Genomic DNA, 144,179 nt, shown 5'->3' on the forward strand with positions numbered 1-144,179 from the left:
AGGGATATTTCAGTTCACATGTTTTGTTTTTTTTTCTTGATTTTTATCAACATTGGACTGAAAATTGAGACTGGGGGTGGGGTTGACCGGACCATGTCCTATATTTTCCTCTGTGTAGCAGTTTGTAACCTGTGAGTCTGAAACTGTTTAGAGACTGTCGGTATGAGTTTGGAGCATGCTAAGCGTACGTAATATACGTGTACAAGAGTGACGTAACTGGATATGCAACATCATTAAAGTTTATGTTTAAAGATCATTATAAAGAGAATTATGCCAAATATAATTAAAGCCTTTTATCTGTTCTCAGTTTTCAGCTATGGTAATTAAAAGCAACTCTCTCTAATTGAAGCAATATTTTTTTTAAATTTTGAATAATGAGAAAAATATTCGCAATTAACGGAGTAGCGATTATAAAGGATGGTATCTGGATGATTTGCAGTGATTACAGTCTTGATGACGTCGTCGCACAATCAAGATGAATAGATGAACCTCAAAATATCGTCCAAGATCATCCGATCGACAAATCTCTATAACTACAAATTTTAAGTTATCGTAACAGATGAATTTCATAATGAATCGTGCGATGAAAAGATAAATCTACCAGCCAAGGAAATAGGTCGATTAGTTTAATTTAAAGATGGACAACAAAAAGATAAAATTTCCAAGTTCATTTTTTTTTATTACATGTAGCATGCCTTAAGATCACTAGGTTGTTCATTGATTACATCAAAACACAAGTATTGCAGAACACGCATCAGACCAAAAAAAATCAATGTAATTTAAACACCTTATATTCCAAAAAGAAACGAAAATAATATCCAACTGATGTAAGAAAATTGCAAAAGTTGTTGTAATACAGTTCAATTGTTCAAAAAACTAAATAATCGTTGTGTCTACTTTGAGTGGTAGTATACATTTGACATAATATTAATTTTTGCTGATATTAAAAATTATATATTAAGTTTGTTTTTGTTGATTCCTATTATTTTTGAAACCACAAATTATATGTACATGCATGTACATGTATATCATTAAACTGTTAAAAAAGAACATGAAAAACTATAGGCTCGAACTATACATGTACATGTATATAAATGCAAATAATGCCCAATCAAATAATTTTGAAATTCCTGAATCCACGCCCTCGAAAGTAGGCAGGTTATCACTACGAGCGAGTATAAGTTTGTTTACGTTTATATTGGTCGGGATCGGGGATTTGTCAACTGTAAACGTTTCATAGATACATGTATGTATGTGGACCGTCACATGTCATACCTCACATTTAACGTAAGTATACTACTATCTTTAAAATCATTCAACACCTCGGTATACAAGGCTACAAGTTTAACTGCTTGTTCGTACAAACCATTGTCAAGCTGTGATGATTATCGTTTGTGTTGATGTGAATGTATACGAACGTGTATACGCACACATAAGAAGTGTTAACAATAGATAAAAAAAAAATAGATATATATGTACATGTGCACATTAATATTTTCTTTTGTAATCGTTTTTTGGCCGGAGGTCGATTAACATTTAATAACGAGAGGGAAAAAAAATTACACGCCCAGAAAACGAAAGTAGCACGATGTCTGGCATTTCGAACCCAACGTTATTTTGTCAGATTATTACAACTGGTCACAAGTTCATGAATTGTAAACAGACTAACATTAATTTGATACATTTTTAACTTTATTAAAAAATTATTTCATATGCAGCTTTTATATATATATATATATATATATATATATATATATATATATATATATATATATATATATATATATATATATATATATATATATATATCGCATAGCACCCTAACTCCGTCACTACCCTAACTCCGTCACTTTCGGGAAACTCCTCGCCGTTTGAAATCAAGTGCGATTATGACGTCATTTTTGGCATGACGAAATTCTGCAATCGAATCATTAATCGTTTGACAGGTCAAATTTCAAGATGCGTCAAAAACAGGTAACAAATATAGCTTATTTTATGTATCTTTCATTTTTTATGTGATTTTGCTAAGTACTTTTTCTTACTGTACTTATAATGCCGATATTTTCAACATGCGTGTCTCGATGTTCAGTATCATACGTCTGTCTCATAAAGAAAGACCAATGTTAAATTTATCACATAGAAAAAACATGTTATACAGGACAAACAATAGTTTTTTTTACTCAACAGTTTATTAAATACACTAAATGTTGGCGATCACGTTGACGTGCGCATGGTGACGTTATTGCGTAAAACAGACATCTTAAAGGTTATAGAGATCATAGAAATGATGCTAGCCTTTGAAAAATTAAAGCAATATGAGCTGCATTTTTCATGTTGAATCTTTTTTTTACTAAAATGTTCTTATGTACTGAAATGACAAAAATATCATGGTTTTTAAATATCTGTTAGCCATATTTTTGTGGAAAAGGCTCTTAAGAAGCTTTATTTGGAGCAAAACTGAATTATTGTCGTCCTGTACAAAAATTGATTAGTTATATATTCATTAGAAGAGAAATATTTCCTTTGACAAAAATTAATGATTTTTTCAATTCTTATTTATCATAAAAGTTTAAGTTATACGCAGTCTTGTCGTACTAGCAGGTTTTTGCAGCAAAATAAAATTCTAAGAAATACAGCTCATATTGCTTTAAATAAATGCTGGGGGGAAAACACCAAACATCACATTAGCGATATTTTAAAAGCACTTTTTTATTCGTTAAAACAATTTTTTAATTGAATTTCAGCAAGCTGTAAAAAGAATTCACAAAGCAAAAAACAGAAATTACAATCCACAATCTTTACAAAATGCATATATTGAAGTAATGGAAAAGGGTATGCCAGTACTAAAGGCGAGCCGTATATTTGGTGTTCCACGACAAACACTAAGAGACAGGGTGAAAAATGTTGTTTCTATTGACTGTGTTACCACTGGACGGACACCTGTATTTACACTGGAAGAGGAAGGTTATATTGTCAATCACATTAAGTCCATGGCGAACCTTGGCTATGGATATACGAGGCAGGAAGCTGTAGATATTGGAACCAGATTTGCGGAAAACTTGGGAAAGCGGAAACACACAGACCCTTTAACATTGCGATGGTTTTCTGGTTTCGTGAGTAGATGGCCTGAACTTCGGGTACTCAAACCAAGAAGTTTAGAACACCTAAGAGCCAAAGCTGCCAGTCCAGGAAATATTCAAAGATATTTCACGGAATTAGATGGCATTATCAAGAAGTATGATCTGACGGATAAACCCCATCTTATCTTTAACGTAGACGAGAAGGGAATATCTCAATGCCACAGTCCGCCTCACGTTGTTGCAGGCAGAGAGGTTCATCCTCCTGCTGTTACGTCTGGTAAGTCCTCTACCACAACTATCATTGGATGTGGAAGTGCTGCAGGGTTTGCATTGCCACCATATTTTGTATTTCAAGGAGCCCGCATGCACCAAGACCTTCTCAATGGGACTTCACCAGGATCAAATGGCTGCGTATCTGAAACTGGCTGGTCAAACAGTAGCGTGTTCAGGCAGTACTTAGAGGAACATTTTCTAAGATTCATACCCAGGGAAGATCGTTATGTCCTTTTGCTTTTAGATGGACATTCCACACACATCTCCGTTGGATTAATTGAGTGGGCAAAAGCGCACAAGATTATTTTGTTCATTCTACCCGCCCACACAAGCCATATATTACAACCACTTGATGTTGGGTGCTTTGGGCCACTGCAAAAAATTTACAATTTTGAATGCCACAAAGAGATGCGACTTACGGCAAGTACAATTAGCAGATATAATATTGGATCTCTTGCAAGTAAAGCTTATACAAAGGCACTCAGCCCAGAGAATCTCCAAAATGCCTTCAGAAAAACGGGAATCTATCCATTTGACTCTTCGGCAATCGATGGAACTATATTGGAGCCCTCCCGAGTCTTTTCAAATGATTTAGATGTCAAAAACAGTGGTGACAATGCATGTGGTCCTGCAGAAGACGAACACACTGTAGTCCATCGAATGACCGACTTTCTCGCCAAAAAAGAGGCAACCCTAATTTCTACAAAATCGGAAAAACAATTAAAAAAAACGGAGAGGAAATGCCTCAGCAAACTAACATCTGGTCGCTGCATTACAGAGGATGAAGTTGAACAGGCTATTCTAAACTACAAGAAGGATACTAGCTCAAGGAACACAAAGAATGCAGCAAACAAGAAACAGGACAAGGGACCAATATTAAAAGAGAAAGAGGAAGCGACGCGAGTTTCAACATTGAATGATTCACAAACAGCCGGACCAAGTGGAGCTGCAGTTACACATAAGCCCTGGCTCGATGATTGGAATTCCGAGGAACTAGACATAGAAATTAGAGAGGAAGAAAAGTGCTGTGTTTGCAAAAATTTTACCCCTGATGCAGTGAGACAAAGCTCTGTACTCCAGTTTGTTAAGTGGGGAAAATGCAATGCTTGTGGTCACTGGGTACATCTGCGATATTGCTCTAAAACCATAGCAGTGAGACGAGGCGCAGAATTCAAGTGTATCCACTGTTCTTAAATGATCACTCATTTCCGTCATGATGCTGTTAAATAGCCATATCATAATAATATAATAAAAATTAATGTTAATAATTTTAATGCTGTGATTTTTACTTATTTCGGGGGGAAAAGACTAAAACTTGACATTAATGTTGATAGCTTTACATAAATCGCCAAGGTGACGGAGTTAGGGGTCACTTGACGTGACGCACAAATATTATTAGCGTTCAGTTCAATGAGTTGATTAAATTTAAAACGCAACTTTTTTGTTTATGATTGTTGAAAATATGATGATTATGGTCATATCTAAAGATTAAAACCAAAAAATAAAACAAATGTTGATTAAAGGAAAAACGCGGAACGATTTTCGCTTATGGTGACGGAGTTTGGGTACTCGGGGATATATATATATATATATATATATATATATATATATATATATATATTTGATAATTCAGGGAGAAAAAATCTCTTTGTTTCATGATAAGATAGTAGGATTTCAGCAAGACTAGGCCTAACATTAATATATTTGTGTGTGGATTTCATTTTCATTATTTTTCTCATTGATTGCAAAAAAGCATATACCATTATGCCTGGTGTTCGAATATCTGTGGACCCCCAGGAGGCCTTAATAGATGAAGAAGTGGACATCCGATTAGAAGGACTGCCCCCGAATGGAAGGGTCACTATCAAAGCCTCCGTTAAAGAGGGGGGAATCCCGATGTCGTCCTATGGGTGCTACACGGCCACAGAGCGGGGCATAGTCAGTGTGAGGGACCAGGCCTCATTGGAGGGGACATACACAGGTCAGTGATACACCTTACCTATGACCCCCTCCCCCTCCCACCCCCCCCCCCCCTCCCCCCCCCCCCCCCCACACACGCATGACCAGCCCCATATATACGTACTATATATCTTCAATTTCACTCCTCATTTCCTTATTTTTATATCAATTTTTTACATACTCCCAAAAAAGTGGGGGGGGGGGGGGGCAACTCCATGATAATTCAATTTTTTATATGTAAATTTAAAAAAAATTGTTGCTGCAAGAAAAAGTGGGGGGAGCCAGGCCCCCCTGGCCCCCCTGATGCTACGTGCCTGCAGAAACCCTAGACTTGGGAAGATGAATCAGACATGTTCTTTTTGAAAGTACCTGTTTGTATGTGGGGGATGCTAGACTTACTCCAACATTTTGACAAGCTTAAAAAACCCTTTGCATTGCTTAGTAGGGTGCATGGGATAATATCCTTGCATCTCAAAATATAATGTGATCCTTAGATATACTTTCAATATCATTCTTTCTTTTGTTTTACAATGAAAAAATTGAAGGATCAGTTTGCTTGCAGATTTTTATTTTCATATGAAAATATGAAAAAAATTTCGACTGACAAAAAGGATGCCCTGTGCCTGATGCAGTACCCCCCACTTTACAAAATACATACAGGTTATTCACTGAATCACTGTTGAATATATGAATTAAAAATTGTAAAAATCTGTATAAAAAACATCACATATCATCCGGAATATCAACTAACACCATTCAAAGAGGTCAGCCAATTTGAGAGGAGAAATTTATTTTCCTGATCTAGACGTGCTTTTGTACAGGCACATGAGGAGTACCCACCAATCCTACATGTATTATCTTTAATACTGCGTACATACAAGTCACACTAATGAAATATTTATTTAAATACTATATGTACATTGTATGTGTGAACAAACTTTCACATTCTGTCACCGCTTGTACATGTACATGTATTGTGCTATGCATGAGGTGAAAAAAGTGATACAATAAGTTAATAACATAAAAAATGCATTTCTCTCAACCAAATTTCTTCACTTACATGTAAGTAAATTTACCAATACACACAGTTCTGTAATTTGCAGTGTTCAAAGTAATATTACCCAATATTTGTATATAATATATATATTCAATTGTTTGTCTTAAATACAAAAGGTATGTCACTTCATGTATCCATTTGTTCACACAGTTAAGAAAATTTAACGTCGTTTTAATGTTGATGAAACACAAAGGACCCCAACTCTATGTAGCATTAGCTTTCATTTCTTTCATGTTGAACACACCTGGGAAATTAAATAGGCTTTCACTGTATGCCTCCAAAATCTTTTGTCCATAATACTATTTTCTCATACTTTAGTTTCTTTTGATTTCCATGATGTTTTTTTTACTTCAGGCGTGGAACCTATGGGACTTTTCTGGAGTCTAAAATGGGAACCGAGCTACACAAGGTGTGGGCGTATGATTAAATATGACGTGGACACGCCCCTCATTGTGACGTTACTTGTGATTGACGGCCACTATTCTTGGGAGAATTTGTTTGATCCGTCCATCAAACCACTCGCAGTGATAGAGGTGCGCAGACGGTACAAGCATAAGAGTATTCGACGAATAGAAGTAAAGCATGGATCGACGAGGGGATCACTGTTCATTCCCCCGGGTGAGTGAAACAAATCTTGCATAGCTCCGTTTAGACAGTTTAATAGAAACAAGTTTTGAAGTGGCATTTTACTTTTTTACATTACAGTCAGTAAGTGATATATATTAAAATAATAAAACTTGATTGTGTACTATTTTAATTATGCAACAATAGTTTGTTACGTTTATAAATGGGAGAATTCTTTTTTTCATTTCAATAATACTTGTATTTTTCACATTTATGTCCTCATGTATATCTTAAAATGAATATGAAACTTAATTCATGTTGACTACAAACATTTTATATTTTTATAATTTTTATTCGTTAACAGAATAACTTGTTGAGAATGACTCAGTAGCAGTTTTGTAGAATCCCCTCATATTGAGATTTTTGGTTATCATGTCATCAGATACAATCTTGTTAATTAATCAGCTCAGTTTCCAAGGTTAAAGAATTTGGTCTGTCGCGACCGGGAATCGAACATACAACCTTTAACACACGTAGCAAGCGCCTTCTACATGTTACCAACATTGGTTTGTTTCCTTGCAGGACATGGGCCGTTCCCCGGGGTGATTGACATCATGGGGGCCACAGGAGGGTTACTTCATTACCGAGGGGCCTTATTAGCTTCCAAGGGATTCGTTGTTTTATGCCTGTCTTATTATAAATATGAAGACCTGCCAAAAAAACCAGAAGACATCACGTTCGATTATTTCATAGTAAGAACTACTTTTTCTTGAATATATTTGTTTAAGAAATAAAGAATAATCTTGAAAAGATTACCTGGATGTTAACTGGGTTTGTACATTATCAAATCTTCTGAGAAGCCCTTGGCTTCATAGGATTTGATTACATATATGTGCACAACAAACTTAATATCCCCATGAACTTTTTAACTTTGCTGAATATTACTTAAATGTGCATGTACATTGGAATTTTATAATGACATTCATAGTTTTAAACTAAGCTTAACAAACTCCGATCCTCAGCAAAGTTAGATAAATTTAACTCTAAATTATAAGAAAGGTGAATAGTTTCATCCTGCTGTGACTCTATCAATTAGCAGACGTATACATTGTCACAGAAACTAGTAGTTAGAGCCCCTGAAACGTTTTGCCACAACACTTGCACGGTTTAATTTGTTACAATTCATGAATGAAACGGTACATTTTTGAACAATACAGTGCCAATCGATTCTTGCGCTGTGCGGTAAGGTTTGGTCACTTTACGGTACGGTACACTTCTTGCACGTTACAGTTTGCTTAAATTGAATAGACGCACGCTTTGTGAACTGTTTGCACAAATTATGAATGAAAGGATAATTGTTGCAGCTGAAGTTAGTCACTGCTATAAGACTGAAAAAAATTAAGGAATAAGGAATCATTCTTTGAGTATTATGGGTGTGGTCAATCCAATAAAGCCTGAAGGGCTTTATGATAGATTTTACCATGCACCAAGCAAAATTATTACCTCATAATATTCAAAGAATGATTTCGTATTACTTATATTTATATTATTTCAAATTTGTATACTTTAAAACAACATTATTTTAAAACCACTATTTTTTTATGTAGCACATGCTATGTATTACCGCACGGCGCAGCCATTACCGTTTTTCGGTTATGCCATGAGACACGCCCATTTTATGTCACTCATGTTTTATGAAGTTATTGGGTTTTAGGGTTCAAAATTGATTCGTAATGTTATTACAGTCAAAGACAGTTGAAAATGTAAATACCGGTATATTGAAATGAAATTGATGTAATTCACTACCCCCGTAAGTTACCTTTCTTGTATACAATACGACTTTGTCTGAATATGTAGCGTCATGGTTCAGGGTCTGTATGTTTTTCATATAGATGTATATACTGAAAACACGGAGGCCTATGCGCCGTTACCCTAGGAATTTGTGCCACATAAGGCGCTTGGTTAAAATTGTTACCCTAAATTAATAATAGCATACATATAAAGGAGCTCTTTTTCCTTGTATGAATTTACATTATATTCAATTTTTTCGCCAACCTTGGACTAAATATCGCGAGATACGAAAACAAAAGGGGCACGACTTTAGGACAGTAATGAATTAAGGGCCTCCGAAAATACTACAATCATGTACTTCACTTTTGGTAACCCTTTTTATTGACAGGAGAGTACTGAGTGGTTTTTAGGCTTACCGGAAGTAAAGAATGATGGAATTGGTATAATAGCAATGTCCAAAGGAGGCATGTTTAGCTTATTGCTATGCATGCATTTCCACCAGGTAATGAGTACACAGTAAAGAGATACTGAAATCTAAAAAAAAAAATTTCAAGATTAATTTCTTCATTGACATGCATGTCTTCGTTTCTTTCAAGGCCAACGAGATAGTGATAAAAGAAATTCTTAGGTTTTTTTTTTAAATTAAAAAATCTGGCATTTTGAACAACATGGCTGACACTATTTCAACATCATTAATCCGGGTGCTTTCATGTCTTTCCATTTTTTTTTTCACTGAAGATAAAAGCAGTGGTGTTATCCAGCAGCGTGACTTTTGTCTCTGATTATCCTTTGAAATTCTCCAAGGGAGACATTCCAAATGCCTTGTGAGTAAATCTCTTAAATTACTTCCTATGATATTTTTTGTGTTCAGTCCAGTGAAAACTAATATTAACACGAGTTTCGTAAAACACAAATCGAACCAGAGATGTCAAAAACACGGTGACTGATGTGCATGAAGAGTTGTTACAGGGTCAATGTGATTTATCTCAACTCGATGACAAAGTGACTACTTATGTTGCATGTGGAAGGAATATTTGCAGCTTCAGGAAAAAGGAATAAAACTTTTTAGCTCACGGAGACAAGTCGGGGGGGGGGGGGGGGGGGGGGGGAGCTTATGCAACACACCTATTTTTATTACATGTCCTGTTTCTAAGTTATTACTTGTCCTATCTTCACCAAACATGCCTGTATGATGCATCTGGACCTACTAATGGACTTGAAAGACTTAATTGGATATTGAATCTGGCCCATGCATTATGAATTTCAGATGCTGGAGGAGGTTCAAGTTGTTGGAGCAGGTTAAAGTTTTGATAGCAATTTCTATGTTACTACTGGTCCTAACTTCACCAAAAATTGCATGGATGGTGCATCTTATGATACTGATGCACCAGACAGGCTTAAATGCTGAACATAAGCCATAGGTTTCGGATGCTGGAGGAGGTTTAGTTTTTTTAGAACATGTCACATGTTTATTGGATAATAGTACTATTTCAAACTTACATACATGTAGTTGATTTAACTACTAGTATAATATACTAGCTAAATGAATTACAGAGATAGCTTCAGATGCAGAGCCTGATCTCCATTAGGCCAAAAAAAATATGTGTGTTTCCGGTTTCCCGACCGACCTTATTTTTTATGCGCCGACCCTAACACTTTTTATTCCAAATCCAGATTACCAACCGTAATTGATTTAAACAATAGAGTCTTTTAATTCCAAATCCAGATTACCAACCGTAATTGGTTTAAACAATAGAGTCTTTACAAATCAGAGTTTAAAAAACACTTGTAATAATTAATAGGAAACACCACTTATCAAAGCGTTTTAAAGATTTCTAAGTGCAGATTGACAGCATATAGTTATCCTTGGTTATTTTAGCTTAATTATCAATGCAATAAATAGTTTTTAGGTCAGTGATGTGTTAAAAATTAATATAGAGATGTACATGAAAAAAGCAGAGGCAAAGTTTTTTTTTATATTTCTGGGTGTGGAGATTGCAGATATCGTAATTAAGTCTTTGAATAGGCCTAACAATCATTCACATTATAAATATGATTTTAAAATGCTACATTTCAGATGCAAATGAAATTTTAAAAATTAGTCTTAAACCATTAATGATGTATTCATTTTTTTTTTTATTATTGAAAAGATTTAATTCTATTATAAGGCTCTCGTCTGATCAACCAGAATTTCCTCTGTTTCTGAATTCAACACCTACAGTTACGATATTAATGTCTACTGTTATGTCAGTTGACCTGGAAAATAGAACTAATAATTACTATATTATATATTTGTGGTAATGAGTATTATACTCATGCAGTTAATCTATAGTGGCTGCCCATACCAAAACATTCTCACAATTTGCTCATGAGCAGCTCACGTGAGGACTAACAAGATTTCCTCACGTGAGTTGCTCATGTGAGTCTTATGTGCAATTTAACATGCAAATTAGGTAAAATGCTCACGTGAGAAAAATTCTGCACATGAGCATTTTTTGCTCACGTGAGGAATAGACCTGCTCACCAAGAGTTTTGCTCACATGAGGCTCATGAGGCTTATGAGACTCATGAGGCTCATGTGCAACAGTTGTTCACTTCAAAGACAATGGACAAAAATTGAAATTAAAATCATCAATATATATTTACATCAGTCATTTTGAAAATACAATTTCATACATTGTTTAACATTTACATAAATCTTTAGAAAGTTAACCAATAATAAACAGGCACGTAGCATCAGGGGGGGGCCAGGGGGGGCCTGGCCCCCCCCACTTTTTCTCGTAGGAACAAATTTTTTAAAATTTACATATAAAAAAAATGAATTATAATGGAGTTGGCCCCCCCACTTTTTTGGAAGTTAGTAAAAAATTGATATGAAAATAAAGAAATGAGTAGTCAAATTGAAATACCCCCCCCCCCCCCCCCCCCCCCACGGATTAGGAATTTGATGATTTGGAGGGGAAAAAATTTTTGGTAGGGAAGGATTTTTTTTTGAAGTATAGTTGAGTCAACCCCCCCCCCCCCCCCCCCCACGGATTAGGATTTTGAAGATTTTTGGAAACTTTAAATTTCCCCCCTTTTTTTTTTTTTTCTTTTTTTTTTTTTTGCTTGTCAAGATTTTTTGGATTGGTCTGGCCCCCCCACTTTCAAAAACGATGCTACGTGCCTGATAAATGCTGGCATGTTTAAACTTGTATTGCAGTTTGATCACTCAAAGCAGTGTAGCACACAGACGGACTTGGAAAAAAAATCACAGTTCACAGTAGGCAAAGTTCAATTTAACCATACAATGTAGTTCATAAGTGCTGCACGAACACTGGCTGCATTACAATCGATCGAGGCATTCGTCTCCAACATTCCAAATGTCCTTTTTTTTACAGTCTCGTGTCTCACATGCTCTCTGATTTCACACATAAACTGTAAACCACACAAACGGCTGACTACCAGAACATCACAATAATATCCAAATTGACACAACCAGACTTCAACATGTATAACTTCTCCATTACTTAAATTACGTCTTCACTTTTTTTGTTGCATCATTCATAAAATCAGTGAGCTTTTCATGGTTTTCTTCAGGTCTGTGCAACTCAGGGCAGGCCTATTGGAAAGATAAATAAATTTGATATCAGTGAAATTGTTAAAAGTTTTCATATTTCAAGCAGTTTTTAAGAAAATCATTATATAATACTGCAACTATCAATATTATCAGATTCTACACAAGAAAACATGAACTCTTTTCTTCGTGTCATAAAATCGTTAATCAGTGTTAATAATAAAAAATATGTTGTTAGAAATTATTGTCAAGTAAAATGTCAAAGAAAAAAATAACGTGTGTTTTATTACATTTGATACACCGGTATTTGCCCGATGGTCAGTTGTAAATTGTTTAACCCCGTTTTAAAGGTAGATGCTAAGATCACAGTATTTCGTTTCATATTAATTCTAATTACAAACACGTTTAACTGCCATTCAAATGATTCAAAGAATATATTTTAACAAGTTAACGCTCAACTTACTTGAAGTGCTCATACAGAAGATGCAGGGGGTGTCGACACTCGATTCATTCATTCAGATTCTTCCTCTGTTCAGCCGTGGATTTTTCACACTAAAACACTCCATAGACGAATACCCAATTGACAACGTAGTTTTTAACCTTATCAACCGGTAGAACCGTACAGAATCAGATAATTCCCTTTTTAATTCATTTCACCGGCATCAACATGGCGGAATCGAATATGAAAATTGGCGGCTGGCATTTAATCGACCAATGAGCGCGCGCGTAGCTTAGACTGGTTCCCCCGCCACTGCGTTATTTACTTCGTTTTGGGCGGGAGCGAGAACCAGACTAGCGGGTAACTTTACATTAAAACAAAAGTAAAAGTAGAAACAAACAGCTTACGAAAAATCACAATATCAAGCGGTTTTGTCAGATTCTCATATCTAAATAGTAAGTTGAGTGATAATTGAATTTAGGAATAAAAATTAAAGAATATAAAGTTACCAAAAAAAACAAAAAAAAACGGACAGTTTTGTGTTCACGAAAAAAAAAATGGGGTGGGGGAGGGGGTGTCAAAATGTTCTTGTTAACAAAATTTTGCAATTGCTTACGTGAGGAAAACGGACGTATTTTTTTTTTTCAATTTGATTTAACTTTGATACTGCATATACTGACTAAGTCCAATTTCCTAACCTCTTGCTCACGTGAGAAAGTTGAACTTAGAAAAAAAATCTACCGTCAATGTATCTGTATAGCTTACGTGAGCAATTCGAATAGAATTTTGCTCATGAGCAATCAGGTGAGCAAATTTTTGCACATGTGCATTTTGGTTAGTATTTTCCTCCCTAACAGAGACTAACAATCTGCACATGAGCAAAATGAATTCCTACCTAATTTGCATAGATTTCTTACTAGATTCTCATGTGCTTCTCATGAGCTGCTCATGAGCATTTGTTAGAATGTTTGGTACGGGTGTCATATTTATATTTTCTTTTTAGGCCTACACGAAAATAAAATCTTCGTATACATTCCAAATTAATCTAAGATTTAAGAAAGCTTTAATTCTGTAACAGTTGTCACTATTCACAATTGCTCCACCTGTGAAATACATTTTATTAATGTATAGAAAAATCAGATGCTAGAAAAAGGGAAAACCGAAAGACCTATATACCTACCCTATTTTAAAATCTGATGAAATAGGAAACACACATATTTTTTTTTTTTTGGCCTTAATATCAAGGATGCTAAAGAATATTATATCTTAGAAACTACTGGTCCTCACTTCACTAAACTGGCATGGATGATGTGTCTTATGATACTGATGCACCTGACAGGCATGAATGCTGAATCTAAGCCATAGGTTACAGATGCTGGAGGACGGTAAGGTTTTTGGAACAGGTCACATTATAGATAATAGTACTATTTCAAACTTGCGTAGTTGATTTAACTATAATATAAATATAGCCTCAGACACAGAGCCTGATCTTTAATATTAGGATGCTAAAAAAAATCTCCTACCTCACTCAATCCTGCTCAGTTGATAGATGTGTTTGTTGTTTAATGATATAACATGATTCCTATGATATAGTCTATATCATATAGTACTGTATGATACAATATTGTTTTATATGATACAATTACTGAATCATATATTATATTGTAAAAAATAATATGATACAATATGATAATGTATCAATTGTTTTGTACATTATGACATGATATTATATCATGATATTGTTATGTATACATGTAGTATTGTATATTTTGATACAATCATAAACGATATGATATTGTATCAATATCATTTTATCATATAATATTGTTTCATATGATATTGCAATCTATAATAATGTATCATATGATACAATATTGTATAGTTATTGAAATTGTATCATATTGATATTGTATCATAAGATACGATATTGTGTAATATGATATTGGTTTATGTAATATGTTATCAAATCATGTGAAAGTGTATAATATGATATTATATTGTATAATTTATTACTATATCACATGAATTGTATCATATGATATAAAACAATGTTGTATTAAATTATATTGTATCATAAGAAACAATATCATATTATGTATCAAATATGATACAATATCATACAATACAATATCATACTAGTCTATATTATCATACAATATTATATCATATGTTACATTATTGGGATGTATTATTTGATATGATTTTTTCTCGCATTATCACCGGTGTGAGATCGGTTTGTCCGGTGTGAGACAGCAGTGTGAGATTTTTCTGTCTTACACTGTGTATTACTACGCCTTTTTAAACATAAACAAACGTTGTTTACTGTAGGGAAATGCAAAATGGTGCATTGAGATTATCTATTTAGTAATTGTGTTGCTTAATTAATTACAATTTATTATATTTTTAATTGAAAAACTGTCGTATGCTCTCATTTTGACTTGCACTATTTGAAGCACGCGGAAGGATAAACCGAAAGTAATCTTTTGAACGTCATAACAGAAAGTTGTCAAACATCATTTTTAAGGTAATATAATGCGAGAAAAATAATCATTCATTATATACTCGTGTGGTGTAGTGAAATTCCACCTCGGGGCCAAGATTCACGGTCTAGGACTAGGCAAAGCCTCGTCCTAGACCGTGAATCTTGTCCCCTCGGTGGAATTTCACTATCCCACACTCGTAATAATGAATGATTCTATTAGTATCAAATAATATAGTGCTGTATCATATAATATATTATGATATCGTATTATGTAAATAAATACAATAATGTATAACGTGATAAAATGTCATATCATAAGTTACAATATATATGCATCATTATTTATTACAGTAATACATTTTTAATTATTATCTGATATATATTGTATTGAATCCATATCATACTTTATATTATTGTATTGATATTTATTGTATCTTATAATCCATATCATATTTAATATTATTGTATTGATATTTATTGTATCTTATAATACTGTATGAAATGAAATGAACTATGATTTTCATTCAATATGATAAAGTTAGTCTTATACAGGTAATGCCTCATAAAGGTGATGCCTCGTCTCGGTGACCTTTGTAATCTGTGATTACCTATGTTTAGAGTTAATGCCAGCAATGGCATTTGTCATGTTTCAAAAAAAAATATTATTGAGACCTGCTGTAGGCAAGCTTTAAAATAATTAACATTGCAATAAAAAATTGGTAATATTTTGAATGGATTTTAGATTTTGAGGAAGCTGGGTGGTCGATAGATAAGCTATCAGGTCTTGATAATCCTTTTAAAATATGATTTTCATAAACAATAAAATGCTTTCTTTGGTGATTTATGCAGGATATGAAGGTAGTGGCATTGTACAAAATATACAAAACCCCCGTAAGCGTATTGATACTAGCTAGCTAGATAGATAGATAGATAGATAGATAGATAGATGAAGTCCTTTATATTTTGTTTTATTTTCTAACAGGCATGTGGTTCAAAACATTCGAACTACGTCTGAAGGTGAAGAAATCCTCGACGTCTATCAACCAACTGATGATGATTTCATCAAAGTAAATTTTGAATCATTAGATGTCTTAAGCCAGCCTTACCCTTTCTCTGAGCCCCGTCTCTTTAGTTTACGGAGAGATTTTCCCTCCTTAACCCCCCCCTTCTATGAGTCACTATTAGGGAGGCTAGGTGGCCAACAAATTACCTATTATATCTACCCTATTATATTTTTAGCTCACTGAGACGAAGTCAGGGTGAGCTTATGCTATACCCTCGGCGTCGGTGTTGGCCTCGGCGTCCGGACCTGGTTAAAGTTTTTGTTGCAGGTCCTGTATCTAAGCTATTACTTGTCCTATCTTCACCAAACTTGCATGGATGATGCATCTGGACCTACTTATGGACTTAAAAGACTTGGATGCTGAATCTGAGTCCTAAATTTCAGATGCTGGAGTAGGTTAAGATTGTTGGACCAGGTTAAAGTTTTTGTTGCAGGCGCCCTTTGATAGCAATATCTAAGTTACTGCTGGTCCATACTTCCCCAAACTTGCATTGATGGTGTGTCTTATGATACTGATGCACCAGGCAGGCTTGGGTGCTGAATCTGAGCTATAGGCTACAGATGCTGAAGGAGGTTTAGGTTTTTAGAGCTGGTTAAAGTTTTTGTTGCAGGTGCCCTCTGATGATTATATCTTAGTTACTACTTGTTCTAACTTCACAAGACTTCCATGGATGGTGCGTCTTATGATACTGATGCACCAGACAGGCTTGAATGCTGAATCTGAGCCATAGGTTTCGGATGCTGGAGGAGGTTAAGGTTTTTAGAGCTGGTTAAAGTTTTTGAAACAGGTGCCCTCTGATGATTATATCTTAGTAATTACTTGTCCTAACTTCACCAGACTTCCATGGATGGTGCGTCTTATGATACTGATGCACCAGACAGGCTTGAATGCTGAATCTGAGCCATAGGTTTCGGATACTGGAGGAGGTTAAGGTTTTAAGAGCTGGTTAAAGTTTTTGAAACAGGTGCCCTCTGATGATTATATCTTTAGTTAGTTATTACTTGTCCTAACTTCACCAGACTTCCATGGATGGTGCGTCTTATGATACTGATGCACCTGACAGGCTTGAATGCTGAATCTGAGCCATAGGTTTCAGATGCTGGATATTGTTTAGTTTTTTGGAACAGGTCACATGTTTAATAGATAATAGTACTATTTCAAACTTGGATAGTTGATTAAACTATAATCTGAGTCCTAATTTCAGATGCTGGAGTAGGTTAAGGTTGTTGGATCAGGTTAAAGTTTTTGTTGCAGGTGCCCTTTGATAGCAATATCTAAGTTACTGCTGGTCCATACTTCACCAAACTTGCATTGATGGTGTGTCTTATGATACTGATGCACCAGGCAGGCTTGGGTGCTGAATCTGAGCTATAGGCTACAGATGCTGAAGGAGGTTTAGGTTTTTAGAGCTGGTTAAAGTTTTTGTTGCAGGTGCCCTCTGATGATTATATCTTAGTTACTACTTGTTCTAACTTCACAAGACTTCCATGGATGGTGCGTCTTATGATACTGATGCACCAGACAGGCTTGAATGCTGAATCTGAGCCATAGGTTTCGGATGCTAGAGGAGGTTAAGGTTTTTAGAGCTGGTTAAAGTTTTGAAACAGGTGCCCTCTGATGATTATATCTTAGTTATTGCTTGTCCTATCTTCACCAAACTTGCATGGATGATGCATCTGGACCTACCTATGGACTTAAAAGACTTGGATGCTGAATCTGAGTCCTAAATTTCAGATGCTGGAGTAGGTTAAGATTGTTGGACCAGGTTAAAGTTTTTGTTGCAGGCGCCATTTGATAGCAATATCTAAGTTACTGCTGGTCCATACTTCACCAAACTTGCATTGATGGTGTGTCTTATGATACTGATGCACCAGGCAGGCTTGGGTGCTGAATCTGAGCTATAGGCTACAGATGCTGAAGGAGGTTTAGGTTTTTAGAGCTGGTTAAAGTTTTTGTTGCAGGTGCCCTCTGATGATTATATCTTAGTTACTACTTGTTCTAACTTCACAAGACTTCCATGGATGGTGCGTCTTATGATACTGATGCACCAGACAGGCTTGAATGCTGAATCTGAGCCATAGGTTTCGGATGCTGGAGGAGGTTAAGGTTTTCAGAGCTGGTTAAAGTTTTTGAAACAGGTGCCCTCTGATGATTATATCTTAGTAATTACTTGTCCTAACTTCACCAGACTTCCATGGATGGTGCGTCTTATGATACTGATGCACCAGACAGGCTTGAATGCTGAATCTGAGCCATAGGTTTCGGATACTGGAGGAGGTTAAGGTTTTTAGAGCTGGTTAAAGTTTTTGAAACAGGTGCCCTCTGATGATTATACACTCGCACCTGCTGTTACGGCCACCTTTAATCAGCGGCCACTCGCCATGAGCGGCCAGTTTTAATCCCGCCCGTTTAGTTTTACACTATATTTTAACTGATTTAAGCGGCCACCTGTCTAACGCGGCCAGCGGCCACTGTTTTTAGGTCCCGTGGCTTCAACATGCCTGTTTTCAACGGCCATTTTGTCTGTTTTGTCACATGACTTTTGAATCTGACATGTGACACCGTATCGAAAGAAGCCAAACTTCGAAAGCTGATAATGAGTTAATGACAAATAATTGAGTGTGTTATTTGAAGTCTGCTGAGATTTAATGTCAAAATTGATTATCATAACACCTGTTTTGTGTTGTTTATATATCGACACGTACTTATATACTTCATTACAAAGTCATTGTATATGGCCAGTCTTGCGCGGAACAGCTTAACATGTGCAGCAATTAGCCGGTAATATGCACATTTGTTCCTAGAAAATTTCTTTGAGATAATAAAACGGGTTCTTAATATACTAGTATATAAGAATGGAATTTTGATACTTTTTAAAAGGTAAAACATCGGCTATCGTAGTTCAGTAAGTAGCCTTTGTACGGAAACGCTACTTCTGTTTGTTTACTGCATTTAATCCCTTGAAAATTATCATTTGGGCGTATTTAGCAGAAAATATTTTGTTCTTAATCCCTTGATAAATAAATGGAATTAAAATGGCCATTTAAAATTAATATAAACTGTTTATTTAGCAATCCGAGCTGTGCATTCACCATCTCTGTGTACGCCGCCATTACAGATGCTATTAATAAATCTGTGCAATAGAGCCAAAATAAAAATACTCGATGTTTTTCCCCCATTAATTTGAAACCTGGAATAAGAGGCCACCTGTCTTTAGCGGCCAGTTTGGCATTGTCCCACAGGTGGCCGCTTAAAACAGGTGCGACTGTATCTTTAGTTAGTTATTACTTGTCCTAACTTCACCAGACTTCCATGGATGGTGCGTCTTATGATACTGATGCACCTGACAGGCTTGAATGCTGAGTCTGAGCCATAGGTTTCAGATGCTGGATATTGTTTAGTTTTTTGGAACAGGTCACATGTTTAATAGATAATAGTACTATTTCAAACTTGGATAGTTGATTAAACTGTAATCTGAGTCCTAATTTCAGATGCTGGAGTAGGTTAAGGTTGTTGGATCAGGTTAAAGTTTTTGTTGCAGGTGCCCTTTGATAGCAATATCTAAGTTACTGCTGGTCCATACTTCCCCAAACTTGCATTGATGGTGTGTCTTATGATACTGATGCACCAGGCAGGCTTGGGTGCTGAATCTGAGCTATAGGCTACAGATGCTGAAGGAGGTTTAGGTTTTTAGAGCTGGTTAAAGTTTTTGTTGCAAGTGCCCTCTGATGATTATATCTTAGTTACTACTTGTTCTAACTTCACAAGACTTCCATGGATGGTGCGTCTTATGATACTGATGCACCAGACAGGCTTGAATGCTGAATCTGAGCCATAGGTTTCGGATGCTGGAGGAGGTTAAGGTTTTTAGAGCTGGTTAAAGTTTTTGAAACAGGTGCCCTCTGATGATTATATCTTAGTTATTGCTTGTCCTAACTTCACCAGACTTCCATGGATGGTGCGTCTTACGATACTGATGCACCAGACAGGCTTGAATGCTGAATCTGAGCCATAGGTTTCGGATGCTGGAGGAGGTTAAGGTTTTTAGAGCTGGTTAAAGTTTTTGAAACAGGTGCCCTCTGATGATTATATCTTAGTTATTACTTGTCCTAACTTCACCAGACTTCCATGGATGGTGCGTCTTATGATACTGATGCACCAGACAGGCTTGAATGCTGAATCTGAGCCATAGGTTTCGGATGCTAGAGGAGGTTAAGGTTTTTAGAGCTGGTTAAAGTTTTGAAACAGGTGCCCTCTGATGATTATATCTTAGTTATTGCTTGTCCTATCTTCACCAAACTTGCATGGATGATGCATCTGGACCTACCTATGGACTTAAAAGACTTGGATGCTGAATCTGAGTCCTAAATTTCAGATGCTGGAGTAGGTTAAGATTGTTGGACCAGGTTAAAGTTTTTGTTGCAGGCGCCATTTGATAGCAATATCTAAGTTACTGCTGGTCCATACTTCACCAAACTTGCATTGATGGTGTGTCTTATGATACTGATGCACCAGGCAGGCTTGGGTGCTGAATCTGAGCTATAGGCTACAGATGCTGAAGGAGGTTTAGGTTTTTAGAGCTGGTTAAAGTTTTTGTTGCAGGTGCCCTCTGATGATTATATCTTAGTTACTACTTGTTCTAACTTCACAAGACTTCCATGGATGGTGCGTCTTATGATACTGATGCACCAGACAGGCTTGAATGCTGAATCTGAGCCATAGGTTTCGGATGCTGGAGGAGGTTAAGGTTTTCAGAGCTGGTTAAAGTTTTTGAAACAGGTGCCCTCTGATGATTATATCTTAGTAATTACTTGTCCTAACTTCACCAGACTTCCATGGATGGTGCGTCTTATGATACTGATGCACCAGACAGGCTTGAATGCTGAATCTGAGCCATAGGTTTTGGATACTGGAGGAGGTTAAGGTTTTTAGAGCTGGTTAAAGTTTTTGAAACAGGTGCCCTCTGATGATTATATCTTTAGTTAGTTATTACTTGTCCTAACTTCACCAGACTTCCATGGATGGTGCGTCTTATGATACTGATGCACCTGACAGGCTTGAATGCTGAATCTGAGCCATAGGTTTCAGATGCTGGATATTGTTTAGTTTTTTGGAACAGGTCACATGTTTAATAGATAATAGTACTATTTCAAACTTGGATAGTTGATTAAACTGTAATCTGAGTCCTAATTTCAGATGCTGGAGTAGGTTAAGGTTGTTGGATCAGGTTAAAGTTTTTGTTGCAGGTGCCCTTTGATAGCAATATCTAAGTTACTGCTGGTCCATACTTCCCCAAACTTGCATTGATGGTGTGTCTTATGATACTGATGCACCAGGCAGGCTTGGGTGCTGAATCTGAGCTATAGGCTACAGATGCTGAAGGAGGTTTAGGTTTTTAGAGCTGGTTAAAGTTTTTGTTGCAAGTGCCCTCTGATGATTATATCTTAGTTACTACTTGTTCTAACTTCACAAGACTTCCATGGATGGTGCGTCTTATGATACTGATGCACCAGACAGGCTTGAATGCTGAATCTGAGCCATAGGTTTCGGATGCTGGAGGAGGTTAAGGTTTTTAGAGCTGGTTAAAGTTTTTGAAACAGGTGCCCTCTGATGATTATATCTTAGTTATTACTTGTCCTAACTTCACCAGACTTCCATGGATGGTGCGTCTTATGATACTGATGCACCTGACAGGCTTGAATGCTGAGTCTGAGCCATAGGTTTCAGATGCTGGATATTGTTAAGTGTTTTGGAACAGGTCACATGTTTAATAGATAATACTATTTCAAACTTGCATAGTTGATTAAACTGTAATATGAATGAATCACAGATGCAGAGCTTGATCTCCATTATCAAGGATGCTAAAAATATATCTTAGTTATTACAGGTCCTAACTTCACCAAACTTGAATGGATGGTGTGTCTTACGATACAGATGCACCTGACAGGCATGGATGTTGAATCTGAGCCAAAGGTTGCGGATGCTGTAGCAGGTTAAGGTTTTGATTGCTAGTGCCCTCTGATGATTATATCTTCGTTATTACTGGTCTGAACTTCACCAAACTTGCATGGAGATGCATCTTATGTATACTGATGCACCTGACAGGCTTGAATGCTGAATCTGAGCCATAGGTTTCGGAAGCTGGATGAGGTTTAGTTTTTTTGGAACAGGTCACATGTTTTATAGATGATAGCTTGCATAATTGATTTAACTATATTATAAATGAAACGCAGAGGTTGCTTCAGATGCAGAGCCTGATCTCAATTATCAAGGATGCTAAAGAAATCTCCTACCTCACTCAAACTTGCTCGATAGATAGATGTGTTTTTTGATAAATGATATAACATGATTCCTATGATATAGTATTGTATGGGATGAAACAATATTGTTTTATATGATACAATATAATATCATATGTAATATTATAAAAAGTTATATGATACGATATGATATTGTATCATTTTTTTTTATATTTTATGTAATGATATTGTATCATGATATCGTAATGTATAGTATTGTATATTATGATACAATATTGTATAATATTATTAATATATTGTATTATTAATTTATTATTTTATCACATGATACTATTACATAAGATATTGCAAAATATAATATTGTATCCTATGATACAATTTTGTATATTCTATAATATTGTATCAAACGATATTGTATAATAGGATATTAGTTTCTGTAATATAGAATTATATCACATGAAATTGTATAATATGATACTGTAATATTATATAATATCGTATCATACGATATTCTATAATATGATATTGGTTTATAATATGATATATTATCACATGAAATTGTATTGTATGATATTGTAAAATATATTATTGTATCATATGATACAATATGTATAATATAATATTGTATTATATAATATTTTACTTTTTCAAACAATTTTGTATCATTTGATATTGATACAATGTTGTATCAAATTATATTGTATCATATGATACAATATCATATTATGTTTTAAAAATGATACAGTATCATACAATATCATACTATATTATACAATATAATGTCATATGTTTTAATGTTATGATGTATTATGTAATATGATATTGTTATATAATACTATTATATTGTTTTATATATTATGATATTGTATTATGTGATCCACTACAATAATGTATAACACAATACAATGTCATATCATACGTTACAATATCATATCTCATCATTGTTTATTATGGTGTGTTATTTTATTATTATAATATGATATTTGTTGTAAATATGATAGGATGCAATATTTAATTTTATATTATTGTATTGATTAACATATGAACATATAATGATTATCATACAATTTTTTAACAGATGATATACGATAATGTGTCAAAACAGAATCCATGAATATCCAAGATCATAAAGTATGATTTTCATTTAATATGATAAAGGTGGTCTCATAAAGGTGAAGTCTCATAAGGGTGATGTCTCGTCTCGGTGAGCTTTGTAATCTGTGATCATTACCTATGTTCTATTGATTAGTTAAGCTATAAACTATCTTTTAGTAAAGTAGAATTCCAATTATTTAAGCTTTGAATTTAAATATTATTTCTATTTCTTAACACATGTAGCGCTCTTCTTTTCAATGAAATAAATATTTATTCATCAGAAAAATGGCCACGATCGTCAAGCCCTGTTTACCTCAGCAGGAACTTGATAACACAACTTTTTCACCCCTACCCCACCCCTTTTTACCTCAATCATGAGTCTCTTCTAACTCACAGAAGTGACTGTACAATATGACAATATGACTTTATTTGCTGACAGGTATGACAATATGACTTTATTTGCTGACAGGTATGGGAGAGTTCGGCTTCGGTCCTGTGTTTTGTTGGGGACGACGACAGGTGTCTGAACCCCGCCATCACAGAACGCTTCATACAGCTGGTCCCCAAGGAACACACACATCGGTTCCAGCTCCTCAGGTATCCGGACACCGGCCACTTTATCGACCCGCCATACTCGCCCTGTTTCCGGACATCGTTTCATGGATTGTCAGGTTCGTACATGTAAATTCATACCAGTCAAGTACGTAATAATTAATAAATTTTGTTAAATAATTAAAATGAAAGGAATGCTCGAAACTCAATGTAAATACATATATGTTATATCGCCTTGACACACGCCTCCTGTTTGATGTTTATAATTTAAAAAAAATAATATTAACGTTTCAGGGGTTAAAGGAGCATGGTCACGATTTTGGTCAAATTTTATTTTTTTGTTTTTATTAATTGCAGTGCTTTAGGAATGCATTTCTAATGATCAAATGAAATTTGGGTGCCAGTCGTTGAGTTTTAAGCAAGATACAGGGCTCACAATTCTTCGTCATGTAAACAAGGCTCGTGCCCTGTTTTTGTTTACATAGGTTCAATATACCAGTAAAAATTCTTTTTAAAAGCTGGTTTGTCTATCTTATTATTCATTTAAAGCATAAATAAACAGTTCCTAATGATTAACACATTTATTTTAGGTCTAAAACTGGAATTTTTACTTCGACATTCGAAATGTAAACAAATGCTTTGTTTACATAGAGAAGAATTGTAAGCTCTGTAACTCGCTTATAACTCATTAAATGACACTCAAATTTTGGTTGCCTATTAAAAATGCCTTACTTAAGCATTGTAAACATTAAAATTGAAGAAATAATTTTTGACCAAAATCGTGACCATGTCCCTTTAAACATGATCATAAGATATTCCATCCTTATCGAATAGAACAACATGTACATGTGATATTAATCACCTTTGTAAGATGCACGTTATGTAATTATAATTAAATGTACATTGATTTTTTTTATTTTCGTTAGGATCCGTGATTGCCTGGGGCGGAAGTCCAAAGGGAAGCAATTTGGCACAGGAAGATTTTTGGCGGCGAACTGTGGACTTCTTCTCCCGTCGTCTGGGGCGCGGGAACGCACGTGGGGTGGTCCCTTACAAGTCTAGTAACCTCTAGATTAAGAATAATTGTTGGACAGTTCAAAATCGTCTACCTGTGAACCAGTTTTTAGGTGAAATAACACATCACTAAATTGCTGACCTCTGATCAAAACGAAATTGCTGACCTCTGATCAAAACGAAATTTAAAAGGATTTTAACAACAGCAATTTGTAACTTACTCCATAGCCGTGTGGATAAAGTGTCGGGTTTGTGATTTGTACATCTGGAGTTTGAATCCCGTTGGGGCTTTTGTTGTTACTTTCTAATAAATATTTATTAATCAGAAAAATGGCCACGATCGTCAAGCCCTGTTTACCTCAGCAGGAACTTGATAACACAACTTTTTCACCCCTACCCCACCCCTTTATACCTCAATCATGAGTCTCTTCTAACTCACAGAAGTGACTGTTCGAATCCCGTTGGGGCTTTTGTTGTTACTTTTGTTGTTACTTACTGAATTCAATTAATTTTTGAGATTTTTTTTCCCCAAACTGCAAATTCTTTGATTATTTGACATATGTATAATTTATTTTTCATTATATCTTTCATAATCAAATAATTTACTGTTGATTTGAGTATCATTTTAAATTCAAACCTTCTGAAACTATGTGTATGGATAATGTTGAACATCAGTATGATTAATGTTTAAAGCTGACATGAATTCATAAAAGGATTCGGCCGCCATATTATTTGACTATCGCTTCTCAGCTGCTACAGGGGTATATAAACCAGTCGACAATGTTACGGTTGGTTGCTTTCAGGTCAAATCTGCCGGTGTATCAATATCGCGGAACGAACCAATACGTATACCGTGCTACACAAGAGTGCAGCATATACAAGTTATACGCAATAAAAAAACACAAATTTTCTCACGATTTATCAAACACGAAAGAGTATTATAATAGCAATCTTACACCTGTGTTCGTTCACGAATCAGCTGCACGTGCCGAGTGTCTAATCGAATACGCGAACCGTCCCTCAAAGTGGAAAACGTTTATCGACAACATATCTCTTCGGACCTGAGACTCTATCCAGTAAAAGGCAAACAAATCCAAGTAAGTAACAACATGCGTCGTTTTTATCTAAAACATTACAAAAGACGAAATAATTTCCAAAGTCCATGCGTTCTCTTCAATGTCAACTTCAACACGCCTTGCGCATGTGCAATATTTACGTTGAAAGTGAAAGTTCTTGTTGATGAGGGAGAGTGTATTATTTTTATGCAAATAAAACACAGACAACCTAACCAAAGCAAGGGACATATAAACAGTTTCTGACGTTTACAATTTGTCAAGGCAAGCGTTATAATGTATGCACGACAATTGATGAGAGAGAGAGAGAGAGAGAGAGAGAGAGAGAGAGAGAGAGAGAGATTGATTCAACCAAAAAAGACATGTAAGCTTTGATGAACAGGAGAAAAAGAATGAATCCACAAAATACATGTAGTACATATTGGACAAATGCCTAAAATATAACATTATATATGTAAAAGCATTGATGTTTCAGAGAGAGAGAGAGAGAGAGAGAGAGAGAATAATTTAGTACCGTATTATAATCAACAAAAGAGTAGACATGTAAGCTTTGATGTCGATGAGAGAGAGAAAAAGAAAGAAAGAGATAAAGGGGTATATACAGAGAGACTTTCTCATTATTTCTTGTATCTAGATCTTACTTTTGTTATTAAAACAGACATTGCAATGGAAATGAATGAAGAGAGGAATGGAGAATTGCCAATGGATTTTGATCATGACCATATAGAACACTGTAATACAGAGGTAAGTAATATTGTAACAACTGCTTGGATTTGAAAACATGACACAACATCAAAACTTTGTGAAAATAACATATCATTCATGCATATTTGAAAGTTCCACATGTATTTATGTGCTATTACATATTTTACTGTTTTATATATATATATATATATCAGGCTTGGGGTAATGCTAAATGTAATGGTAATGCATTGCAATGCATTACATGTTTTCAAAGTAATGCTAGTAATGTGTAATGCCACAAAATTAGCATTACAAGTAATGGTAATGTAATGAATTACTTTCAAAAATCTAGTGTAATGCTGGCATTACTTTGCATTACTATGCTTATTTATGCATGTTCACTTTAAAAAATGTGATGAATAAATGAATAGCTGAAATTGAATTTGATTAACTTTATTATAAAGAAGAAAGAAATAATTCTTGAAATAAAAAAGTTTTAGTTAAAATAAAAATTTAAAATAAAATTTCATTTTTTAATTGTTTATATTACTAGATATAACAACACAGTACTTTCATAACATTTTTATGAGTGTTGTTTTTAAGAGTTTTAAATCATTTAATAAACAATTTACTCCAATTAGTTTGCACTTCAATAAAGATGTGTCAACAACACACTATGCCCCCAGGATAACCTAAGTATCAAAACAATCTATTGTTATAAGAAGTGCTAAACACCCCAATCCCCTTCCCCATGCCATGTCCCAATAGAATAGGGGACAGACATGCACTTTTAAGGCAAAATGAATGCACTGTCCACTGCAAATCAAAATCACTTCCAATATTATAACACATTTGAAAATAATTTCTCTCTCTCTCTCTCTCTCTCTCTCTCTCTCTCTCTGTTGTACATGTATATTAAGTACATTAGTTTTGACTGACAGAAAATACAAGATTCATGCATTTTTTCTATCTTTTCACTTAATTTATCCTAAGATAAAGATTGTCAAACAAATTTTCAGTCCCAGCTTCCACTGCACCTGTATAACGTTTATTTAGTATAGCTGGGAAGATTTTCAAACTAATAGGATGCATGCAGTTAAAAGATGAAACCTTTGAAACTTTGATCATAAAGTGCAACAGCAATCTTTTGTCTTAAAGTGTCCTCAGCATAAAGGAATTCGATTAAAATATATTAAGAAATATAACTGTGAAAAACCCTCTGTCTATAAATAAATACAATTACGGTAAGTGTCCAAAATTATAAAGATTTCTGTTATCTGGGGAAATATTTAGCTTTTTAATAACTGCGACATTATTCCATAAATTGTTTCTATTATGCACGAATTCAGTGTCTCTATATCATATCTGACATTGTATCATGCCAAATGTCTTTTTACTTATGTAATATGTTGTTCATAATGCCACAAGATTATTATATATTGAGCAAATAAAGAATGACTCTTGTATGTACAGTCATTGAATTTGAACCTGATACTGAACATGAACCTGTAGATATGTTAAAGAGTGTTTTATATTTGAAACATTTGCAAAAACTCTTTATTAGCTTTCCTTTTTTAAAACAAAGTAATGGTAATGGTAATGCATTACTTTACTCATGTAATGGTAATGTAATGCATTACTTCAAGAAAATCAAGTAATGGTAATGGTAATTTAATGCCCAAATTCATAAAGTAATGGTAATGCAATGCATTACTTTACAATGTAATTCGCCCCAAGCCTGATATATATATATATATATATATATATATATATATATATATATATATATATATATATATATATATATATATATATATATATATAATCAAAACATTTAAAAAAGGCAACCACTGATTATTTTATTTGATTAAATATTTCCCAACAGACTGAGGAAGAGGTGGACAATTTAATCAGAGGCATATTTGGAGAAGATGATGAACATGCAGATATTGTAGAGGATGATGTGGAAATAGACGAATTACCAAATGCTGAGAGTGACATTGATCCCAATATTTGGAGTAATATTCAGTAAGAGCATGTAGAAAGGCAATAGCTATTATATTAATTAATCAATCATATATATATGTGTTGTTTATTGCTATAAAGTAACACCCCAGGTATCCATAATTGTTTACACATGTAAGATAGTAATAATGTAATTATATTTTTAATATTAATAATATGCTCCAGATTTGAATTTAATATTAAAGTCACAATTTACATTTGTATAAGCAATGCATGTATCTTGTATGCAGGAATGATTCAGAGGAATACCAACATCTCAAAGAAAGGAAGTTTGTTGTGGGAGAAAAGGCCATTCTAGATCTTTTGAAAAGAAGTAGCTGTAAGGAATGTAAGGAACCTGTTGATCCATCAAGTATTACTGAAGGTGAAAAAATTGCATCTGGAATCAAATTCAAGTTTGTCTGCAAAGTAAGTTTTTATTGTATTGATTGATATTATATATTGTGATACATGTATATGAAATGGAATTACCCATTTAGATCCAATCATATTGTCAAATTTACACCATAATATGTTGATAAATGAGTTGATCAAAGCATAATTTGGTTTCTGGTCAAAAGTGTAGGATAGTGTTGTGTCATCTGACTTTTTATGAAAAATGTATTATAAATAGCTTTAGAAAAAAATAGTTATTTTTTCTATTCTAGAAAGGTATCAATATAAATAGCAAGTAATACTTGAATGTTCCTGACCAAATACTTAAAATGTTTAACAATCTTAATTAGAATGGTCATGAAGGCAAATGGATTTCTACACCATTCTATGGTGCTCGGAGTGTGGTGAATATGATGCTTCAACTCATGGTCCTTTTGTCTGGTGAGTATAAGAAATGTTGCAAGGCAATTTTTTAATCTATAAATTAAAATCAAGTACCCTGGGTCTGATTGAAACCTGCTTTTAAAAAATTTGCATCTGTGCTGAGTCTGCTCGGGTTACTCGGGCTCAGCTCTTAGGTCCACTTTATGCACTGCCATGAAGTGTGAGGCAGACCCATCTTTTATCTTATCATCAGGTGTAAGTCTGCTCCTTGTATATTCCAAATACATTCATAGAGACATTTGCTTATTTTCATTTGAGGGTCTGCTTTGAGGGTCTGCTTTTAAAATTGGGGTCTGCTCTGGGTCTGCTTTGGGTCACTGCTGTGTCCTTCACAGACCCAAAGTATACTCTGAACAGATACAGAAAGCAGACTCTTGCTTTGGTATGTGTCTGCTTTCTGTTACATTGAGTCTGCATGGTTGCATTGTAGTGTATGCAATATATAGTTAACTGCTCATGTAACCCTTAATTTAAACCAAATGAATATAAAACTTCTTATTAAACATTCATAACAATTCACAAAGTTGTCTTTACATGCAGGTATGTCATGGGAAAACTTTGCAATGGGAGCAAGTTTCATTAATTTGATAATTGGAAGTGGCAGACATTTCTATGTCATGCAACATCAATACTCAGTAAGTTTTTATTTTAGTCATAATGACTTAAATTTTAACAACATATTTAAATATAGATTAGGATTATTATGGTTAGAAAATAGTCCACATAATTATAACAATATACATAGACTGTCTAGTAAAGTTTTGTATTTATTTATTTAGACTGCCATCAAGAGTTATTTTTTGAGTCACATTGATAAAGCCAGACAATCTCTTGGAGGAATACCCCTTAGTATAGCAGTTGATGTGAGATATGATAGTCCAGGTATCAGTAACATATGCATTATCAATTAAAATTACAATTCTTCATTGAAAATTACAATTTAAGTATGATTTCATACATTAATACATTTTTCATATGTTCATCACATGTGGTCTCAGTAACATATCAGCCTTTTGCTAATATTATCCAACTTATGCAGATTGTACTGTATTTTCTTCCCTTTGTATTTTTTAATTTTTTATCCCCCTGCCAAATATATATATATATATATATATATATATATATATATATATATATATATATATGGGATTAAGTAGGCTTGGAGGTCAACAAATAAACCATCAAATCTACTTAAACTTAGTCTTAATATTTTTGGACATAAACTATTATTTAGTAATTGAAAAAAACGTCATGCAAATATTTCAGCTCTAAAATTTCAAAATTTTATTTTATATTTACCATGAATTTATATAGAAATCTTCATCTTAGGAAAATAATACAGCCTAAAATTGCCACTAACACCCAGCCCTCTTAACTACTTTGATATAAATTAATTTCTCTCTCTCTCTCTATCTCTCTCTCTCTCTCTCTCTCTCTCTCTCACATAAATGCAGGATACTTAAAAGTTTATTTACATATGAGTATATGGTTTAATGTTAATACATTTTTACTATGCTATATGTTACTTTATGCACATTAAATTAAATATTATTTTTTTGATATTTTCAATGTATGTGTATTTGTTAGTTGATTGAACTGAATGGCTAGGATAGCTAGGCCACTGAATTAAAGGAATATGCAGCTATACATCACATTTTAGTAAGCTTTTATTAGAACAATTAATTAGCATATTAAATTGATTTCCATAACAAATGTTGGGAGTATATGCCTTGGTTGGAAAAAAAGGAAGTTGTCATCTCAGGGTAGCATGAAAAATATATGTTACTAAATTTTGTGTAATTTTTTTTAACTTAGGTTTCTCGGCAAATAAAAGTACTGCTGTTTTTATGGACAGTAAGACCCACACCATTCTTCATCTTGAAATTGGAGATTCACGAGAAGTGGACAGACACAGTCCAAGGATGGAAAAAATTTTGGTGGAAAAGGGCTTGAAATACCTGGTACACCATTCACCATTAGTCATATGGGAAGTAATTTCTGATGCCAGCAGAACCATCACTGCCCTGATGAGTAATTATATAATTTATTTACATGTATATCACAAATAACATATACTTATAATACAGATTCAACACTATCCATACTTGTATTTTTGTCATTTTAGAGACAGACCCATTCAAACACCTAAAGCACAGCCTTGATGTATGGCATAAATCTAAAAAGTTAGCCTCTTCATTGGCTGAGCTTGCAAGGAAGTCAGCTTTTAAGGTGTTACTCTACTGGATAAAGCCAATTGTCAACCATTTCTGGTGGTGTTGCAATACATGTAATGGAAAAGTAGATAGATTACTAAAGAGATGGGTTGGAATTCTTCACCACGTAAACAACAACCATGTTTGGCCTGGTGGCAGGTATGAAACCTATACTTTATGGCTCTATACAGACCTATGTATGGAATGAAACTTTTAATCTCAACTATTCTACACCTATAAGTGAAATTATATTATTTATTTATAGATGTAGCATAATGACATAAAGTTGTACTAAATTAAACATTCAAACATATAAATTGCATCAAATAGGGGTATATAAAATTCTAACAGCTATGAAAGTTTTCATATGGTATGACCTTTCAAATTTTAGAAGTATCATATATTGCATTATATAAATAGTGCCTGTTTGGGAGGGTAACAGTTGAAATTGACACAGTGTCAATTTCAACTGTTATTCTCCCAAACAGGCACTATTTATTTTATTAAACTGAATGTCTTAATATAACAGAATTTTTTACTGCTTTTATATAGAAATGATGTGAATTCTTCGCCGAACTGTACATTATGTACGCGCATGTAACAATTCGTTGTGTACCCGTTGCTAAGTGTGTTGCTAATTTTTACGCTAAGGGTAATGGAACGGATTGTCAACTGTGTCTTAACCAATCAGATTTCAGTATTTAACATGAAAGTATAATAAATTTATATACCTGGTATAACCCTTTAATATTTCCAGAATTCCTAGCTGTAATAAAATTGTGAAGGGAAGGCTGGTACATTAGTTATGTTAACCTGCATTTGTTTTGGTTTTGTTATGCTTTGTTATATTATTCGTTACTAGATGTTTTCATCCAGAAACTGCAAATATGGTTGAAAACCATTGGTTGGAAAGAGACTCAGCAGCATTCAAGGAGTTGACGTAAGGGAATTTCATAATTGAAACAACTACTTTTTTTTGGAGATGGTCTACAAATATATATATCCATGTTTATATTTTTTTTAAAGTGGAGGTTTCTCTTCTATGATTTAAACAATCTTAAAAATTACACACCTATTGTTTATTTGTTTTTTTTTAAATCATTTCTTACAAATATGATGTTTATTCTTGATTTTCTAATCATTATTTATAGGAAGATAGTAACAAATAAAGAATGGTGTGGGTCTATGGAATACTATGTCAACTGCCAGCAGACCTGGGCTATTGAAAATTTTTTTAGCCACACACTACTCCACTACTGTCCGAAACGTAATTCATATAGTTATGACTCATACTGTATAAGAAACATGCTGGCAGTATTGGATCATAACCATCATAAGGACAGAGAAGCAGCGACAACAATGGATGGCATTGTAAGTGCCCAATGCCAGGTTTCCAGAAGAACTAAACAATGGGTAGCCTATGAAAGGAAGAAACAAAAGAATTTTCCATATATTGCAGGTTAGATATTTTAAAATGACTGCTAATTTACAAGTCTTCTACCAGTGACACCAAAGATACATTGTAACCTCAAAAACTTGTCAGTAGGTACTGTGGCATGTTTCTTTGAGACAGAATGCTTTTCATTGGAAAAAAAGTGTGCATGAAATAATCCTGACCCATAAATTAAATTTGTCATTAAAGCAATTGCCAAATTCCATAATTTCATCATATTTGTAGAACTCATGGTAGCATGTATGCTTGAAACATATGGAAAATCCCTGTCAACATACAAACAAAGCAATACAGCTGATGCTTTGGATGCAGTTGCCCGGAATTTGGCTGGCAAATCGAATCCGGGTTCAAGAAAGATATTGGGGGACATGAAAAGTAGAAAGAAACAGGTAATTACAATTGATGAATTTTTTATTCTGAATCAGAGTTTGCGGAATGGTATCCTCTGTATAGTCCATTTGATTCCGGGAATCGGTCCCTCACTGTCTTACACACACAGGAAGGGACTGGCACTCGTCTCCTGGCTCCCAAGCGACCATGCTGCCAAAGAATAAAATTCCTATAGGCTTGGTTTCTGAAGGTTGAGTTCCTAAAGCTGGGTTCCTGATTGAACTGATAGCTCCAATTCAAAATGTTAGCAACTTCCAGCACATCATGCCTCAAACACAGATTTTTAAATTCTGTTTTTGAGGTAATGCATGGACGTTGTCCACAGCAGATGTTCATTCGTGGATCAGTAAATACTATACATTTTCCACATGAACATCCTGGAACATTTGAATTGGAGCTACCAGGATCACCAATCACAGGTTCTACTCTATGCTGTCCTATGATAAAGTTTCGCATGACCTCAGGCTCTGCTATTGCAGCTGCTCTAAGGCACCTGCGTAACTCTCCCTCGGACATCCTGTCGACTACAGCCTGCATTGTGGAAAAAAAAGCATAAATGATTAATATTTCATAAAATATCTTCACAGTTTTAAAGTTTTCATAATTTACTTTTCATTTTCTATCTGGATCAAAATAACAATAAATGGAATCAGAAATTTTCATTTCCTCATTTTATTTACCTACCGTCAATGAAACCCTTTCTTCTTCATCTGCTCTATTTGCAGGCATAGCAGCCACTTGGAGATCTTGATTCCGGCTTGTCCCTTGGTCACCTTGAGGCTGATTTCTTGAACTGTTTGCTGCATAGGGATGAATGCGGGACTGTGAAATAAAGAACAGAGGATCAATTGATTATTTATCATTCTGTATTATGAACATATTTGTTTTGAAAACTCATAAGAACTGGTTATTTACCCGGCTTGTTGATGCTGTAATCTTGAATTGACAAGAAGGATTTGCACAATTGTTGCATCCTCTTCGACGGCATTCACAACTCTTGCACTTGCCCCGGTTTTCACATGCACAACATATCTATAAATAAGTAAAAATGATTCTGTTTATATGATTGTAAATTTCATTTTGTGGAAAAAATGAGCATGTGAGGTAATAATTTCAAACTAAATATATAGTTCCAAATACTTTTCTCTTAATTTTAATTCACTCCTTTAGAATATTTAAATTTGTTAACTAAATAATTTGTATTAAAAATTTTACAATGGCATTAACCTCATATTAGAAAAGAGAATACAAAGATATATAATATTATTTTTTAGTGCATATTATGATATCATCTCTGTGAGTGAATGGGTGTATGAGCATACATGCTTGCAAATAAATGAATGTGGGTTTTGGGTTGTTTTTTAATTGATTATAAGTTTTTTCATTAAAGAGAATTAAATGATTATATATGATTTATTTTAATTTCACAACCATTACTGTATACTATGATTGACATATTAATTAATTAATTCATTTTATAAAAGTAAAGTTTATAGAAAGTGATTCAAACTTTTTTATTTTTGTGATTGTTTTCTATTCAAATATATTTATGATTAAACATCAATAAATAATATGAGAACTCCAGGTGCTACATGTTTACTTGAGCAACAATAGCCACAACTGGGATCAAATCTGTTATATACCCGATATGCTAAAATTACCTGGGCAGAGTTGATTTAAGAAAATTATTTTTTTCTTCTTTGAGAAGTTTTTTTATTCCTTTGTAAAAATTTACACCCCCCCCCCCCTTTCACTATGGCCCAACTGTGTCCAAGGAGAATATAATTCGAAAAATCTTGAATCTACACTACCTGAGAATTAAAATTCTCCAAAGATTAACAATGTTTATAAATAAATTTCTCATAAATTACATGCATTATGATTTTTTAAAATTATTACAAAATATTATATGTTGATTTTTTTCTTTATTATAACTAAAAAAATAATATTTATATATAAAAGTTATACTATACTTATCATTTATCACTTTTAGTTAAAAAGTAAAAGACCAAGGCAACATACAGTAAATTTCCTCTACAAAAGAAAAGTTACTGTAGACAAAAGCAACGGAACCTATGTTTTATAAATAATGACTGCTCCCTAGTGAAGCTCTTTCGTGAATAGGATTTTTCTACTTTTCTTTCTATATTTAGAGTATTGCGTGTATCACATGACTTGCACAGGTGTATCGTGTCATCGTGTTTTGTTTCTGGAAATTTATATGTTTGGACTTCATTTGTGTTTTTCAATCTCTTTTATTTGGTGTTTCATTGGATATTACTTACTTGACGTTCTGCACTGGCAGCCATTATTCTTCAGAAAGCGTATCTGCAGTCTATGTGCGAAGCGTCGCGTTTGAATAAAATACTGTATGCAATGGAGCATGAAAGTGCTCTCAGCCTTTTATACCAGGTGTGAGGCGAGAAGCCGAACAATAGAAATCTTCAACTAATATGGCGGCTGTCAGAGAAGAAAGGGGAATAATGCGTATTTATGAATTCATGTCAGCTTTAAAATCAGTATGATTTTTACTTGATTTGGCATGTTTGTTTGTCCTGCTTTTCCTACAAGCGAAATAATAACCAGATTAATAAGAAGATTACGTTTACTATCGTTTTGGTAATATTACGGACCAATGACGTAAGCTATATGATGTCATCAAATGAAACAAAGTCGGAACAAACACCTAATGAAGAGTTTTCATTTATATATAGACAGTAGCATGATTCTTATCCAAATTATTAGGAATTTTAGTATGCAATAGTCGAGGATTGATAAATAGAAAATTAACTTGAATCAAATTGTCATAATGAGATCATCAAATGATCATTTCGTAGTTAACGATAATAATTCATATTACAATGTAACACAAGTGAATTGCAATTTTATTATATGCACACAGTGGTTAATTTACATGTACATGTATTATCCACGATATTTATTATACAAAAGTTGATATTATTTTCTGTAACAAATAATGAATTTAATTTGTAGTATTTTTGTTGTTTATTAATATATTTTAAATCCATATTATTTTAACAAATTTTAATAATGAAAGACATGTACAACATGGGCAGAGGAGGAATTTGTGAATAATAATAATAATAACAATTTTTCGTTTGATTTTAAGTCTGCATTCATTTGTATTCATTAATTCTGTTGTTACTGCACTATTTGGCAATATTTATTTTTTTTGTCTTAAAAACTAAATTGTCCTTAGATATGAATGAAGATAATGGAAACGATTTCCGGCCCGGGTCATCTCCCCTGTCAAGTTACAATAATTTGTTTCCTCAGATAAGCAATGAAGAAACAATTGTATTACCTGTACCTACACCTGTAACTATACACTTTCACAGGGCAAAAGTTTGCCTGGTACATGTAACTGCAGGAAAACATTCATTCATAATGGCCTTCAACTCAACATTCTGGTGTATCGACGGCGTATTATCAATTAACAATTGTTATTTCCATACTTACGTCGACTCGATATATCCCAGTGAACTTGAAATAAAAGATACCACAGTCTGCGTCATCTGTTAAAAATATAATATTATATTTTACTGGAAATGGACATTGATGGTAACCTAGCAACAAAACTTGATGATAAACACGATGACTTGTATTATTATATAAAATAGTCAACTTTTCTTAAAGTTAATTCTTAAAATACTTATGTAACAATATACGTTCATCACTGCATATGGTGTTTTTGTCTCTCAGTTAATTCAATAACCAAGGACATGCTCTTCGTATGAACAGAGCAATGAAAAATTTTACAAATGATTTTATTTGCCATAAACTTTATAGAATCGTTAGATGAAGAAAATTCCAAAAAACATTAATTTTAAATTTTACAAGCTCTTCTTCTCAAGAAAATTAAGGAGGATCGGTGGTAAACAAATTAATTATCAGACCGATCTACCTAGAATATTAAGATATCATTTCTTTAGTACCTAAAAAACTTTTATCAACTAGAGAAAACAAATTCATAAATACTAAGTTTTCAATATGGGTATTTCCCTGTATTTTTATATAGAGATCTTGTTTTAAAGGAGATTATTGTTGTAAAAAAATGGCCGCGACCACCCAGTCTTCTTAAATCTTTTTTAATATGAGAATTTGTATTCGATCAGTCGAACGAGAGATTCATCGCGCTCGTTTATTGATCAGTGTGTCATTGGTGGGGTTTTTTTTTATCTTTATTTTGAGTGAAAACGCGATAACTGTTTATCTACAATGGCGGTCGAGATACCTTGCTTCATTAGGTTCCCCGCTGTATTGTTTTTGCCCGAAGACTGCGCTCTGACATCATCAGGACACGTGAAAAAAAATCATGCAAATCTCACGGTCTCTTATATGCTAAAGATACATCGCGGGTTTTGGTTCAACAAATGTTTCTACTGGATGGTATTTTTATTATTATCTTTTCCTCACGTTTCTTTTAGGTAATATTTGTTCAGACAACACAAAAGTTGCTGCACTAGTCTTTTCGCCAATCAAAGAGAGCAAATTAATTTAACTGTGAAGATAGCCAAAAAAAAAATAATTTTGGAAGAAAAAAATATGGATCAGTTCTCGATTTTTCAGCTTTTGAACTTGTTATGTGTTTTCCCATTGATTTCCATGATGATCAAAGAAATCGTGGAGCGCGAGCAAAAGTACGTTTTGACGCAACCCCACGAAACGGCAACCTCCGAGGTCTGTGTTTTAAAAGAAGTCTTCGTTAGAAACGGAAGTTCTGCCAAAATTCAATGCGGAGCAGAGTGCAATAAAGTATTTGTTGGCCGATGTAAATTTGTCGATGTTATAAAAGGGGATCGACCTATGTGTCGGTTGATAAGTGGTTTTAAAACTCCCGAAAACGTTTCTCCTGGACATCCAAGTGGCCAATTTGTTCGTTTTAAAAAGGTAATTATTTTGTGTTTGAAAAGCTTCAAATTCTATTAGTATCAATATTCTTATTTCGGTTACAGCTATCATAAACTATTTAGAATTTTGCAATGTGCATATTTGAATTAAAAAAATGTTTGAAAATTTTAATTCGCGATTGTTCGCTCTTTAGGTCGACGCATACTACAATTCGTTCGCGATCGGTAAGTGTTTTTTTTTTTAATGTTTTGTAAAATGTTTAGAAGAGCTTGATAAAATATTTCATACACATGCATTAGCTTTACAGATTTGTAAAAAATTTGTATTACGCTATAAGGTAAAATGTTATGCAACATCCGTGAATGTTGCAATTGCAATCTCTAATCCTATGAATTATTGCATTTGTTGTTACAGTTGCAACGCCAACAGCATTAACAGTTGATATCCTCATTCGCTAATGATACATGTACATCGCCGCCTAATGATATATTGTATATCATTTGCATAGGGATCGGATTTGGTGGTGGGGGGGGGGGGGCTACCCCTTCCTTTTTATTTTATAAAATTAGACATAATATTAACCATATCCTCATTTGTATGCTTTTCAAAATTGCTGATAAGTCCAGCCCTCACACCCATTTAAATAGCTTCCAACGCCACTGTTAAGGCGTCACAAATGTACGTCAACATCCTAACTCTTAACGAAACAAGCAAATATATGGTCTAGTACACTCTTAATGATAATGATACAAATGTTTTATCATTAAACGTTGCAGTAGAGTCCTTAAATGATAAAAACTTCTTAAAAAAACCTTAATGAAAGTCTTTTTTGAAATAACAATTGTCGAAATTCTGCATTACATGTAAAGAGGAAACTTAATAGAAAGACAAACAGAGATAGATAGATAGATAGATAGATAGATAGATAGATAGATAGATAGATAGATAGATAGATAGATACATGTAGATAGATAGATAGCAGGCTTGGGGCGAATTACATTGTAAAGTAATGCATTACATTACCATTACTTCATGAATTTGGGCATTAAATTACCATTACCATTACTTGATTTTCTTGAAGTAATGCATTATATTACCATTACATGAGTAAAGTAATGCATTACCATTACCATTACTTTTTTTTTTAAAGTAAAGCTAATAAAGAGTTTTTGCAAATGTTTCAAATATGCAACACTCTTTAACATATCTACAGCTTCATGCTCAGTATCAGGTTCAAATTCAATGAATAAACAAGAGTCACTCTTTATTTGCTCAATATATAATCATATTGTGGCAATATGAACAAACATATTACATAAATAAAATAATGTTTATAGACATTTGGCATGATACAATATCAGATATGAAATAGAGACACAGGATAACATGCGTAACAAAAAACAATTTATATGAAATAATGTTGCGGTTTTTAAAAGCTAAATATAGATATATCCCCAGATTACAAAAATCTTTATAATTGTGGACACTTAATTTTATTAATTTATAAACAGATGATTTTTCCCCAGTTATATTTCTTAATATATTTTAATCGTTTTTTCTTTTTACGGAGGACACTTTAAGACAAAAATTGCTGTTGCACTTTATGATCGAAGTTTCAAAGGGTTCATCTTTTAAATGCATCCATCTTCCGGGCTATACTAAATGAAATTCAATGTTTTGCAGGAGCAGTCAAAGCTTGGACTGGAAAATACTGTTTGACGATCTTTATCTTAGGATATATTAAGTGCAATAATAGATTAAATACATAAATCTTGTATTTTCTATCAGTCCAAACTAATGTGCAGTGTAATTAATATACAAGAGAGAGAGAGAGAGAGAGAGAGAGACAGACAGACAGACAGACAGACAGAGAAAATAAGTAAGATTTTTTTCAAATGGGTTATAATATTGGAAGTGATATTGATTTTCATCATGGATGGACAGTGCATTCATTTTGCTTTTAAAGGTGCATGTCTGTCTCCTATTCTATTGTGACATAGCGAAGGGAAGGGGATTGGGGTGTTTAGCACTTCTTATAACAATAGATTGTTTTGATTATCCTGGGGGCATAGTGTGTTGTTGACACATTTCTTATTGAAGTGCAAACTAATTGGAGTAAATTGTTTAAATGATTAAAAACTCTTAATAACAACACTCTTTAAAATGTTATGAAATTGTGCTGTTATCTTTAGTAATATAAACAATTCAAAAATGAATTTTAAAAAACCTTTTTTAATAAAACATGTACAATTAAAACATTTTTTTCTTTATAATTAGAATTATTTCTTTCTTCTTTAAAAATAAATTTAATCAAGTTCAATTTCAACTATTCATTTATTCATCACATTTTTAAAAGTGAACATGCATGAATATGCATAGTAATGCAAAGTAATGCCATGTAATGCCAGCATTACACTAGATTTTGGAAAGTAATGCATTACATTAGCATTACTTGTAATGCTAATTTTGAGGCATTACACATTACTAGCATTACTTTGAAAACATGTAATGCATTGCAATGCATTACCATTACATTTAGCATTACCCCAAGCCTGATAGATAGATAGATAGATAGATAGATAGATAGATAGATAGATAGATAGATAGATAGATAGATAGATGGAAATAGATAGATAGATAGATAGATAGATAGATAGATAGATAGATAGAAAGAGATAGATAGATTGATAGATAGATAGATAGATTTCAGTTGGGATGTATAACGTAAAGATACCTCAATATCATCTTTTAACGAGCAAATCATAGAAGCATGTACCAATTAAAAAAATGACAAATGCATATCCATTGTGAAGAAGTATTATCAGTTACTTAAAATAAATACATAAAAGTGCTTTCAAGCAGTTGCTGCACGAAAATGCTTAAAAATATTCATTTCTGATTTGCAAAACATATACACTGTATGTTTAATGTAAGGTTTAAAGTTCATTAAATGTATTTCATATATATATATGAAAGCAGTTTAATTAATGTCTCTTCAAAGACCTTGATGTGTACCCTGCAACCCTTTTATTTCGGCGATGAAGGCGATACCTGTACTTGTATATATCAAACGCTACTTAAACTCTTTCATATAAAAATTCTTTCAAATCTTCTATATGTTGTCGGTACAAAAACCTTAAAAGAAAAAAAATGTCGATGAAAAGTAAAATAGTACAACATTTGGTATTAAACGATTGATTTTTTTGTAGTTGACAAACGAAATTGAACAGTGTTTGAAATGTCCTTTTATTATTTGGGCTTGGTTTAGGTTTAATTTTTTCTTTTCTTTTTTATCTTTTTTTTTGTTGTTGTTAAGTATGGCTGTGTACGGTGCGATTAAGAATGATTTTTTTTTTAATTAATAGTGTAGGTAAATTAAACAACAAAGTTTTAAAGTAACTGCGATAGCTCTTGTCGTAAATCTTAAATGGAGAGAACTAATATAAGCTATTTTTGTATATACTGGTCAATTCACACTGTATGAATACGTATTACACATGTATGTATGTTTTGAATAAAATACTTTTATGTAAACGGATGGCGTAAACTTTGTACTTATATTCCAAATTTTATTGTGTATTACTCTATTTACATGTACTATAGTGAATTTTGAATTAATTGGGTTTGATACAACATTTACCATACTACCTTACTGTAAATTCAAAATGTACCATATGACCACAGAAAAATATATCGATATTTTAAACTATATATTACACGTGTACATTGTATAATTATTCTGCATATTGGTCTTAACTGATTTACTATAATAATTCATTTTTTTATGTTTTGGACCAAAAAGTCTGGAATTTATTATTTTGTTTTTCTAGTTTTCTCTTTTTCTTTTTCTCCAAGGACGAGACAGCTTGTGTACTGTTTCCTTGGCAACAGGGCGGACGATCCCATCACTCTGCCATTACGGCGAGCATAATTGGACGGTATGCTGTTTTCGTAATTCTTTTTTTAATATGAATTTGATATTCAATCCAATTTGTTTTCAATAAATAGTGCTTAAATTTAAAACACGATATTAACACAAATAAAAACAAAGAAACAAGAAGACAAACAATTAAATAGACAAACAAACAAAGTAGTTTCCTATTTCTTTATAAAACTTATATCCAAATAATTAGCCGATTTTTAAAAAAACTTTTTGATTGGATTGTAAATATATGAGCTGTTTTAAAAAGTAAAAAAAAAAAACAAACAAAAATTACAGCGACTAGTCGAGTTGGTTACTGCATTGTAAATAACATTCATGTACATATATTTATATATAAACAACAATATGCTTTCCTTGATGATTAATTCATCCTGGCTAGAAAGATTGCGGCAAAATTAATAAGTTTCTGTAAAAAATAGAGGGAATCATACTCGGTAGATGTAAAGTAAATATAAAATAATTGATATTTCACTAAAACTACGTATGTGCATACATTCTGTTTAGTATCATTTTGATTGCAATATATAGCTAGTTTGCGTTTGATATTTACTTTGTTTCAGTTATTGGATATTGTCGGCTGAAAAATAGCGATCTTGTTTTTCATGTAGATTATACAAAGACGATTAGATGGCTCTGTCAATTTTCGAAGGAACTGGAGAGAATATGAGGACGGGTTCGGAACTTTTGACTCGGAATATTGGATAGGTAAATATATATAAAAAGATTTTAATTGTTTGTCTCGAAAACTAGAAAATTAAAAAAAAACATGTTTTAAAAAAGGCTTGATAAGTGTTTATGTAAGGCAGATATGATGCTGTGAAAATTAGATATCAACATCATTCGAAAATCTGCTCTTGAAGATGTATGCTGAAGGAGTGGATCCAAATTTTTCTTTCCGGACCCCCCCCCCCCCCCCCCCCATGTTATCGATTTCTTAGCGTCCAGTATGCAATACAAGAGTCGTCACTTAAAAAAACTTTGATATATTACACTGAACTCCACTGAACTCCAAAAGAAAAAAAAAGATTGAAAATAGTTATGTAAAATCTAAAAACCAATCCCATTCGACTCGGTTTAAGCGACACAGAGTCGGCTTGTGCATGAGATATTATCGTCAAATATTTGACATTTTGTTCTCTGAAACAAACAATTATTTAATTCGACTATTATCTCTATAAGATATGATAAATTCACTTCTGACCAATTCACGGTTATCACTGTTTTTGCATAATGAACAGTTTCTGACTATGCTTAATGTTGTTGTTCTAAAGTTTTGTAATTTTATGATTATTCAAGGCAACAAAAACCTACACTACCTAACCAGTGATGGACTGACCTATCTAAGAGTAGAAATGATGATGCAGACATGTGAGTGGAGATACGCAGACTATGGCCAGTTCATCGTTAAAAGTGCGACGGATAAATACAGGTTGTTTGTTGCGAATTACTCCGGAAACGCAGGTAATAATTACCAGAACGGATTTAGTGCCCCCCCCCCCCCCCCCCCCCCCCGATTGAGTTACATTTAATTCTGTCAGCTATGTTAAGCGTAAACCTATCCTTAAATATTAACATTTTCAACTGTTTTTGTCTGTGATAACATAACGATTCAATTTTAATTGAAGCCTATAGCCCAATAATTTCATAAAAGATGAGCGACACAAAATGGGCGTGTCTTATAGCATAACCGAAAAACGGTATTGGCTGCGCCGCATAGTAATACGTAGCAAGTGCTATATGAAAAAATAGTGGCTTTAGAATGTTGTTTTGAAGTGTGGAAATTGGAAATATTATAAATATATATAAGCCCTCCGGGCTTTATTGGTTTTGACCACGCTCCGACCAAAATTATCACCCAATAATACTCAAAGACTGATTCCTTATTCCTAAAATACAAACTTTCTTATTGGTTGATCCATCCGTCAGTTTGAGTCCTCTAGTCCAGCTTTTATTTTATTAAGAGAAACTCCTCTTCAACCGCTGCACGAAATTTCGTAAGCCTTTGTATAGGTAACCTGAATAATGTGTAGATGGGCGTGATAAAAGAAAATTCCGATTTCATCGTTTTACTGTGAATTTAGCCCCTTTTAAACTTTAAGCTAGAATTTTGCCAAATATTGAATATGACCATTGACAATTTGCAAGCGAAACTCCTCTAAATCCACTGCTTGTTTTATGAAACTATGTCTACTAGCTATAGGTATTTTTGCCACAATATGTGGATGTTCATAATACCTTTTACCCTTTTTGAACTTATAACTTTGGCCATAAATGCATATCAAATATATATAGCAATGAACAGTTTGTAAACACAGTTCCTCTTACACTATACTGACTATAGCACGGAATTTCGTAAATCTTTGTAGGTATTTAGTTTACAATGTGTAGATGTGCCAATTACTAGGAAATCACGATTCCCGTATTAATATGGGAACTTCACCCCTTTTGAATTTACATGTAGAAGTAAAAAGGTGGAAAGACCTACTTGAGACACAAGACTTGTTGTTCCGTTGAGCGATGTGGCCCATGGGCCTCTTGTTCCCGAGTGGCGTTGTAACTGCCATGATTGTTATCGTATTGTTGTTTTATTACTCACACAGGAGACAGTTTCTACTATCATAACAACGCACAGTTCAGTACCTACGATTATGACCACGATACCTCGTACTCCAACTGTGCCGATAGATGCAAGGGGGGATGGTGGTATACTAAGTGTCACTTGGTAAACCTCAACGGAGAGTACGCAAACACCAACTTTCTCGAGGGCATAAACTGGCATGCCATGACGGGATTCACATACTCATTGAAGGAAGTAAGGATGATGTTGAGGCGGCCCTGATGAGTACCCCCGTTACAACTGATATAATCCCATTACAAGTGATGTGATCCCATTACACGTACATGTAGTGTTCCCAATTTTAAGTGGTATGATCCCATTTCAAGTGGTTTGGTCCCATTACATGTGGTGTAAACACGTTACACGTGGTGTGATTCCATTATACACGTGGTGTGATCCTATTACACTTGATGTGATCTCATTAAACGTTTAAAGTGTATTTCAACTGGTATCGTCCTATTACACGTGGTTTGATCCCATTACACGTGGTGTGATCCCATTACACTTGATGTGATCTCATTACAAGTGATGTGATCCCACTACACGTGGTGTGATCCCATTACATAAGGTTTGATTCTATTACACGTGGTGTGATCCCATTGCAAGTGGTGTGATCCCATAATTTAAAAACGTGGTTAGATATCACCGATTTCAATATTATATTTTTATGAATATAACGATTGAACGAACAAATTTAGATTATGGCGTCATTTACTTTTTTCAAAGGGATTTTAGCTCATATTGGGAGTTGATTTTTAATCAACTCTCCTATGCAGTCACTCGGACAAACCGAAAGTGAAACAGTGTTTGAACCTCAGCACAAATCATTGCTCCTGACAAGACTTAGTTCTTGAAAATAATTGATGAATTCGATGTGATGTATGCTAAAGCATTGTTTTTCAAGGAAACTTATTTACAAATACCTTAAAAATAGTCAGATTTTAAATGGTACGAACAATTTAAATATTTTTTGTAGTCGTATGTATTTCTACGCCAGAGTTCAATATAGTCTCGTTCAACTCGACGCTCGGCTGTCTCCGTAAACCCTTGTCGGAGATTTACGGTGTCAGCCGAGCGTTTGGTTGAACGAGACTATAGTTCAATATTGCTTGGATCCATACAATTTTCGAGAAATTTTTCTACCACTAATACAAACTTTGATTGAATTAATCTTATATTTAAATATTATTTAACATGATTCATATGGAGATTTCTCGACATTCTAGTCGAAAAAGTTCAAAAATTCATATTATAAAAATATGCGTAATTCAAATTAAAAACTACGTATTAATACGTGTGCTTGTCATGCAAAAAAACATATCATTAATTTTAAAATAAATTAACATCGACAAAATCAACTCCCGTCAGTTCTTCAGTACTTTGATATTGGTATTGAAATCACCATGATTTTTTTTTTTTTTTTTTTTTTTTACAAAATTGTCCTAGCTGTAGACAAGTTATTTGAAAATTTAGTTAAATGATCCACGTTAAGTTATTCTAATTTTGTGTACTTTTCAGATAGGATTGAATTTTCTTCTATTTCAAAAGCAATATTATGTACATGTACATGTACATGTATTATGAGCTTTCAGAGATATGTTAACGTTGCATCTCAGTTAATTCTTGAAATAGTTTTAGTTGCATATACATAGACATAAAATTTCAGTTTATGAATTGAATAAATATTGTATTGTCACTTCAGACGAAAAAAAGGCTTTAGTAAATGGTATAACAAATATTGTGATTAAAAGAAGAAAAACTGTAGCCATTTTTATTGTGATCTGTAAATTGTACAGTCCAAGTGTTTGTAAATGAATTATACATATAAAATATATTTAAATAAAAGGATGCTACGTTTTTCTTTAGTTATAATTTTAAACGGCGTGATATATACTGTTGATTACTAATTAAACACGAGGAATCAATTTCCGCGTAAAATTTTTATTTTTTGGACAGATGTTAAACTAAACAAAACTGATAAAAATTTGGCCTTCGTCGTTTTTGTGCTTTGGCGATTTGATGCAGATCAGTTGAATCGCGGAATTAAATACTACTAGCGAAAATTAAGGAATCTGCGGTATACTATATAAAAAAGACAAACTTCAGAAAGAATTGACGCCTCTGTATGTTGGATCACAGAATATACAAGTACATGTCTCGCGTTAACATCTATGGTAAACGGTCATATAATTAAATGTAGATGTAACCATTTCAGGTATGATTACAAACCCAGAAAAAAATTCCAGGATGGGTTCGAGGGATAAATATCTTAGCCACGGGATTGCCAAGGGGGTGCGATGCCTATGTATATGTAAATGTAAGGAATTTGAAATTCCCGGGGGGGGGGTTAGATCTGTGCATGTATTGATATAGTAGAGATCGTTCTGAATCAGTGGTTTACATGGAGTTTTTAAATACTGTACAGTATACATGTTAGAAAAATTAATAAATAATGACAAAACAGAAACTAAACACTTTTCACTTAGGTAAAATCCCCCATTTTTCATTTCAACGCTTAAATAACAAGTAAATAAACATTTAAAATAAACTTGCTCAACTCTACTATGACGTTGTCTTCGCGATAAACATCAAAAAGCAATACAATTATCAGCGATTTTCTAGCGCAGTTGCACTCTTAGTCTTTTGATATTAATAACCATTTTTTTCCCGATGACATTCGTGTTTTTATCTCATTAATTGAATTTTTCACACACAAGTAACGATTGGTTTAATTAGTCTGTTTTTGACATGATATGTTAAATGATGATTCAAAAAGCAATAAAAAAAGGTCTGCATGGACAGGCCGTGTAATTAAACTAAGATAAGCTAAGCCTCTCTTTAAGACAGGTCAATTTTAGTCTTACTAACTTCAAACCGTATCTCTTGAAAAGGATACTGGTCGCATACGTTTATCATTATTGATGTGAAATTTATAACCTTTCTTAAAAAAAAAAATGACTTTAGTTTTGAAAACAAATTTCTAATGAATCGCAATGTATATATCTCGTTCAGACCTTACGAACGTGCGAGAGTTCAGTTCAAAGAGCACATTGACAATGTCCTTTACAAAATTTATATTTCTTGAGGATCAAAAATTTGTGCTTATGAACGTATGACATCTAATTTTTGTAAAGGACAGCAATATCAAACAAATGGAATGGGTTTTATAGAAATAATGTTCAACATATCTAGTCGTGAAGAGATGAAATAAGATAATTATGTCAAACAGAATCCTCCAGATGCATAAACCGTTTCCAGTGTGTTATCACTGGCAATGTAATTAAATTGATTGGAAGCAAAAAAGTATGATTTATGACAGCGTGTCATGCATTTCTTATTTTGCACCCGGTATTGGTGAATTGTATTAACACGCGCTTCAGCATATACGGGTTACTCCGTTCATTCAGAATGACTATTATACAAGAGACAGTGACAAATGCTGTATTGTTGTTTGCATAAAAATAACTTTAAAATGTTCGATATACTTGTACATGTGCATTATATTTCAAGTGCCCATTGGATTGTGTATGTTCGGTAAAGCGAATTTAATCAGAGATTGATATGTTTTTGGTTTATTTGATTATTACTTTTAAATTGTATATCATTGACTTGTTACTTTTTAAAGGACACAGATAGGATTTTTAGGTGTTAAAATCTTATGTTTCTTGTTTCACTGGATAGTATGGAAATAATGTCAACAATAGATGGAATCAAAACGTCTTTTACTCTTTTACATTGACAAATGCCGCTTTACTTAAAGGGACACTCGGATGAATTTTGCCCATTTACACATGCGGTAGAGGGCAATAGTCGGCTGAATAAATGGAATATTACTACTTTCTATTTTCAGCTTTTATAGTTACTGTAGATCATTCAAAAAACGTCAAGAAAATCAAGGTTACTTTCACGAATATCGTTATTTACTTTTATATTGCAGACTAATTGCCAGTCGAAATATTTTATGAAAAAAAACCCATAGATTTTCTTTCGTATTTTAATTCATTTTTCAACTTTTGTAAAAAATTATAATTGAATTACAATAAAAAAATGTTTATGTGCTATAAGTCTTGATATGATAGCACTTTCCGATGTTTTATCCCAAGAAAGCCTGCATGACACGTTTCTGTTTCTGCACAGTGGTGTCAAACTCTGGAATATCGTCAACAATATGGTGACGCACGTGTTTGTGATCTTTGACCTGGATCTTATCGTCGGCAAATCTGCACATGCGCCGTCGGATCCAAACTTTACCTCCAGGTTTCGGAGCATTTATATCGTTGTCCTTAATAAATTAAAAAAATCATTTTTTTTTTGTAATTATATAATTATTCATGATTGTTTTGTTTATAAAAGCTTTTGTGCTCGTGGTTTTCAAGAATACACAAAAACTTCAATTCTTTACTTAATTGATAATCAAGCGTACAGGTAGGTATAATTTTTTTACTGTACAAGAAGACAGTGAGTGAAAAAAAAATTTAATTTCTAATAAAGAAAACCACTCATAAATTCATCAATCAAAAAAAGTTTTTCTGTTGATTTACTTTCGATAGACAAAAATGCCATTCATCAAGTACGTCAAGTGAAAAGAAGTGAAAAGTCAACTGCTCTAACAAAATTACTCAATATTTTCACATCTACATGAAACTGTTAATTCCGACTGAGACAATGATGATTTGTAAACCATGTGATACTTACGTCTACGACATATCGTGCCAGTTTGGGTAACTTCATGTGCATTTTAGATTTTCCGCCATATTTCACATGGAACGCCATGATCCTGTTTTCCAGGAAAGACAGATTTTTATCATTGGATTCGTAATCGTCATAATGTGGAAGCATATCGTGCTCTGGGTCCTTTTTATCCATCAGTCTTTTGTGGATATTCTCGTTGACAAATTTCATTGCCGTTTGCCAGTTCCCGCTTGGCTTTTTCTGTTTCGAGAACGAGTCCGCCCCGGGTATTGCGGGTAAATTTAGTTCTTTCTCGTCTTCTGCACCGATAAGAGTCGGTACATTTTCGAGGCTTGTAACTTGAAGTTCTTTTGATTGCTGTGCTGCATTCGGAACTTGGAATTGCGTTCTTGCTGCCATGTCCGATTTTTGGGTTTCAAATACTACTTCGTTTTTGGCACTTCCTCCGTGGTTTTCTTTTTTAAGAAGGATTTCCTCCTGCGTTCGTTCCTCTCGTATGTTGGGTAGATCCACCCGCTGGTCTTTGCGGGGAACTTCCGTAATCAGAACCGGTTTCACGGATTTCGTTTCATCTCGAGGCGTATTCTCTGAGGATTTTTGTCCATTCTTTGGATTACTATCAGTGACACTGGCTGGCTTGTTGTGGTTTGCGAGGATTTTCAACAGTGACGTATCACTTGCGTCATTATCGAGGTAATTTGGAAGCGAAGCTAACGATTGAAGCGAGGCTGCCTTGCTTCTGCTACCTTCGAAATTCGACTGAGTTTCGGAAGGGTTTCTTTTTCGAGGCTTCTTCCCCCGGACTTTTCCCTTCTTCCTCGAACCGATTTGTTTCTTTGAATTCTCGTTTTCGAAGTCAATAATCTCGGCTTCCATCATCTGCCGCAAAGATTCACGGATTTCCAACAAGCTTCTGGGCTTCCGAACCGGTTGATTCCGTCGATTCGCTCGAAGTGTCAGGGCCACGCTTGTCTTTGCGACAGGTGGGTTATCTTTTCGAGCTGCTGCCTTTTCCTTCATGAGCTCTTTATAGAATACAGCCCCTGCTGTGTACGGTTCTACAATGGTTGACTTCCCGTCCTTGAACCACTGTAGCAACTGTTGCAACATGGTGTCCCTATCTGGAAGAGTTTTGGACATTTTCAAAGGTGGAAGAGGTTTCGACTGAGGTAAAGACTCCTCCGTCATTTTAAAGTGGAGAAATTGAAGGAAAGGCACCAAATGTCCCTGTTTCATATTCATCCGAGTTTCAAGCTTTGCTTTCACGTATTCTCGCATGATATCCAGCGTGGCCGTGTTCTTCTTTCCGACAATTCGGTCATAGTTTTTGGTATCTAGAATAAACACTTCCGTGTTAGCCGTACACTTGACTGTATGCATGTAGGTGCTCAAGTTGTTCAAAATCTCGATGTCGCCAAGAACCTCGCGGTCCTGAATCGAACACAAGTCCACGTGTCGCTCCTTCATATACTTCTCCACCGCCGCGTAACCCTCGGTCCGCCTAATGACGAGTTCCTCGGACTTGGTCTCCCATACCGCCGGGTCCTCGTATTTTCTGAGTATTGCTTGACGTCTTGCTTCCCTATAGAAACATCAGTAAAAGACCAATTAATGGTGTTGTAAGTGCTTATAATTCACAAATTGAATAGTGGTTATACATGATCAATTGATGATACTCTGAGATTTTGGATGCTTTATAAGTAGTTCCATAAAAATCAAGCGTAACGACTATAATTTACACAACTAAACATGAAAGAAACAATCGGAAAACATTGCTCGGCTTTTTCCGTCAATTCTCGACTTTACGGAAAGGCCGAGCGATGTTCCGATTGATGAAAGAACTATACAACGACGACGTTCTAACTAAACTAAACTAAACAACATTACTGCATGGAAACTTTTGAACAACAAAAATAATATTCCATACAGTTCATATGAAACACATAACTGGCCTCTAACATATTGTTTACTTACTTTCTTTTTTTCCTTTGTGCATGTGAAAAATTACAATAGATCAATCCTCTTTTTAAGATTATATTTCCTCATCTGAGTTTCTTCACTATCAAATCATGCTACAGGTACTTTAATTGAACATGACGAAAAAAATATGAAACATTTTTAAAGAGCAAGGGAAAATTCTAAACCCTCATCTTTTCAAATGAAAAGAAACGTATGTGATTTACCACTCTTTTCAATAAAAAGATACATGTACAATAGGTCACAAATATGATTGCTAAAGTCATAATTACTGATCAGTACCTGAGATGTTCAAACTCCACGGCGTAGATGTCGATGCCGGCCTCAAACGGCCACAGATGTGGGTACTGTTTCTGATGCTTGTGGGGTTCCACGATGACATTAGCCTGACCTCTGTAAGCAATAATTGTTATATTATGGTGTCCCATAAGATATGATGCCAAAAACCTTAATAACTTCGTTAATTAATTCTAAAATTTACATTAAAATAACGAAACAAATGCACACAGACACATGTCCAGGGATTTTAGTTTTCACTTGAGTAAAAAAATAAACACGACATACAATCACGTATTCACTTTATTTTTACAAAGTGACCACGTGACCGGATATTTACTTGAGTATAAAATGGAGTCCTTGGACTGGTTCCCCTTGCTTTATCAGCACTGTGTCAAAGATGAACGTCTCCCTCCTCAGACTCATCTCAAGGAGCTTCTTCAGCTTAGTGGGCATGTGCGAGAAGAACGGATGGGAATCGATGAAGTCGCTTATCTCCGCAAACTCCTTCTCTGTATCCAACTACAAGCGAGAAAAGTGATTCATACAATAACTGCTGCTTAAAGGGGCATGGTCACGATTTTGACAAAAATTTTTTTGTTTTGTTCTTAATCTTTACAATGCTTCAGTGAGGCATTTCTGTTAGTCAATAAAATGTGAGTGTCAGATGTCGAGTATTAAGCGAGAGACAAAGCTCACGATTCTTTAATAAGTAAAGAAAGCTCGGGTAATGTTTTTGTTTACATTTTGAATGTTGAAAGAAAATTGCGGGTTAGACCTAAAATGAATGTGACATACGCTAGAGACTGTTCATTCATGTTCAAAACGCATCAGCAGATAGAAAAAATCAGCTCGAAAAAGAACAGCTACCAGTATACTGAACCAATGTAAACAAAAACATGGCACGAACCTTGTTTTGTTTACATAGCAAAGAATTGTAATCTCTTTATCTTGCTTAAAATTGTACGACTGAATCCCAAGTTTTGTTTGATGGTTAGAACTGCATTATTAAAGCTTTAAAAAAAAAACAAATATCGAAAAATAAAATTTGACCAAATTTGTGACTATGCCCCTTTAAATGATAAAGTTAACGTTTAACTTTTACTGTGGTTTCATTGATTTTCGTGGGTATCAATTATCGTGGATTTTCTGAAAACCACAGTTTAAACGATACGTAATTTCGTGGCCAATGATCCTATTAATACAAAATGTTAGTTGAAATTGAACTTTAATGAACATTTAATTTCGTGGATTAACTTAACAACGAAATCCACAAAAATTGATATTCAACGAATATTTATTTATATTTTTCAGTCTGATTAAAACCATTTCTTTACAGTCGTCATGCTGGCTTATTTTTGTACATGTATCACTTTTCAGTTGATTAAAAACCCTTCTTTTTTTAAAAAGTGGTCTTAATTATTTTTTTTATTTCTGTAGCAATACCTTTAAAGACCTATCAAAGAGGTCTTGTCCAATCACCAACAGATCTAGGTCTTCATCAGCGATGATAGAGGCGTTCCGAAAGGATTCTCTTTTTACAAGGGCAACTTCGCCAAACGATTTTCCGGGACCTTGGTTCAAAGATATCTGTACATTTATTTCCGAATAATCTTATATATTGAGTATAACTCACGTAAATCACATCAAATGTGACTAAATATTGACAAAAATAATTAATACATTTTGGGTTTTCTATTACCATAACTGACGATGAATTTTCCAAATTTAGACCTATCCAGCACTGCCAGTTTCTTTGGCGCCGGTTTTCTCATCGTTCCTTTCTCCTTTCCTTCCTCACCGTCCTCATCCTCTTCCTCTTCCGCTAATGGCTCTAGCGCATGCGCACTCTTAACACGTGGTTGGTCGGGTTGACCCGGTTCCGGGGTTCCCGAGAACGAGGATGGGGCCGGGGAGGGGGTTTTGTGCTGACGTAGAGGGGTCCAGTGGCCGCCCTCCTCCTCGCCTGTCATTCTGGGGTCTATGTACACCGATACGCTCCCGTTGAGGATTATGTAGAAGCTGAAAAGGACAGCATTTATTTTATTATTTAAACGAATATATAACTTAACACTTTAACAGTCTTCTTTTTGATAGAATGACGAGTCTTGAGGAGAAATGATGTTCTTGAATTTTCACACATACCCGTTATTGCATTTGTACTGTACCTGTTTAAATTTACAGTTAATAAATATTAGTTAAAATATATATTAAAACCTGAATATATCATTTCTTATAGCTAAGCAATAAGTTAGTCATTTATCATACAGTCACACGGTGTAGACTGTTTTGATAGTCACACTATTAATGAAAACAATTTCAGGTAGGTTATGAACTGTTAGAAATCAAACATGACAGTGAAAAAAAATATGTCCGACCCATTTAATCTGTATAATAAGTTAATGTTCAATTTTGATTGTTTTAATTTATTTATACCATGAAGTAATTAATATAAACAAACGAAATGACAATGGAATAAAAATACTGATTTATGAAGCTGGTTTGTGGAAACACAAACGGACAAATACTTGTTGAAAGTATATCATTGTGTAATATTCTCAGCAACACGTGACAAACATGGCGGTGACACTCACCTAAACTCGATTTCAGTAGAATCCCTATATCACACAGATAAATCAAAAGACTTAAATTTATATTTAAAAAAATATGAATAAATAACTTTTCATAAGTGTACATAATACGATCCTTAGCTTTTTATCGTATTTTTTTTCTCAGATTTGCGACCTCGCACAGAAATAACATGACTGTACTTATAAACCATGATGTTGTTTTTGGCTCCTCTCTGTTTGCAACAGCTGTTTTGCTAAACCAAACACACAAACACATTTTTGAAAAAGAAAAGCAGAAAAGCAAGTAAACCCTTAACTCCCTCCTAACTCCAGTTTGCTACTGTATCCATTTTCGTTAAATCGCTAGCTAATACTATCAGTTTGATTAAGCTCATATCTTGTCTTTGAAATATACAGATGTAAGTTCGTCTATAAGGCCAAAACCTGGACAAAATTTAATGTGATCATATTTTAATCAATAATATTAAAAATTTTCTCTCTGCCTTTAGTTTTCATTTATCATGCATTGTTATTAAATCATGCAATATGTTACCGTATGCATGTAAATCTTGCATAATATGTTATAATCTTTTTTGTCATGCAGTTAAAGGATTCAAATCCTAACGGGGTTTTTTTGCACATGCGCAGCACTACAATTTTTCGACATAGCCACCACACCATTTCAAACCGAGCAAGTGTTAATCCTTACCAGTCATCTTCCGGTATGTCCCTGTATAAAGGGAGGGATCAATTAAATATCCGTGATTTTGACACACACTTTCACTTTAAATACTGTAAACCAAATTTTATTCGCGAACGAACAATTTTCGCGAGTTTCAGTAGAGCATTGTCGTCGTGTGTATTTTTCGCCGCAAACTGGACCGAGGTCCTCAAATGTCTCGGGCGAAAATTAAATGTCGCGAAATGGCTTGTATGTAGTACATTAGGAAATAAAGTCAGCGCGAATAAATTTGGTTTACAGTAATTCAAATAAAATTCGTTAAATATTTTTTAAACTTTAACTCTCTCTTTAATCTTTTCTTTTGTGCATTACTATTCTTCTTTTGGTACATTTTGCGTAATTGAGCAAAAACACTTTACATAATACCAATTTCAATCAAATATTTATCATGATTTTATTTCTGTTTTGCATGCATATGCATTTATATTTTTCTGATTAATTACATGTATTAACTCAACCGCAAACGAATTTTCTAACTAGCTAAATAGGAAATGGCATGCTGTATGAAATGAATTAAAAAAGTATGAGAAAGTTGAAATGAAGTTCTTGAAAATATTATCATGGAAGATAATGAATGAAAATGAAACGCATCATTAATTATTTCATGATTCAAATGCAAAATAACATACAGACTTTTTTAATTTAAAAAAAACAACAACATTGAAACGAGTTAGATCTGCAAGGCATTGCTGAAAATAAGCAGTATTTCTTATTGCATGCACATTAAGCTGTAAACAGGAAGTCACTCAATAAATGTTGAGTATTTCTTATTGCATGCATATTAAGCTGTATGAATTAACTCTGAATCAAAAAATTTAACTCAATAAATATTAGACTCGGAGCCGGTTATTGTAATCACACACTGAAGAACACATACCCATAATCGTCTACTCGCATTCTGATGTAACACAAAGAATATATATCTAAAATTTTAGTCTTTATTTTGACTATTAATAAAACAGGTAATAAGATTGAAAATATTTTCTCTCTTCATATTTCAACCAAAAACACAAATAATCGTTGTAGAATTCCATACATCATTAGATATAATTGTAGAAATAAAGTTAAGAAACGAAACTGTCCAACTTTTCTGTAATTATGTGTATAATACAGTGACTAGTTTTTAAAGTTTCAATTATTATTATTTTCATAACCAAAGCTTTCTTGTCTGTATATTCTATTATCAGATAATAAACAAGAAGTTGGGTGCTGTATGTATATTGTCGGATTAACCCGGTTTCCGATAAGCTAGGTTGTACTGTATTTTCTAAACTTAGCTTAATAATACATACATTGATTGACTATGTTTCCTGTTATATAATATTCATTACAGACTGTATAACGACGGATTCATAATATCTATTCTATAGAATTGAGTTATACACTAAATCTAAAGATAGGTGAACGTTGTTTAAATTTGAATCGAGGACAAAATTATCTGAACAGATCATCCAATTATTTGTCTTAATGGGGAAAAAAACTTTTTGTCCAAAAATAAAAACTTATCACCAATTAAATGGAATGAATTAAGCAAACATGTAATGATGGGTAGGACATTACAAAACTAAATAAAAATCACCATTGGTTTCTCACACATTGGAGGAATATCAAGCAAAACTATGGTTATCCCAAGCGACTAGCTTAATTGGGATCTAACTGCATGTGTACAGAAATATCTCATATGCAATGCGTATACATGCATACATGTATATAAGAATCGGATACAAACAGTTGATATATATATACACACTAGAACATTCAAAGAATTTTACATTTCAAGTATACCATGTATAAATATACTAGACATGTGAATGACATGATGACATATATAATGCAATTACCTTCACAGTGACATCGTAAAAATGTCAACTAAAAATTATGTAAGAAAAACAAAATACAGATATTCCTAAATGTAATGTTTGTTGCATGCTATGGCATAAATGTTAAACCAACACCTGACAATGAATAATACACATCAAGTCTTCAGTATTCATAAATGCTGTATCTATAATTCAAGAATTTTTTTTTCGCCTTGGTTTCAATCGTTTCCAGCACCCGTTTATAAAAGCCATTCTTTTTGACCCGCTGTTCTATACCATGCGACATTCTAATACCTGGCCAACCCGCCAACGAACACATTATACATACCGATTGAATTCGTCCTCTTCTTTCAAACTAACATACACATATCTCATGATTACAACAGGTCACTTAAAGTACACACTATACACATAGAATTGTGTTTCGTGTGAATTTCAATGGAATTTTCTTATATGAATTTTATGTGAATAATATTTTATTCAATATCTATATAAAATCATACATGTAACATATGCAATTAACATTAAGTTCACGTCATGTAAAATTTTCTTACGTGAGTTCAATTAATGTTAGGGCTTGTCACATGAATTCCATTTATATTTCGTATGGCATTGGTGTTAGACAGTTTTTGCCTTTATACACATTCTACATGTATATTAAAACCAGTCTTCGACTGAAATACAATGATTTAAAAAAAGCGAAGTCTCTCATTCAAGGATCTAGAGGGGGTTTCCGCCCCCACCCTCTCAAAAATTCAGCCTATTAAAAAAACCCACACAATCAAGTTATCTAAACTAGGTATTTGAACCCGACCCTCCCTCTCAGAATTCCCCTCCCCCCTTCCAAATGGGAAAAAAAAATCTAAATCCGCGCATATTTCTTATTCATGAGTGAAATTCAACTTTTTTGCAATGTAAAACTTACATGTAATTAAATTGAAAACGGGGAGAGCAGTCGTTAAATTCCACCATAGGGGGTTTCAACTTTCGTGATAATTAATTGTTTGATTTTGTGCACAAATAAAGTCGATTTTCGTCCCCCTATTGTAAAATGAACTCGGTTCGTGCATGCTATTGACAAAGAAATAGTTTGATAGAATAGAAACCTGATATAGTGATATGCATTTAAAGTGATTTTAAATCGAAGAGTGCATTTTTTATTTACTCGAATTTGTTTCGCTGCATTTTAATTTCAATCTGTTCAATTCACTGACTGTTTGACATTTAAAAACTTAAAACTGAAAACAACAGACATGAAGGCATGCATGAAAAAAATGGTACTTCTGATGAATTTCTGTTTAATTTCTACGGCATTCATAGAATTCCTCTGCGATAAGTATTTTTTAAATCTGAATTGAAGATGCATGCACATGTAGATGTATTTCACTTAATATCACCTAAAGCAGAAAAAACTCAAACGTTTGTGACAGAAAATTCGCATTAATCATTGCTTCCTGTCATGATTTTATTTACGATTCAGTGATGTTAAAGAATGATGATAGCGATGCTTCAAATGAACATGTGAATTCTTGGAGAGGAAATCAGACTGCCCCGACCGTTTCCCAATTATATGGATTTTAAACCTCCACTTACAACTACAGACTACTCTATAGAAGTGAAATAAGACTCCAGTATAATGCAATGCACAGATTAGAAAGACAAGACGAAGCTAGGACTGTACCTATTGCTACATCTTATACGTACATGTACACATTATAAGAATACAAAACGACAAAATGGCCGGTACCTTTTACATGGTAAAAAAGTTGCACGTATACAGAGGAGCGACATATGGGGGGGGGGGGGGGGGGAGGGGGTGTATTGATGTATGATATAATGGCTCAAGTTTGGAGAATGGATTCAAGCATACACTCAAAACTCACAGCATACACTCACAGCATACACTCACAGCTTTCCCCGGGAAATAGGAGCTGGGGGAAGCATTTAACCGGTTGGTCACGAGAAATTCTTCAAATCGTTTAGTTTACCTACGACGTATTTCTCGTAGATAGATAAAAAAAACCTGATTGAGGCATAGGTATAATATCCAAAAATATTCGTTTAAAAAAGGGGTTAATTATACATTATTGCAATCTTAAGAAAAAAACAATTGATACAATGAATTTTATGTAAACATGGTTTTTCCTACCTTTTAATTTCTCGCAAAGAATTCCGATGCAATACGATATACTAGTTAACATACATGTATTGAATTAAACCACAGACCCAATCCTATCTCTAACACCTGCACTGAATGTATGAAATGGCAGCGACTGATCAGAAAGTCAACAATGGGTAAATAAAGAAAAAAGCAGGAATTCGACATTTGACGTTGATATCTTTGTCCGGTGTGTGACGACACAGATAAACAGAGAACGGGGTAAATCGGACCCCCGTGGTGGCGACGGAGCCATGCAGGAGTTCGTGGAGATATCTCGCACGGGAACAGAAGTTGAGGGCGGATCAAAGTGGGAAGAATATGTATTTATTATTTATTTTTTTTATTTATTACAGGAAGGTATGAGAGAGAGAGAGAGAGAGAGAGAGAGAGAGAGAGAGAGAGAGAGAGAGAGAGAGAGAGAGAGAGAGAGAGAGAGCTGTAGAATTTAATGCATGCACAGCGATAAAGAAATTAGGAGCGAGCGAAAGAGAGAGAGAGAGGAAATGAGAAAGAGAATTGAGAATTTTAGGTTGAGAGAAGGAGATTGATAAATAAGAGAGAAATTTTTTACAACCGCGGTCGAATATACTTTATCACAGGTAATACCAAACTAGCAATACACACGTACTTCAATACCATGTCACTTAAAATAAATTTTAAAAGAATTCAAAATTCGATCTTTAATCAGCAGTAATTAAATGCGGACGAAAGAATGAAATAGATTTATTTTTCCTTTTTCAAACCGTGCGCGGAGAACCTACATGTACAATAAGTGGGGGTAGTGAATAATTAGATGGTATTGAGCTGTTGTGAGTTGACTTAAATAACGGATATTGTTGCAGCTGAAACAACAATGTGTTTATTCCCCTCGGCAAATGAATAACTGTACAATAGCTTCTAAGTTCATGCATTATATTGGATCCATTGAGCAATTAAGCAATCGGGTGAATTTCTAAAAATTTGAAACGTTCATTATTTTTAACTGAAACAGATGATGGATACTTTCTACAGATTGTAAGAATCTAGCATTGTCAGAAATAACGCAGTTGGTGGTTTTAAATACGAAAACTAATTAATAATGAGATTAAATAAGTAATTACCTTCTTTCGTCTTTCCTCTTAGATCAATCTACAATATCACTCTCTTGAGACGGCGAACTTTCTGATTTTCAGATTGTATTTAACTAAAGCAGTGGTCTCATAATTTGGACAAAAGTAGAACTTGATATACACGTGACACAATGGTTATATTTACAGAAAGTCATAATTGTAGATAAAAATTTAATTTTTGATAAACAAATTTGGTTCAACAAGTAATTCTGAGAACAAACCCAAGATATAATTCAAGGTTCAGTTTCAAAGACGGAGAGTGGATTTTCAATATTTGCCATCTTTATCTTTGATAAGATATTTCCATTACTTTTCATTTTGGATTGCTTGGCTTTCAATTTACGAACGGCTCAAGTGTTGTCAAATCGGCGCGACATTATATACATTTAGCTACGTGGCGATACTTCAGTTTTTCACGTTTCTAAAGCTAATTGATGACAGGTTTTCACGAACTACAATGAAATTCTGTTTAATTTGAACGAAATTGATTTAGCATTGAAACAAGTTGGTTTTATATTGAGAAGTGTGTATTGAAAAGTTTTAATACAAAAACTGAGTTTTGTTGCATGGAAGCGGATTAAAACCTATCTACTGCTGACCTATGATAGAATAAAAAAGCTCAGAGAGAGAGAGAGAGAGAGAGAGAGAGAGAGAGAGAGAGAGAGAGAGAGAGAGAGAGAGAGAGATTTTCAATATTTTTGATATAACAAGAATTATCATTTTCCTTGACGAGTGGTCATCACAATGGGAAAGTCCTGATCATATAAGTCCACCTTTTCATGGTGTAAAAAAAATTCTCAATTATTTTTATATTTTAGACGCGCATCGAAATACCGACCATTCACGCACAAAATACGAATTTTATTGTAATAAATACGGCTGTTAGCGTCGAATCTTACCTATATTTTTAAAAAATCATCTTCTTTTTATTAAAGAAAAAGTTTAAAATTTTTCAATCAAATTTTTTCAAAATAGGTTTTTCCCACCTGTATGAAAAATATATATGGACACACAAAAAATGAATTTCGGGTCAGTGAATGCCTATATGCACCAATACTACTAGTATTTGCTCTTCTCTTGGATTTTCTTAGTTACCAGTAGCACGTGAAACAAGGTCAAGTGTCCCCCTTTACAGGTTTTTAACTTTACGGTATAGATCAAATGTTTGGCTTTGAATTAATCCTTTTTAAACACCCGGGCTGGAGCTTCCATTGATTTCTCCCCTTTACCACGGTATCACTATTCCCCCAATTAATCCCCCCAGATGTGGTAGATGCGTTATCGTAATCCCTATACCCCGTCCTACGCTTGTCGAGTGAAATTTTTCTAAATCTAATGTTATCTATCGATAATTATATAAAAAATCTCTTATCTTTGTTGATATTTGTGAAAGTTCAATACCTAAGACTATGTGGTTTGATTATACAAAGGGAGATAATTCTCATCCAAAAAATGAGAACTTTTAAAAGTAATGCGGATATAGAGTAGGAGTTGTCGAACTTACGCGTCTCCTTTTTCGCCCTGTTTGATGATGATGTCGTCCCGTGTTGACCTGTGGTAGGAGCAGTTTCTACCAATGTCCATCAGGATATCTATAGAAACGATTGAAAAAGAGTTAATGAAACCTCCAAAATTCTTCAGAAAGTTTCTGGCAGATACCCTCAAAATATTCTCTCAGTCACATTGATAGAATGCATGTACGAATTTAATGAATTTCAATATGTACGAACCGACTGTATACAAAAAAAGTTTTAATTTCAACAAAGTGCATTATTAATTTTAGCTTTTTTCACTTTTAAGACCATTTTGATAATTCAGATCTAGCCAAATTGTAATTAATTATAATTAATTTATAGGGATCAAAAACTCGCAGAACATCGGAATGAAAAGACGGTGTTTACATAAGCTGACCAAATACTCAAAAATAACACCATGGAAGAATTCCCCGTGAAACTGACCAGCGATTATTTCCCCAAATCAAAGTTAAATATATACTCCATTAAATATTGTCTTTATTTTACAAATAAACCCATTATCGTTGATCGATAAAGCAGAAACTATAAATGGAGGAAAGAACAATATTTATTTTTTTTAAATCCCGTGTGTATATGTTTTAACGATTGTCGCCGTAATAATACATGTAAAAATATAAATTATCGATTAACAACCCTAGAGTGGATCAATCCACGCTTTAATTGGTATTTTTGAAATATTTCGTAGGTCTTGCCATTTATAAAACCACTGTTATACAAATTTCTATAATTGAAACAAGTGAAAAGCTGTCAATGTGACAGCAAACCGGGTTTTCTTTTATGTGAACTGTATCCATAATCCATGTCAACCCGTATCCAGTGAAATGGAGTACCCTATATGCAATACTTTTATTTTGCCAAAAAATGACTAAGTTCAAAAGCTGGTATTTTTTTCATAGATTATCGGACATCAAAATCCTAGCAATATGCACACCTTTGATATATGTACAATTGATCTGCAAAATAACAACTTCCTATCTTGAAAACTGTAGAAGGAGTTATCCGTACAATGAGGGTACCCTTTTGGGTACCCGCCCGCCCATCCGCCATTTTCACCATTTTAATAACCGGATTTTCCGTTGGAAAACCCGGTCAAAAAGGTTTACAATCATTCAAATTCTTAATCTAGCAGTCCATATCGCACAGCAAGCACATGGCGTTATTTATTTTTCTCTTCATAAAAACATACCCCTTACCTAGTTAATAGGAATATATTTTTAGTATAAGAAAAATATATTACGTACAGTGTCTGTTGTTTATACGTCCATAAACACACTTACTTGTATCCAGGTTCTGCATCAAAGGACTCTTCTTCCGGAAGAAATCCACCAGCAGTCGAAGTTCCGGTTCCGTGCGCAGGGCTTTGGGTTTGGTGATGGTGTCTTTCACTGAGTCCATAGCCATCTTGAATTCTTAGTTAGGTCTTGCAATAAGGTACTCCCTACTATATCACTCTTACGGCATCACAATAAGAATTTCATCAACATCCAAATAGAATCCACTCACAACAGGAATTACCCAAGAGCATTACAAAGGAATTCCATCCATTTTGGCACTGTTTATTTCTATTAAAAAAAAAAAAAAAAAAAAAAGATAAACTGTTGAAAATATCAATGATTTTCAGTGATTTACTTATTTCAAATTTTGGTATTAAAATTTTAAAAATTTATGAACTGTGAAAAAAATATTGAAAAATAATATAATAAAGATACACTGATGTCTAAATCCAGTTTGAAATTCGTCCATTAATTGACCAAGGTGTAACAAAACTCTAATTTAAAATATTTGAAACCTGCATGGTAGAACATTCCTGTATTTATTCCCTTCCGTTTTTTTGATAAATGACAAAAATAGGGTTGTATGACATTTGTTGTATATGCATACATGTTGATCAACAGAAATATATTGTAAGAATGAAATCCAATACATGTTTTGAAGTCGATCGCACACACGAATCTTCTTCTAAAATACCCGAGTGGTCATAAACATGTCTTAAAGATGATACACTCCATAGAATTCTCAGGATTATTATGTCTGAGAATAAAATCCGATCAAACCGAATCCATCTAATAATCAAGACATCTAACTTAATTAAATCAGAGACATGTAACTGGATAGTGTATTTACCGATTCAGGGTTTGATTAAAACTTGGCCGTGGAAGTTGCTGAAATAGTATAACGCAGAGATCGATTTAATTAAAGTAAACATCGATCAAATGCATATTATATAGTATATGTTATTTTCAAGCTTAAAGAGTATAGTGGTTTTTAACGTAAAGGAAAGCGCCCTAACTTGCGCTTATTGGTGTCGTTTGGGGTTTTTTTTGTTGCACCAATTCAAACTTCCGTTTCAGCGCCACCTATGAATAATCCGGCGCTTTTTTCATTAACAGGTCAATTCTCCGCACTGAAATTTATGGCTAAAAGCTACCAAAACTAAACTGATCTATCTTCAGCATCTAGTTATGTCCCAATATAAATAAAATAAATCCTGAAGAGGACGTTAAACAACAGACAACGAATCAATAAAATACACCATATGGTAAAATACCCTTAAAACAGATTCTATATAAAGTGTATAATATACCCGACACGCTTTTATAGATACATATGTATGTATTTAGAACAGTAAAAAAACAGAAGCTTTGGTTGTACAGTCCTTATAGCATGATGCTAATGTGTAGGTCAGTGCACATAAAGAAAGTGTACTTTTAATTATGCTTCCATAATTAACAGTTACTAGATACGTACCTATAATCTTCAGAGCCTTGAAATAATGCACTTTTGGCTAAAAGGTTACACATGTACTAATAGTTTGATCAATTTGAAGTTCAAAACAATTTTTGCAGGTATATTATAGTGCACGAATTACACAATAGTCAGATGGTGTTTTTTTTTTAAAGTGAGCGGATCATTTTCACAAATCTGATTTGAAGGTGAAAACACTTATTAGTGTCAATCATAACAAATGATGGGGTATAATGACAAAAGTGCACATTGTAATGAATATAAAAAATTAAATCACGTATACAATTCATTCGCTATTTGTGCATGGACTCATTTGTACATCTCTATTTATAAGCCCCCAATTATTGAGATAAATCCATGCATGTGTCTAAATGTTTTTAATATAATACATAACAAATCTCGAATTCTATGTCCTAGATTTAAGCTTGCAAGGTACAATCAATCTACATTTAGTATTAGGTCTGTTTCCTTCACTTGGTTCTAATCCGTTTTTAAATGATTATCATAATGACTTCTATTCTATTGCCACTTAAACGCATGACTATAAACTGATTTTGCGAGCAAATTGGGCGATTTGTGTTATTAATCAGTCGGGTTGATCCAAATCATTTCTAACTTACATGTAATTCAAAAGAAGAGAAATATCTTATTAACGAAAAGATTGATAGATTTTATTTTGCTGCCAAAGTTCTGCATTCCTTAAAGTCACCAACATACACACAGTCTATACTCAATTTTAATTAGATCTTTTTCTTACTTATACCCGTTTATCTACACGTATAAATTTATAAGTGTTGTATTTGTACTTTGAATGAGGTCACGCAAAAACTTAGTATTACGATGGTGGGATACATACTAATATAAAGGTAAGTATCGGTATGTCAAACAAAGATCTCTACAAAAACAAAATTTCAAACATCTGAGCAGTAGAAATAATCTCAAATGTCTGCGAAATGTTTGTCCCTGTGCTGAGAGTAGTGCACGAAGCTAAGTTTTCTAACAATGCAAAACATTATGAAATGCACGTGGAAAAAAGTGAATTAAAGGAAGTATTGTCCTTAGTGTGCGTATCCATGATTATAGCAGATATCAGGAGAGAGAGAGAGAGAGAGAGAGAGAGAGAGAGAGAGAGAGAGAGAGAGAGTGATGTAACTTTTTAACTGTAGTTTCACTACAAATCCCTCTTGAACTAAGAGCATAGCAAGAAAAGAATTTATTGACTAGCCACAAAATGCTTTGACTTGAACACGGAAACGGAAAATCAATTCCACTCAAAAAAACCTTTGAATTATAGTAGGCGGATAAGTAACGGCATAAAATTAAAAATTGTTTATAGATATACTTCAAATATTTACTTATTATTTTGTTTGAGAAATAATACCTTTTTGTTTAATTGCTGATAATCTTTCCGTGCTAGGTTTAACAAAACATACCTACCTTCGATTTCATTTTCTTTCTTTCTTGTGCGCTAGCGCCGGTATTTTTAAAAAGGCCACAACGAGTGTTTTCACACAATGCTTCGCGCTTTTTAATAAATTGATTGTAATTTATTTGATTTTAAGACGCATGCAAAGAAAAAATAGATAAAGGTACATTGCGTTTCTCCCCCTTTATTGTTTTTCTTTTCTTTTTCCAGAAAATATTTAAAATTAAAATGATACACCTAAATCTTCACGTTGAAGCAAAACTATTTCTTTATCATTCATAAACTTAAAAATCGATCTTTTTGGCATCTAAAAAGAAATTCTGTGTATCTAAGAGTTAAATGTATTTACGAAAAAATCCATCTTAAGTGGAGGAAATTAAATGACAAGATTTTTGAAAGATAAAGGTGCTATGTATATTGTCATCAAGAATTTGTAACGCTTCGGGAAATAAAAATCAATTATTTGATCCATTGATTAATTTACCCCCTGGGGCTGTTGACACCCCCCTTTATTTGTATCCAGCTGTCAAAAAAATTAAAGTTGTCATTAACTAGGTCATGTGCATTAAAATGTGTACTCCAAATGACTGACAATAACGTAATCAACAGTTCACGTTATTTAATTTTTTGGAGGTAAAGAATTAAACAGAAAACTTAGTACTATCTAAATGAATTTTGAGAGACGATGGTTTATAGATAAAAACCCTTGCGTCAAGCGCTTTTTTTTTAATTCGGAGTAATTTGAATTGAATAGAATCAGGGGAAAACATAGCCCTCTTCTGACATTGTTTAATCTAACACCCCCACCCCCACAAACACACCCCACTACCCCCACTTTTTAAGACAATAGTATCTAGATAGAATTACACAAACTACTACCAACAAGATAATTCCCAATAAAAGTAGAAATTTTAACAAGAAGTTCACTCACCTTATGACATGTTTTGTTCGATCGACCACAGATTTAAAAATAAAATTCCCAACTTCATATACGGAGAATTATAAATATAAAGAAAACAAATCTCCCTAATTTTTTTCACAAACAAAATTGGTCTCGAAATATCACCGGAACAAACGTACGAAAGAAATATTTCTGTCGGACTTTGTAGACCTTCTCATAATTCACAAAATGAACTGTTTAATAGACCTACAGCTCCCACCTCCCACAAGAATACACAAAACGCAAACATTTGTATTCAAACACTGTTTGATTCCCGAGTAAACTCCCAATGTCAACTTCTGTATGCCCCCCATTCAATTCTTCAGTGAAGTACAACGACGCTGCATATACAAGGGGCCGAGATTTAATTTTTTTTTCCTTCTTCAGAAATGAGTAGTGTAGTGTTTACACTCGGTAACATCTACACCGCTCATTTTGTGACGTTGCCCTTTTCACAGTAAGTCAATTTGTCGCCTTCGATACGACAGCAAATTGTAACTGCTAAACTCAAAATTAAATGTTCGGCAAATGATCTTGTAATTTAATTTTTTTATTCCGCGACAAACCAGTTTTTAGTTTACTTTACTCTTTAAAAAAACAAACTTCTACAACAAAAGGTAATTGCAAATGTGGTAATTTTGAATTTCATTTAAATGTATCCAAACGATTTTTTGCCATTTAGCCTCCGGTATTGTATCGAACAGGTATATTTGTATCGCTCAATTTGAACCGAAATATTACCGTGTGCATTTTTAAAAAGAAACACGCGCCGACGCTTTATCTTCAGATCCATACGCACAAAATACCCCTATCAACAAAATCAAAACCTCGATTCGTTGCAGAATTTTAAAAAAAAATCTTTTCTTCATATAAAGAACTTTTTTTTATTAAAACCTTTGGCTTGAACAATATGAATATTAACAATATTGATGAATTCGGACTTGCCTCAGCCCTGTTTTTGAACTTCCAGCGAAACTTACTTAACATAATTATATTACACCATTCATATATTATACGTAAAATGCATGTATATTATAGCAAATTGGAATTGGTTTTCAAGTATTAACATTTCTGGACACCTATTGAAAAAAAAAAAACTTCCACTATCTCTGAAATTGGGTAATAAGTATATACTTATAGATGTACGTACATTTGCACAGTATTATAATCAAGGCATCTCTTATTTTATAAGACACGAGTTTAACGTAACATATTCAACAAACCTTTGATGAAACGATAACTTCCATGGAAGTTTCAAATCACAACTGACTAATAAGTCAAAATCTATAATTAACAACTGGAATTGTAACACACTTTACGACCCAAATGTAGTTCACAAGAGCTGTATGCATTATGGGTTTTCCTTGCAGCACAAACGGAATGTTTTGTTCGAATTAGATTAGCGATGGATTATCGTTTAATTCCAATGCCTCCTATTATGTTTTACTAAGTCCAATAGCGTGCTAGTGTCTTTGATATCAAATCGCGTTTTGGGTTATAATCTATGAATAAGGTTTGTGTGGAACAATGCTGCCTATTCGGTGTGTATTTCAAGTGCCATGCGAGCAATTGCAACTGGAGAATATAAAGATTTAGGCATAGATAAATAGTACCTATATCTGAAAATAAATATAATTAAATCTCTTAAAGCCCAAGCTTACTCAACAGATTACAGAAAACCTGTTACATAAAAAAGATAGATCTATGCATACAGAATGTGCTTAATCGCTCAAATACAGATTTCAAAGATTTTATTTTGAAATTTTTTTTCAATGACATGTTTCGAGTGGAGCTCGGTAAACCTTCAATATTTGTAATGTGCCACCTTCCACTTCAATATTGACAAATACTTCCGAACGTTCAAATACAGCTCCATTCTGCTCTTATACTCAATTAAAGGTATTTCTAATTAATTATCCTACGAAAGTTTTATTGTAAATAAACCAAAATAAACGACTCACCCTTCTGTTAGTGTTGAGGTCCCACAAAGATGTTTTTAAACTGGTGCCAGAAAAGTTTCCAATTTGATCATTCCCAAATTTTTCACTGCATTTTATTTCACTTCGGTAGCTCATTAACTGTGATTCAAAACGATGGTCTCCTATTTTCATAAAAAAAACGTTACCCACAAGAGAGAAAAAAAGTTTCCATGTACAATTAAATAGATAAAATCAATGGGACCCGTCTCTGTTGCTTATAAGTTACAAAAACCCCGAACAAGCATGTACGCTTTAATACTACACCGTGGGGATTTAAAATGGATTTGTTTGCAAACTGGAGATTCGGGGAGGATTTTTAAAACACCCGTGTTATTATTTTAGTCGATGCTCTGGTTCAGTTGGATGTTTTATCCCCCGAGGATCCATCACAATGCATAAAGGTGTACATTTAAAGTGGCCATTTCTTTTAAACGTCAGGATATAAGTACCAAGTGAACGAGGGAACTTTTAAATTAATTTACAACGCTAGACCTTGATGTACAGCAATGTACCGGTAGACGGTACCTTGTTTTGCAGAACGGTAAGAAAAAATTAACCACAGGTGTAACAACTTGACATATTAAATGAAACAGAACTCAGTCCTTGACAATTACACTGTTATCGAGAGGCAACGTTGTTACATGCAACAGTGATCATAAATAATTAAAGATTCCCAAAAAAATAACAAACAATATTGAAACAACTGAGCAAATTTATAAACCAAAACGAAGTAATTGTAATAAACAACGGAGAGATAATTCAAGTTAGAAATCAAAAATATAAATAAATTCAACAAAAAAAAAAAAAACCCATGCAACTTATACCATTTGCTTTACCAGTGTTCATTTGTGTACAATAATAGAAATGCAGTATTGTTTTCAGTAATTATACAGATAACCCGTCAAGACTTAAAAGTTTGTTGTATAGTCTACTCGCACTTCACACAACACTCCCCGTCGACTTGCACGGGTTTTGTGCAGTTCCGGGGAACGGGGGGACATGGGATCCGGTCGCACGACGCATGCGTCCCCGGAAGTGCGTCATCGGGACAGTCGCAATATACGCAAGGATCGATGAATACTCTCTCACCCCGGGGAAGCGTGTCTCCGATGTTGGGACCGAAAATGATCTCACATCCGTCGTCATCGTCATCAGCATATGACGCACCCATCATCACGAGGGACAGGGCTAAAAACACCACAGCCTTCATACTCTGCTGCAAAGAAGATTTTAAGCAATTTACTTAAGCAATGGTTATGCAGGTTTTTTTTCTTCTCTCAAGGTACATTTACTTTTCCACGTCTCTGAAGATTTTTTTCTTTTTTTATCAAAGTGTGTTGTTAAAGAGTGTGTATATCATACAAACACATTTGAACCCGACAGTTGATTTGAAGAGCAGATTGCAAAACATACAATGGTTCGTTCCAAAATTTGAAAACTGCAGAGAAGAATTTAAAAGATGTCTTAAGGTGATATGGGACAACTGTCGGTAATGATGTGGATTAAAGTAAATTATACATGTAATTAAAATACTTTCACCGGTTTGGAATTTTCAGATTATACAATATTTAACCAAAAAATACGTTTAAAACTTTTTCGGAAATGTAAAAACTTTTAAACTTCCAAGCGGAATTCGAACTCATAACTAATGAATCCTGTCAACCACTGCGCTACTCTTTTAGAATACAATTTTAGGAAAGAAACTTTACATGTATGAAAGTTTACTTGATTTTATTGTGTATTTCGATAAATAAAACGTCACAACATGGATCTGAATAATGCAACTGCAGCATTTAAATGCTTTTCGGTTAATTTTTATTTCGTAACTGAAGGTATGCCAACCTGCAGGTTTGTAGGTAGTAACAACATTTTGGATATTGCAATAAAACCATTAAATTAAAGTCAATGTTTGAGTTTACAGTGATTAGAGGTTTTACTGCCTTTGATATTTGATAAAAAAAAAAAAGTAAATTGAAAACGAAAAGTGTAAGGCTGAATCTACAGAACTAACTAAAGAGAGTGTTTTATGTTTAAATCGATAAAAAAAGACTTAGAAGGGATAATCTTATGATAACATTAGGAAATTGGATATAACAAATCTCTTTTTTTTAGTCGAACGCTTGCTTCAACGTAGTAGGAAAACACAGCTTTGCCTTTATTCATTCAATAGATGTACATATGTAATTCAATCAAATTTAATTTCATTTATGAATGGGAGTACATTGCAACTTCTTGTAATTCATTAAAATGTAACAGTTAATACACCGGTACACCCCCCCCCCCTTTCTCTTTCAACATATGCATCATCACTACAAAATAACATGCTGATTTTTAATAATTAAAGAGACACGTCAAAACATTAAGATTCTTGAAAGTAGATTGAAATTTAAGGAAAAGAAAGTTGATAATTTTAGATTGAAATAAGTCTAACAATACATACTTTAATACTGTGTTATTAAGATTCCAAATCGCTATGAAAGTAAACAAATTTTCGGTGACATTTTAACTATATATATGAACCCTTGACCTCAACCGTTCTGCAGCACGTGTCACAACAATTAGTCAGTTTGATTGAATATTATTTATGTATATCATTAAATTCACGACAGTTGAATAGCCATGTCATACATCATAGTCTATACGGTTTATCCCACGTAAGTAAATTTTAACAATTAACCTCGATTAAGAAATTAATCAACTGAGATTTATGAGGTCAAGGTCATTGGTCATTAATATGGGATTATACCGTTTTTCGGGTGCGACGAAAAGATGGGCACTGGTACATGTATGTTAAGTTCTGAAGAAAGAAAAATAATGTCTCCAATCTCATTAATATTCATGCTTTGTTGAAAAACTAGTCCACGCGTAACCATTTTTAAAGGAAATTTTATATTTGCATTCTTTTCTTTTTTTAAAATCTTGTAACATTATTTTAAACGTTTTGTAAACTGTTCCTTTCTCACTCGTTTGCTGTCTCTGTCTGTCAATCTGTCTCTGTCTGTCAGTCCGTCTGTCTGTCCGTCCGCTGTCTGTCTCTCTCTCTGTCTGTCTGTCTCTCTCTGTCTGTTTCTCTCTGTCTGTCTCTCTGTCTGTCTCTCTCTCTCTTTCTCTCCCTCTCTCTCTCTCCCTCTCTCTCTTACGCATTCATCAAATTATCATAAGTGATCATAATCAGTTATTATATCAATAATTCAACTCATCATTAGTAAACCTGAAATGAAAAATCGGAAATACATCACGTAAACCACAGGCCAGACCACCAGTCAACTTACAATTACATCCTGGTTCTCTTGCTAAAGGACAGTGACTGTTTCATCCACAACGGTAGGCTATTTTTATTTGCTTTATTGTATCATATAAATTCAATACCGTTTTACAATAGCCTGTTAATATTTTCATACTATAGCTACTATCAAATCGGTCGAATTTTTATAGAGGTCATGGGGCGCAATGTTCAAACATATTAAAACAATGTTCATAAAACGATGAAATCAGTTTAAACGATTCAAATGGCAACAAAGTTACTCTTTTCTTAATGTTTCAAACACTTCATGCCCTATTTTACTTTATCTTCTTCCGTGTTTAGGAGAAATATGTGAAGGAAATAAGTTACATGTAGTTCAGTCTGTTGAATTAAGTTAAACATAAAAACTATTTAGTTGAGAAAAACAGCATATTTACTGAATCCAAGCGGCCAGTTAACAGAAGTTTAAAAACAATTATATTTTGACCAGTGACCGGATAATGGTTATTCATAAATCAGAATTGCTACTAGATCAACCTAGATGAATTATTGCACTGTACATGTACTTTCTTTTATTTTTTTATTTATTTTTTTGATTAGGTAAAATCTCTCTACAAATTATCCAATCACACGAGACACTGCGTTACACATAAAATTAATTAAATTTAAAGTGCAATTTCACTAATGCAGAAATACGGAGACAAAAATAAATGTTAAGACTTTTGAAAAGTTTTTCATGCTTTGCCAGATTGGATTAAAATGCTAACCAAAATGAAATCTTGTATCCGAGAGACTTTTGATTTTTTGTTGCTGTTGATTTACTCTTTTCTATATTATGAACTAATAATTCTGCTATCAATCCAATTCTATACCATAATTCAAAACCGCTTCTTTTTTATTTTTCTGTAATATAATTAAACCCGTGGAAATGATTTTATTTAGCTTGCGATCGATTGAGTATTCTTTCTTACGGACTTGTAATTTTATGTGATGTCATTATGATCGTGTAATACATGTAGATCCGGTTTGTTTCTACATATCTGTATTTATAATATTTGTCACGCGTAGTGTATTCTCTTTCAACAGAATTAGATCTATATGATGCATTAACGATGTCCAGTATACAGCTATGCTTGATAAGTCTAATAAAATCCGTGAATTATTTGTTTACTTCATAGATTCGTCATTTAATTACGTTTGAAAAACTATTCACTAATTTTCTCAAAGTTAATGTCCATTTTTATGCATAATATATTTACATTTTTTCAGTGTCTCTGTCGGTGATAACGAATCATTTTGTGACGTACATGTATTAATGACGTATTGTGAGGCACAAGCGGGGTTAGCGTGATTATACGACATGAAAATATTTTTTAAAATGTCGTTATTTCAATATTAAGTACCATTTTTATTGTGATAATAATATAGATATAAGAGGAATCATTCTTTGAATACCACGAGGTGTTCAAATAAGGTCCGGCGGGATCAAATTCATTATTAAGCTCATCGGACTTTCTTTGATGTGCTCACCCCCGGCCGTATTTGATCACCCCATAAATCCTTATTTATTCCTTAAATTCCAACGTAAAGGCAGAGAATGCGAGCATACATAAGAGTTAAGGCACTTTATATATGGGTAAAAAGAGGCCCCAAAATAAATCACTGAAGAGATATCCCATATTTTTGACAGGGAAAGGGGTTTCTAATAGGAAACTTTAAAAAAAACAAACCCAAAATGCCTTTAATGGGGAAAGGGGCAAGTGTTAGAAGAAATAAGAACACAATGTTAAGTCTATTAAATGAATTCGGAGTTATCGCTCTTTGGAGGATCTATATTCATGTGTTTGCATTACATGGATCATATGTTTGGCTTTTTGTTTCATACATACACACCAAAAGTAGAGGATAAATGGAAGCAGAAGAAACGCTCGTTCTTAATTCATATCAGATTCTAACCATTTACTCGTTATATCCTGAAAATGTGAACATTTTATTTATAATTCAGGTTCCTTGGAAATACAAAATCTTAAAATCAAAATTCCAAATCAAGGTACAGATGTACATGTACTTTGATGCACAGCTAACTTAGTGTATTTAGGGTCTACATCGTGACAAAGTCTACAACTGTAATGTAAAACGAATCAATCACCCTATATAATTGCATAGTTTTAACTTGTTGAATTTCAGTTTGGCAAGCCCATGTTAGCAAAAATATTACATGTCATCACTAACACAGTTTTTTTTTTTTTTACGAAAGAAATTATACAGATATATAAAAAAGATTTACAATGTATCGTTAGAACCCATCTCTCTATCTTCTTGTTCAATTGGTATCAATAAAAATATCCAGACCATCAACTGCTTTACTTCAAAATACAAACTGTTGGGAAGACTATAATCATGTTTACATGGAGTTAATGTTCCTTGTTAGATTCATTAATGCCATTACATAAAAAAGAATAATTGTTACATCACTATCCCGCAGGCTAATCTAAGATTCAGTGGTGATTATTTATATGTTGAAGCCTTTATTGTGCGACTAATATGAAAACCTATGAAATGTGTGGCTCTTGGTTACATAAACAATACAATCCAAAGTTGAAATGATTATACCAATTTATTCCTAGTGTGTACGACTGAGCCTGAAATTAAAGGGAGAAGAAACATGCATTGGATCAATTTAAAATATAAGCGGTATCAAGTACAAACAAAAATTTAATATATACTCAGTAATCTCAGTAATTTATTATGACGTTAACTTTGACGTAACAGCAGGAAATTCCTTGCTAGAATCTGATGAGAATAAAACGACCCCCAGTTTCAAAAATTATCTCAAAATAAATTGTGTCATCCTTGCATATCAAAAATATCACATGAAAGGTCTACAATGTGCTGGTATATTAGAAATCTATATTAAAAAATAAAACTTAAAAATGTTTATCAACATGATGCCAACTGGCAAGATCGATAGATTGAGTACATATACTTCAGGTTTCCGCATCTGAACTTTTTATACGTGTAATTTCTTAAATCGATGTTATCATAGTCTTTCCGAGCTAAGTTACTTATCTGTTTTGGCTTATAAACTGGAAGCCATAAATTGGGTTAAAATTCATGAAAGAGGGACACTCAACCTTGAGTTAAAATTGCCCTCCAAAAATGATTGAAATGTTTAAAATTGCACTATTTTTTCTGTAGATAATGAAGGAAACAACGATACTCGCCATTTTTCTCATTGGGTTTGTCGCCTGCTCCGTTCTTGCGCAGGAGGAGCCGGATGAGAGCTGTATTGCACCCAATGGCGCCAAAATTGAAGGAGGGGAGACAAAATTTATCGACCCCTGCACGTTTTGTCGCTGTTCTGAGGGGATAGAGGAAGCGATGTGTGGAAGCATCGACTGTCCCCGCACCAGCTGCGATAAACCTGTTAATGTGGAGGGGAAGTGTTGTCCTGTGTGTCAGTAAAACGGGGTACGGTGACAGTATTATTTTGATTTTTTTTCTGGGAAAGTAAAATGCCAAAACGATTGAAAAACGAAAAAAAAATTGATGAATGCAGAGACCAACAATTTATAGCTTTTCTAAGATCATTGTTTCTTGGTAATTTTTATTGTCAGATTTAAATAAGTCAAAAAAAATTCTTTAAGATATTTGTTTTTATGTAACATTACTTATGAAAAAACCCAGTTATCTCTCTTTGAAAGAGATATTGTACATCACTGATATGATTATCGCAACATTTTTCTAAATTTTCTTGCAGATATGAGTAAAGAACAAAACGAAAAAAGAAGAAAAAACTTTTTTTAGCACCTGAACTTCACTGTGATCACCTGTTTTGTAATTCCTGTTTCCACATCAGCGAACCTTTAAATCATTGTAAATTATTCTGTCCGTCGTGTGTACATATCAACCATTATTCGTTATGTGTATAAATATTTCATTAAATAACAAAGGTATTCTATAAAACGTTTTTATTTTTTCAATTCTAACGTACATTTACATCTCTGGAATAAAAACATATAACACAAATATTTTACAACATGTCCCAGGATTTGAAAATAAATCTTTCCTAAAATTTAAATTTTTTCTGAGTATACATATAAAATCTTTCAAACAAAATTTAAAAATTCAAAACTGATTTCTGTAATTATAAAATATTTCACAAAAATACAACAGAGATCAAACTTTCACTTTAAAAATTGAACTCAGTGTTTTAAAACTTATCCAGTGCAGGAAATATATTGAACACATATCTAAGCAATGCTTGCATGGTTTCCTAATTTACGACATATTTATGTTTGTTTCACCAAAATCTAATATTTTTTTTACCAGCTATTCATTAGATGAAATGTGATGTAAGTACATGTATATAAGCACAGTGTACAATTCTGAATTGCAAAAGTAATACTGTACAGTTTTCAACATGCTAACATTCGAGTGACTAATAAACTGTTCGGTAGCAAACTTCCGGTCGGTTAAACATGTCCTCAGTCCTTCTCAGAACTTACAACAGCGTTAGACTTTGTAAAGGATATTTCACGCACATGTAAATATATTGCTTTAAATCATAATGACAACTATTGCTTCTAATTCCAGTCGTAAATCACATACAGTTTAAAATCAAAATAAAAAATACACAGTTTTACACGGGGGAAATTCAATACTATCACGTTTGCACGCTATTAACATTATGTTTTAACCACCGTCTTGTATAAAGCGGCACGTTCACATTAATTTCACCGTCACTCGCAGTCCCGTTTGTTTGCGCATGCGTTTTCAAGCGTTCAAATGATGGTGACGACGGCGACGCCAAAAGAGGTAACTTGTACACATTTTGGTCGCTCTTTGACAATAAATGAACAGTTTCTTCCGGGGAATTACTGGCACTCTGACGTATTGTATCACTACGTGATCGTCGGATGGTCACGGGGCTCGGGAACAACCCGTGGGAACATCGGGTTTCCAAAGGTTTAAAGGTAGATAACCTCTGACATTGAGGACACAAATTATCAGTCACTGTCTGAGTCTCATCTGCGTTTGTCGCCTCCGAAATCAAGATTTCGATATTTGGTGCACTGGAATTAACTTTCTCTATGGAGTGTGTGCTGGATTTCACGTCTTCCTCCGATATAGAGCGACACCTTAATGCAGATCCATTCTCTTTTGCCTGCCCTAATACTACTCTTTCAGAGTTACTTTCATACAGAATGTTAAGATTTGGTTGCCTTATAAGGGGAGGACGAGTTCCGTTTTTATACTTGTCCGCCAGGGGAGACGAGCTGGGAAGAAAAACATCGTCCAGATCACCGTATGTGTTCCTTCTGCGCACATCCTCGCGCATTGAAACAATTTTGCCATTTTTCACTAGAATCACGGACCCGTCGCGTTTGATGATGGAACTACCTTTGGCCGTTTTACCGGTGAGCTTGCGTAGCAGCTTGTGTGTTGAGGAGTCATTGGCCTTGTTTGCTTTGTGTGCTTTGTTGAGACTATGAAGCGAGTAGTGGGATAAAGAATCGTCAGACCCCATCCTAGATCCGCGGTGAGACGCTCTGACGGAGTTGATGAAAAGCGAGATCCGCCTCCGTGGACCGGGCGAGCTATCGTGCATCGTGTCTGAAAGGCACACAGAGAAAGATTAAACAACACGTCCGATAATCTATAATAATACAAATCAATAAATTTTTATAATCAATGTCAACTTTCAAAGAGTTTTATTAAACGATCATATCAAATATTACTGGATATAACTCGAACGTTAAAAACACATTACGTTTCAGAAATACATTAATCATTTCTTTTACTTTTATATAATATATTCCATATAAACATCATATTAATGTAAGAAAGACAACACCGTTCTTTGGTCTATATCTATACGTGTAGCAGCTGCGCTCGCTAATCAGTTTACCGGGGATTCTTTCACTAGATAACAGTCAATGCATCGTAGTATGTACCAAATATGATGTGTATAATATGAAATACAATTTTTGATAGAAAATTTCATTCTGCTTAATTTTTTTTCTATTTTAAAATTAAAATAGGAAAATACATGCAAAGATCAATAATATATGCAATGCCTGATTCAGTAAAAGACATTCTACCTTTATCTTAGTTATTATAATAAGTAAGAATTCCCTTTAATTCTATATTGACATCATATAGATACTACGATGCATTGTGTAGAGGATTGGAGCCCTGATTCTATCATTCTATGTCGGGGATTTCATACAGCATCATGCAAAAATACTAGCTACAACAGCCAACTGTGCCACACGTGATTTTCACGAGTAAAACATGCTTTCATGTGAATTTTAAAAGAAAATTTATTTGAAAATAACTTGAAATTTTTCCACGTGACGAAAAATTTGTCCACGTGACGTAAATTTTTTTCCACGTGAATTCCACGTGATTAGTAGGTTGTAGCTATATAAGGATAGTAAAAATATAACATGAATTTCATGCTAGGCACAATTGTCGGTGATATAACAGACAGAAAAAGTTAATTTGATTAACTGTTCACGTGTACAAATTGAAGTTCGGGTTTGAAAAGGTAAACGTATGTAAGTAACAGCTTATAACAGGTACATGTAACTGTACATTTGTAGATTAAAATTGCATGCGCATGCGCTCAGATTCAAATTTGCGAAAATAACGTTTGTAATACAGGGGTAGAATAGAGCCTATCGAAGATATCAGTACACCTGCTATAAATGTATATTATAATCTCATAACAACAGTTCATAAATCATACTTTTTGAAGAATAATAATGGAAAAATAAACAATACACGTCAGACAGAGTTATAAAAGTTAATATAAAATAACATATTTATAGCATGCAATCAAATAACTAACGATATATGGGTTAACCTTGTTTATTTCGTTCACTGGAGTTAACATTGCTTTGGCATGAGTTCTTTCATAATATCATTATCAATACATCATAAAAGTATAAAAAGCAAGTATTTTAGAGTTTCTACTGCAAATCAAGACAAAATAAGATAATTTTGTTGGTTTCTTTCAAAGACAGAGGCGATAATTTCAAAATGTGTAACCGTGTGTTATGTGATGTCATTTTAACGGGCATGCTATGTCTGATGACGTAACCAAAGCAACCCTAACCCTGGTACCTGTTAGTCGTTTAAATGGTTGACTATTTTCCTGATTGTACAAAACTTCTATCCGGTCTGTTAATAAAGGGAAATAACTCTCGTGACGATAAACGTGAAAACGTAAAATACAAACGTGATGACGTCATACAACATTATAAATAAAACAACACAAACATAAAACAAGTGAGTCATAATGCATCATATAAAACATACACCTAAATGTTTTAGTGTTGATTTAACATGGTCACTCGTTATAATTATGCATGTACAATTAATCTTCATCCGATATAATTATATTTAGTTTCGTAAATATGTTTAGTAAAAATACGTTCTGTAAGTCATGTGTTTGTACAACCCGGCGGTACGAATTTTGCGACCAGCGAATCTGAATTTCCAAAAAAAATGGCCCACTGACGATGATATTATAATATATATAGTTGATGAAGACTATGAAAAATGATAAAAATATTTGGCGGATAAGTAATCTTACCGTGATTTATTACTTTTATATACTTAGTATAATAATAAATAACTGTAACGTATATCTTCTTACTTTCCATTAATTTTTGTTACTTTGTGATTTCTCCACCACCATATTTCAATATTGTGCATCCAATATATTGAAAAATAAATAAATACATACACGCGCAAATTTTAGGTATAATCTGTCCTATAAAATGCAAAATATACAAAATATACCAAATTATTATTGTATGTCCACTGTTCTTGGTCGTTATAACCCCAAAACTATTAGTCTCATATAACCTTATTTGAATGCACATGCACAGGAAATAGGATGCAATGCAGCCAACATGCTTCGAAATGCAATTATTATAAACATATATTGGTCCTTCTAAGGAAACTGGCATTTTTTAATAATGGACTTTGGAAACCTGGCTGATGGACTGCCATACAATTGCCTCTACTACACTATCAAAGCTGGATTTTGTATGAGTTTTACACCCAGTAATTGTCCTTTAGAAGGTATAAATTAACCCCGCTGCTTGTTCTCTTACGACGTGCATAATGTAGCTGGTCTTCTCCCAACTAGCGATTAACTTGACATGTCTAAATTCAGTGAGCTGCAGACCTATGTTGTGGGGCCGATTCGTCTTATATATAATTAGAACCATTTTAACAAGACCTTGGACTTTCAGTAGGACGTAACTATCTATTTCTTGCGTCAAAACAAGTTAAAAATGACGCGGTTTCAAGCGAAATTTGCACCGATTGCGTAGGCTTAGCTCAAAAGCCAGACAAATCTTGTTGATTTCAGAGAGCTATGGCTGAATGGCTGACAATGAAATAGACAGGCCTGCGTCACATTGCTGTTTAACACAACTACCCAAAGTCCAAGCTCTTATTAAAATGGTTCTATGTGCACGTATAATTTATACGATCATGAATGCTCAACACAGACGGTGTGAGTTTAAACTCAGGACGTTTACATGGGACAACCGTGTTTAAAACACAGGTTTGGACTATTTCGTTTTAATTTTTAAATATTCAGTGTTCTAAATTGCAATGGCAGCAGATGAAGTCTTTTTCATCTTGATTTACGTAAAATAATAATGCAGATATTCATGATACGAAAAATTATTTAAAATGTAAATCTAAAATAAAATGGCGTTGATTAAAAATTGACTACATAATGTTAACAAGCCTTAAGATTTTTGTTTCGGATTCAAAATATTAAATAAACTTTGCAAAAAGCAAACAGATAGTACAACAAGGTCTGCAGCTAACTGTCAAATTTCTACTGACACAATGAATAAACTGACAACGGTGAAACATCGAAGCTGATTGGTTGCATTTAATAGTGTACACAATATATAACGAAGGTAACCATTGGTTCAAATACATTACATTTGGAATTTAAGGCTGTAGACCAGTTCAAGAGATTTTGCTTTTGATAAAGCATATCGACGCCTTTCCTCTGTTCGTAAAAAACAAGAAGTTATTCATTGAAACCTCAGACGATTTCAATTTGTATGTTTATGTTAGTAAATATCAACTAGAAGACTAATCATGTTTAGTGCTTTTTATGGACAGCGTCTGAGCGGAGAGGTATCAAATGCAAATATTTGTGTAAATTCTTTTGGTCTCGTGTGTATCGTCACATCTTCACAGTTAACGATTGCATATTTAACACAGTTTGTGTTAATAACCTTTCACTGGATTCATTTCAGCTGCCGTCGAAGCGCCATCTTTCGACAAATATAAACACTATTAGTCATTTTCATCAAAGTAAAAGGAGAACAGAAAACGAATGTTTATACTCAGCTACACGATACGTCATAATTCAAGGGTTTCAGTTTACACAGAGCTAGACAATCCGCCGAGACACCGAGAATGTTTCAAATGCAACATCTGATGATGGTACAAGTATCAAACAAGTCTTGTATTTGCCTTTACATGTATGTACTAAAGTAACTAAACTGTTTATGAAACCATCGGTAAAATAAAATGTGCCCCGAATATTACGTTTTTTGTTGTTAAAAAAAACAACCAACAATATTATATGCCAAATTCCTGAAAATGGTGTTGCAAAAATTATTACGAAATTATACCAGGTATAAAAAAAAACATGCCACTCTAGCTAAAACGGTGCTTTCAAAATCAAACATGAAAGAACTAAAAAACTTATATTATTATATAATAGGCAAACAAAAACGTAATTAATCGAATATGAAGTAAAACCAACTCAATGAATGCTACATTTTGTGCCGGAAGTGAGATGGATTACGTGAGTAACACTCATTTACCAGTGTTTTCTGACCGCCATAAGGCGCTCAGGAATGTTTCCCATACTCTCGACTTTGGCGAGAACGCGTATCCTTGGTCCTAAGGGCCCTGTTGAAATAATGTCATATATACGTAATTTATAGGGTCTCACTCGTCAGTCTGCGCATTTTGGGTCTCGCAACGAAGTCCGCGCAGCGCTTTGCGCATCTTAGTAAATAATGTAAACGGAAGTGTTTCTTTACTTTGACCAAAAGCAGAGTCAAATAAACTATATTTTCAATGATCAGAAAATAAGATTCTCTATTTTAAAAGCTTATTTTTTTTTATTGATTTAATGGGTTTTCTAGATCTTGTATGGTAAATTGACTGTGGTATCAAATTTTCAGAAAAACGGAGGGTTTCATATAACGAAATCGATCTTTTTCTGAGATAAGAAGATTTCGTGACTTGGTTGCACTGTTATTCTCTTGATTTTGGGGATTTAAGTGTTAAAGTATACTTTTTTGAATGAAATAAGTGATATTTTTGTACTTTTGTCTCCCTAGTACCAGACACATAACTGAAGCAACATATTAGGTGGTAAAAAGGAACAGAGAGGGAAATCGGCAAAGCTTGGGAATGGTATGAAGCTCTTGGTCTTATCTTGTCCTACCAATAATGATTCAAATGCATATCAAATGCAACAAACAAAATTATTTTAAGTAAATTTTGTTTCCTATGGCAATGATGCGTTTCTTAAAACGTGTGGCTTCCGACTGGAATCAAATGTTGCATTATTGCATGAGCATGCTTCTTTTCTGTTCAGCCCTTTCAAAATTTTCAAAAATACTGGGTACTAGTCACTACAAACCTCTGCAATAGGATTTCTAAATTCTAATGGTTGTTTGATTAGATATATAGGGCTTGAGACAGAAACACTTTCAGTTTATCTGTCAGTTCATCAACCTCTTCAGCAAAAAAAAAATGAATTCCAGGAATCCCAATGCCGGTAAAAACACTAACTATCTTCCACATTTTACCAGACGCTTAAACCAAACCAAAAAACTTAACCTTATGTATAAAGGTTTTGTGCTATACGCATGCTATATTATATAAACATTGTGCAACGATCTCGCAATAGTTTGGATATTCTGGTAAACTGGATTTAAACAGATTCGGCAAAATTGTAAACATGCTTTTGAACTGTGAGCCTAAGACACTTGCGACATTATTAGGACTTAACTCAAATTTTTACTTTTAACTGCATGCCAAACCGAAAAAAAGCTTTAATGTATCCGTATGTTTAAAAATATGGCATACTTTATCTTTCATATGCGTGTGAGTCATTCCGTATAAAACCTTTCAATACATTTCTACTTTAAGAAAACCTAATCAAACATGCCCCTTTTTATTACCCATGTAATTACAGAAGCAGTGTTATGATTGGTCAAACGAAGACCGGTCCTGGATTTGATAAGGGGCTGTGTTTGATTTGGACCTTGTCCTTATGACAACTTTGCCCATTGGACCTTGAAAAGAAAATGGAGACTTAATATAAATTAATATAATCGTAAAAAGAGTAGAATATCACTTCATTTTAATTTAAATGCAATAATGTTCCAAAGTCTTTAATAAATCTCATGTCAATCATGAACTACTCTTTTTAAAGTAAACCATAACCCGATATAAATAAACAATATCCAATTCAAATCTTATAAAATACGATCAATTTAGTAGGTTTTTATAAAATTAAAAAAAAAACGTGACGAATAGATGGTACGGTTCCGAATTAATTGAGTTGCATCCCTTGGGGCTTCATGGGACGACATCAATGTTGATTTAATATTCAGGTAATAATGAGTTATCGGTGACAGTAAAGCGCAGATCTAACAGAGAGAACCTAACATTGAGGACTGTTCAAACACCGGAAATCAGAGACCGATTGTTTAACATGTTCAATCCTTTATCTATGTTTACCGTACAAAAATCACAGACTGCGTGGCCATAGGAGAAACATTAGTCTTTCTTAATCATTTTTTTTTCAGTGGCGGTCTTCATTAACTTTGTAATGAGATATTTTGGTTTGCAATCAAGATTTCTTTGTGTTGCAGCTAATGGACCAAAAGCAATGGACACACAATACAATATTACAGGAAACTGCAGTCGTAATAATCATCTTTCTTAAACAAGAAAAGATTGTAATCCAATTCAAAAGGTTTGCTAAAAACTCAATTATAAAGAAACTTGATGGAGTAATTCTCACCAGTTCATCAAAAAGAAAAACTAAAAAATTATTTTTGTTTTAAATAATTCATGGCTTCCTGTTAACTCTGAATAGATTCTGCTTCATCAAAACGTTTAGTACAAAAAATAACCCGGTTTCCGGTATGTCGTGAGTATCTAGTAATAATCAAACCTCAATCAACGGAAATAAGTGTTGTATTTGATTAAAAATCAAATAAAAAATGTCGCATTGATACGGCATCAAAATCATCAGAGCAGTTACCGTTGACATGCAATGGATCAATCTAGCAGGGTTTCTTTTTTCTGTGAAACAGGCAAAAATAGAGATTCGTGTATTTGTGGTAACAATTTTCAGCCTAATGGAATTGTTTTTTACCAAGATAAACCCACAAAGGCGTTTTTTAAACCCAATACAAGCTTTATCTCATCTACATAAACCGGAAGTTCAAACAGGTCTACTAACGTTTAATATGTAATTGACAGACAATTTACAACTCTATATCTTCATCCATATTTCATGTCTTTCCCTCTTTACAGACAGGGCTTATATATTCGAAGAGATAAATGGCCTCCTAGCATTTTCTCTTTACTTTTACATTTGCGTGTGAATAATGATGTATTAGAAAGGCCAACCATACTGAGATTTGAATAACTTTACTCAACGCTATTCTTTGGGCGTGGAGTGGGGCTTTTCCTTCTAGGGCATTAGGAAGGATAATGTAGGTTATTACCGAACTAGTAGAACTAGTATTTTGTGGATAACAAATTATACATCAAATTCAGCCTTCATGCATGCATTACGAATGAAATCAAAGATGGTAAAATAATTGTACGGAGAAATAATAGATAACAAATGTAAGCCATCCCACGTTCATTGCTCGCAAAGAAAATTGTAGCAGAATATAAATGAATTAATTTTTCCACACTGTCCATACATCAGGCCTCAAAATAATGGCAATACGAAAACACCAACTTATGACGTCATTTCAAAATTAACATAAACATAAACACCACGTGACCACAATCTATAAATAAACACCAATCAAAAGACGAGACTGACGACCAGGGAGATACACTTACCCTACTGAATGTACGCAAGATGTGCGTTTGATACGTCCGCTTTGCGGCTTTGGATTCCACCTTTAGATATTTTTAGATATTATGTGATTTGATAATCAGTATCTTGTAAACTTGCTTTCATGAATACTTTCTTCAAAAGATAATACACTCTCAAATTTTAACTCAGTGCTTAAAAAATAAAAACTGGTGTTTAAAAGAACAGATTTTGAAATTATACAATAAACCAAAATTGGCATCGTCGCAAACCATGGTCAATATGTAGTAGAAAGCAATCCGGTCGAAGTGAGAATGACAATGTGTATCGATTGCAAGTTTGGAGTAAAAGTAGGAGTTTGAGTAGGACAAACGTCTCATAACCCCGGGTTCTTGTTAAAGAAAGAACAATTAGCGCAAGATTTATCTCTTACAAAGAAATTGCAATAATTCATCACCGGCTCAATGATTATTTAGTTTACTCAGAGAACAGCTTATTTATAAGCTAAGTAAGTTCAGAAGATAAAATTGTGCTACTTGCTCAAGATTAAACTTGAAGACTGTGCATGGCCTTAAACGAGAGAAAGCAAGTGGTAAAAAAGAACGATATCAATTGGTATATAGTTACATAAGAAAAAACATATTGAAAAAGATATCTCTATAATACTGTGAACGCATATCTATAAAGTAGACGTTTTCGAAATAAAACATATATACAATGATAAAAAAACCAATGCATGATTATATAGTTAAAGCTTACATTTAAAACATTTGAACAAAAAAACCAGGATGTTGACTATTGTTTACATTTACCCACAGAAATAAACATATTAAAGACGTAGATCGGAAACACGATGACGTAATGCACATACCGTCACTGACGACATAGGAAGGCTCCTGACAGAGGATTTCCTTGTATCCCTCCCTAAACGAGGGGCTCCTCCAGGCGTATATAATGGGGTTACACGCGCTGTTCATGTACCCGGCGCAATACGCCTACAACAGAAAAAAGTATATATTTTAAAAGCATTCAGAGATTGCGTCCATTTTCATTTCATAGACTTTATCAAAATCCTTGAGAAGAAAAGGTCCCACATGAAGATGTAGGAATATGTTTAATCTTTAAAGCAGAAATATTTGGGAATTTTTTTTTAAATGTTTAATAGGTTTTATTATACTTTCATGTTAAATACTGAAATATGATTGGTTTAGACGCAGCTGATAATCCGTTCTATTACCCTCAGTGTTAGCAACACACTTGGTAACGAGTAACACAACGAATTGTTACATGCGCATAAGTTATGCGCCTACGGTTCGCCATAGAATTTACGTCATTCCTATATAAAAGCAGTAAAGTTTTCTATAAAATTAAGACATTTAGTATAGTAAAATAAATGGTGCCTGTTTGTGAGGGTAGGAGTTGAAATTGGCACCCTCGAAAAACATTGTCAACCTCCGCTTCGGGTCAGTTGACAATGGTTTTCTCGGGGTGTCAATTTCAACTCTTACCTTACCCTCCCAAACAGGCACTATTTATATAATGGTCAAAAAACTTGTATCACAATTCTTAATAGGTGGATCTGATTGGCAATTGTTGACCATCATCGAGCTTTAGAAACGAACGGGCCAATATCGTCAAGCAATTTTTTGACGTTTCAATGAATAAAAAACCTGGTGCGTACAGTGCTTTACCCTCTAAAAGCATATACAACGTTCAGCGCTCCACACGGGTCATCTTCCGCTGGTTTCCGTTGGAAGGATTAAATTATCAGATAATATTAAAAGTATATTAAATATTTCTCTTGTACTTGGAGTGGTTTCCAACAACGATAACAATCAAGAACCATATGCATTGAGATTGAAAATCGTATTGTTTTCAATAGTCGATCGTATTGTTTTCAGCAGTGATGGACGTGTTACATTTTTAATCTTAAGTTTATACTTATAAATGTAAACTTATTTACCTATCCAAACCTTAAGTTTGTACTATTGTAAAATTATCATTTCATGTGTTATTGATCAAAAATATCATATTCTAGACGCATGTGTGACAATGAGATGAGCAGGATTGCTTTCAATTAAAGACCGACAGGTCATTTGTAGGCGACATTGAGGCGCGTTCGATGTACTCACTTACACGTATTCGGTTGTTGATTTGCTAATTAGTCAGAGACAGATGCTCAACATGAAAATAATGATGAAAGAAAACGTCGGATGTTATTTTTATCACCAAAACCTTACCAATTAATAAAAATATTTTATACTAAGTAAAAGTACGTTACGAGTGCAGGATTTTGGTATGATGCGTGGGAGTTGATTGTATGTATAGATCCCAAGTTTTTTTTTTAACCAAAAGTGAAAACATTTTCAGATTATTATGTAATCAATGCAAGAATTGGGTTACTTGAACTAACTTATGTCGAACAGCCACAGAAGACTCACTGTCTTGTGTGAGAGACAAGGTGAGAAGAAACCGTAACAAGAGGCCCATGGGCCACATCGCTCACCTGAGGAACAATAGGTATGGTAAAATCAGCTTAATGGAGTCATAATACAAACTATCTGGACAATGTACAATAATACATGTAGATCCTGTATAAATAAAATCCATTTTCCCCTGGATATTCTTATGTTTATAATCATTAGTCCCTTTTCTAACAGGATGATTTTATAGTCATATCATATGTTGAGTATTGCAGTTCTCAAAAAGATCCTTAACAATAGTTTATATATGGGATATAAACGTACATCAACCTCTGAACCTTCTCGTGAAGCCAAAGAATTGTCCTGGGGCCAAAGTCTTAACAATTATAAAGAATCATCTGGCTGATTAGTTTCTAAGAAGATTTTTAAAGATTTACCCTATATATTCCTTTGTTAAACTTTGACCCCCATTGTGGCCCCACCCTACCCCTTGGGGATCATGATTTTCACAACTTTGAATCTACACTACCTGAGGATGCTTTCACACAAGTTTCAGCTTTCCTGACTGTTAAGTTTCTGAGAGGAAGATTTTTAAAGATTAACTCTGTTTATTCCTATGTAAAACATCGACCTCCCATTGTGGCCCAAACCTACCCCCAGGGTTATGATTTTCACAAATTTGAATTTACACTACCTGAGGATGCTTCTACACAAGTTTCAGCTTTCCTGGCTAATTAGTTTCTGAGAAGAAGATTTTTAAAGATTTACTCTATATAATCATATGTTAAAATTCGACCCCCATTGTGGCCCCACCCTACCCCCAGGGGTTATTATTTTCACAACTTTGAATCTACACTACCTGAGGATGCTTCCACACAAGTTTCAGCTTTCATGGCCGATTAGTTTCTGAGAAGAAGATTTTTAAAGATTTACTCTATATATTCCTATGTTAAACTTCAATCTCCCATTGTGGCCCCACCCTACCCCCGGGGGTCATGATTTTTTACAAATTTGAATCTACATTACCTGATGATGCTTTCACACAAGTTTTAGCTTTCCTGGCTGATTAGTTTCTGAGAAGAATATTTTTAAAGATTTCCTCTATATATTCATTTGTTAAACTTCGACCCCCCATTGAGGCCCCACCCTCAGGTGAGCTAAAAAGGTTAAGTTTACAATACGTTGGTTTCTGGAAGAACAGACTTTGAAAATTTTCTTAATAAATATTGACAAATTTTTTACTTTTTTAATCTTTAGTTTTTAAGATATGTGTACAAACATAGAATTGTGAGCAAATCTTTGTATCTTGCTTATAATTCGAAGCTTAACACTCAAATATGGTTAGTAAATAGAAACTGTAAACAATTAAACACAAGAAACATGCACTACATGTATAACAAATAAAGAACACAATTTATTTTTTCGAAATTATTCATATATATGTTACATGTATATACCTACATATTTCCGTCAGCGATATCAAACTCTATTTAAACTGAATAAACTCGAGAAAATGCCGAGCATCTCAACAAAACCTATTGCATTAATCTGCCATTACGCAAAAGATAATGCCGAATTACCGATAGAATGAATTGTATTTCAGTAGGCACCTACCCCTACATCAGATTTTGCTTAATTTGCGCAGGTAAACAGTTAACTGTTTGATTTAACGAATTCTCTGTTTGATTTAATACGTAAAAATCACGAAATACAGACGATAGTTTCCAGGTAACAAAGCATAAATAATGAAAACGAAACGAAAATTAGAACAAGCTAGCACCAACGTCATGTGTGAAAACTGTCAACGCATTGATATATCTAGCCTCAATTTATTTCACAAAATCGGCACCAATATATTTTGCATGTTTCAAAATTTCCCTTCATACGCGAACTGTTGCACAACAAGCAAATTCATCATAGTCAGATCGAACCTTTTTCGTATAATGTCATGGCTGCTTTAAACAAAGAACCTCGTTTTAGAAGTATGGAATACGAGTCTTGGTAAAATGGGTATGCAAACCCGGGCCGTGGCAAAATAAAAGCCGGGGCAGATCGGCAATCGTCAATTCCAAATACGCATTATTTTGCAGCAATATTTACAGCGAATACAAATATACTAGTCCATCAAATATCCTGAAATTTTAATGAGATTGGCAGATTAATAACTGCTGATATTTTGTTTTACCCAGGCCAAGTCTTGTCTACCAATTTTATTGTATGCCGAACCCGAACCTATTAAACTGATTGAAACACGCCTTTCCTTTATTATTATTTTCGTAATAACTCAGATTTGAAACAGAATTACCACTTAATTTTTGCAATTTATATTTTCCTTCCCATAAGGATAATTTATGCTGAACTACGTTGAATTTGCCTCGGTAGTTCTTGAGAAGAAGATTTTTAAAAATGCACCCCCCTTTTTCTACAATTTCAAGGTTTTCTCCGCTTTGAATACAGATCGGACTTTTATTTCTGCAATTTATATTCGCCCTCCCATAAGGATGCTTTGTGCCAAATTTGGTTGAAATTGGATAAGCGGTTTTAGAGAAGAAGTTTAAAATGTAAAAAGTTTACAGACGGACAGACGGACAGACGGACAGACGGACGGACGGACAGACGGACAGACGGACAGACGGACAGACGGACGACGGACAAAAGGTGATCAGAAAAGCTCACTTGAGCTTTCAGCTCAGGTGAGCTAAAAACTAGGTGGGGTGAAGATATAATATACGGGAAACAGCTAATACAATTTTGCAATCTGCGCAATGATGTCATACTATCTGAATGTGACTGGATTTTATCATAAAGCAGAACTTGAAAAACAAACCTATTGTATATCAGTTCAACGCACTTAAAACAAATCGCCCAGACATCGAACTTTGTTCTTCGATGTCTTGTTTTCTTTTTAAAAACTGTAATTCTGTCCCTTTTGGGACATTGCTTCCATTACTGTTCTTGCAACGTGATGAAATCAGCCGTTTACGGTTTGTTTGCTTTTGTAATGTACCTATTATTGAGTAGGGAATTGCGAGGAACACTACTTACACATTCTTTATGGGCGTATGATGTTGTCAAACCATAGAAAGACTAATTGCGTTGACTAATCTAACGTCATGTTTATGTACGACAAGTATTCATCAATTAAAATGCAAATAATCGAAACACATGAAAAATCAATTTCAAGGACTTTATACAGAACCATCAAATTATGTCGGGTAATAATATTTGCACATTTTGTGGGTGCGGCTGCCTCTATTCCACAAATATACATCCCTCATATTATTGACTTCACCATTTATTTTACAGAAATTGTTTACAAAAAAATCAAATAACTCCCTAAACAAAATGTACATGTACATTAAAAAATACAGTTTCAGTGAGGTTTTATATTATTTTACTGAATACGGTTATATGACACGGTTTGTATGACGTCGTTTCTGTTTTTTTCCTGAACATTAATGATATATCTTTTGAAACAAATATATGTACAGTACATGTAAATACTGATAGTAAAGGGTAATTTGACTGGCTGAAAAAAAGCTAGAATAAATGTTACTTACAACTCCATTGGCCCATGCCGGTATTGTTGTCTTATCCTCCACAAAAGTGACGTAGTTTGAGTACACACAATATGGCAGCCAACACAAAACAAAGCAGGCCAGCACAATGAAGAGGGTAACAGTCACTCGGCGTTGTTGCGAGAAAATCTGATTCCGGTCCATGGCCGAATTTTCGTCCATTCTCTGCATGTGCTTTTTTATTTCTTGAAATATCCGTATGTAGCAAAACAACATAATTCCTAGCGGTAAATAGAGGTTTGATATCCCGATGATGAAATGAAAAATGATAGATTGAGCTGTAAATGTGGGATACGCCGGTCCACATTGCATGGTTCTAGGTTTATACTCATAATGACTTAGAATTTTAGTGGTCAGGGCGGCACATATAATTCCCCATAGCCAGGCGGCCATGATCATGATAAGGATTTTGCACTTAGTGATGCGTAACAATGGACGGGTAATTGATAAATACTTATGAATACTTATATACATCAACGTTTGTAGAGATGTCAAAAAGCAGACGGCATTCAAAAAGCTGTTTAAGAAACACATTTCATCCCCTAGAATCCAGTCGTGTGAGATCAACGTGGTCAGGGAAATGGGCGCCAATAGAATACCAATCAAGAAGTCCGCTATTGCCAAGTTGACTATAAACATATTAGTTCTTGTCCGCATTCCCCTGTGTCTCCATACCACCGCAATGACCATGAAGTTTCCCCCAACGGTAAAAACCATGGAAATGATCAGCCATGTTGCAAAGACCACCGTCTCCACCAAAGTCCAGCTGGTGTGCACGTGATCGTAACTCGGTGAGGTCACGTTGGACGTGTTGCCATGGAAACCGGTTGACGAGAGCAGATCGCTTACCGGAAGTGGGTGACTTGTTTGGAGTTCTGTTTCGTTATAGTGGTACTGGTGATCTGAGTAGACCGTCGTCGTAACGGAAACCCATGGACTTGAAGACATTATTCTTTAGAAGGTCAAGGACACACCATCTACAAAGGAAACGATCAAATGATTAAACAAATAACACAGAAATTACAAAGTTGTCTCTGTTTTCTTTACTATGCTGTATTTGTGAGCTCTGGGAGAACGATACCGTGAACATGAATTTGACGAGTTTGAGATCAGAAAAGTTATTTTCGATATCAAATATTAATATTACGGTATCAACAACTACAATCTGTAATTGGCGCCTATACTGACGCCAGTGCTATTAGACATTCTATGCTGTCCCGAAAAAATAAATAAATCCATGCATGCAAAAGCAGCATGTTTGCATGCTGATTTGAACAACGATCAATTTACGAAAGTTAAATCACTTCCTTCTGCATGAAAGTAAAAAAAATGTTTGATAAACGGAAATAATTTTGGAACGGGAGAACACAACATACATAAATGACCAAATTGTGAAGGGAATAAACCATATATATACATCGAAATCAAACACCTTAATTGATTTGTACTCATATCAAATCAAATTTTCCGAGTCACCTGTATAACATATTTACGTTCTCGTATCGCAGATCCAGAAAAGTTTGAAAGGAGGTAGGGGCTCCGACTGTTGTTGTTTTTAGTGTTTACAGAGTTTACAGAGGGGTAGAGGGGTCCAAGGCATATTTTTGGTAATTTAATAATGAAATCTTAATATAGCATTGGGGGGGGGGGGGTTGACCCCCTTAGATCCATTTAAAGAAATCTTAATATTGCTTTGGGGGGGGGGGGGGGGGGTTCGACCCCCTCCTCCTTAGATCCGCTCTTGCGTTCCGTTCAGTAGTAAGAACTAGTACGAATAGCAGGTTATAGTACATCGCAAAGGATGCTTACAGCGACACATTTTCTTTATTATTTCGTGTGGTTCTGATTAAATGCCATGAGCAGAATGAAACGCCTTTAGTATGTTTTATTATTTTTATTCAGCATCTCAGAGCAACTAAATCGTGAAATAAGAAACATCTTGTCTGTGATTTAAGAGAAGTAACTGAGTGCACGTGCTTGCGATGTGGATTCCTATATCAAATAGAAGCCAGATTGAAATAAATTGATTTCATGATTTCTTTTTTTTTTAACACGAATTAACAAGGATTGTGGGTAAACTCTAAGTATACGTGTACTTTTTGATGCATGTTTGCTCTCAATTAACATATCATATTCAAATAATTGCTATTCATTCTTTTTCTAAAATAACAAGTCTGTCATTACGACATTATTGCTTCACATTTACATGGAAATAAAAGCATAGGATGCACGCCGTGCATTAGAAAATCTATTGGATTCATTTACCTAAAACCACGTAATATATCCGATATCTAGTACTAGAGTTATTTTTACATGCGTGCGAATTATACTAAACTGAATTGGACACAGATTTTATATATATCACCATTCTAAACTCTATTTCCGTAAATTAAGGAAACTATCCATGCTAAATTATTACAAGCAGTGTGAACGTTTTATCATATATAGAATGGTTTAAATGTTTAAAGATAAATCAAAATGATAAATCGAAACCTTCTTGTCTGATTCAAATTTCTTATAACCTTTTCTAAAGAGATATTATATCGAAGATGATAACATTGTAACTGATAGCTGCAATTTTTGAAAAATATCAATTTTAATCCTATTTCTTTATCAATAAAAGGGCTAGCAAAACGTCAACTAACAGCTAGCAAATTGCCTACAGTTCATAAAAAACTTATTAAGATACATGTACATTAAAGATATCAAATCAAAAGTGGCCAAGAGCCTAATTTTTTATATCTATGTTACTGATTTTCTTTTTTACAATATACCGAAAAAATACAAAATTTATAATATGTGGGAGGGTTTCTTACCGTTTTATGATATTTAGCTGAACTTCCAAAGATCCACAACATTCTCCTTAGAATTTATTAACAAAGTCTTGGGATTTTAATTTCAATGGTCTTTTTGGATGAAAGAAAACTACAAATGCACGTATAGGAAAATATCACATCCCAGTGCCATCACTACAAATATTGGTATACATCCTTAATGAGTTTTGCTCTGTGGGGAAACGTATCCAAGAATAGTAGCAAATGAATTTGGAACGGCCTTGTTGGCTTTTTTCCTAATTAGAAAAACAGGCTAAAAAAAGGCGACCAAACCACAGACGTTGCAATGTTTACTATTTCATTCCCATCGATAATTCCATTTCCCCAAACAAATATCAAAATGGTGAAGATATTCAAATCGACTTAAGAGGATTTTTTTATACGGTGGTTGATAATTTGCGAATTAATTTTGGCCTCTGGTGAGATATAAAATCGACATGATATTTTTCTTTTTGTGATCCGCTTCCGTCTCTCTCCTGAGCATTCCTCCCACTGTCTCCAGTGCTGTGTCCACGGCCTTACAATTTCTCCAACCACTGCACTGAGCGGTCGATACACCATGTGCTTATGACAGTTTTCTAAGCCGGTCTCCCCACCGTAAATAAGGAATTATTAAGATCCAATTATGAGGCCGGGCAGGACTCTATCGCGTGAGCGCGCTCTCTGATTTTTCTCCTCCTGCTCTTGCGCTTCCAAATCCAAGACAGTTTGAAATTGCTAATTGCCCTTAGAATTCGTACGAGTAGCAATTCATATAGCGCGAGTCTGGATGTTTTTAGCCCCGGTCTGTAAATGTTAACGCCACGAAGCAGAAACCGTGCAACATATGGAGAAGAGGTAACTGGTTAACAGCAAACAAATATTTACAGAAGATTATAACACTTTGACGGCTTTTATATCTTTATATTCAATTGATGCGCGGGCTATCCCAACCCCTCGCGATCCATTTTCCGAGAACCACCGTGATTCAGTGCATGCGCTCTGAAACTCCACAGCCTATCATCACGATCTTCTGGAGAGAAAGCGAGAGAGAGAGAGTGAGTGAGTAATTTTTCCTTCCCTCCATTCAACAAAGGTTTCTTTCTTAATTAACAAACCCAAAAATTAGAAGACTTCATCCCTGCTGGCCTGATGATGAGAAATCACACGATTTAGCGCGCTTAAGACAAATAAGAGATCGGTCAAGTGCTTTGAATCTTTTAACGAGAGATCATTGAACGTTCTTGGCTCCAATTCAATTGCTGAAGTAGCAACCAAAAGCCAAACTTTCGAAGACATGTTTTTTGGTCAATTCTTGTTTCGAAAATAGTATGTGTAACCTCCCAAGATGAAGATGAAACAAACAAAAGTAGCTAATACTACTCTATTAATGAAATACAGAAAGGGTTGTGCAAACGCAACCAATTAAAAAAAAGTTCTTTTTCTACGAAATTAAACCCATAATTATCGCCCTACTGCATTTGCGCCTACCTTCATTCGTGTCTTCTCTGCATGTTCCACCTGATTCTATTGAAGTCTTCTTTATGATTCATCGACTTATTCTCTCATCACGGTCTGCAATGAAAAACAGAGGACCCCCTTAATAGTACTATGCTCCATTCACTTTAATCAACCACCGATCGTAAAAGAATTCCTACCTCGAATTCTTCACTCACGTTTTACGGGGGAAACACACAGTTGTAACCAATTCTATTGCTCATAAAAAAAAAAAAAAAAAAAAAAATTAAATCATCCTTTTTCACTTGTTTTTCAAAGTAACGTAAATGAGCATAAGTACACCATTTTAACGAATTCTGGATGGGTTTATTCCAGGAATCTCGACATCATCCACAGTATCCGGAAATCATCCATCAACAGTTGTTTGATTAATATCTTGATTCATTATTGAATGGCAATTAATTACTGCATGTATATTCGGTTGAAATTATCAAGAGAATAATACAGTAAGAACTTTGAAGTCGATACACAGACAGCAATTGCAGTTGAATCATAATCAATTACTGCCTTCAAATAAAGGTGCTTACTGTTTATCGTTAAGCCGACCGTTAAGGGTCATCAAAAGTTAGTGGCGCAGTATTCGACAGTGTAACGAAGTTGCGGTGCAACTAAGCGCAACACGGCAGTTAAAAGTTCATGAAAAAGAAATGAATAGATATCATACTTCATTCTTCAATGTCAGTTTTTATTTCAATTGGTAAAATTATTGACAGGGCATTGTTAAGTTCAGTTCCCGATATTGTCTTTATAACGAAGCTAATTGGTCGTTGCCGTTTCATATTATTATTAATTCTAGATCTCCGGATAAAAAAAAAATGGGATAAATTTTTACGACACACGATGTTGAACTACTCAAATGATTAAACAGAGAGCAACTGAATTATTCATTGGACTAAAATATCAACTGCAATTAGATGGGTAAAAAATAAAAGCAGCTGATGATGGTGAACCAATTGTTTACCATAAAAATTACAAAAGGCTACATAATGACAATTGATATGTGTTTTGGAACGTCAACACTCTGTTAAATAATCCTCTATTAAAAAAGAAAAGAAATATTTCCCTATTTCCTGAACACTGATTCCTAAAGAATTGGCCTCTAGTTTTCTAGTTAACATTTGAACACTTTCAAGCCTAGGTAATGAACGCTTTAAAAGTCTATTGTTTCAGTGAAAACGATTTGAACACAAATACCTGTTATCTGCCAAAAATCCTTAAATCTTTGCAGTACAAGAACATCGCTCTCACATTTATTTATTTTCGATTTTCGAAGATAACGTCCCCAAAACGTCCATGCAATTTCAGTTGAGAAATCACGAAAGCCAATTCCATGTTGGCCGCCGTCTTTTAAGCATTGGCTAAACCTTTAAAGTCCAATATTAATTGGTTGAAAAAAAATCCAAAGCCGTTCCTAAGAACATTGGACTATATAAGCAATCAAACACTACTCACACTCCGCACCCAAAGCATTCAAACTTTACAAAGCTGGCATTGGATTGGACAAAAAATAGCCAATAAATACAACCTGCAATCAAATATTTACAGTTCACCAACGTTTTGGTCAATTAGCATTTTACGTCATACGGAAGGCAGCTAACATCCGAAAAACATCGCAAAACTCTCAGTGTAAATATAAAGTCCGTTTAACGCCATGGTAAGTGTTTATCGGTGATACACCTCACATTGTGTTATAAAATTACCTAGCCTAATTGCTAGATGCATGCATGTGCGAGGAAGATAAACTGTTGCAATGTCAAAAAGATTCCATATATTTGATTTTCAAATATATAGGCAAATAAGTACCATTATTTTTGTATTGTGTGTCTGTTCGACATTTTTTTTTTGATGCGTGTGTTACAAAATAAAAGCATTTTAACGGCCTATCGTGATGGTTCTTTATATGAATTTTATATTGCAAGATGCGTTATTCTGCATGGATTCTTCTATCGTGACGAATTGTACAGCTGGTGGTTCTTGGAAAGGTTATCTCTTTGTTTCATTATTTTATTTGTGTTATGCATATAATCATCAACCTTTTGCAAATTTTTCAAATGGCAAAAACCCGTTATCATTGATTTACCATGAAAAGGTTGCAAAACATGAGATAAGGGTAATGCGGCCAGAAATATCTTATATATATATATACTGTCTGATTTTCGACAGTAACTGGAATGAAACTGGAAAGCTCCTATCTCCTTCAATCTTTGTGTAAAGAACATATATATACGGTATTTTACGACCTCGAAAAAACTGGATTTTGGTTACGTAAGCCAGATGCTTCCTTTATCAATGTGATAGAACTACAATTGAACCGAAGTGACTTCTTTATCAAATTCTTGCTATTTTGTAGCTTTCGTAGGATAAAAAATAATATGATCACTATGGGCACTGGCTGTTGATCAGGTTCATATGTACATGAATAAACGGTACGCGGAATGAAAATATGTTAGTTTTTCAGGTAAAACTAAGTTGAGAGCAAATTATCCAAAAAAAGTGTTTATTTGATTGATTGATTGATTGATAAATTAATTGATAGTATGATTGAAAACAATAACTTCTGCTACATTTGCATTTAACAGTCAATTACAGAGAACAGTTTTATTCATACGACTAATTATAATTCAAGGATTTTGAATTTTGTAACCGGTTACCAACCTTCAGACCGATTAACCGGTTAACTGGTTAAAAATTGCCATTCCCCTAATTAAAATCGAAAGCAGTGCTGATGAAAATTTTCATGCGAGAAGAAATTTATTGAAAGAGCAAATTCTATAAGTGACTGGATCTTGGATCTGTGAATTAGTAACGAAAGTAAATCTGAGAACGAATCCCTCCTTTACAATTTACATATGTATATTACACTACTTGTAATATATGGAATAAATTTGCAGCATTTAAGGTTTTGCCACTTTTTTTTCGCAATTCTATGCCCCAATTTGGAAAAAGGAGGGGGGGGGGCGTATCACGAAGAAAATGCTTCTGTATATTCAGTACTCATTTTAAGTACATGAATATACTAGTATCTTCGAGTAATTCGAACAGTTGTTTATCCATATGCTTCTTACAGTGGTATGAGTTACTGCTAATGATTTTTAGAGCTGTTTTTTACTGAGAGTCAATTTCAATGAAAACATATCTTTGCTATATTGATTGTGTGGATCCTGCCCATGCACGCGGATAGCTGCGCGCGGTAATGGCTAAAATACCGTTAGCTTTGAATCATATATTCGATATTCACCAATAATTGTATGATATATTACGTTAAAAAAGATTAACCATTCACATTTCCTGTATGAATCTGCACTAGTTACGTGTTTTGCATGTATTGCAAAATTGTTTTCAATTCAAGAAAACATGTTTTGTATGTATTGCAAGATTGTTTTCGATTCCAGAACATATGTCGCTTTCGTGTCCTTTCAACTGTAATGTACAGTCATATATATGTTTATGATAGTATTGTCAATTTGCACGGGCAAATTTTGTTTTTTTATACTCATTTTTTCACTAAAATGTTGATTTGTAAATGCAATATATATATATATATATATATATAAATATATATATATATATATATATATATATATATATATATATATATATATATATATATATCGTTCAAAACTCGTGACATTGAAATTATTTTTCTAAATATCTAAAATCTTTGAATATCTAGAGCTAGACTTATGTTTCGTTGAGAGAGAGAGAGAGAGAGAGAGAGAGAGAGAGAGAGAGAGAGAGAGAGAGAGAGGGTTACTGTAGAAGGGGTTGCTCTAGAAGAAGTTAATGCATGCACAGCAAAGCGAGACATTATTAGGTTCGTAGCCGAGCCTTCAGATTCGTAACTACATGGGTTTAGATAAGTCTTATCTCTCGTGGATTGGAATGCCATTGCAGCATGCACCGATATTTCACTTGGGATCTGAGATTTGAGGTTTGATCATTTCATTTGATCAATTTTCTTTGGCAATTACATCATATGCGTGTTTCCTGGGGGACAAACATGTATACACCCTTCCAACTTTCGATTTCAGTCGCAATAACAGCATGAAATCAAGTACACCCATGACTGTACAGTATTCTAGATTTGATGGAATTTCATTAGCCATTAATCTGCACTCAGAAATCTGGAGTTTTTTTTAAAAACAAAATTTTTTCTTCTTCGAAAGAGTTAATACTCCGAAATCTGGAGTTTTTTAAACATTTTTTTTTCTTCTTCGAAAGCGTTATTGTAAACATGGGGAAACAGAAACCAATCATGTGTTATGACTATGTCGTATCCACACGTAGGGATAATTTTATTTCACTTTATTCCACAAGGAAATTAATTTTGTATTTCCTGGAAAATTAGCTTTTAAGTGGGGATTTTGATCACGGGAGAATATTATAGTTGAGGAAATATTTGAAAAATTATTTCAATTAACAGTTCGATCATCTACACTTTTTGTTATTGTCAAATATCGTAGAAAATTGGAAAAGGGGCGTATATTATAGTAAGTAGAAATATATGAGAATTAAGATCAAAGTGTGTATTGGAACGAACAAACGTTCTGTTATTTAATGCTTTTCCTAGTACTTGTAATTGCATCGTCAATTGCAACTTACGTCCTTAATGTTCATTGCATAAGAAAACCCTCAAGAATTGTATTTCCCTGATACTAGAAATTAAGAGGAGTTCTCTGAATATCACAAGGAACCAATCACTGATAACGTATGGTTTATAATTTTCTCAATAATAATTCACATACATGTATACTTCAGTTGACGAGGGACAACAATATGACACAATATATATGCCGTTTTGTGGTCATTTTTCTGACGACGTTCTTCCCATAAATGCAGCAAAGAGAAAAACTTTGAAATCTATACGTATTTTTTGTTTATGTGGTTTTTCTATGACTGATGGACGCACTGACATTTTTTCCATCGCGTTGATACACTTATCAAAGTTCAAAAAGCAGCTCATCAAATAAAAGTATAATTTCAAAAAAAAAATTCCCAAAAAGAAGTGAACACTTCCTACATATATAAATGTTTCAAATAAAATCAGGTCAGAAAACCAAAATAACCCTTCTATTACCCTTTAAAAATAAAACTTTTTTCTGGATATTGCACTTTAAAATAAAACCAAAAACAGAGAATAAGAGAGATAGAAAGAGATCGAAAGAGAGGGAGAAAGGAGGTTTTGTAAATCCGTTTTACGGACAAGAACTGTACATATAAACCAATTAATTCTTACCTGCGATGCTATAACCTGCTAGCTCCTTAGGCAGCCGAAGCTTAAAATTGCAGACAAGACCCCAGATTCAAACCAACCGTCTCCGAGGTGTGATTACGGGCTAGCAGACTGAATGGAGTTGCGATCTACAAGAAGGCAACAACAGCTGTTCTGAAGTATACACATAATTCAATGTACAGCTACATTTTACAGAAAACTAAACAAAACACCACCAAGCGAGAAGCCGCTGAAGCTTAAAACGTAAAATTGTATGCCGACATAGAGTAAAGTTATATAGACTACAGATTCATACGAAATTAACAGCGGAATGAACGAATACTGAGGGAAGTTTTCACTTTTATTGTTGTTTTTCGGGGTTTGACGTAAAATCGCTCATGGAGTACGAATTCTTTTTTTTTATATTAAACTAGATGAACTTTTTTTCGAAATGAAGGGTATACACAAATGAATCACGAGAATTGAGTGAGACAGTTTTATTTTTCTTCTCCGACTTGTAATGAATGGTTCACGAAACGAGTTCAGCGAATATAGAGCGGTGCAGTCCCCACCCCCTGCTTTATTTTGATTGGAAAATGTTTTTCATTTTTCTCTCGACATGAAAGGGGTAACATCCAACGATTTCAGGAATTAGAGTAATTATAAGCTTATGAATTTGATACTGTACAATTTTGATTATCATTGAGAATTTTGTATATGGGTTTATGTCTTTTCAGATAATTGTAGCTTTTGTCTGATATTGTAGTTTTCTCAATTACGTTGGCGTTTATCTAAACGATCATAGAATCTAGGTTTATTAGTAAATTAGTTTATTTTTGTCCCTTCTTAATGTTATTGGCGTGCAAAAGTGCATTTTGGTACTGTCATGTACGAAAATTTAGATTACTGAGAATCAAAATTTGTACAGGACAAAAGTTGTCAATAATCTAAATTTTTGTAAAGGACAGTACAAAAACATCCAATCCGTGAATATGATAGAAAATTGACGGTAAGACCCCCTTGACACTGAAGCCATGGAACATTTTAAGTATACACCGTTTGATGCTTTGGCAGTTGGGATCTAAACGGAATCAATTTTGTACTTTAATTAGTAAGTTTCGTCATCCAAGCAATCCACATGCACATGGTAAAGCGGCCAGAACTTTTAACTCTGGGAGGAAATTCGGGTTTTCTGACACATATTTACTATTTTGTTTGATTTGCAACCGATTGAGTTGAGTTTTTTATGCAGCACGGTATTGCAGCTTTACAACCTAAAAACTTTCGTGGATTGGGCAAACTTAGGGAAGCTGTCAATTGCCATTAAACCATTAATGATTCTAGAATACTGAAACCGTGCAGACATGCATTCAATTAGACCTACATTGATATTTACATGTTCAAATTGACGTATTGTAATCGATGCATACAGAAAATAATAACGAAAACTGTTTGAAAGATAAAGTTGCGATAGGAGACTTAATTTTGTCAAGATCTGTTCTCACAAGCATCTTGGTGAGATGACCACGAATGTATGCAAGAGAGCATTCAGTTATATAGAGAAATCGTATAGCGTCCATCTAGCTCCACGGGACCTGTCAATCAATATTCTGACACTAATCAACCATAGCTGTCCACTTATGTACGTTTCTTCATTCTTTTACATTTCATCAAGTTATTTTTGTACGTTTTCGTTTTCTCAACAACCGCTGTTTTAATTGCGCTCACTACGACAGCAGTAAACGTTCATTAGATACGTTGGAACTTTGGACCAAAAGACAGATGAGCTATTCACAGAGGCCAGCATCAGTCTTTGTCAAAGGGATGCCGTTTGACTATAAAGCAGATAGATCTATTCAAATGTCAGCAGCCTTTATGTCTAAAAACACACGTACATGTCAATGTCCCGTATTACCGAGAGCCTCTGGGACTGTTTTATTTTTAGAACAGCTTGCATAAAGTCACTGCAAATGAACACCTTGTTACATGTATGCCAAATAATCCGTAATATTTATCATTTAAAGCCTAGTTTTACTCTATTGCCAGACAGATAAAAGCCCTGATTTACCGAATCATAAGTGTGATGAAAGCCATTAGTTAATATATGTACCTAAGGCAATACCTAAATAATTGACCCCGTGCGCTCATATTTTGATAAAACTATTCAAATAATATTATTATTTATTTCCCGCATCCAGGAAATTATGCGCTGTTTTCTGCTCTATTTCCGCCCTTTCTTGCATTTTTAATAGTTTTAATTTATGAATCAGACACAAGTAGAAAATAATATAACCGCCTAAAAATTTTGGCTACAAGAAATAGTAGTTTAATTATTTAATCGCTCGCCTGCTCGTACCTTTTTTCAAAAACCCCGCATCATCGGCCAGTTTTAGTAAATATAAGAAAGATTGTATTATGCCATTACCCATTAATTTAAAATCTAAAAAAAAAGAAGAGAAACTACAGAATGCATTGACGTTTTTGAAAATAAGCTACTAGTATACCTTATTATGTTTTTTTTTCTGTGAATTTTGGCGGAGGGTATTATTAATCTTGTGCTACGCTTTTGTTTTTTTTATTCAAACGCACTCAAATCGAGACAGCAAGCCCCTAAATTTGTGATTCACAATCCTTGCATCATCTATGAAAAAAATATATATTGACAGATAAAACCCAATCTGCGCTGGTCCCAGGTGTTTCGTACATAGTGTCGTCTCCCTTCAAGTTTATAGATGAAAAATCTAATTTCCGTTAAAGAGGCGGATTAATTTTTTAATTTTTTTTTTCTCTTTTCATAAGAATTTCAATCCACTTTCAAAGAAACCCGGAAGTAATGCAATTTTTTAGGACAAACAAAAGAAACGAGAAACGTAAAAAAAAAAAACAGATGGAATTGTGACATTTTGATTTTCCTCTTATCCGTTGTAGTGCAATGCTGTTCATTTGCAATTTGTAAGTAGGAAATGACCTTGGCCACAAAATCTAAATAAAGTTGTAAAAGAATCCATGTCGCGATGGATTATCGATATAAATAAGATCTCTCATTTCCTCCACGTTTTTTGTTTTGACGATCTGTTACACAGTCCATTGCCAGAAGACCGATAGTTCCCAGTTCCTAGTAGCAATATCTGTTTGCATATTCATTAAGATAGATGCACATATTGCGTGGTACGTGTAGATGAATGCATTGACAAGTTGACAGTATAGCTAATAAATTAATTATTTACTCATATTTCATATGAATCTGTTTCTGAATATATTATATACTACTCAAATTTTCGTAAAGGCAACTGAGCATTGGTTCTAACTTATCATTGACATCAGACAAGTGAGGTGTATGTTTTGAGCGGAAGATGTACTAAATAGGTTTAATTAGTAAGCAAAATTGCAAACACACTGTGGTGTCCGGGCGATACAGTTACTGATACGTGACTTACGATTGGTGGTTTGCCATATATAAGTTAATTAAGACATATAACCTCATTTTGAATAAGAAGGGGAGCCTACAATTAATCATACAGGGTATGACAATTCTGTACCAGGTCTGACTCAGAATTTCAATTAATTATATAATCTAGTATTATAATGATTAGAAAACAAAACTAAAAAACAGAATTCTTGTCAATTCAGAGAGAAATATAAATACGTCTAAATTTGGTGAGAAAAAATAAACCAGAAAACTTAAGAACTTATAGGTTATTATAATACTGGAATGGGTTTTTATTAAAAATCAAATTAATTAAACTTAAATATGAAAAATATTTCTGGGTGTTTACTTCTTAATTAGTATGTTAGACAAAAAGAATATGCACGTGACAGGTGGCATTCTTCTTAAATCTATAGTGGGTGCAGACTATGTATATATTGTGTAATGTATCAGCATCATTCTTATGCTAGACAAAAAAAAAACCACCCCCCAAAAGAAAACAATCATAACTCAACAATGATCTAATCTCTTTGTGAGTTTCAGGATGGTGAATTGAAATAACAGGATTCCAAGTCTTGCCAAAGTTTCTCCATTTCACTCTCCGCCTAGTGTTTTAAGTGCTTCACTCTTTGATGCTGAAACCGAACCCACCTACTCCGCCATTGTTCTCCTGGTTTTATCGGAAAATCTAATGCAGCTAGGAACGCGCCAATTTATTTAGTCTGATAATAAAAGCCCAAAAGGACATTCTATTATCGGGCATTCGCCATTTCTGCAGAAGGGGAGTTTCACATGATATTTTCAAAACAATGCTGGAACTTTTTAATATTCTACTGAGTGTTCGCCGGTTTCTGTTTGGAGACCAATCTATATAATAACCCTACAATGTCCGGTAGAGGCAACGGTTGCTCTACAATAAACAAAGCCCTTCGATTTTTGGTCACTGATTATATTTGCTGAGCTCGGACTTTTTCCCGGTGATTTATAATTTATCTAATTGACGGCGACCATAAAACCCAGTTTTATTAAAGTCCAAAAAGCTGGCCTGCCATATTGTCCATTTATTGCAGGGATCAGGGATCTATTTTATAGGCTATAAATCCCAGGACCTTTGGTAATAGAGGCTAAAGCTATCTAGTCCTTTTAGAGAGCTCTCTCTCTCTCTCTCTCTCTCTCTCTCTCTCTCTCTCTCATCATGTCTCTTTGGTTGCACTGTCCTTTACAAAAATTAACACTTGTTATTTAAAAATATTTACTATGTGCAAAACAGGTATTTATTTACTGTTTGTTACCAGGACTTCGGCTAATGCACACAATAGGATATTGTAACAAGTAAACCACAATTTCCGACCGAATCGCGCCTTGCACTGAATGAATTTTAGTTCCTAATCAAGGATTGGAGAATGATATACAACAGCACGGTGTTATAAGTTATGATAATATCACACCATTACACCTGCATTGTGTGAGGGTCACTGGAACAATCAGGAGGTCTCCATACAAATGAATACTTTCTGCAATTAAATGACAGTTAATTTCAAGTGCATAATATTTCTTGCAGATTTAACATGAATATCATTGACTTTTTTATTTCGCGACAACAAAATTTCGCCGTTTAAGAGTCAATACATTGGTATGAAAACGATCATGCATATCTTCCTTGTTGCAATCGTTTGCAACCAAAAAGATATCACTGTCGCAGATTTTAAAAATGTTTCTTTTGCAGAAAAAAATGGTTTACAAGAGATGAGATTTGGAGTCATTGTTTGTTTCTTATAGTGGTCAATTTTGATTTAATTTGTTTATAAACGTTTATACCAGGTGAAAAAAAATAAGACCACGTAATCATAATATTTATCCATTATAATGATAGTCTTATATTTAAAGTGGCAATGAGACAATAACCACAGTTGTTTGAATATGTACATTTGTAATGAGATATCATTTCATATATTCATAAGAATTTAGGATGCCTGAGTGTTTATTAGATGTAAAACTTCTGATTTGTTAATCAAATAAAATCCCACAAGTAAAAGATCTAATATTATCTTATAATCTATCTAGTTACTACCATCTGCCGATGAACTGAACGAATCTACATTATTAAATTCATATAAGCCTATATATTGATCCGTCATTAAAGGTTCACTCAGCACGAGTCAAGAGGAATACGTGCAGCACGAAGATATTTTTTTTTGCACAGGACTTTATCGCAGCCCTTTTAACATCATCAGTTATCTTCCGTGAGTGGAACTCTTTTAACGAAATGCATCAGTTATCTCCCCTGGGTGCGGATGCAGCACTCCCTCTACCTCCTATGATTTTGATTAATTTGAAAAGATTTCTCGGTGAATTACTCTTCATCGTGTCTGGGATATTTTTAATTTACATTATCTATTTATATACTGATTTGATGCGTTTGTTTTTAAGCATTATTAGACGTCTTTAGAATTAGTATTAAATAGATTACACGATTGAACCGACACTAAGTAGGAGCTGTCAGTTCCGTTCTTATCGTTTCATGCACTTTCCTTAATAATAATAATAAAAAGACGGGCAATTTGTAATTTTATAAACAAGCAATAGCAAATTCTTGAAAAATGGATTCAAGTCACGTAATTTGCAAGATGTTTTTGTTGATAATGGAGAAAATTCGAAAGGTTCATTAATTTTGAATCAATTTTTGATTATTTACATGTGTTGCAGTGTTTATTGCAGCTAAAATTTCGTAAACTTAATATTTTTTATGAATTTTGAGATAATGTGAGAGTCGAAGAAAACAAATGTTCAATGTTGACGGAAATCTGTTCATTCTTGCTTATGTAACGTTACATACAATGAAAAGTGAAATACGCGGAAAGAAGTCTTCAGCAAAATTCACAAAAACCACAAATCTGATATCGAACAGAAAGATAATCTGACACCAATTTGCTTCAAAATAAAATGAAGCGATTTCAAAGAGTGGCATTGCAACATATAGCTAGAATATTGCAACAAGCAGTTAATCATTTTTTATCATCGAAGAATATCTTTTAAGACTTTAAAAAAATATTTATTTATTTTTTCCGTTAAGTTCATGAGAAATAAACAATTATGAAATAATACCGATATTGTTTTATCTTTCTTTGAATGAATTCACATGAAACGTTTCATTGAGTTGAAACACGTGTAGATATACATGACTCTATTATTGCTAAACATTTGAAACTATATATTTGTTTTGGTGACCGTACATTAAATTACTTACTAAGCGTGGCTGGGGGGTGTCCTAATGAAGATTCCTCTGAATATCCCCCAATTCAATCTCCAGGCTTTGGTCAAAGAGAAAAATGACACCGCCGATGTTGCGAAACCCCACACTACTTAATTAATGAACGTATGGCGATGACGTCACATCAACGGTCAGTAACCCTGTAACAGACAAAATAAAAAAAAAGTAATATTGATTATCAGACCCCTTTTAATTGTTTGGCAAAGGTTTTATGCTTGTGGTCCGTGAGAGAAAAAAAATTAATGGGATAGATTGAGGCTATTCTAAAGAGTAAACATAATTTGCAGTAATTAGTAATTGTTCATTAAATATAAAACCCGCCGTGCTTCGGGTTCTCGTCCATGTATAGAGCGACACATCGCACCTATTGTTTAAAGATAGATGACTTTAAACTTCCGTCATTGTGTTCTTCTAGATGTGTTCCGGGAGATTTTTTTTAAATGTTTGAAGTTTTGAAAGATAAAATCATCGGCGCAAAAAAAGAAATATCCAGATATGGAACAGACACTGTTGTTTTACAATACCATGACCACACTTATCAGCAGTCTGCTTACGACATTTTATCCGCAGTTCTCTTGGTACCCATTGACACCCACAGACTGGAATTGTCTCGATCGTTCAATCAACCCAAATGTAGCTGAACGTTGACTGAATGACCTGATGACGTCATTCCGTCATGCGTCTTGCAAAACCTTTCACAGTGGACATATAGAACCATTTTAACAGGAGCTCGGACTTTGGGTAGTTGGTGTCAGACAGCAATGTGACGTAGACCTGTCTATTTCATTGAAGGCCAATCAGCCATTGCTCTTTGAAATCAACAAGATTTGTCTGGCTTTTGAGCTAGGACTACGCAATCGGTGTATATTTCGCTTGAAACCAGCGTCATTTTAACTTGTTTTGACGCAAGAAATAGATAGTAACGTTCTACTGAAAGTCCAAGGTCTTGTTAAAATGGTTCTACTGCTTGAATGGCAGTTTGATCACAAGCATGAAACACAACTCTAAGGATTAGAAATCTACCTCTACTTAATCCGTATTGGAAATATGGAAGAGAAGCTTTGTATAATATAGCAGGCACGTTGCATCGCGATTTTCAAAGCGGAGGGACACACAAAAAATGGAGGGTCCGTTTGACTTAGACATTTATTTTTTATATAACATGTTGCTACGTGCCTGTAAAGTTCGCCAAAGTTCAACATATTACGCTGTAGCAAGTTTTAAACTCAAAAGTTTCCCATAACCATTCTGATATTCAGGTTTTAAGAGACATCCATGTTTATCTTTTAAAATGCTGTGAATTAAGATTAAAAGAAGGCCGAGCAGATACCATTCTCGATATCCAGCAATATGAGGTCGTAAATAATTTCACATCAAATATTTTTCCCGAATTATTGGTACATGTTCATGTACGTTTAGGCCTTAAATTGATATTTAAGTGTTTGACAAAGAAGGAAATCGAGTATTATTTTCCATTGCAAACAAATCATGACGTTAATGGTTGTTTTTGTCGTAAAGAGCGGTAAATTACGAATATGAGTTTAAGTCGTCGATAATTGAGACAATATGTGATACTCATAAGACAATTCAGCGGGTTCACATAATTATGAAACTATGGTCGTTCCCAGGTTATAAAAGCTAGCCATGTGATGCTGTTGAATAAGTTCACATATTGAAACAACGGGAATTCGATGATATGACAACTATAGCCATGTGATAAAAAGAATCGGAATTGCGACACCAGGACTGCGTTCAAGATCGTACAACAGCTTTCCTAGTCGTTAGGTCGTAGATATCTAGGTCGATCGGTTTAAGACCGCTAGGTTAGCCATTAGGTCTCAATTTTTGAAGTTGGAAATATTCAACTAAAGACCTATTACATCGACATAATTTGTTAATTTCAAGCGGAATTATACATGTTAAAATTCATTATAACTTAAAGGATGAACAAAATATCAGTAAGTAAATAGATTTCATGTTTGTTACAAAGTGGTAACTAAGGTGGCCATCTTGAATTTGATGCTTAGCAAAAAATATATAGGCTACGCATATCTACGTAGCGGCTAGGCTAGCTTACCGTTCAACTTCGTCGCCTTACGTACATGATTGTAGCAGCTACGGTCTTGAACGCAGCCCTGAGATCAAGCATCGGTAATGTTACCATTGTACATCGTTATATCACAATGTGGAGTGTCTGCTGTCAATTGCAATACGGAGATTCAGAAAAGGGACACCGAAAAAAAGCTGCTTCGGACACACAATGTACATGAATACGAGTGATGTCCACGGAAAGAGGGGAACCACTGTTTATAGAATTGTATTTAGAACTGAAGTTAATTAACAAAGAGAACTAGCAATATGACTGTGACAGAAGATAAAGATGACCCACCAACAATAGATTTATCTAATATGCAATACTAATTTTGCTACAAATCAATTTTTAAAAAAGATACATGAGCTTACAGTTCCCCACTAAAAGAACAATAAAATACGCTCCAAAATGCCAGCCATTTTATCCCAAATAAGTCAAGGGTCAAGATCATAAATTATATATGACTTACTACAAGGTTGATACAAAAATTAAGACTACGTATACACAATAAAATCAACTTCGGCGAAGAATTGGCATACCAATGGATTAACATCAGCTAGTCACACTCGCACGCACACAATTTTATTACATTAATGCATTGGTTATATGACAGTATATAAATAGTGCCTGTTTGGGAGGGTAACAGTTGAAATTGACACCCCGAGGAAACCATTGTCAACCGACGCGAAGCGGAGGTTGACAATGGTTTTCCAGGGGTGTCAATTTCAACTGTTACCCTTCCAAACAGGCATTATTTATTTTATTATACTGAATATCTAAATTTTAGAAAAATTTTTGCTGCTTCTATATAGAAATGACGTGAATTTTACGGCTAACCGTACGCGCACAATTTTGGCGCATGTAACAATTCGTTGTGTTACCCGTTGCTAAGTATGTTGCTAACGCTGAGGGTAATAGAACGGATTATCAACTGCGTCTAAACCAATCAGATTTCAGTATTTAACATGAAAGTATAATAAAACGAAATGGCTTACGTTAGCTCCACACAGCTCAAATGTTTTACTTAAATGTATATGAATCCAGAAATAATATTTTTTCCAAACCTTACATAGTAATCTTTTTTTTTCAAATCTTTGAATAATTTGATTATGGATGTAAAAATAATGCCTCTTCAATAATTTCTAAGGAGTTTATGGTGATTACGTGAATTTACAAACTCTGCAAAAATGATATCGAAGAATGAAGGAATAATGTGAAAAAAAACTTGGGAAACTGTTAATCATTTTACAAAAAGCACATCCCCTCAACTGATTCGAGCCAAACCTTTCAGATGGATTAAACATTTTCAAGAGGATAGGAGAAGGCATACGGCGACGAAAGAACGGGATGTCCAAAAAAACTGTGACTTGGGAATATGACATCAATGACGTGAAAAACAAGACAATTAAACGCTAAAAGACAAATCACATAATTCCTGAGACCTGTACAGCAGATAGGGCGCTTTCGAACATTTGTATATGGTGTTTCTCAGGGTTTTGAGACATGGAGCCAAAGGAGAAAAACTTCGAATAACTTTAAATTTTAGCATCGTGCGTTTTGGCGTAAAGGAGGCAACCTTAAATTTTTAAATATGTTTTAGCCATTCACTATTATGTAGTAAGAAACAAAAAAATCCTTTATTTCAACTTTGAAATTTTATCCCCCCCCCCCCCTTTTTTTTATAATCTTGTACAAAGCTCTTCTTCTCAAGGAGTCTAAAAATGGCCACGATCAACTAGCCCTCTTAAATGAAATGCGGAATTTGCACCGAACTTGTATGAAAATGCAATGTGAGTTTATCTTTTGTATATTAAATGAAATAACAAAAATATAAAATGCACTGCCGTTGACCGAGTAGTATTTGATCAATGACGTCAGCCCATAAACACTTCCAATTTGTTTACGTTTGACATAATTATAACATCTGCAAGGAGAACTTTGTCTCTTCCGTAGTTTATGAAATGTTACGGTAACTACTTACTTAATAGGCTGTTCTGTTTAAATTTAGGATGAATTTTGTCATATAAATGTTTAACTGCAAACAAAATATTTATCTATCAACATCAAACAGAGAACATACAACATCTATACAAGGAAACAGCTGTGCATCGTATGTTCACCATGCATCGAAATGTTTTAGAATAAACATTGTCCTCAATATCACTGAAATACTAAATGTATTTATCCGTTTTATAAAATATAAATATATACTTGAGTCATATAAATAAAACTTCGCGTAATCCAAAAAAGATGTACTTATAGGTTTGTTATGCATATTAAATTAAATCGGTTTAAAATTATTATTGTCTTTCTATATCAGTATCATGACAATAATGTATCACTTTTAAAAATGATATTGCACTTGGGTCATACAGATAAAACTGCACGATTAGAATTCCGTTGTACTCGATTATTAATATTTTCTAACTTCGGCTTTTCTTCCTCATTTTTTAGGACAACGGTTCATCTAGGACGACTTAGTGGCAATTATAAATCTCCTCAGGGAACAATAGGGAAGGATGCTCGAATCTTGTTTCCGCGCTGAAGAGAATCATACGACTATTGACCGATACAGCAACTTCAAAACAACAGCAAAATGCACAAACACTTAAACAGTATGACTACTTAAATAGTAGGAATAACTTATATAGAGATATTTAAGTTGCAAATATGTGTAATAACAAGAATAACAACCCTGCATATTACGGCATAAAAACTGACGTAAATAAAAAATAACATACGACGAAAAACCCCTTTAAAATTATTAAATGAAATCAAAACAAGAAAGCGTGAAAAAAGTTGAAGCAACGGCAACAAAACAAGAAAGTTGTTACAATGATCGAATGACTCAGAAACCTACAAAACCACAACATAACAACAACAACAAAAACAAAAACAATTAACCCAACAGTAAATATAAAACAAATCAAGAGTATAGTAAAAAAAAAAACAGTTGTCGAAAATAAGGAATAAATCAATGACAATCAAACCTGAACAAACAGTTATGTATCTACATGAAGCAAGGAAACAACACGTAATGACAACAGCATGCAGCATCATATTTAACGCTGTAAAGCAACTTACATTTACTTGTAAGTTCACACGATGAAAGGTCCATGTATCATGCACCCCATATTCCGGCTGAGACGGGTACATAGAATACCTGGTTGTACTGTAGTCACAACAGCATATGTTAATATGACTCCCTAACCCCGACCGTGGTCTTATATCAGTTAAACAAGGATAAAAACCGAACCTGTTTAGTAACCTATTCTGCAACCAGAGTCTTAGAGGATAGGGAGAGACGAGAGACGAGGACATAACACGACAGAAAACCAATACAGATGATGATTCTTAATACATCAAACTGTAACCCGATGTGTATATGTGGGCACTGCGTCCCTCCATATATCAATAATATCATTTTCAAAACCAAATGAATAATAATTTTTTGTTGGTCGTTTTAAAATGTACATACCATCTCCATACTTGAAAGCTAAGTCCTTGGTTTAAACTCGCGGAAATAACAACACGTCATATCCAGAATGAACGGAGGGAATTCTTGTCAAAAACAGCTGTTATGTGCCGTGCGATTGACAATAATAATTGCAGGTCTATGCAGTTTCTGATTCATTCACGTAAATTTGAACCCCATGTGAACTTTACTTAATGTTTACAAGAAAACGTGGGCGATTGCGTCAAAGTAGCAGTAAATTGTTCTTTTTTTCCTCGTTCGTTAAAACAATGAAATTTATTTAAATTACTTATTCAGTTACAAATGTTTAACATTATTTTCTGTGTGCTTGTTTTTTTCACTTGCAAATTTGCTCGCCGCTCTTAAAAATTAAGACTCAATTTGGACATCTGTTAAAAAAAAGCGATGGGAAGTGACGCCTGATGGACACTTTTAATTCAATTTCAATTTTGCGTATTCTCGCCCTATTAGATCTAAAATGCACCAACACATCGTTTTACATTTACAGATGGTAAATACTAGAATTACAGGACGCATAATATTTGTGTAATGTAACATTTATACAAATGCCGCTGGGTTTTATTTCATTTTATTTACAACTTCAATCCCAAACCGAATTCCGCCTTTGCGCTGCCTAGAACTAACCGTAAGCTCCGCGGTCCTAGCTAGGCTTATCAAAAATAGATGATACAGACGATCATTGACAATATTGAGAAAATTAACGGGGGTCTTTATTTACATTGAAGCACGAAGGTAAAATCAAATACACCGGGATTGTTTATGGTTCATAAACACAGTCGTAAAGCATGGGCGGTTTGCGATAAGGACACTCTCAACAACCTTCAGTGTATACTCAGACATCATTGAAAGTCTCTTGAAGGAATATATTTATGTATATGAATTTACATCTAAATTTTTAAAAAAAGCATTTCATATTTATGCATAGCAGGTCCGGTTTCGTGTACCTGCGGAACAATCTTGCGGTAAATATATACAATGTTCATGTTTAGTTTTAAAATAAGGATAATTAAATTGTGCGAATTTAAATTTGGGCTTTTGTAGTTTAACATGACACCAGCACTGATTTATGGCGTAGACAGAAGGACAAGTTATAGGTGAACTACATTTACTTGAATATAGATGAGAAATGGCCTAAGCGGTAGTGGTAGAACATTTCACTTTGTTGGGGGTTTTTTTTCACTACCGTTACGTGACTTCCAATTCAAACATTTTTTTTAAAATAAGACTGACTGTTCAGAGTATATAATCGCACCATGTAAGAATAACAATGTGAGAGTAAAATAATATATATATATATATATATATATATAGTAGGTACATTGTACATGCATTAAATTATTGGAGTCCAGAATTATTAACTACATGTAGGTCAATGGTTTACATTAAGCAAGTACTAAATTTATCAATCTCACGGAAGAGCAACATCAAGTGTAATACACTGCTAATTCTAAATTTAATTCTTCCTGTTCCAAAAAGTCAAGAAAGGTCGCTGAAAATGAGGACACTGTTTAGATAAATGTAATTTTGTAGATTTACTTTGTTTTAATATCTTTAACTTACAAAAAAAAAATACACCATTCAACATGAACTTATTATTTATCATAGGTGTTTAAATACATATGCAGATTGAGCATTTTCCCGGAACCATGCGTTATAATGCGTTTGAGGACAGAATTAAATTGCCAAATGTCAAATTCTTAATAAAATTATTTTTTCTTTTGTATGTTAAAAGAAAGAAATCATGTTCATGGATATGCATACGAAATTGTTTGAAACTGATAAGATCGTGATCGAACTAGTTTAGAAAGTTGTATGAAAACAAATGCCTTTCTTCGAAAATATTACAAATAGAACTCCTACAGCGTATAATTATATGTGTGTAGTGTATACTTGAGCGATACGAGTACACAAGTACTGTGCATAATCATGACCCTTATTGCATTAGATAAACGAACCAAGGTGGGTTATTTTTCTAATTATAAAATATGTTTTTCTAACTTTAAGACGATGTCAAAGACAATGAATCTCACGCACTGTGTGTCAAAACACTACACGAAGAGAGCAACAGTTGTGAGATCGTCAAAACATGACAGAGACCCTCAAGTTAATTCAATAGCGATGATACATCATCTCATTAACTAATGTACAGTGGGGTAATCAATTGGAGGCGGGATTCCACGAATCTGTTTCACGTTAGAGTCTTCAGAAGTTGTGACTTATTGTAAAGGAAGGCTCGTAAAATGTCTGCGGGATCATTAATTAATTTTGGCGAGTTTTTGTATTACATAACATGCCGAAAAATGGCGAGAACTGAATTCGTCAATAATATCAAACACTACACTTGCAATGAATATAAATTCAAGGAGTTCTGAGAATACAATAGGTAGAAAAACATTTATATTTTATAAATGTATTTCTTTGTATAAATCTCGTTTCACTCAAAACAAGGAAACAGTGATTTTTATCAGTAAAGGCGACATATACTCGATCAGTATAAAAATGGAATATTATGGAAAATGGGGTTACAGTGTATATTTTTTTCACGTTCTACTAACATGTCAAGTTTGAAGTCTGGCCAAATGGATTACACGTAGTTTGGTCAAGAAATCGATAACTGGTTTGCGTCTAATGATTTGTACCGTTACAAATTGGCTTAATTAATGAACACGAAGTTGACGTATCGTCTGTATGGGGAACTCATATTGCATGATTATTATCACAAAGAAGACCCCGCAATAACACATGAAATAGGTGTGTATTATATTCTTAATGTGAAGGTCACATAGAGGGTTGATAATCATTGTTGACAACAGCTGTATTTTTAGGGGCATATGCCGAATTTTTCACCTCTCGCTTAAGATAACAATTTGAAGCATGTTTAAACTTCCTTTTTTATTTTCAATGTAAGCGGTAATTCCCATCGTTTTTAAAATACTCAATCTCAATTTCAAACAAGTTCCGCTGTTTGAGAAGCTGATACTAAATTTTACCTCTAGATACCCCTTTTAGCGCAAATAAAGAGCAAGAAGAGCGAACGAGAGAGAGAGAGAGAGAGAGAGAGAGAGAGAGAGAGAGAGAGAGAGAGAGAGAGAGAGAGAGAGAGAGAGAGAGAGAGAGAGAGAGAGTACGAATGTATACACGTATTATATTGACTGCAAACATAACACCAATCCTTAATCTTGATATCACTTTCCAATATATCAGTCGATGCTTCGACGCATCAAGTTCGCCAATTCTATGAATCATTTACAACTTAAGAGAAAATATGGAGCAGTCAATCAGAAAATGGAACGAAAATTTATGTATTTCATTGGCAATTGATGATCCGAACTGGTGCGTTTTAAAAAATGATACGAGCGTCGAGTAGAAACATGAATAAGCACTATATAAGAACACCTCGTGTTGAACACGAAAGGAAAGTGAATAAAAATTTAGATTTCATCGCTTATTTATGGCATAAATAAAATTACAATGGCATCTAAAGGTCTGATGAATGTATTCGCTATTGGAGTGAAACTGGCGATTTTAGCGCTTATTAAGCTAATAAAAAAGGGGAAAAAAGAGAAAACAAAGATAAAAGGACATGTCTACCGCACGTCGGGTATTTTACAATGCTCTAATTACAGTGTACAAGTTCAAAATATGTGACCATGGGTTTTCCATCGTATCTATTAAGATATCATGGTAAAACCACAAGAATTACGAAGAAAATGGGTTGTTTAGAGTGTTTGGTGAATGTATCTGATCGTCCATGTACCTTCGTATTTTTAACTTGGGTTAGCAGTGGATCTCCAACTCAATCAGGTAACAGAAGCTCTGACAAAAAAATGACGCTAATAAAACAATCGAATACCTCTATAACATCAGCAGAATGTCAGATTACTACACAGAAGCTTCAATAATGCAGACGAGGGCAGGTTTTTAACACAATAGAGAGCACACTACAATGCATTTTGTTGTTTTAATGGAAAGGTCGTTATGTGCGCAGATGTGTTCAAACCGGAAACTGCACCACAACAATTCCAGCAATCTGAGACGCAGGTTCGACAACTCATGAATAAGAAATACTGTATATGTACATGGCCAACAATAAAATGGACGGAAATTCATCAATTATTTTACATGTACACGCAGGAGTGGTATAATAACGTGTTTGTTGTTGTTGTTGTTTTTTTTTTCTTTTTTTTTTTTTTTTTAATTAACAGTTGAAAACGGGAGACAAATCTTACACTGTGGGAAATCTTTCTATTAATCTTAAATTGGGGTTAAAAGGTTTTCTACTTATTGTGAATCGCAAATTGACGGGAAAAGACAATGTTATCTGTGAACACAAATTAACAAAGGTATATAATAAAGTGAAGCCCCTTATGTACAGGCAACTGTTACCTCTAATGAAAGATACATTTATCTATAACATATATGATTTTAGAGATGCAACTTAATTTTAAAGACTTATCAAAAAATTAAACTATTGATTACGAACAGATTAAGAAATATATCTTTATAAGCTAAACACATTCTATAATAGATTAAAAGTTTTGCCTACAAAAAGGGGGATATTTCTGAATAAAAAGAATTGAGTAATACAGGTTTGATGATTTATATATTTGTTCATAACCCATTTCATGGCTTTAAAACCGTTATACACGCGCCACTTAAAGCAATACAAGAATTAGAATCCTTGAAACCCTCTATTACAAGGAGAGAGAAAAAGTCGAGAGTTATGTCTGGAATCCTAGAACTTGCCATTGAATTGAGAATAAACAATAGAAACACATGGTTGTCTCATCAGTAGTCTTAATGTGATAAGTGTTTTAACGAAACGCTAAACACGCCAGACTATAGCGCCTATAGATATCAAGCACTCCAAATAATGTTCTCTCATTTAGAAAATGTGGGTTTTGCGATTAGTTTGGAAACAAGGCCGTCCTGTGTGTGACATTGCCATTAAACTTAACATCTGAACCAACAATCGTACATCCTCGGAAATCATCGTTCATGATTGCAGACGCTTACGTGTACTAGCGTATTATAAATGGTCAGTACCGAGCATATGCAAGACTAGGTTTTCGACTACGCATGCTATACTTCGAGGTTGTTTTTTCGCAAGATGACCGTGAGTTCAAGCTGATTGCAGAAATCCATTTGCCAAATTAAATAATTTTATTTGGCGCAAGCACGCGTATTCGTATTTATGTTTAGTTAAGAAAACGAGCAAGTTTCCATAAATTGCATTGCCCAACATGTTACTGTATTATTTTGATATTCTCTTGGCTAAATATTACCTCCTTCTGAATATTGAAGTATGCCGGAAGCCCCATCAAATTTGTTTGCGACTGTTTTATCGTCGTTTACTGATTTTATCAAAATAGATATACAAGCAGTGGCTCAATTTAGTTTAACGAAATGGAACCCGGTAAACGAATTTTTAACAAGGAGCTGCATAAAATTCCACATAATGTCAAAGTGTTAAATTTTCGGTTAACTTTTCAACCGACGTTACGCATTTCGCTGTCCTTCTTTGTTTTAGTTATTTTTTTACATTTACCAACTGTCTGACTATTGTTGTTTTGTAAGCATGAGACGTTGAGTAGCTGCCCTCTTTACAAAAAAGGAATACTATCATATACATCTTCATGCATCCATGAAGGGGTTTTGAATAAGTATTTATAACATCAACTTGCAAGTTATGTGTGTGTGTGGGGGGGGGGAGAACAGAATTTATCGACGGAATTGGAGCATTTCATCAGTTTTATTTGTAAATGCACGTGCGCACGTCATTTTTAAAAATGTCAAGAACATCTAATATATACCGGTATCTCTCTGCACCGATCTGCATTTCTTAGAAAATCTAATAATAAGGGACCTTGAGCATTTAAAAGATTTTTTGAGGAGAACTTGGTAAATAGAAGAAATCTTAAAGTCATATAAGTGTATGAAATGCATACTTTTATACCAATAATATACATGTACTCTTAAGCATCTGCAGAGTGACCAAAAAATGCCCTTGAAGTGGTAATTGAAGAAAACAGAACACTTACAGCAATTTACAGTGCAGTAACTAGTGTTCAAGATATGCAACATTTTCATTTAAGTCATGCTTTCTAAAAGTCTATTTTCCGAGGCCTATTTTCCAGGAATTTTGCTATGTGAATTTGACACCCCCCCCCCCCCACGACTTCCCCCCTTCTAGATCCGCGCCTGATATTGAACTACATCGAAAGAGGGCTGGATGAATTTTTCTTAGAATATATTAATCTCTCAGCTCTGTATAGAGACGATTATTCGGAACCTAAAATATATGATTTTTTGTTACTAAATAATAGTTTAATACAGCCATTAAAAATAACCATATCTTAAAAAATCAAAGATATAGATATGATGGTTAGTTTGTTGACCATGAAGCATCGCCTTGCCGGGGTAAAATTTCTACCTATCATAAACTCTGCCTCAATTAGTATAAGAAAACAGATCGTTGACAGAGGACCACTGTTTAAATAAAATTTAACTCCCGTCCTCCCTCGTTTGACTTAAGCTGTCATTAAATGTCAATAAAATGGCGGAAGGTCGGGACACTGGTGCTCTAGGAGTTAGTACCAGAGACTTAACAATCATTGTCCTCGGCCACGGACCGGCTAATCTTGTGGGGCAGTATTTCACCGCATGACACAGGGGAGGCGATGACCCGAAATGAAGACTCTCGTGATTGTACCAGATACAGACATTGTGAAGGTCTACATCTCTATTTTAATTGTGAAACGTAGTCCAGATGAGTAAAATGATGTAATGAAATATGCAATCACTTGTGCAATAAAAACATATTAAATATAAATTCCGCTTTGGAGATCAGGGGTGTAGGTTATAGGTCGGGGGTGGGGGGGGGGGGGGGCGTGGGGGGGGGGGGGGTACTAAATGAAGGACACAGGAACATACATATACACATGTATGCACAGAAATCATCTACCTAGGTATTTCAATATCATTTTGATTTATCCTTATCCCATCTTATTATGAATGTTTCAAAATGTTCATACAGAGAGAGAGAGAGATAGAGAGAGAGAGAGAGAGAGAGATTGGGTGTAGTCAAAACATACTACATTTGTATGCAGATAAGCAGTGTGACATAATAAGACACTTTTTTTCATTCTTCGTATGGGTCTAAATAACCAACCCGACCAGGTAAATAGTTGATGTCTGCGAGGAGGGGGTGGTATGGAGAACTAACAAAATAAAGTACCTGTTGAGTATATTTTCCGGATGATTAAAATCCTATCACTCAAATATAATATCAATAGTTCTTAATCCTCAAGAGAACACCACTTGCGAAACAAATTAAAATCCCAAACATGTGGCACACTTTTTAAAAATAGCCGTGCTCGTAAATCACTTACTGTATTTCACTGATTGAAAATGGCAGCCAAAGTTAACATTCTATCTTCAAAACATTACTGAAGAATGTGGGACGTGTTTCCGTAATATGCACATACCGGGCTCGTCACAATCGCCGCTTCTCAAGTACTGCCCTCCATGTTTCTCGGGCAGAAAAAGAGAGAAAATCTGTCCCCGACTCACGTACAGTGCCTTGTGTACAATATAACTTCCGTTTGCGATATTTAAATGCCACTTGGGTTGAATGCAGAAAATTTCAGAGAAGTACAAACAATAACAAAAAAGTGTAAAGATTCCAACTGGTTTGCTCTTCAATATTCGTGTCAAACCATGTGTGTTTAATGAATTTAAAATGACACAATTCACTCCGAGATTTCTGGGTCGTACGTGAGTGATAATAGTAGGTTTTTAGACAAGACAGGCAAATCGCTTTAGTTTCTGAAAATTGTGTGAGTCACCAAACGTTAAAAATATAGTTATATTTTTCAAAATGGGATGCTTTTATGTGAGGTGTATTTGCGCGGCACACACTTTAAGTGAAATACTAGTAATGAAGAGAGTAATCTAAAAAATAAGTTTAATCAATCAATATCTTCTATCTAGAATTATTATCGAAGATTGATACCTGATAATCATCGATAAAACAGTATGGATTATAATGCATAAAATTACAAAAACATAAATCGTTATTAAAGATATGAAATGGATGTCCCATTTTTAATTACTGCTCTAATTTAAAAACTTTTACAGATATTTAATGAAGACGTTATCCTCCGAGAATTTACAAACTTAAAAACAAATTGTAAGACAACGCGCATTCGTCATAAAGCCATTCGTCATGGTTTTTCGTGTACATAAACATTAAAGTACACTGTATATGTGAAACATAAATTTCACTTACAACCAACAAATCCATTTTCAAATTGATAACACAGACAAAAAATAACAAAAACAAAAAAAAGCCCAAAAACATCAAACGCTTTTTATAATAAAAGACCCCATGCATAAAACATAAAGTAATGTGTACATCAAACAACTTTTAAACATGTACTATCTATAAAGTCGAATAAGTGCCAGCAACATACTTACAAGTACATGTACATGTAAAAGTTAGGATAAAACAAGCAAAAAAAACAAAACAAAGAACAACCTCAACAAACCATCGTACATACCAAATTACATGGAGTAAAGATATTTCATTCAATATGACAGAAACCTGATGACAACAACTTAACCATTGCAACAGTAAAATTAACCCTGTAACAACTAACAGTATGAAACACACAACAACAAAAACACAACTCCCGGCAGCAATATAAATCTCGTGAAAACAACATAGATCTAACACTCAAGCAATGAACATGTGGCTGCAACTGCAACAATGAATCCGTCACAACGACAAGACAATAATATTGTAACAACGTTCTTGTTCTTCAAAGCTTCTTTCGGCTGGGGCTGAACGACTAGGTGTTGCGTCCCACGGGTTGCCGATAGGGGATATCTCACTTCGTGTAGGCTGCACTGGATAAATGGAAGGTGCCATGGACATCAAAGACCGGGTGCATCGAGATTCGTCATATATGTAGGTGGCACTTGGATGACGAGGGGTGAAAACCCCTAAAGGATACCCAACTTTCAACAAGATTCCTTGGGACAACCAAACAAACATTTACACACTTGAATGTACAAACCATGTACAGAGAAGGGGCATCAGCACAGATTGCGAGAGAGATGGAAGGATACAAATTCTGGGGAATCAGTGAGTGTCGATGGACAGGGGCTAGGAGGATGAGAACAGCCTCAGACCAGCGCATCATATACAGTGGGAACGAAGAACTACATGAGGAAGGAGTTGTCATAATGATCAGTCGGCAGGCAGTGAAATCACTCATGTAATGGACACCCATCATCAACAGAACCAGAACCATAACAGCTATAACAGATTCTATGCTATATACTCCTCGAGTGGCAATGATACAAGCGTATGCGCCACATTGTGAAAAAAGATTAGGAAGAAAAGGACCAGTTACTAGTATTTCAGGTGCTTTAGGAACCTTTGGATGGGTGCAACAAATATGCAACAAATCATTATCATCATAGCGTCAAGGTAGAGAGTGATTGGTTTATAAAACAAAAATGGAAAAAAAACCTTTGTAAATTCTGTCTGACCAAAGAACTTACGATCATAGAAACATTGCTCCTTCATAAAAACATCCACAAATATTCTGTTACAGTCACCAAAGTCCAGAGGGAAGTGGATGCCAACAGCGACCACTACTTGATGAATATCCGAGTTAGGCTACGCCTCAGCACATACAAGAACAATCTTATTCCAAGAGTGGATGTGCAGCGTCTTCAAAACAAAAAAAAAAAACTCAAATGACTGTGTGCGAAAGAAATTAGACATTCACACTAACGAGACTTAAGATATCGAGGAAAAATGGGAGCCGCACAAGATGGCTTATGCGAAATCGGCAGAAAAATATAAGTTTCAGGAAAGGAAAAAAAACAAGCCTTGGATCAGAGAAAACACCAGATTGATGAGAGATTACATAGAGAACGCCAAAGCAGTCAAGTAAATTTCAAACAAGACAGGACTGGAGATGACAGAGGCAGAAAACATCAATGTCAAGGTGAAGAGGAGATGGAACTGGATTGACCACTGCTTTGTGGATCCAACAGAAAACTGTGTTGTTGCCCTCGGGTGAACGCCTGAGGGGAGAATAAAGAGGACCGCCTAAAAAAACATGGCGACAGATGGTATAGGTTTGGTGAAACAATGCTGGCTGGAGCTTATAGAACGAGGCACGCCGTGCAGCCTCAGACCAGAACCAATAGAAGAATGATGACTTTAGACAACAACATAGACCTATAGACAACAATATAAACCTTTAGACAACAACCTAGATCTTAAGCAATAGCATTGACCTCAAGATAACAACCTAGACCTCTTGACAACAAAATCGACGTCAAGACAACAAATAGACCTCTCGACAATAACATTTTAAAAAGGCACCAACACAGGAGAGGTTTTAAGGCAGCAACATCTAGATACCAACATAAGCATCTACACAACAATGTATAAGACCTCTAGAAAACATGTGATAACGATGTAGTTCATATAAGAATGTCCTTGGTCAAGCTTAAAGAATTCTAAAGAAAACGACAAGATACATAAAGATTTTGTTTAAAAGAGCTACAAGCGTGTGTGTTACAAAAAGGACACCTGGTTGATCTGCACAATGCGCAGAGATATGGACAAGCTGATTTGCAGGTTTCCCTTTTAAAGGTAATGTCTTTTTACACATGCACTATCCACAGGCGTCTTATCAGCTGGATTGAATTGGGACAGACATGCATGACTCTGTTCTCTACAAACCCTCATATATCCTAGTTTCTTTCGAATTACCTCATACGGATTGGTGAACTCTGCATACCCTTTCTACCTAAATAATGGACCAATATAGCGTGAATACCAGTATATTTACTAGTTAATAAAATGATCGATGAGAATATGATTTTACTTGAAGATAATACTAAGATTTAATTTATTTTCATAACGTCCTCACCACCATGCAGTTAATATTATGTAAACACTGTGCCGGATAACTATGCCATTGCCAATGTGGACACTAATGATCTCCTTTCATATTTTTCAGATTTTTGAATTTAAGTCAGTCGCTGCGCTGCTCTAAATGATTAACAAGAGGCCCAGGGGCCACATCGCTCACCTGAGCAACAATTGCCTTAATTCTGATCAAATTAGCATTACAGTATCAAAATATCATGACAACTGAGTACAGTAGATCTTGCTAAAAAAAAATTGAAAATCTGCCAATTTTTATCCACCTCTTATTTTTTGGTAAATACTAAGCCCCTTTTGTTGTTGTACCTCTAAGATTTTTCTCTATTCCTATATACCCCCCCCCCCCCCCCATTTCGTGGCCCCACTATTCTCTAGGGAATCATGGTTTCATCAAACTTAAATCTACTTTTAATCTCATAACCTGTGCTTTCACACTAAGTATTGAGTTTTGGACCAAAAAACTTTCCCAGATTATATTTAAAGATATTCTCTGTATATTCCTATGTAAAAATTCAAACCGCCATCACGGTCCCGCCCTACCACTAGGGACTGTGATTTTGCAAACTTGAATTTACACTACCCGAGGATGCCTCTCCACAAGTTTAAGCTTTTCTGGCCAAATAGTCTTTAAAAAGAAGATTTTGAATGATTTTCTCTATATATTCCTATGTAAAATTTCATCCCCCATTGTGGCCTCACCATACCCCTGGACTATTATTTAAACAAACTTTTATCTATATGATCTGGGGATGCCTCCACTCAAATTTGAGCTTTCCTGGCCTAATACTTTTGAGAAGAAGACTTTTAAAGATTTTCTCTATATATAAGAATGTATCCCCCATTGTGGCCCCGCCCTACCCCCAGGGACCATGATTTGAACAAACTTGAATCTACATTATCTGAGGATGGTTACACGCCAATTTGAGATTTCTTGGCCAAATAGTTATTAAAAGAAATTTTTTAAAAGATTTTCTCGATATACTCTTATGTAAAAATTGATCCCCCAATTGTGGCCCCACCCTACCCCCAGGGACTATGATTTGAAGAAACGTGAATCTACACTACCTGAGGATGCTTCCATTTTAATTTTAGCTTATCTGGCCTAATAGATTTTGAGAATAAGATTTTTAAAGATTTTCTCTATCTTTATTCCTACGTAAAACTTGATCCCCCAATTGTGGCACCACCCTATCCCCGGGGATCATGATTTGAACAGACTTAAATCTACACTACCTTAGGATGCTTCCATTTTAATTTGAGCTTTTCTGGCCAAATAGTTTTTGAGAAGAGGATTTTTAAAGATTTTCTCTATATATTCCTATTTAAAACACGATCCCCCTATTGTGGCCCCACCCTACCCCCGGGGACCATGATTTAAACAAACTTGAATCTACACTACCTGAGGATGCTTCCACTCAAAGTTGAGCTTTTCTGGCCAAATAGTTTTTGAGAAGATGATTTTTAAAGATTTTCTCTATATAGTCCTATTTAAAACACGATCTCCCAATTGTGTCCCCACCCTACCCCCGGGGATCATGATTTAAACAAACTTGAATCTACACTACCTGAGGATGCTTCCACTCAAAGTTAAGCTTTCCTGGCCTAACAGTTTTTGAGAAGAAGATTTTTAAAGATTTTCTCTATATATTCCTATGTAAAACTTGATCTCCCAATTGTGGCCCCACCCTACCCCCGGGGATCATGATTTGAACAATTTTGAATCTACACTTCCTGAGGATGCTTCCATTTAAATTTGAGCTTTTCTGGCCTAATAGTTTTTGAGAAGAAGATTTTTAAAGATTTTCTCCATATATTCCTATGTACAAATTGATCCCCCAATTGTGGCCCCACCCTACCCATGGGAACCATGATTTAAACAAACTTGAATCTACACTACCTGAGGATGCTCCCACTCAAAGTTGAGCTTTCCTGGCCTAATAGTTTTTGAGAAGAAGATTTTTAAAGATTTTCTCTATATATTCCTATGTTAAACTTGATCCCCCTCTTGTGGCCCCTCCCTACCCCCGGGGACCATGATTTGAACAAACGTGAATCTACACTACCTGAGGATGCCTCCACACAAGTTTAAGCTTTTCCGTCTGAATAGTTTTTGAGAAGAAGATTTTTGAAAAATACCAACAAATTTTTAATAATTCTCAATTATCTCCCCTTTAAAAAGGGCGTGGCACTTCATTTGAACAAACTTGAATCCCCTTCACCTAGTGGCGCTTTGTGCCAAATTTGGTTGAAATCTGTCCAGTGGTTCTTGAGAAGAAGATGAAAATGTGAAAAGATAACAACGACGACGACGACAACGACGACAACGACAGACAACGGACAAATTGTGATCAGAAAAGCTCACTTGAGCCTTTGGCTCAGGTGAGCTAAAAAAAGGCATTGTCCTGTTCTTGTAATCGTAATTTGCATACAAATCAAGATCTAGATCGATACCCATAATTATTAAGGTCTTCCGTTTCCAACGGAAGACCTTGTACTGATTCTGTTGGAAATTCTTCATTATTATTTTTCTTCTTCTTTTTCTTCTAGACGTTTCTTTAAACTGTAATATCTCGCTTGTTTGTCATTAGATTTTATTCAAATTTTCAGGATTTATTGTAAATGACAATAGCTTACTAAAGCAAAAAAATATGGTGAAATCGCTACTTCCGGTTTTGAGTTATTCCCCTTTGAATATTTTTTTAGTGGGTCTCGTGTACCTGCAAAGGCTCCGAGTAGATCCGTAGCAAGTAGTTTTTATTTACAAATCTTTAATGTAGACATCTTGAACGTTGTCCTCCTAGTTTTACATGTTTGATTAACACACGTATACTGCTTAAAAAATTACATCGAAATTTATGTTTCAAAAAATGTTAAATTTTGCTTATAACTTTGCTCAATAACTATTTAGTTGTAATTTTTTTCTAGACACATATAGAATAAAAGTTGTGCAAAATATCAAGAGCTTTCATTTGATACCATAAAAAAGGGGCTAGCCCCTAAAATGAGGGGTCTAGATCCCTTAAAAGTCTTTGCTTCATAACTCTAGAACGGTAAATTTTTCGATATGGGCGTCGCTGCAAAAAATGTTGTTTGTGGCTTTATTGATCTCATAAAACTGTTTTTGTGTTCGGGTAGTGCATAATATTCGGGTAAAAAGTAATACGTGTTGACCGGTACTCGCAGCAATTTGGCCAAGTTAACGAAACTCTCCCTCGCCCGCGGCCGAGAAAATCGGTCACCATGGTCGCGGCTGGGCTACCTAGCGGTCAGCGGTTATCTAATACACGAGAGTTGCGTCTCTCACAAATGAGTTTATCTAGTCGCGAACTCAAAAATTGTTGTAGTTTTGAATACACATAAAAGTTTATGGACTAAACGATTGGGTGTCAATTAAGAAATCGTTCAGTTAATTAATAAAAGCAATGTCATTCTCAGTCTAAAGCAATATCAGACATAGATCAATTGTGGGTTTTAAGTTTAAAATAAAGAACGTCTATTTGATAGAACATGGTCATTATACGGCAAACTTTTCAAATCTTCCTGGGTTCTGAGATGTGCGTGTCTGTGCGTTGTACCTTTACGTAATCTATCCTTCGTCCACGGCCGATCAGCCACGGCTGCACTACTAGCGGTAAGCGGTTATCTAATACAAAGGATTCGCACACCGCGACGCACACTTAGATGAAGATGAACGTGTTTGAGTTTATATAGCCGTAAATACAAGAACTGTTTTAATTTTATATTATAAAAGTTTGTCCATCTTGTATTTATTTAATTAAACATTTGAGTGTAACTGAATATTAATGAAAGATATTACTCCAAATCGGAAACATAGTCAGACATAAATTAATGGTTGGTTTGTATATCAAAAATTTTTTAACCCCCCCCCCCCCCCAAATATTAAATGATGATCATCCCTCGCACATGGCCGAGGAGATCCAGCGCGAGTGGACACGTGATCTGCGGTCGGCTCGTGTTCTTCTACATGTACCTTATCACGCGTTCATGTTTCATATTTTGCACGGACAGAACTATATTTTATTATGTTTTCAACTATTATATAGATTTAAGACGAAAATAAATAAATTTATTTTACTTGTACAGTTGATTAAGCATTGATTTAATTATACGATAGCGTACAAGGTAGTTTAAAAATCAAATCAAATTATAATCAAAGTTCCATGTTACATGTACATGTTTGTGGTAGGTGCTAGCACGATAAAAGAATGTCCTGAATTGTCCTGAATTGAGGCATTTGATGATTATTTAAAAGAATATTCACATGGGTTTTAAACAACTTAAGATTAATAGATTCTATCAGTCACATATTATCACTCTGTAGTTTTTCTACATGGTTGTTCGTTTCAGTGTGGAAGCGAACTCAGTGCTGTGTCCCCCCTCCTCCCGCCCCTCTGACAAGTGCTCGCGCTGGATTTTTTTAAATTGGCGAAAAGATATCCAGATCTGTCGAAAATCATTTTTGGTGACTTCTTCTCATGTGTAACATTTTCTCCTCAACGTGTTTAATTTTCTCATCCGTGTGTTTATTCGGTCAGTCTGTGTTAATTCAATCGCCACGTGCGACCGAAGATCTTGTGTCGCTTCAGCGCACACAACTCAGAACATATGTAATTGAGTAACAACTGGAAGGGTGCTTTTATAAACAATAAGACTATTATTCTAAGTAAATCATCTTCACATTAAAGATGTGAAATCGTAACCTAAGAATGTGGCTAATAAATTAACCTGTTGATCACGCTAAACTTTTATAGTTATAACATAATAATTCATGATATATTATAATTAAAAGTTTGAAGACAAAGACAATTTTTTTCTTGGGAAATACGACTACATTATGCAATGCAGTCGATCGCCATAGAAATCATCAAAGTACTGCAACTGTCGACGGATTTCTTATTTCTTTGAAAGACCATGATAATTCACTTGACTTGCAGGCTATAATATAGCGATATATCTGCCTCCCAAAAATATATGCGCTTCTCAAAGTTACACTTAAGTGAGATAGATGTGCGTTATTGGGAATTTTATTTATTGCTAATTGTATGGAAATTGATTAAAAAAAACAACTTTTAATTGAAGTTGTGTATTATGAGGTTGTAATGCAACTTAATTTACTTACAAGGTTAGCTACAGCCAGTGGAATATAGGTGGCTTGTATGTGAACAATGAATACCCAATATATTAAATACAAGATAAATAGTTTCCAGAATTATAATACTAATATGCTTGTGTATATGAAGGTTGCACCCTCATTTGTATGTCTGTAGGTGAGGAGGTATAGGTGTATCGATGTACATACAATGTATGACTGCACATACGGATTCCGGACCATGGCTACAGACGATACCAATGATAGTCTTTTAATACATAAATTCACAGTTTGATCTAGAAACTGACCAGTTTCATAACTTCTTCGAATTTCTCTAACACGGACTGTCTAATTCCTTCCCAGAATTCCAATTTACGCAAGCGCAATTGAAGTTGTTTTTTTTTAATTTAATTAGTCATATTATTACATCGTCGAGAGAAGTAATATTCATTTCTGTAAATAAGGTTGTTTAATTCACATAACATAGCGGTGTCTCTATGAAACAGTACCATCTGGTGTAAAAGTTAGAGGCTCGCCTTTGCATAAATTCTCCCGCTCATCTTTGTTTTTTTTGCTGATTATATATTATTTTTAATGTCCAAATCTACTCGTATCATTAAATAATATCAGACGACACACATTTCCCTGAAGAAAATCTCAAAGATGCCATCAATTTTGACTAATTACTAAATTTTGTCAGCACGTAACAATTTTAAACTTGCAAATAGTCTTCAAAAATTTAGAAAGATTTAAATAAACAAGTTATTTTAGAGAAAAGGTTACGTGTTTTGTAGGCGGGTTAGGTTTTTTTTTTAAAAACTGCAATTCCTGACATGAATCATGAGTACATACTGTTTTTAACAATGCTAGCTACCCTTTGAAAATTTAACTTCTGACTTTTTATAGAATTTTTGAAACGATTACACAGACTGTGTTCGACAAATAGTTTTCCTAAAACATTTTCTTCCTGTCTTGTTCAAAACACTTTTAATATACAGGCTTTCAATCACACAACGTTTTTATAACAAAAGCAGAACTGAAAGTTTAGTCATTATAATCGTTTGACACCATATTACATATATTTTTAACCCGCAGCGACAACGGAAGACCTACTCGTGGCTTTGCCACGAGCTTTGCTCTAGTTGTTTCTTATCTTATTCTTTCTTTATCTTAAGCTTTTAACAACAGTGTTAGTCAGTTTTGGGCAGAAACAAATTAAGCCATTTCAAGAAATGTACATTCTTATCCTCATATGTACAAGATGGCCGTACATCCCGCTCAAGATGCAGCTTCGTAAAAGTCCATAAGTATACCAATGAAAGACCATTACCTAGAAAGTATATTACATGTACTTGCAATTAGTAACCCCTTGTGTTTAATTTAGCGTGGCTCGCATGACAGGTGAGATTTTTACATGTACCTTTAAATATTAATGTCCCGTATGAAAATAATTCTCGTAGGAGAAATAAATTTCCTACAGGAAATACCGAAAATCCTATATAGGATTTTAAAAAAAATCCTACAGGAACTATACTTCCTATAGGAGAAAAGTATTTCATACAGGAACTTAATTCTGACAGGTTGTTTTCCAATAGGAATTAAAGATTTCCTATCGGATTTAAAGTCATATGGGAGTTTTGTTCAAATCCTTTCAAAATTGCAATTCTTTCAAAAAGTTCTTTTATTCCATTAGGAAGTTCCAAATACTCTAAAGGAAAATAGTTTTTTCTCCTATGGTATCTTTTTCTGCATGAATTTAATTTTCAAAGGTAATATCATACCTGACAGGTAAGATACATTAATAACAAAGGTGGCTATAAACTCTTTTAAAAGCAATTGTCTATTTTGATTTTATTCGATACATGCCCCTTAGACGGATGCAAAAATACCACTTTGGCAAAGATAGAATTATCAGTCACATGTGTTTGTATATTATATTAGTTCAATTATGACACACAGATAGAATGACTTACCATGGGTATGAAAACAACATATAATAATTTGTTGATTATGAAGGCAGAAATGTTGCTCTAGGCCTTTTTCAAGTCAAAAACATAGGTAATCATAGATTACTAAGCTCACCGAGACGGAGCATCACCCTTATGAGACATCGCCTACATAAGACCACCTTTATCATTTTATATGAAAATCATACTTTATGATCTTGGATATTCATGGATTCTGTTTTGACAAAATATCGTATATCATCTGATAAATTTTTTTATGATAATCATATGTTCATATGTTAATCAATACAATGATATAAAATTAAATATTGCATCATGTCATATTTATAATATATATCATATAATACAATAAAATACCGTAATAAACAATAATGAGATAAGATATTGTAACGTATAATATGACATTGTATTGTGTTATACCTTAATGTATTTGATCACATAATACAATATCATAAAATATTATACAATATAGTATTATATTACAATATCATATTACATAATACATCATAACATTGAAACAAGATATTATATTGTATAATATTGTATGATATTGTATTGAATGACACTGAAACATATTTGATACATTATATGATATTATATCATATAATACAATATAATTTGATTCCAACATTGTATCTTATCAAATGATACAATATCATGTGATAAAGTAAAATATTATAAAATACAATATTACTGAAACCAATATCATATTATACAATATTGTATGATACAATATTATAGAATATACAATATTGTATCATAGGATACAATATAATATTTTGCAATATCTTATGTAATTGTATCATGTGATAAAATAATAAATTAAAAATACAATATAATATTATACAATATTGTATCATAATATACAATACTATATTTAACAATATCATGATACAATATCATTAAATAAAAAAAAAAATGATACAATATCATATCGTATCGTATAACTTTTATAATATAACATATGATATCATATTGTATCATATCAAGCAATATTGTTTCATATCATACAAAACTATATCATAGAAATCATGTTATATCATTTATCAACAAACACATCTATCTATCGAGCTGGTTTGAGTGAGGTAGGAGATTTCTTTAGCATCCTTGATAATGGAGATCAGGCTCTGCATCTGAAGCAACCTCTGCATTTAATTTATAATAAAGTTAAATCAACTATGCAAGCTATCATCTATAAAACATGTGACCTGTTTCAAAAAACTAAACCTCATCCAGCATCCGAAACCTATGGCTCAGATTCAGCATTCAAGCCCATCAGGTGCATTGGTATCATAAGACGCATCATCCATGCAAGTTTGGTGAAGTTTGGACCAGTAATAACTAAGATATCATCATCAGAGGGCACTAGCAATTAAAACCTTAACTTCCTCCAGCATCCGCAACCTATGGCTCAGATTCAGCATCCATGCCTGTCAGGTGCATCTGTATCATAAGACACACCATCCATTCAAGTTTGGTGAAGTTAGGACCTGTAATAACTAAGATTTATTTTTTAGCATCCTTGATAATGGAGATCAAGCTCTGCATCTGAAGCTACCTCTGCAATTCATTCATATTACAGTTAAATCAACTATGCAAGTTTGAAATAGTACTATCATCTATTAAACATGTGACCTGTTCCTAAAAACTTAACTTTATCCAGCATCCGAAACCAGACTCAGCATTCAAGCCTGTCAGGTGCATCAGTATCATAAGACACACCATCCATGGAAGTCTGGTGAAGTAAGGACAAGTAATAACTAAGATATCATCATCAGAGGGCACCTGTTTCAAAAACTTTATTTAACCAGCTCTTAAAACCTTAACCTCCTCCAGCATCCGAAACCTATTGCTCAGATTCAGCATTCAAGCTTGTCAGGTGCATCAGTATCATAAGACGCACCATCCATACAAGTTTGGTGAAGTTAGGACCAGTAGTAACTAAGATATAATCATCAGAGGGCACCTGCAACAAAAACTTTAACCAGCTCTAAAAACCTTAACCTCTTCCAGCATCCGAAACCTATTGCTCAGATTCAGCATTCAAGCTTGTCAGGTGCATCAGTATCATAAGACGCATCATCCATACAAGTTTGGTGAAGTTAGGACCAGTAGTAACTTAGATATTGCTATCAATGGGCACCCGCAACAAAAACTTTAACCTGCTCCAAAAACCTTAACCTCCTCCAGCATCCGAAACCTATAGCTTAGATTCAGCACTCAAGTCTGGCTGGTGCATCAGTATCATAAGGCACACCATCCATGCAAGTTTGGTGAAGTACAGACCAGCAGTAACTTAGATATTGCTATCAAAGGGCACCTGCAACAAAAACTTTAACCTGGTCCAACAACCTTAAACTCCTCCAGCATCTAAAATTTAGGACCCAGATTCAGCATCCAAGTCTTTCAATTCCATAAGTAGGTCCGGATGCATCATCCATGCAAGTTTGGTGAAGATAGGACAAGTAATAGCTTGGATACAGGACCTGCAACAAAAACTTTAACCAGGTCCGGACGCCGACACCACCGCCGACGCCGAAGGTATAGCATAAGCTCTCCTTGACTTCGTCTCGGTGAGCTAAATATTACATGGTATCTAAATCCCACTTATTTTTGATAATACATATTTTTACTACATAATAAGTATAATTTCCATGTAGTTACCAGCCTTTCATCTCGCACTGATTTCGATTATTGCCGTTTCACCGGGATCGGACGAAATTCAACATCAATAAGTTGTGACGTAGCGGTCCAACAATTTTCACGTTGGACCTAAAGACCGCTCGACAAATAATTTGTTTGACAGGTTAAATCAAAATTCAGGTTTTTATTGAAAGAAATATATCTATTAGGAGTATATTTCTCTGCAACATATATATATCCAAAAGTAAAAAAAAAAAATTGTCAACGAAAAGCAATAAGATCTATATAGACTAGCAGAACGGATCTTGCACACTAGACTGACGAAGATCGGTTAAAAACATTTTATCCTTACAGTAGGCTAAGTTTCAATACTGTTTGACACAGCAAGTAGGCATGAAGTTGAGCCACACATTATATGTTTATCAGTCATCATTTTTTACCATTTCATTTGAAAGTTGAGAATCAAGTATTACAGATAGTCATTTTCAATTTGAAAGAGCGCGTCTATTCAATAGAACCCCCCCCCCCCCCTCCTTAAATATCATCGTAAATATAAATCAATTTGGTTTATATGGTGAATTTGATTGGTCGATATTGTTAAATTGGTCCATATATTATCAGATATTTCCTATGAACATATTATATCATACAAAGTACAGTGAAGCTATCTTTGGTTAGAGAAACAAGATACACTGCAAAAATTGGTCTAAATTTCTTGATGTACCTTTTCATACATGTAGCGGGAGTCTTGAATAGGAAAATAACCATAAATAAAACAGTGTTTGAAAAAGAAGCATTTATTTTAAAAGAAATAAACTTTTCCATACATACTCATGACATCCAATGAATCGTACATGTAAACCTTTTGTCATCAGATTTTCAAGATACAGACCTTAACAGGCAGTAATACTAGAGAACCCACTTTTGTGTTTTAACAAATCAATGTATCAAAACTTAACACAAACAGAACATCTAAAGGGTCAGCAATATTCAATATTACTTTCCAGAACACAAAATCTCCCGACATGGATTGAGACTTTTTTTCTACAGTGAATGTCATTTATCTCTTTCAACATGCATACTTCATTAACCTCAAACATCAAGTATAGATATCATATACATGTAAAAGTACTTGCACACACACACAACCACAGATTCTTCAGATTACATAGAGAGGACACATTTAACATATTTATCATCTATTAACAACAGATATTCATAAATAAATATTCAGCCACCATGTTTTCAACATTTTGAGGGATTTTTTTTATTTTCCCTCAGACACCAGACACAATATATCTAAAAGAACTTTATACAAAGACTTCACAAAGAACAGATACAGCCATTTGCAAAACACCTTGGTACTTCTCCAAATAAAAAGCGAAAACATAAAAAAGTGACACTGAAGGATTGTTTCCCTTACATAAAACTTCTGCATTTCCTACACAGAGTGAACAAGATAAAACAAAACAGGACTATGTCACTCATTACAAACTCTAACAAAAGCCATTTTTACACCATTTTGATACAATTTGTTGCTCTATAATGATATAAAACATTTGAAACAACAACACAGAAACAACACCTGCTGTTAGCACTAAAATTCAAAATTTTTTAACATACATAGACGTTCCTTTTTTTGTTTGTTCTTTTCCAACAAAACATACCTTGGAGATCACTGAACTACCGGTATATATAAAGCATCAATTTCTACAACAATAGGGCAATATAATAAACATGTATTTCGGTTCACAAACTTTTTTCATCTTTTTTTTATCCTACCAAATGTACTATACATGCATAGTTACCCACTGATTTATTTAGATGTGAATTGTTTTGATAAATGTACAGAGGTATCAAATAAATATTCATTAACAGCAATACACTGTTTCACAATAAATGTATTTAAAACTGAAAAAGTTAAAGTTGGAACTTGAATGAAGAGAGGTATTCCTGAAATAACTATAAATATAAACAACATCAAAACATTAACTTGCACGTGTATCACTGAAACTTTTTAAAAGCTTGTACAGAGGTAATTCTAAACTTACTGGAAATTCTGAGAATAGGTAGTTGTACAGAAAAAAAACAGTACATCAACAGCTATACAATACAAGCTGTACTGTAACACCCAGGCATACAGTAGAACCATGAACACAATACTGGCAATGTTGGAGTAGAGGAGGGCGGAGGGGTCCTCGCTGAATCACCGGGAGCGACCAGGCCTCGAGGATCGGGCAGGGCCCTTACTGGCATCCACTTCCCACGGAAGGTCAAACTCTCTGTTATAGAACAAAACAATAAATTCTATACAATCCTTATTTACAAATGTGTACACAAATAGTCTATCTTGTAGTCCGTCAGGCAGTATAATCTAAAGATCATACAATGGAACATAGCTAGCAGATAAATTATGATGAGAGCTGGATCTAATTGAATAGCCTTGTACATTGGGTCATTTTCTCATACATGTAATTTTTTGGTGTACTGAATTTAAGAACAATTAAGTGCTAAATTTTTATCATATATGCATATAATCAGTTTTCAGTAATTAATTTTAGGACTTGCTGATGCACTTCAGATTCTCAGTCTCAAAGATTGTCAAAGACAGTCCACTTATACTCCTAAAAGATAAACACTAACACTAACATGTACTCACTCAGATTTCAGGTTTGGCAGGGCGTGCCCAAAGGCCATCACAGGGATTTTGTTACAGACTTCTATATGTGTAACTACAACACAAAAATAGGATGTTACACTTTTAAGAAAATGATAGAATTAATTTGTTTGGGTTTTTGTTTTTTGTCTTAATCATTCTTTAATATCCATCCTCTATTGTTTCAATCAATTCTTTGAACAGTAAATAGAAAAGAAAAATTATTTCTTACACTGCATCAATAACTAATACTTTGAGTGCACGATACATTAGAAAATATACTAAATGACCTAACATTCATGGTTACTCACTATCATCCAACAGAGGATAAAAGGATTCCACATGCTGGTCTTCTCCTTTCTTCAGATTCTCAGCCGTCATCTCCTTTTCCTTTAACTTCTCGTAGATCTTTTGTTCTCTTAGCCTTTGTAAGTCCCACCTATTTGATATCAAACAGTCAACCATCAGCTAAATGTCTATACTTTAGCTGTATACATATAAAATATCACACAACAAAGAGCAAGATTTTTCTATTTGATGTTAAACAATGCACTCTTTAATGCATTACCTTTTTCTTCTTTTCTCCTCTACTTCAAGTTTCTGATGTCGTTTTACAAACACTTCATCTTCTAAATTCTGTGAAATTAATTTGCAACTATTCTATACTTGTATCACAAAACTTTCTATTTTTATATCAAGCATATGAAAATCTATAAGAAAAGGAGCATACAGGGAATGTAAAAGGATCTGTTTCTGTATAATTTTTTTTAATACATATTAGATCCAAATTCAAGAGAGGTAACTCTTGTAACCTTACCTCTGTTCCTTCAAGTACCCAGAGGCTTGGATACTTTCGTGGTCTCCAGCTGGGCAATTTTACTGAAATAGAGCAGTCACATCGGTAAATAAATGCTGTAAGATGATGGATGTTACTAGTAATAAATATCCCAACTGTAAAATATTCATAAAGATTTCATATAAAAAATCCATTTGCATAAAATTTTTTTTTAGATAAAATATCAAATGAATCCTTACAGTTTAAAAACCCTTGAAAACATTTCTATGCTTTTCAAGACTACCTTAAGTTCAATATAAGCTGGAAAAAAAATTTATACCCTCCATAGTACCATGGAAAATAAAAATACAAGTGGCATCTAGAGCTCAGTTTGTCCCTCACCTTCTAACTGTGTGTCCTCAGTCTGGACTACATCCTTCCTATAACTCAAGTCCTCGTCCAGAGGCTCAAAGTGGGAGACAAAGTAAGGTTCATTCGTTCTAAGAACATTGTCACTTTTTTGGTCCTTGAGAATTGGCAAGAGTTTTTTCCTAGAGGAGACACTGTTATCCGATGTGATTGTCCAAGACTTTTGCCTGGGGGTGGGAGGTTGGATGGCTTCCTGTATCTGGGTGGTTTTTTGGCGAGTTGTGTGGGTGGGGGAGGCGGTGCTGACTTCTTGGGTTGGTAACTGTGATCGCTTACGATGCTTTGGATGAGATTTTGAAGATGTACATGGCGTATCATTTTCATCTGCTGAAGCCAACCGCTTGGAAATGCTCTCTGTTTCAATATTCCCTTTTCTGTTATAAGTAAATAAAATAAGGAATTAAATGATTGTTGAATTAGATTTACTTAAGTTTACATTCTTAACAGGGTTGTATATGGTATTTAATGGACATTACTACATGATTGCAAGAGTTGTCTTTCTTTTAATTGATCAATTTTTTTTTAGATTTTGATATGCTCCCTGTCAAAAGTGAAAGACATAAGCTGATTGGATGACATATATAGACTTCAAAACAGGCATGCCATACACATGGTCAAGTGCAGATAGCTAGTAATAAATCAGTCATTTGATAATAAGTTGAGTTTTAATAATATTTAACTATCTACCTCAATGTAAATGCGTGTGAAGGTGTTGAGAACAAAAATTCAAATCTACTTTCATTTTCGTTTTTAGGATCTTCCTGTTTCTACATGCAGACTAATCTGCCTTTGACTTGTAGTCAATAAATTATGCCTAGAATGATCTTTGCTAAAAACTTGGATATTTCTGCATGCTTTTTTTTTAAAGATACAAACATGCAAGTGCAAATGGGTCTTTTGACCTATAAAAAATAATTATCCGAGTACCTTCAAACCCCCTTATCTCTTTAAAACTAATAACATAATAACCTTTTCACCCCTTTCTCAGCAGGGGTAGAATTTTCTGACTCTGGTTTGGATTTGTTAGCTGGGCTCCTTACAGAGGTTCCCATGATGAAATCCGAGTCCTCCTTCTGCTTCAACATGGCCATTCTCCTCTCCATTCTTTCCAGACGACATTTCAACTATAAAGAAATAAAAAGTAGCCTATTTTATTAACCTGTACTTATTCACTACTTAATGAAATACACAGAACCGATATTGCAGTTTAAAATGTGTCTCATATCTGGGTCAAGGAGGATGGAACTTGGTAATATAACTGCGTTTTAACAATAAAATATGACCATTTAAACCACTCCATTTTAATCATAGAAAGTAGCCGATGTCGCCATTGAGATTAATCACAAGATAGGCTATGCTATCTATGACATCCCCCCCCTTTCCTTTGTTATAGGTAAAACCTAGAGCACGAGCCGTATCGATCACCGGCAAGAACAACGGCCGTGTAACACGACGATACACGTTGTGTCCGCCATGTAAAAATGGTAGCAGTGGCACTTCGATGTCGATATATCGTACGACTCATTTCACACACAAAACTACGCAGATTTGATTTTGAGAACAAATCTTTATCATGAAACGATATTTTTTAATCAAAAACTTGGAGACTGGTAGACCCGTTCTCTACAAAATTAACCAAGACAACTACTGTAGAATTTTTGTCTCGTCTGCCATCTTGGAAAAACTTACCCCGTTATTTTTCAACGCTGGGCGTTTGCATGATCGGAAAAAGTTTCTTACGGACACGGTAAATTTGTTTGGCACTAAAACATCGGTCATTTTCATGATCTTTCCTATGAATCCTTCACTCATATCACCAGAGGCGATAGAGTAGTAGAATTTTGAAAATAGACGCCAAACGGTTGGCTGATCCGCTTGATAACAAAGACGTGTGTTGTGATCACATGATCAGTCATGTGATGAAAACAAATCGACATAGCTTCCAGACCGATTGATACGGCTTTTAAATACATCTATATGCCACTTTTTTGTATTACTTACGTCAAATTTGTTTTTTTTAAGACCAATGTATCAGAAATATGAAATATATTCTGCAAGAACTGCATCATTCATTTACGACGATGCCATGGTCATACCTTCATGGAAATGGGGAACATATCAAAAACTGAAATTCATCTTGATTTAATGTTTACATAACTATACATGTCCATGTAATGACAAAATAACAATAAAGCATTACACTAAAAAAATCGTAGCCCATCAAAATTCATACAAATAGGAGTCACATGTTAAAATTTTGATAAAAATAGTTACCAGTACTAGTGAACGACCAGTTCTGGCCAAGTACCATTTCTCGCCAGTACATTGTGCGTCATTTTTCGTATTTAATTTTATGTGTTGATAAAATGACGTCACAATGTACTGGCGAGAAATGATAAAATGTTTGTGTTTTGAATAGCTTTTTACTGTAAATTACTAAACCCCATAAATTGAATATTAATTAATTTAAAGCCTGTTATTTAATATATATAATATTGACATACATATATCTGAAATAAAGGGTAGCTAGATGTTTGTCACAATGAAAATCCGAGTAATCTCCCTGTAACAATAAAAAAAACCTTTTAAATAATTCTTTCAGTCTGAATATTACAGTACCAAAAGACCCAACCTAACACCAGAGTAAACCCCAACCAAACCCCGGCTTTACTTTTGGGGTTTACTTTGGGTTTACTTTTTTAAAATTTGGGTCCACGCAGTGTTTACTTGGAAATTGTTTTTAGGTCAACTGTATGCACTGAGGTTTGAAGTAGACCCGTCTTTTATTTTACCACCCTACTGCCTGTAAGCCCTGACCCATGTATATTCTGAATACACAGTAAGTGTCTGCTTTCAGGGGTATACATCTGACTGGGTTTACTCTCTGTGGGTTTACTCTAGTAAACCCAGAGTAAACCCTAAAAGTAAACCCAGGGTTTAGCTGGGGTTTTCCTTCTGTTGGGTTGGGTCTGATTGGTACTGTACCTTTAGAAGTCCAATATTACTAAGCTTTAGCATTATTTCACTTATTATAATAATTAAAACTTTCATGTCAAATCAGCATTGATACACTTAAAAATTGGACTATCTAATATAAGGTTAATCAACAGATAAATCACCAATAATGACATAACTGTGTGAAAAAAGACTGTTCTTGTATAATATAAATCATATACATGTAAAACATACAGTGTGGATTTTAGGCCCTAACCAAATTCAAAAAAATCTGATTTCAGGTGAAGTTTTAGCAAAGAAAGAAAAGGAATGAAATTACAACAGTGTTTAAACTTTAACTTTTGAATATTACCATGATTACATATGTACATACACAGTATTTGGAACAATGGGGATGAACTGAGTCAATGGCATTGTCTCAGTTCCTGTAGCAAGGTGTCATCATTCTCACGAGTTGAACTAAGGGCACTGGTGACAATGTTAGGGAGACTTTACACCTTGTTAGTCTTGACTTAGTTTACATCCCTCGGGCACCAAGTGCTTTCCAGATATAAAGCTTCTCAGTCAGACTTGCCAATTTGTAAACTTTTTCTAACAAACTGACTTCTGTCATATTGCAAATTTTTGCATTAACAATTTGTCGATGCTTACCATGTTATTTTCAGACTTAACGGCGCGGATTTCTTTCTCTTTCTCTGTAAGCAGCTCTTGCTGGTGTTGAGCAAGGTCTAAATTGACCAGCAGCAAGTCTTTGAGATGAGCACAACTTTGCATGACACATTCATCAGTTGTTTCATCTGTAAACTTGGATTGCATCATACAGCTTCTCTCACTACCAACGTGGTTTGGAATTGTACCATCTTCTCGCTCTTTAGCCTCCCGCTCTGCCTGTCTCGCGTATCTTAGACTTTCTTGCACAGCAAGAGCCAAATCCGTATCAAATCCCCCTGTTTCCGAGTACGACATTTTAGTAGCTCGCCTTCTCGGCAGAGCCGATCGTCCCTCGGTCCGACCGCGTGAATCACTAAAGCTGTCTGCTCTAGAATGTCCGCCGGTCATTGTGTGATGAATTCCCGATCTTGTACCCTCTCTCTTTTTTTTCCACCGCCTTTGTTGTTTGTTTTGTTTGGCTGAAATATGGCGTACGCACTTGTTACCTCTTTTACAAAAGAGTTCCATTTTTGACCGGTACCAATAGAAATCGTTCCCAATGATAAATCGACCTCTTTCAAATTGTTTCTTTTCAACGTTTTATGACATTTCCCATTGTATTGAAAAATTTTATAATAACTTTTGGAGAATCACAGAATAATTAAAGGCATTGTCTTATCAAATGATCAGTGCAGTTAATGGTTGTACTAAAAGATTAGGTGCTTTTTTGATTGTTTCATACAGAAGGTCTATTACATGTAACTATACACCATTGGCATCCTGTATGAATCAAGCACTTGTGAATTATGTAACCTTATATCCGGGAATTATAGTCAGGTGCTCTACCGAGATCATCACTGGGCTGCATTTTAAAACATATTTTAAGACAAAGTCATAAATATTAAATTTAGACATATTTACAAATATTTCAATTCCCATAATTGTATTTTCAAGCCATAAGAGTAAATCATTGATTAGTTGGTGATTAATTAGCATTCATTAATTTGGTGGCAAGTTCTTTTGTAAAACGCAACCCAGATCATTAATACCTACCAGTCCTAAATACTAATATATCTTTTCATTTGCGACTACCTCAAACCAAGGAGGCCAGATGGGGGAAGAGAATCTTACTCTGACCTGATTCAGAGTGCTCAGATTTAATCTCCCTATTTGGTGTGTCAATTACTGTATTAAATTATCACTTCCTATTATTCCTGAATGCCAATGGTCCTCTAACACTCATCTAGGAAAATAATAAAATACTCAAGCATTTCCAATTCAGCTAAAAAAGAAAAAAAACCCCCATAAACTACACAATTTTTGCAATATCTTTTTAATCAGCAGGTACATGTCTAAGCATAACATAAAATTTATGAAGTCAATATAAGTTTTATGGCTGTTGTCACGTCCCATGTTTTTGATCATTATACTGGAAGACCTTCAGGTGATTGTCAGCCGCTCCTGACAGAAGAAGGCTAGGAATCGACCAATCAACTGCCAGGATTTTTTCTTCGTGACCACTCATGTTGTACAAAGGTGCTTTCGGACTACAAAAAAAGGTTATGCTGACAGTGACTCTTGGTAGATGCAATTAATTAATTATAGGTTGTGGATAGGCCTATTCATATTCTTTTACAGTTAAAATATTTTTTCATTAAAAATAATGTTAAAAAGTGATAAAAGTACAGGACTTTGCAAGCAAAATTCAGAACAATAAAACATTATTTTCTACATGCATTAATAAACCCACAAGATTTTTTTAAACATTTCTACACATTTATATGTGTATGCCCATAAAGTTTCTATGAAATAGTGTGATCATCTTCTGAAATCAACTAACAGTATACATGCAAGACAATGAAAACTAACAGAAATAATCAATATTGTTTACCTTCTTGTGTCCCATAATTTCATAACTGTGTCGTATGAGCCCGAGATGAAGAGGTACTGGTTTACAGGGGACCAGCTAACACTGGACACCCATCCATTGTGTGATGTGTAGGTACACTTCACTATAGCACCATCTACAATGATAAAACAGTTCATTAGCATTATTCAAGCACCATAATATGTGACCATCACTTTCTTTTTAGAATCTGATTGAATGCAAACTCTATATTCCTTTGTCAACAAGTTCTAAATTTTAAAGGGCTGAATTTCCCATAAAATTAATGGAATTTCAAAAATTCTTTGCAGCAGTTTAGGAGGGTTTGCGCATACAAACTATATTTAATCTATGGCTAAAATAATATGTTGAAAAGCCCCAAAATTCCCAGAAAAATTAGGAATCAGAATTTCCTGGTAATGTGCACATCTACACACCTACAAACTTTCACAAAATTTTGTGAGGTAGTATTAGAGGAGTTGCGCTTACTGCCTATTCACTAATTTATTTAATACATGGCCAAAATCTTAAGTTCAAAAGGGCTGAAATTCCAAGAAAAATATAAATGGAATTGGAATTTTCTGGTAATATGCACATTCATATGCATTGTGTCGAAAACAATTCCACGCAGCGGTATAAGAGTAGTTGCCCTTACAAGAAAACTGACAGACGGGTTA

The 144,179-nt window shown here is 34.2% G+C and overlaps 9 protein-coding genes and 2 long non-coding RNA genes across 30 annotated transcripts in view; 5 read left to right on the forward strand and 6 right to left on the reverse strand.

Annotated features, from left to right (window-relative positions):
• The first annotated feature begins 1,197 nt into the window (after window positions 1–1,197).
• On the forward strand, window positions 1,198–37,378 carry LOC128163038 (acyl-coenzyme A thioesterase 1-like). Its single transcript, XM_052826496.1, has 10 exons — window positions 1,198–1,287; window positions 5,107–5,334; window positions 6,724–6,987; window positions 7,516–7,685; window positions 9,113–9,226; window positions 9,463–9,548; window positions 16,184–16,268; window positions 24,090–24,291; window positions 25,099–25,871; window positions 36,352–37,378. Exons 2-9 carry the CDS (start codon window positions 5,118–5,120, stop codon window positions 25,242–25,244), a joined length of 1,284 nt encoding a protein of 427 aa, XP_052682456.1. The 5' UTR covers window positions 1,198–1,287; window positions 5,107–5,117; the 3' UTR covers window positions 25,245–25,871; window positions 36,352–37,378.
• LOC128162194 (uncharacterized) lies at window positions 2,823–4,547 on the forward strand. Its single transcript, XM_052825378.1, has one exon. The coding sequence runs from the start codon at window positions 2,823–2,825 to the stop codon at window positions 4,545–4,547; it is 1,725 nt and encodes a 574-aa protein (XP_052681338.1).
• On the forward strand, window positions 25,879–34,705 carry LOC128163036 (uncharacterized). Of its 2 annotated transcripts, XM_052826495.1 has the most exons (13): window positions 25,879–26,283; window positions 26,918–27,003; window positions 28,829–28,971; window positions 29,199–29,376; window positions 29,694–29,784; window positions 30,328–30,422; window positions 30,567–30,669; window positions 31,603–31,818; window positions 31,913–32,159; window positions 32,863–32,940; window positions 33,152–33,459; window positions 33,679–33,842; window positions 34,569–34,705. In XM_052826495.1, the coding sequence occupies exons 2-13, from the start codon at window positions 26,926–26,928 to the stop codon at window positions 34,572–34,574; spliced, it is 1,707 nt and encodes a 568-aa protein (XP_052682455.1). In that variant the 5' UTR covers window positions 25,879–26,283; window positions 26,918–26,925; the 3' UTR covers window positions 34,575–34,705. The 2 variants fall into 2 exon arrangements, with proteins under 2 accessions (XP_052682455.1, XP_052682454.1); XM_052826494.1 differs by having other exon boundaries at window positions 25,879–27,003.
• On the reverse strand, window positions 33,853–36,264 carry LOC128163041 (uncharacterized). The gene is made up of 4 exons (XM_052826500.1): window positions 36,129–36,264; window positions 34,759–34,875; window positions 34,528–34,665; window positions 33,853–34,374 (listed from the first exon to the last, which is right to left on the reverse strand). Exons 1-4 carry the CDS (start codon window positions 36,150–36,152, stop codon window positions 33,865–33,867), a joined length of 789 nt encoding a protein of 262 aa, XP_052682460.1. The 5' UTR covers window positions 36,153–36,264; the 3' UTR covers window positions 33,853–33,864.
• A 541-nt stretch (window positions 37,379–37,919) lies between the features above and the next one.
• LOC128163040 (fibrinogen-like protein A) lies at window positions 37,920–47,125 on the forward strand. The gene is made up of 6 exons (XM_052826498.1): window positions 37,920–38,754; window positions 38,909–38,939; window positions 42,571–42,653; window positions 43,267–43,363; window positions 43,955–44,119; window positions 45,259–47,125. Exons 1-6 carry the CDS (start codon window positions 38,410–38,412, stop codon window positions 45,495–45,497), a joined length of 960 nt encoding a protein of 319 aa, XP_052682458.1. The 5' UTR covers window positions 37,920–38,409; the 3' UTR covers window positions 45,498–47,125.
• Window positions 47,126–49,237: 2,112 nt separating this feature from the next.
• On the reverse strand, window positions 49,238–69,484 carry LOC128163204 (uncharacterized). 15 transcript variants are annotated; one of them, XM_052826737.1, is made up of 13 exons: window positions 69,230–69,484; window positions 63,435–63,719; window positions 62,127–62,214; window positions 57,681–57,707; window positions 56,410–56,430; window positions 55,500–55,520; window positions 54,815–54,838; window positions 53,923–54,242; window positions 53,667–53,794; window positions 52,561–52,742; window positions 52,227–52,337; window positions 49,971–51,549; window positions 49,238–49,557 (listed from the first exon to the last, which is right to left on the reverse strand). In XM_052826737.1, the coding sequence occupies exons 2-13, from the start codon at window positions 63,556–63,558 to the stop codon at window positions 49,369–49,371; spliced, it is 2,814 nt and encodes a 937-aa protein (XP_052682697.1). In that variant the 5' UTR covers window positions 63,559–63,719; window positions 69,230–69,484; the 3' UTR covers window positions 49,238–49,368. The 15 variants fall into 15 exon arrangements, with proteins under 15 accessions (XP_052682697.1, XP_052682696.1, XP_052682698.1 ...); XM_052826736.1 differs by lacking the exon at window positions 69,230–69,484 and adding an exon at window positions 68,492–68,679; XM_052826738.1 differs by lacking the exon at window positions 69,230–69,484 and adding an exon at window positions 67,260–67,333.
• Window positions 69,485–69,941: 457 nt separating this feature from the next.
• LOC128163908 (uncharacterized) lies at window positions 69,942–71,774 on the reverse strand. The gene is made up of 2 exons (XR_008240876.1): window positions 71,688–71,774; window positions 69,942–70,463 (listed from the first exon to the last, which is right to left on the reverse strand). It is a non-coding gene; the product is annotated as an uncharacterized LOC128163908 (long non-coding RNA).
• A 679-nt stretch (window positions 71,775–72,453) lies between these two features.
• LOC128162698 (uncharacterized) lies at window positions 72,454–76,572 on the forward strand. The gene is made up of 3 exons (XR_008240692.1): window positions 72,454–72,571; window positions 75,690–75,962; window positions 76,252–76,572. It is a non-coding gene; the product is annotated as an uncharacterized LOC128162698 (long non-coding RNA).
• LOC128162697 (octopamine receptor beta-2R-like) lies at window positions 76,448–121,143 on the reverse strand. Of its 5 annotated transcripts, none has more exons than XM_052825971.1 (8): window positions 120,944–121,143; window positions 107,845–108,008; window positions 101,195–101,319; window positions 95,932–96,015; window positions 91,610–92,604; window positions 86,498–86,621; window positions 79,623–79,679; window positions 76,448–78,107 (listed from the first exon to the last, which is right to left on the reverse strand). In XM_052825971.1, exons 5-8 carry the CDS (start codon window positions 92,573–92,575, stop codon window positions 77,158–77,160), a joined length of 2,097 nt encoding a protein of 698 aa, XP_052681931.1. In that variant the 5' UTR covers window positions 92,576–92,604; window positions 95,932–96,015; window positions 101,195–101,319; window positions 107,845–108,008; window positions 120,944–121,143; the 3' UTR covers window positions 76,448–77,157. The 5 variants fall into 5 exon arrangements, with proteins under 5 accessions (XP_052681931.1, XP_052681930.1, XP_052681932.1 ...); XM_052825970.1 differs by having other exon boundaries at window positions 120,694–121,143; XM_052825972.1 differs by lacking the exon at window positions 120,944–121,143 and adding an exon at window positions 113,439–113,555.
• A 13,784-nt stretch (window positions 121,144–134,927) lies between these two features.
• LOC128163612 (male-specific lethal 1 homolog) lies at window positions 134,928–142,160 on the reverse strand. The gene is made up of 8 exons (XM_052827244.1): window positions 141,618–142,160; window positions 138,981–139,135; window positions 137,985–138,385; window positions 137,625–137,686; window positions 137,376–137,443; window positions 137,119–137,246; window positions 136,811–136,883; window positions 134,928–136,433 (listed from the first exon to the last, which is right to left on the reverse strand). Exons 1-8 carry the CDS (start codon window positions 142,143–142,145, stop codon window positions 136,358–136,360), a joined length of 1,491 nt encoding a protein of 496 aa, XP_052683204.1. The 5' UTR covers window positions 142,146–142,160; the 3' UTR covers window positions 134,928–136,357.
• Window positions 142,161–142,931: 771 nt separating this feature from the next.
• LOC128162112 (ribosome biogenesis protein WDR12 homolog) overlaps window positions 142,932–144,179 on the reverse strand; it is a 7,647-nt gene continuing 6,399 nt past the window's right edge. Inside the window, exons 11-12 of the mRNA XM_052825309.1 lie at window positions 143,509–143,641; window positions 142,932–143,164 (exon numbers count right to left, since the gene is read on the reverse strand). Of these exons, the coding sequence (XP_052681269.1) occupies window positions 143,020–143,164; window positions 143,509–143,641 (278 nt within the window). The 3' untranslated portion in view covers window positions 142,932–143,019. The remainder of the gene's footprint in view (window positions 143,165–143,508; window positions 143,642–144,179) is intronic.

This window comes from Crassostrea angulata, chromosome 9, assembly GCF_025612915.1.
Source record: "Crassostrea angulata isolate pt1a10 chromosome 9, ASM2561291v2, whole genome shotgun sequence".
Classification (NCBI taxonomy): Eukaryota; Metazoa; Mollusca; class Bivalvia; order Ostreida; family Ostreidae; genus Magallana; species Magallana angulata.

Coding starts and splice junctions, on each gene's coding strand:
- LOC128163041 (XM_052826500.1), bottom strand. CDS start 36,152: ATGGCTGCCAGTGCAGAACGTCAA. Junction 34,876..36,128: donor CTGCCAGTGCAGAACGTCAA/GTAAGTAATATC, acceptor ACTTATTTATAG/ATATGTTGTGCATGTGAAAA. Junction 34,666..34,758: donor TTACAGCATCAACAAGCCGG/GTAAATAACCAG, acceptor TTTATTTCACAG/TCCCGCATTCATCCCTATGC.
- LOC128163036 (XM_052826494.1), top strand. CDS start 26,926: ATGGAAATGAATGAAGAGAGGAATGGAGAATTGCCAATGGATTTTGAT. Junction 27,004..28,828: donor TAGAACACTGTAATACAGAG/GTAAGTAATATT, acceptor ATTTCCCAACAG/ACTGAGGAAGAGGTGGACAA. Junction 29,377..29,693: donor AATTCAAGTTTGTCTGCAAA/GTAAGTTTTTAT, acceptor AATCTTAATTAG/AATGGTCATGAAGGCAAATG.
- LOC128163040 (XM_052826498.1), top strand. CDS start 38,410: ATGGATCAGTTCTCGATTTTTCAGCTTTTGAACTTGTTATGTGTTTTC. Junction 38,940..42,570: donor CTACAATTCGTTCGCGATCG/GTAAGTGTTTTT, acceptor TTTTTCTCCAAG/GACGAGACAGCTTGTGTACT. Junction 44,120..45,258: donor GAATTACTCCGGAAACGCAG/GTAATAATTACC, acceptor TTACTCACACAG/GAGACAGTTTCTACTATCAT.
- LOC128162697 (XM_052825971.1), bottom strand. CDS start 92,575: ATGTCTTCAAGTCCATGGGTTTCCGTTACGACGACGGTCTACTCAGAT. Junction 79,680..86,497: donor TTCCTATGTCGTCAGTGACG/GTATGTGCATTA, acceptor CTTTATTAACAG/ACCGGATAGAAGTTTTGTAC. Junction 78,108..79,622: donor ACCATTTAAACGACTAACAG/GTACCAGGGTTA, acceptor TGTGCCTTTCAG/ACACGATGCACGATAGCTCG.
- LOC128163612 (XM_052827244.1), bottom strand. CDS start 142,145: ATGGAACTCTTTTGTAAAAGAGGTAACAAGTGCGTACGCCATATTTCA. Junction 138,386..138,980: donor GCTGAGAAAGGGGTGAAAAG/GTTATTATGTTA, acceptor TACTTATAACAG/AAAAGGGAATATTGAAACAG. Junction 137,444..137,624: donor GGGTACTTGAAGGAACAGAG/GTAAGGTTACAA, acceptor TTAATTTCACAG/AATTTAGAAGATGAAGTGTT.
- LOC128163038 (XM_052826496.1), top strand. CDS start 5,118: ATGCCTGGTGTTCGAATATCTGTGGACCCCCAGGAGGCCTTAATAGAT. Junction 16,269..24,089: donor CTGATGATGATTTCATCAAA/GTAAATTTTGAA, acceptor ATTTGCTGACAG/GTATGGGAGAGTTCGGCTTC. Junction 24,292..25,098: donor ATCGTTTCATGGATTGTCAG/GTTCGTACATGT, acceptor TATTTTCGTTAG/GATCCGTGATTGCCTGGGGC.
- LOC128163204 (XM_052826737.1), bottom strand. CDS start 63,558: ATGGCTATGGACTCAGTGAAAGACACCATCACCAAACCCAAAGCCCTG. Junction 57,708..62,126: donor CAGGGCGAAAAAGGAGACGC/GTAAGTTCGACA, acceptor TGTGTATGTTAG/TTTGAAAGAAGAGGACGAAT. Junction 55,521..56,409: donor ATGCGAGTAGACGATTATGG/GTATGTGTTCTT, acceptor CCCTTTATACAG/GGACATACCGGAAGATGACT.
- LOC128162194 (XM_052825378.1), top strand. CDS start 2,823: ATGGAAAAGGGTATGCCAGTACTAAAGGCGAGCCGTATATTTGGTGTT.